The sequence below is a fragment of the Pipistrellus hanaki genome (assembly GCF_964339955.1).
Source record: "Pipistrellus hanaki genome assembly, chromosome: 11".
In the NCBI taxonomy this organism is placed as follows: domain Eukaryota; kingdom Metazoa; phylum Chordata; class Mammalia; order Chiroptera; family Vespertilionidae; genus Pipistrellus; species Pipistrellus hanaki.
Window position 1 is genome coordinate 56,872,889 of NC_140513.1, and position 144,179 is coordinate 57,017,067.

Below are 144,179 nucleotides of genomic sequence, written 5' to 3' on the forward strand. Positions count from 1 at the left end.
AACCCAGAAATGTGGATCTTAAACAGCAGCCCAGGTAATGCTGCTTCTGATACTCTTTGCCTCCTCCTTTGCTGTCTCACTCCTCTCATGCTTAAACTAACAAAGTAACGGTATATTTATTCATACCGCTCTACATGCTTTTGTGAGCTTCAGTTTGCTGAAGAGGTTATATATCTTTGCTCACATCTTCTGAACCTCTACAAAACTTTTCTTCTCTTAAAAAATTACTATTGGCTTTGCAACCATTTGAATTAATTCTGAGAATTTTTAAGGTAAAGGGGAAAACTGAAAGCTAGTATTGAAGGACTAAAAGGCCATTTGTGATGAAAATGTTTCTATTCTTATGAACAAAGCTGTGTTGTTATTTTTAATATAAAAATAAAAATCAACTTACTCTTTTCCAAAGGACATCTGAGGTACTGGAATTTTAAATTTTGTAGCTGATGGTTTTCATTTTCCCCCCTTTTATTACTTCTTCCTGATTATGTAGTTCCGCCCAAACGCAACTATCATTCTAAGGCTCATGGGACAAACAACTTCAATAATCCCTTCTTTAAAAAAAAATGCTATTAACAGCAAATGCAACAATTTTCAATACACATGAGATTGGTGACTAACACAGAAACACCATGAATTAGGAAATGGGGATCGGTGGAGGTCCCAGATTGGTAGGCATTTTCTAAAATGGAGCAGAGCCCTAAAAGGACCTTCATTTCCCTACTGAACAGTCTTTACTCCCAAGATTTTCTTATAGAAGTTGATCTTGTTATTAGGCTTACAGACTTTTTTTTTTCATTCTAATGAATGATTTCATTTAAATGATTAAACTGAGGGGGGAAATGTCTAACATGAGGAAAGCTTCACTATAAGAAGAAAACAGTTGAGAGACATCTCTGGAAAAATACCAGGGGCCACACTGGCAAAACCATTTTGCAACCCTGACGGAGAAACAGAGGGTGTGGCCATTCAACTCTCCAGAAGTGGAAGTCCCCCCCCCCCCCCGCCCCCTGCCCCCTCCTCCCCAATAGCCCTAAGTCTTGAACTGCACTTCCCCCAGGATTTCTGGGTCTCTAGAATGTACCTACCCCCACTCCAACCCCTCCCCTTCAGAAAGAAAATAAAGCTCGGTCAGTTTCAAGCTCGGGAAGTGACTTAGAGGCGTCTCTGGTCATACCTGGCACTTCTGAGTCCACGAGGCCCATTCAGACTCTGGCCTGCCCCCACACCCTTCTCCACCCAGTGACCGCCCGTCCCCCGCCCCCACCCCCAGTCTGGCTTTACATATAACCCCTGGTCTAGAGTTAGTTATTCTGATCAAATTTTATCTGTGGAAATAGTTGGGGTGAGGGGCGAGGCGGGGTGCGGAGGGGGAGGGGGGGAGACTAAAAGTAGAAGGAATGAATTGGTGGAGTGGGGCCCTAACTATGCCAGCGGCTAACCTGCTGCAGGGCCTCACCCCAGCTGCGATTAAAACTTCTCTAGGAATTGAGTCCAGGAGGTGCCCTGAGGTGTGGGAGATGGAGGGGGGCGGGGGGGACAAAGTCACGGGGAGCAGCTCCAATCTCACTTCCTATTGTGTGCTCTCTTGGAGTCCAGAGATCCCATGTTTGGACCCAGATCTAGCTCTGAGAAGTGGGGGCACCCCAACCTGAAGTCCATGGAGAAGGGGGCCAGTGCGGAGACCAGAGGCCTAACCCCCAGGCCCCTTGTAAAGAGGCACAGCTACACATTTGTCCTGTATTTACCGTCACTTGAAAAACCAACTACGTAGTGAATAGGTGCAGCCAGCAGCAGAGGGGCTGAGATTGTTACACTTCCCAAAAAGGACTAAAGATTTTAAAGGAGTAAAATCACTGGGCCAGATGTTCAGCCTTCTGTTGAGAGAGAGAGAGAGGGAGGGAGGGAGAGAGAGAGAGAGAGAGAGAAAGAGAGAGAGAGAGAGAGAAAGTATTTTTGAGATGATGTGGATCAATTTACTAATAGAACTTATTCGCATGTTGGGAAAATTGTTTGGCATAATTTTACCATGATAGTAGTGATGAACTAACATGTAATTAGCAGATCTGTAAAATATTCTGGACATAGATAGCTACACCATTGTTATCTTAGAAGACAAATGAATTTTTAAAATTCAAGGATCTTTAAAGAACTAAATTAATATTAAGTCTTGATTCCTGAAAGGATTATTGTTCTTAGAACTAATGCAAGGGGTCATATACACATTGGAAATGATGGTTTATGCTAACTATACAGTGATTACCTTGAGAAAACACGAAGACTCTTAAGAGTTCCCAAGTGATAGTCATCAAATAGATATTTAGCCTCATAAAAATATTATTTTGTAAACACACCAATGCAGAAGTAACAAATCAATTAATGTAATACACCAGGCATGTATGATAACAAACTAGTAATGTGGGATTTTATTTTATACATTTCCAATCATAAAAATAAAAAGTCATAGTAAACAGAATTCTAGAAACTAAAAATATGTTAAAATAACACCTGCATATTTGCATTAATATTAAATAATTCATACAAGTTATTTTTGGCAGTGTGGCTCTCAAAGATTGTATAAATACCAGCATAATTATCCAATATGTAATTACTTGCCATATATAATTAACAATTCTAGATGCTTATTTATGTGTATAATTTCACATATGAAGTTGGAGAATTGCACACATTTTCAAGACATTCTATTCTACCAAAGTCATGTGTTCTGTTTTCAGATATTTGCTGAAAATTGGGCTTTTCATGTGATCAATGCATTTGAAAATAACCTTGCACATCATTCCTGAAAATTGAATTATACCTAAATAAAAGTAAATAAACTGCTTCTTCGAATGAATGTGTCATTTTTGTTTTTAACATTTTATAAAACATGCTATAAAATATTTTCTACAACTTAGTCACCACAATATTATATTGTGTATTCCTAAACTAGAAAAACACATAATTACAGTACTTACATAGATTAAAATTTTCTACTGTTACTATATATTTCTTGTACAAAATAATTTAAATAAAATAGCTTTATAGAGAGAGTAATATAAAGTAATTAACAACTCTGATACTAAAAAACATATAGTGGCTAAACATTTGCTGCTAAGAATAAAGCACCATTAAAAAAACCCAACAGGATCGCCCTATGAAATTCTTTGTAAACTCCTGCTACGACTCTAAAAACTGAATTTTCATAATAATGTGAAAAAGAAAATGTGATTTACCTTACAAATTGTCTGTAAACTTTTGCCAAAAGAAATGGAAACATCTAATTAAACATTCAAAGTTTTACAGTTTATATTTGCATGTCAAAAAGTCAATTAACATTACAGTAAAAACTACTGCTAATTACCCTTCTGCAGGCCTTTGCATTTTTTAAAACACATATTCCAGAGGAAATGATGCAACGAAGATGGTCACAAAAATGAAACCTCATTAAATTATTTGTTGATGGATTGCCCACATGTTAATAGGTTGCTTGCCTATTGTAACTACCGTGTTTCCCCGAAAATAAGACCTAGAGCAACTCTGGGAGAAAAAATTAATATAAGACACTGTCTTATTTTCGGGGAAACAGGGTACATATATATTTTCCATTTTTCTGGCCATAGGAAATTACACCGACGGTATCAAGATGTATCTGGTAGGGAGATACCTTAGGAGTGAGTCTGCTTTTCAAGAAGTAGGCCTCACTTTTTTTTTTTTTTTTAAAGTGTTCACTGTGGCTTGAGAAGGTTAAAATATGAATGGTTTTGACTCCCTGGATGTACCACTGTCTCCTGCACACGCGGCCATTGTCCCGAGACATTTGAATTTCTTTTTCGCGAAATAAACCTGCCACCTCCTAAAAAGCACATTTCTGCAATATCTCCACTTGCGAGTGACTAACCCTTGGCACTTCAGGAAGTCAGACTACAGGCGGGCGCTGGGAGGAGGGAAGGGGGACCCAGAGGGGGGCTGTGGAGGAAGTGGCGGCCCCCCCAAAACTGAGACCGTTAGTAAGACTGCACCCCAGGACAGCACAGAGCCACAGAGCGCCCTGGGAACACACCTGGTGTGTGCGTGTGTGCATGTGTGTGCATGTGTGTGCGCGCGTACACGGACTGTCCCACCCAGGGCACCCAGGGCTACTTCTGAGGTGGGTTTAGGATGCCCCCCCCCAACCCCCAACCCCCCCCCCCCCTGAGTTTCCTGGGACTCAGGAAAGGGTTCCAGGGGCTCAACAGCTCAAGATAATGGAAAGAAAGAACCTCCCCTCTAAGTGAGATCGCATTTCGCCTCCACCCTGGGGAAGTGATCGCTACCTGCCTCCATCTCCCCTCCTCCCGCGGCGGGTGTGCGGGGACTGCGGGAGGCCCGTCCTACCTGGTCTTCCAGGATGCGGCTGCCGGGCCCGGCGCTCGTTCCGCACCAGCGTCAGCACGAGGGCCACGGCGGCCCGCCAGCCCGGCGCGGCGCTCTGGCCCGCGGGCCGCAGCACTTCCACCACGAACGCCCGCTCGCGCGGGGGGCCGCCCGCGCGCCGCACCCGCACGGTGACCCGGTAGGTGCGCACCATCCCCGGCCGCGGCCCGCGCCGCCCGCCTTTCGGGATCGGAGCCCGAGCCGCTGTGCGCCCGCCCCGCTCACACCTCCGGAGACCACGTGCCGCCCGCCGCCGCCCGCCGAGGGGCCCATCGCCGCCCCCGAGCGCGCGCCCGCCCGCGTCCCCGGCGCGCCGCCCGCCCGCCGGCCGGCCCTCTCCCCCCGGGCCCGGGAGGCGGGCCGAGAGCAGTGCGCGCCCGGCCGGAGCCCGGCATCCCGCTCCCCGCCCCGCCCCCCGCGGCCTGTTTCTGCCCATCGGCGCCCCCTCCCCGCCCCCCGGGCCTCGGCGCCCCGCGCGGTGACAGCTCCCGGTCCTGAAGGCGGACGCCTCCCGGGGCACCCCTCCCCCCCCCCCCCCCCCCCCCCAGCACGCCCGTCACCGGACAGGCCGCCGGGAACCGGCCGCCCGGCGCTTCCGCGGCTGCCAGCCCGCGCCCGGGTCTCCCGCCGCGTTCCCTGCGCCCCTCGCCGAGGGTCTTCCCTGTCTCCAAGCCGGATCATTTGAAAAGAGAAAAAGAAAGAAAGCAAAGCAAAGCGAAGAGCACGTCATGGCGCTCCCCGCCACTCAGGAGGCCAGATGTCAGTTTTGAAATGGCGCTATATCCGAACTCGAGATGTGGGAGAGGAAACCGCTGCTCGCTGCCCTGCGCGGCGCGGGCGGGCCGGAGCCACGGTAGGCAGAGCGGGTCCCTGCTGCGGGGGGAAGGGGTGCGCCCTGTCCCTCCGCTCCCCGCTTTGGCGGTCATTTCAACCCGGCAGTTTTTTTTTTTTAATTTTTTTTTTTTATTTTCGGTTTTAACTTTTAAGCATCTTCCTCTTTCCGCGGCCTCGGTGCTCCCGTCCCCTCCCCTCCCCCGCCAGCTGCTCCCGCGACCCGGGGCTCGGGGGAGGGGCGGGGGGCAACCCCGCGCAGCCTCCCAGCGCCCGGCGCCCTGCACCTCCCGCCGCCTCCGCCCCCTCCGCCGGCTCCCTCTGCCCCCTCCGCCGGCTTCCTCCCGCCAACGCCACTGCACCGGCCCCGCCACTGCACCGGCCCTGCAGGAAAAGTGCGGGGAGGAAAGGAAGAAGCAGCGTGAAGGAGGGTGAGTCCGGGACCCGGAGGAGGCCGGAGGATTTGATTGAATGAGCCCGGCTGCAGACCGCCGGTCCCTGCTCTCGGGGTGCATGCAGCTCGACGGCGAGCTCGCCCGCGGGTGGTGGTGGTGGTGATGGTGGTGGTGACGGTGGTGGTGACGGTGGTGGTGTGGGGGAGGGCGGGAAGTCCAGCCCGGGATTCGCTTTCAGAGTGGCGATGCTGACCGCCGGGTCTGCAGTCGGTCTTGATCCGCCCAGAACCTCGCGGGGCCGGAGGAGGCGAGGCCTGGTCGGTCGCCCGGGAAAGTGAGAGAGGATGTGGGACTCCCGCCCGCCCGCGCCTCTCAGCGGCTGCTTCTGCTCAGTGGCCTACCTGTAGGAGTGGGTCCAGGGCTCCCGAGCGGACGGATCTAGCAGCAGGCTCCCTCGGCTCTATTCCTCACCTCATCTCCAGACCTAATAGCCTAACCCGCTGCTTGCATGAAGCCGGTTAGGGACCAGTCTTGAATAGCCACTCTAACTGTCTTTCTAGACTCTTACAAATGCACCTCTCTGCTCCGCCCCCCTATAGGACTCTCTTAGGGTCCCAGAAGGCCGTGCTTGGTGCTGAGGCGACTCCCAAGTACGGAATGCTTTCCCTCTTCCAGAGGCCATTCCATCACCGTGTTTTGTCTGTCTGCGTGTGCGTGTGTGTGTGTGTGTGTGTGTGTGTGTGTGTGTGTTGTATTGTTCTTAGCACACAGAAATTATCTTATGTGATTGTTTGTCTCGCAACGTAGAATGCAAACTCCACGGGAGCCTGAACCTGTTTTGTCTTGCACCACATCGTTGTACTATTTCCCCTCTCCCCCCCAAGAAAACCTTATACCGTAGATGGACTATTAGAGTTATAAGGAGGGTATTCTGTTTCTGTGGCCAACAGATGAGGGGCAATTTAGGGAGTACGTGGTTCAGAAAAAGCGTCCAATTGCAGCTTTGAATCAGCCTGGTGACAGAATTCCTCTTCCTTGGAGATCCTCTTTTCATTTAAGGCCTTCACCTGATTGGAATAGGCCCACGCACATTATGGAGGACTGTTTGCTTTATTCAGAGCCTATGGACCTAAATATTAATTATATCTTAAAAACAAAACAACAACAACCCATAAAACAACTTCAGAGCAACATCTAGATCAGTGTTTAACCAAGCAATTGGATAACAATTGTTTGTCTACCCAAGTTGACAGATAAAATTAGATCATCACATTACTCCATTATGCCTGAGTTTTATTGCGCCTCAGTTTCCCAGTTAAGTTTAAATTCTGGCATGTCTATGTTGATTGGGCTCGTATAGCTTAATCTATAGCCATTTCCTCTTTACTAAATTTGTTCTGGGGATAAGGTAAGTTGCCCACTTGAGAGGAACGCCATTTGAGTGAGAGGATCCAGTGAGATGGTTATACAGTAAGCTCTGGGTTCAATGAATATAGATTTGAAAATTTAAACTTAAATTCCATCTTGGTTTTCCCCTGCTGCCCAACACCTGTGTTTTGTTAGTTGTGGTATGCAGGGGAATTCTATCTAATTTTAATATTAGACTCAGCAAAATACAATTATGAAGATGAATCTTAGCAAAACAATGAATTTGTGGCATTCCAAAGATTTTTGGCTTATGTGCTATGCAAAAATTGTATGATCAGGGACTGAGCAGTATTATGCATATGCACTTTCACACGTATGTTATCCTCACAGTGGTCTTTTGAATTTGGGGGTACTACCCTTATTTTACAGGTGAGAAAACTGAAGCCCAGAGGGGACTCAAATCTTGAACACTTTAAGGCCAACAAGTGCCAGGACTGGCATCATCAGACTTTTAACTATAAAAGACTGTGGTCTTTCTGTACTGAAGGCCAGAGAGAGTGAGCTATCCCTAGGTCATTGGCTTTTCTTTTTTTTCTTTTAAAAATATATTTTATTGATTTTTTTACAGAGAGAAAGAGAGAGGAACAGAGAGTTAGAAGCATCAATAAGAGAGAATCATTGATCAGCTGCCTCTTGCACACCCCCTACTGGGGATGTGCCCACAACCAAGGTACATGGCCTTGACCGGAATCGAACCTGGGATCTTTCAGTCCGCAGGCTGATGCTCTGTCCACTGAGCCAAACTGGTTTCGGCGGGTCATTGGCTTTTCTTTGCTCTGTTCCTTTGGCCTAAAATAAACCTGACTGTAGATTTCTCTGAGGTTTTGAATTGAGAGAAATGATTATCTATTTTTGGATCAGCAAAATGCACCTCATAGGCAAAGACAGGAAGGCATTTTAACATCATTTGCCTTGTTTCCTCACCTAGCTCTGAACAGGAGTTTTCCCTTAGGTATCTCTCTCTTTTCCTTTTTGTGGTTTTACATATACACTGAATGGCCAGATTATTATGATCTCTGAACGCATAATAATCTGGCCACTCAGTGTTTATCTTATATAATCCTGTATAATAAAAGGCTGATATGCAAATTGTCCCCTCGAACAGGAGTTTGACTAGCAGGCAGGCCATCCAACTGCTCATGTCCCCTCCCCCTGGCCAGGCTGGCTGGACCCTACTCATGCACGAATTAACACACACACACACACACACACACACACACACACACACTGAGTGGCCAGATTATTATGCGTTCAGAGATCATAATAATCTGGCCACTCAGTGTATTGTTCTTTCCTTTGTTTGCTTTTTCTTTCTTAATTTTTAATTTATTACTTTTTAATTAAAAAAAATTTAAACTTTATTGTTAAAAGTATATTTGTCCCGCTTTCTCCCACATCAACCCCTTCTAGCCTACTCCACCCTCCATCCTAGGCCTTCACCATCCTGTTGTTTGTGTCCATGGGTTATGCATATATGCACACAAGTTCTTTGGTTGATCTCTTCTTTCCCTCCCCGCCTTTGCCCTCTTCTACCCATCCTGACCTCCCCCATTTTTGACCTTCTCCAAACTATTATTCATGCCCATAGGGTATGCATATGTTATACAGCTAACCCCTTCGCATTCTTTATTCAGTCACCCCAATTTGGCACCAGTAAATCTGTTCCATGTATCTGTGTTTCTGGTTCCACTGTTTGTCAGTTTATTTTATCTATTAGAATCCACATATAACTGTGATCAAGTGATATTTGGCTTTCTCTGGCTGGCTTATTTCACTTAGCATAATACTCTCCAGGTCCTGTTGAAAAGGGTAAAAGTTCCTTCTTTTATACAGACTAGTAATATTCCAGTGTGTAAATGTACCATAGCTTTTTAATCCACTCATCTGCAGGTGGGCACTTGGGCTGTTTACAGTTCCTATCTATCTATCTATCTATCTATCTATCTATCTATCTATCAAACCTAAGTGACCATTATGACCAAATGACTAGAACAATTGGTTGACCAGTTGCTATGACACCACTGATCACCAGGGGGCAGATGCTTAATGTCGAAGCTACCCCCTGATGCTCAGTGCACTTCCACAGCAACTTCCCATGGCTGGCCAACCTCCCCTGGTTCCTTCCTCCATCACTCCCCCTGACTGTCAGGCCTGATCTGTCTGGCCCTGATTGTCCCAGCTCCAATCAGGACTGGGTGAGATGGCCCTGATCACCAGCCAGACCTAGGGACCTCACCTGTACATGAATTTCGTGCACTGGGCCTCTAGTTTATCCTATCTAATAAAAGAGTAATATGCAAATTGATCATCACTCCAACACACAAGATGACTGCCCTATGTGGTCAAAGATGGTTGCCCCCATGTGGACACAAGATGGCCACCACAATATGCCAGCAGTGGAGGGCAATTGGAAGGACCAGGCCTGAAAGGGAAGGCAGTTGGGGCTAATCAAGCCTGCAGGGGAGGGAAGTTAGGGGTGACCAGGCCGGCAGACAAGGGAAGTTGGGGGTCACTGCACCTGCAGAGAAGGGTAGTTGGGGGGGGACCCAAGCCTGCAGGGGAGGGCAGTTAGGGGCCATTGGGCTGGTAGGGGAGCAGTTAGCCATCAATCAGGCTGGCATGGGAGTAGGTAGGGGGTGATCAGGCTGATTGACAGAAGTGGTTAGGGGCAATCAGGAAGGCAGGCAGGTAAGCAGTTGAGACCAGCAGTCCTTGATTGTGAGAGGGGTCCCATATTGGAGAGGGTGCAGGCTGGGCTGAGGGACACACACCCCCATGCACAAATTTTGTGCACCAGGTCTCTAGTTATAAATAAGGCAGCTGTAAACATAGGGATGCATATATTCTTTCTGATTGGTGTTTCAGAATTCTTATGATATATTTCCAAAGTGGGATATCTGGGTCAAAAGACAGTTCCCATTTCAATTTTTTGAGGAAACTCCATACTGTTGTCCACAGTGGCTGCACTAGTCTGCATTCCCACTTAGGTATCTCTTGATTATCAAAATTACATGAAAAACTTCTCTATTATTACACATGCTCAAACTAAAACCCCCAAAGGTATAAGGTAAAAGACACCATAAGATTTAAGAACTATTTTTGAATATATGACAAAATATTAACTTCTAGAATATATAAATAAATGCATAAAAAAGATAACCCAGTAAAAAATGAGCAAAGGATATAATGGGAAGTTTATAGTAGAGGATATAGAAATAGTCAAGTGCTCAAAAATATAAGAAAATATACTTAATCTTATTTATTAGCAAAGCAATTTATTAGAAACAATGACATATCTATAGGTGTGACAGAAATATAAAGGAGTGGTAATATTAGCAAAGTTGTCAGGAAACAGTTACTCCTATACATTATTTAAACTTGTTGCAATCATTTGGAAGGCAATTTTATAGTATTTAGTAAAATTGTATGTGCATATACTGGTATGTACTCATTGTTTCAGCAATTTTTCTCCTATAACTTACAAGTATGCAAAGATACATATATATTATGGAAATATATATATGTAGTGTACATATTAGTAGGTGGAAAAACTTTATATATATATATATGTAAATGTATACATATATAAACATATATATACTCTGACCAGCAATTCCACTCCTGTAACTCATAAAATTATGAAAAATATATGTCCTATATAATAAAGCCTAATATGCAAATTGTCCCCTTTATCGAGAGTCCTACTGGGAGTTTGACCACTTGCTATGACGTGTGCTGACCACGAGGGGGCAGTGTGAAACATTATTAGGCTTTGGCCACATGGCACTGGCAGCAGGTGGCAGTGGAGGCACTGCAGGCCCCAATGGGCCCTGAAAAAAGTGGGACTGGGGCAGGATGGTGGAGCAGGTGAATGGGTGGCACCAGGCTGAGGTAGATGTGAGCAATTGGTCACCCGGTGGGGGCTGATCGCCCCACTGGTCTGATTGCCCTGCTGCTGCCACTGGGCTCTCAGGTGCTGGGGGAGCTGGGGGGGGGGGCAATGCCCTGCTGATCTGATTGCAGGGAGACCAGCAGTGGCGGTGGTGGGTGGGGCTGCTGCCCTGCTCTCTCAGTGCCTGGGAGCTGGACGGTGGTGGGGTGATTTTGGGGTGATTGGGCCCCCGGTAGGTGGTAGTCAGTTGCAGCTGTGGGGGACAGGTGGCGGAGGGGGGTACCCGGCTGGTAGCCAGCAGGGAGTACCTGGCTGGTTAGCCAGCAGCTGCTAGGGACCCTACCAGTGTACTAATTTTGTGCACTGGGCCTCTAGTCAGTATATAAAAATACAGGGATGGACAAAAGTAGGTTCACAGTTGTGAGTACTAAAAACATGGAGTTTAATATATTATTATAATTGTAACCTGTATGTCTTTTTCCATGAACAATTGTAAACCTACTTTTGCCCTCCTTCCCTGTATGTATACACATTTGTAAGCAAGTATTGAAGATATACATACGTTTACATATTGTATATACGGATTCATATGTATGGAAGGAACTTACACACAGACATACATGTAGAGACTCTGTGTGTGTGTGTGTGTGTGTGTGTGTGTGTGTGTGCGCGTGAGAGAGAGAGAGAGAGAGAGAGAGAGAGAGAGAGAGAGAGAGAGAGAGAGAGTACTGCTAGCCTCAGCAATTTCACTCCTACAAATGGCTACATGTAGCTCATATAAGGATGTAAAAAGATTCTTTAGAGCATCATATGTTGAAGCAAAAAGATGACAAAAAGAAAGGGAAACAATTTATATGTTTGTGGAAAGGAGACTGGTTTTTAAAAATGTGGGTTCATTCATAAAATACAAAACTATGCAGCCGTAAACAAGTGAAAATGTGGCTCTGGCTGGTGTAGCTCAGTTGATTGGATTGTCAACGGTAAAATGAAAGGTGATGGGCTTGATTCCAGTCAGGGCGCATACTCAGGTTGCGGAGTTTGATCCCTGCCTCTATGGAGGCAACCAATAGATCTCTCTCTCTCTCTCTCTCTCTCTCTCTCTCTCTCTCTCTCTCTCTCTCTCTCATCCCTCTCCCTCTCTCTCTTCATCCCTCTCCCTCTCTCTCTCTCTCAAATCAATATATATATATATATAAATTGTATTTATATGTCCTAATAATGGAAGTTGTCAAACATCTATTACTAATCAAAAAAGTAAGTTGTAGAATAGTATGATTCTACTTACATTTTCTAAATGTCAGGAGAGGAGTGTTTATAATTATATGTATCTATATTTCTGGGAGGTTAGTTAAAACTTTTGAAAATTGTAGTTACCCCTGGGAAGTGAGACTGGGGAGCAGGGAGGTTTCAGGAGATTGATTTTTATTTAATTCTGTTTATTTTCTCTTCTACTTGGAAGTTTTCCATGAACAAGAATGTTAAAGTTACAATCACAGACATTTGGGACCCCAAACATAGATATCCCAGTTCTGAAGACCTGAAGTTGGTCAGCAAATATGTATTTAGAATATTTCCAGGGTGATTTTGATATGGCGTCAGGGTTGAGAACCATTCCCCTGTATATTGGCCTGAAATGACGGGTGGGGATAGCATCATTATTGCACAAATATACATATCTGGGCACGAATGTATGGTTAATTAATTAATTAATTTTTTTCTAGAAAGGGGATATTATTAAATTATTTGTTCATTGTAGTATTTAAAGGCTCTTGAAATTCTGGAATAGATCCATATGCAATTATTCTAAATATTAAAGGCAGTTTAGAGATTGGAGAGCAGTAGAGGATGTAAAAATATTTTAGGCAAGGTTATAGTTTATAACTCTAGGTGGCTTGTTGGGAAGAGATACAGGATATTGTAAAGGGTACTGCTGTGCCCTTGAACAGGTGGTAGAGCTCAGCACTGCATAATTCACAGGTGGAATGAGGAGCCATTAGGTATTTCTAACACTTAGCCTTCAGAAGACAACTCCATGTGTTGTCAGTATTTGTTGAGCTCTCTGTGGGTTTGTGAACAGAATACCTTATTTTCTTGGGTATAAGATGTCCCATGTATAAGATGCTCCCCTCTTTTCCAACCCCAAATTAATAAATCAATATTTTAAACATTTTTTCCTGGCTTTTCTCTTAAGGCCTTCTTTTTTGGCATCTTAAGGAGTTGTTCTTCCTGTTTTCTCCACTGTCTGATCATACACTCAGTGGGAGGAGGTCCAAATTGTCTCTCTGAAGTTATGTTTCCATCCTTTTTTGCATAGCTGATTACATTCAGTTTGAATTTTGCAGAGTGAGACAATCGCTTACCGGTATTTATCCTTTTATTTTTTGACATCTTTATGGGCTCAGAAAGCTCCAGTCCTTGTTGCATCTATGCACTCTCCACCTCCACCTCCAATTACAGCATCAGCTGACGTCAGTAACAATAAGGCTCATGATTAGAAGAAGCCTGTTTGACAAGGTATGGGCAGTTAAGCATCCACACCCACGTGGCTCCATCCTCAGCTGACTTTCGTGTATAAGACACCCCTCGATTTTCAGTCTAAGGATTTTAGAAAAAAAAATAGTGTCTTATATATGGAAAAATATGGTACATTGCTTACTGTTTTATTGTATAGATTAGAGGCTCAGTGCATGAATTTGTGTACCAGTGGGCTCCCTTGGCCTGGCCTGCGGGATTGTGCCAAAACAGGCTCTCAGACATCTCTCAAGGGATCCTGGATTTTATTTTTTTTAAAAAATATTTTTATTAATTTTTTACAGAGAGGAAGGGAGAGAGATAGAGAGCTAGAAACGTCGTGAGAGAGAAACATCGACCAGCTGCCTCTTGCACACCCCCTACCGGGGATGTGCCCACAACCAATGTACATGCCCTTGACTGGAATCGAACCCGGGACCCCCCAGTCCGCAGGCCCACGCTCTACCACTGAGCCAAACCGATTTCAGCGGATCCTGGATTTTGAGAGGGCACAGGCCAGACTGAGGGACCCCACCAGTTCACGATTGGGGCCAGGGAGAGATGTAGGACGTTGGCCAGCTGGGAAGGACTGTGGGAGGGCTCCAGGGCATGTCCAGCCCATCTCACTCAGTCCCGATCAGCTAGACCCCAGCAGCAAGCTCACCTACTGGTCTGAGCGTCTTCCCATTGGTGGTCCGTGCACATCATCACAAGTGGTTGAGCAGCCTTAGCATTATCATTAGCATATTATTCTTTGATTGGGTGAATGGCAGATTGGTCTACTGGATACTTAGCATATTAGGCTTTTATTATATAGGATGTTCTGTCTTATAGATGTAATAGCTTAATCTTAAAAACAAAATGCAAATATTTCACTAAGAGATGAGCGAAACCTGAAGAATAATGGCTAACCCTGACATATTTGGTTTGGGACTATTGAAAGTCATCCAAACAGCATACACTCATTACTAGTCCTGAGTCCCACTCTGTTGTTCACCTAGTATCTGGTACAGAAGAAAGTGGAATTCTCAGGAAGACCCATTTTTAGCTAAGGCAAGGAGATGGAGGAATTTGTGAAAGGAAAGAAGAGGGAAGTCTGTTTAAAATTAAAAGGAAATCCAGAGGTCAAATATGAAAGGGTTCAAAGGGAGTATTAGCACCAATCCTATCATAATGTAGAGTACTCAAATAAGAGGACAGTGAAATAGAACATTATGCATTTTGGGAGGAGGCCAGATATGAAAGGGAAATGAAGCATAGTCTAATTACTGTAATTGGTCTTAAAGTTTTGTTTAACTCTCTTGTAAAATATTTTCTGTGCCAGCACTGACTATATCTACTGGGGGTCTAAGCCAAGGGAATGGATTAATAAATGTTTGAGGTTCCTTTGCAAACTTTCAGCACAAATATAGATGGCTGTGAGATAGCATATCATCTTCATACATCTCTCATAGTTATTTTTTGTACCAGCAAAATCTTTGGTTTATATTTAAAACTTCAAATTACTAAATCAGAGTTGGGTGCTCAATTTCGATGTAAATGTTGATTTATATTCCTGTGCTTAATATGGAATCCATGCTAATGATATCTTCATTAGCACCGGCTTCCAAGCAAATTTTCCTTAGTACATATTAATAAAGGGATGATGTATAAAAATTACCATTTCTATAAAGTATTTTTTTCCTTATGCAAGGAATAATATTAAAGTCTTCTGAGTGGGGGATTTAAGAGGCAAGAAAGGAGTCACCCCATTTCTAATAGCTGAATTTGAGAAAAGTTTTATAGAAAATCAAGAGAGTAGGGAATGAGATTTCCATTATTGTAGGTCTGGAAATATTTTACAGATTTCATCAGCATGTGGACCATATATAGTTTGTTTGGTTTGGCTTGATTCATTCTGTTGAACTCTTGACCCATCTTTCACAGAACACTACCATGTTCTTCTTCCTTCTATTCCTTTTGTTGCTGTCTGTTCACCTCATTTTCTCCTTCCTAAAATGGCTGATGTGGACAAATTTAGGTGACACAGAGCTCTTCCCCAATCAGCAGGTTCCTACTACCACCCAGGCAAAATAAGGACCTAAAGTTTCAAGGATCCCAGAAACTACAGTACACCTTTATTATTTATTTATTTATTTATTTATTTATTAAAAATATATATGTATTTTATTGATTTTTTACAGAGAGAAAGAGAGAGGGATAGAGAGTTAGAAACATCGATGAGAGAGAATCATGGAACAGCTGCCTCTTGCACACCCCCTACTGGGGATGTGCCCACAACCAAGGTACATGCCCTTGACTGGAATTGAACCTGCAAGCCCTCAGTCCGAAAGCTGAGGCTCTATCCACTGAGCCAAACCGGTTTCGGCTACAGTACACTTTTAAATAGGTAACAAGAGAGTTACTCATCTTCTAATGACTTCATCTACATATTTTAGCATTTTCTTGCCTTTGTATTTCCTGTTCTAATGTCCCCAAGTTTTTCTTTTGGTTCTAACTCCCACACTAACCCAACTTAGATCAGAATCCCTTGTTGTAGTACTTAAAGACCCACTTTTTTAGAGCATTTGTATCAGCTTTATTTTATAAGTCTATTGGGTCTTCTTGCTTATCTCACTTTAAGAAACTAATTCTTCCTTGGCCAGTGTGGCTTAGAGGTTGAGCACCAACCCATGATCCAGGAGGTCACCGTTCGATTCCTAGTCAGGGCACATGCCCAAGTTACAGACTGGATCCCCGGTGGGGGTAGGGAGGGGTACTGGAGGCAGCCAATCTATGATTATCTCTCATCATCGATGTTTCTATCTCTCTTTTCCCCCTTTTCCCTTCCTCTCTGAAATCAATAAAAACATATTTTAAAAAGGAAATTAATTTTAGTGGATGTGAGTGACATGAAAGAAATGTAAAAAGCATCAAAAAATATCAGAGGTAAGAGGAGAGGAAAAAGACCTTAAAATTAAATTAAGTACTTACTTTGCAAAGTATCTTTTTTGTCTCATTTTCCATAAACTTGTCTGTTATTTTCCAACTAACTGGTGGAGATGGTACTTATACAGATTTTTCCCTCCTAGAGCTCTAGAATTTTAAAATTATGTTTTTCCTTTCCATTCTTCTATCTATATATTTTTCCTTATTTCTCATCTCATGGCAAAATTGTTACTAATATCAGCCCTCACAGTGATAAAATTTTAGTGACGGTATGAAACTTACTAAATTACTAAAAGTAAACACCTACCTTTTATAGATGAGAAAAATTGAGATTAATCAAAGTTACATCATTTAGTAAGTCATGTATTTAAGTAAAGAACCAGTAGTGGAACCTAAGTCTTCTATCTTCCAATCAAGTCTTAATTTCCCTTTTCTTCATCTGCTCTTTTTTTACCTGGGGTTTATATATATTGATAAAACAAAAAACAACAGAATGTTACTGTGATCCACAACCACATTTTCTTAGTTTCCCTTAATATCAAGTTATCATCAGATTGCATAATTTCCTTAAATTAGGAGTGAAATCACATTTCACATTAATTTCAAGGGATTATTTTTCATTAGTCAGCCTCATGCAACTAGCCAATTTGAATGTCTTGGAACTTATTAGAGGAAAAAATAAGGATTTCATAAATCAAATGGATAATTTTAAATTATCAATTGACTTCTTTCATAAAGAATGCTTCTTAGTAATTGTAAAACAATATAAACTTGAAAAATACTATTCTTGTAGTCAGTTATGACTGGGTGCTTACCTGCTAACTACAATTGTATTTTCTGTCCTTATAGCTTAATTTGAAAATGGCGATTTCATTATTTTTGTTCCCAAAGTAATTTTTAGGTCACTCTTTTGGGGGCTGTTCAGGTTGTTGACATTTTAAGATAGATTTAAAAACAATCTGTTCAGAATTGTTAGATATTATAGGAAGAAAAAGTATCCTAGGAACTTATAAGGGAGATCCCATACAAGGCAGAAAAAGTGTTATTGTTTCAAAAAAATTTTAGTTGACTTTATATTTACTATTAATCATTTTTTTGGAGAACAGGATGGTGCAGTGGGAAAACCCCACAAATCAAACCATAGCTTTGGAGCCAGATAGACTTACTTTGCATAACCATGGTGGAATGAATATCTTGGGATCTTTGATAAGCTGCTTGATATCCCCTCATTTATCCTCATATGGGAAATAATACCTCTATCCCAAGATAATTTTAAGTGTTAAGTGAACAAATGTATGTAAAGCATGCCTCACACAAATTATATGTCAATAAATGTTTACATATTTCCCCCAAAAGAAGATATACTCTGATTCTCAATTAAGCTTCCCCAGTAATATATTTATGTGGGGAATAAAGACTTGAGGGAGAGGTGTAGTTTTAAAAATTTAGCTCAAAAGCACCTTTTCTGTTCCCTCTTCTCACACACACACTCTACATGTTAAATCTTTCAATGTATGTGGAACCAGTTCGTATAAATTTTTATTGGTATCACTTAGCAATTATTACAAACAGTGAGAGATGTGAACCCTTTTGAGTCTTTACCATTTCTCAGGAGTTAGTGGTAGGTAAATCCATGCACATACATTTTAAAGCCAATCTACCCCCATCTTGGAGTCCAATCTCTGTTGTTTTTTTCTTTATTAAAGCAGTGAAGTATCAGTTGTTTCAATACTGTAACCAATCAAGCAACACTGGAAATTAAGTCCCAAAGCCGTGCACCTTTAGCAGATATTAAGACATTCCACGAGTCATAATAATCTATTTTCAACAATTTTATAGTCAATCTACTTCTTCAGCAACCACCTGGGAAGTATCTGGAGACAACTTGCTGGCTAAGTGCATGGATCTTGTAGAAGATATTTCACAGTTTGACCCCCTGAGACAGTCTGGTGAAGGACAGAGAAAATGTAACAAATAAATAGGTCAAGCTGGAAAGTAATCCAGGCGTTGGCACTGTGCTGGCCTCATGTGAGAGCTGTAGTTCTTCCTTGTTTCTTTACCCCAATGGCTCTGTTGTTTAGAGTCTGCTCATCAGGATTGTTACCGAAGAACAAAGCAAAGTACAAACTATATCATGAGATCTTTCCAAGTGGCGATTTACAGAGGGTGTGTTTGTATCCTATCCCTATCGTATATACTAGAAGATGAAGCAAACCTAACGGTTCACCTGTACAGTTTAGTCTCCTAAAATGCCCCTCCCAACCTCCTGCCTCCCATCCCCGCCCCCGCAGCATCTTCTTCTGTTGGTTTGATGGTTGAAGTCTGGAACGCAGGAAGCTCTCCTTGGAATGAATAACAAACAGCGCCGTCTTACACCAACTTGAGGCAGGATTTTAGGACATAAAGGCGCATTCGCGGCGGTTCCCATCTTCCCCTCCAGTCACTACCCCGGTGGGTGGCACTGGCTCCAGAACGTCCAGTGAATCCTTGTTTGCAGGTGACTTGCAAACAGAGGACAAAATCTCGCACAACAAGTAAGGCGTAGGGAGCCCACTGGCACCCACATCCTCCTCCGGTCCTGGGTCTCGGCGTCTTCCCTTGGAGCCTCAAGTGCCCAAAGCGCGAAGTGAGGGCTGGCGAGGGGCTCCCTCCAGGTCAGTGCGGCCACCACCTCACCTACCATCCCCCGGAGTCCGATCCCGCTGCCTCCCACTCTGCCCCCATCTCCAGGGCCTTCCAGGACTCCGTGGTCGCACTTTCCCTCCAGGAAACGACAGCTGGGAACGAAACATCGCGCTCCAAAATCTCGCTGAAAACCTCTGGCCCCACCTCTCTGCCTTGGGCTGCGGTTGAGGGTCCAGGGTGGGATCCAGAAAAGTACGTTGCAGCCTCCACTGGACTAGGTCGGGGAGGGGGAATTGGGGAGAAAAGAAAAGTCGTTGCGGGCAGCGGGTGCGCCCGCCCTCAGTCCCCCGCGGTGGCGCGCAGGTAGCGGACGATGTCCCGGTGCCCACACTCCTCAGCCAGGTCCACGGGCAGGCGGCCCCAGGCGTCGCGCACGGCCAGCCGCGCCCCGGCTCGGTGCAGCGCCGCCAGCGTGTCCAGGAAGCCCTCCCGGGCCGCGTCGTGCACCGGCCGCGTGCGGGTGGCGGGGTCCGCGCAGTTGGGGTCCGCGCCGTGGGCCAGCAGCAGCTCGGCCACGCGGGGGCTGCCCATCATCATGACCTGCGGGGCAGAGCAGAATGAAGGTCAGGGCGAGAGGGAAGCGAGAGGCAGGCCCGCGCAGGTCCAGGCAGAACCACTTGAAACATAGGAAGCATCTACTTGATGCACAGGTGCTGCTCACCAGCCCCAGGAATCTGGTTAAGTTTCATTTGTTGAGCAGTATTTCCCCCTCTCCCAATCCCCCCACCCGCTCCAGGTATAGTCTTTACTGAGGTTCAGTTTATTTTTCCAAATATGCAAGAAAGAGCTGATGATAATGTGCTTATCTTCATTGGGAGAAAGAAGAAAAAGGCGGACTTCCATTTAAATATGGCAATCTATTTTGTTGGGTGACTTATAGGTAGAGTTAAGTTTAAAGGCCTTTAAAATCTTAAATTACTTCTCTTGTTCTGTCCTCTCTCCGCAGACATAATCTGTGTCTAAAAATCGTTATTAGGTAGTCAGCTGATGCTGTATCTTAGAAGTTAGAGTAATGCTTTAGGGGAGAACACGAGAAACAACTAAATTTAAAATAAGGCTTACTTTGTTTAATTCTCACAGTAAATCCCCAGTGGAAGGCCTTTGCTTTTCAGTCACATACATCTGTGCTTATAAATGTAATATAGTCCTAAAATTTGAGCCAAAATTGGAGGTATAGGGGAAAAGGCAAAAAAAGACACACATTGTTTATAAAATAATCAAAACCAATTATTTGTTGTTAATAAATGGTTCCCCATTTTAAATATTTAAATTAATGTTATAGAGTAGGCCCAAAGTTTAGAGGGTGGTAGATTTAATGTAACATGTAATTTAATACTATATTTACCTTGTATAGGATTTTATAACATGCTAGGATTTTATAACATTAAATAGTAAATGTTTTGCTATATGAAAAGAACTTGGATGTCAGTAGTTGAATCAGAACAATGCATAACTTAGAAAAAGGATGTTTGGAGCAGTAATCCTAATAGCACCCATGTGTATAAATGCACATTATGCAAACATCTACTTCTTTAACAATAAAACAATTTTTGACAACCAAATATCCAAAGTGGAATTATTTGTTCTTGTGACTTTGTGCTTTAAAATGTACTGTGTAACTGAAAGATAGTATACTAACTTTTTTGTTTTGTTTCATGAATATTAGAAGCATCCAATTCCTTGCTTAAAAACCAAGATAGGTTATCATTCTTACTAGTGGTATAAAGGCTGTTTCACATATAGAGAGGAGGAGGGGGCAAGTGGTTCTTAATATCCCAGGAAATGGTGAATTAAAATTATAAAACATATTTATACAATTATTAGTATAACTGGAAGTCTTTAACAACTACTGTACCATATTTTTGCTACTTTAAATCATCCCTCATTTCTTGTAACACTTTTCTATGAATTCTAAAGGAATTAATAAATATTTTCTTTAAAATCTACTCTATTAGCAAGATCCATTAATAAAAGCTTGGTTGTGAAAGGTACTAATTAAAGTGGAAATAATAAAATGTTGAATAAATGTATTTCAACAATGAAGTGGCTAATTATTTATGAAGACTCTTTATTTAAAAAAGTACCTGACAGTTGCTGCTGGGAATGCTTTTGTAATCCAAGCATTCAGTATGGCAATAAAGCAGTAAAAATCCATAGAACCATTTTTTTTTCTTACATAATGCTCAAGAGATAATGCTAACATTAAAAAAAAAAAAAGGAGTACATATTGTGATTTAGGAACCCTGTCTTGTTCCTTTGTTTAGAAAAAGAATGCAAAGAACTTCATATTGCAGCTTGAAAACTTCACAGTGAGTTTTTCCCCCCCATGTACTCTGATTTTGTGTGATTCTTTAAATCCAATACAGAATGTGTAAGTTGTAATTTATCTCTGATCCCGAGACGGGAGAGGATATACTGATATTTCCCCCATTATTAAAAAGAACAAATTTATGCAGTGGGTTTTTTTATTCCTTTTTTTCTTTTCTTTTTGAAGGATTTTTGGTGGGTGAACACCTGCTTTCCATCTGGGCTCCACACCTCGTGCTAGAGAGAAACAGTGGAGACCCAGGTCCCAGAGGCGCCCCGGGGAGGCCGCGCCCCCGCGTTCGCGCGCCCCCTGCCGACGAGGCCCCGGGCCCCAGGTACCTGGATGGGACGCCTCCCGAAGCCGTTCACTCCGTTGGGATCGGCGCCGGCCTGCAGGAGCTGCCGCACAGCCTCCACCTGCCCCCGCGCCGCGGCGCTGGCCAGACCCATGTCACTGCTGCTGCCGCCTCCGAGCTTGACCTCTTCTTCCCACATTTCGCAGGCGCCAGACAAAATAGGGAGGGTCCGCTGCTGGCCCCTGAGCTTCACCACGCTCTTCGCTCGGTTCCCGCGTCGCCCGGGAGCGCTCTCTCCTCGGGAGAGCCTCGCTGGTTCGTCCCCTTTCGCAGCTCTTTGTCACTTGGCGGCTCGTGCAAAGGTCAAATGTCGTCAAGTCCGGCTTTCCTGGGCGAACGCGAATGAGCGGACGCGCCCAGCTCGCTCCCAGGAAAGGCGCCTGGTGCACGGGCTGCGGCTGCACGGGCTCCTGCACGGCCCCGGCTGCACAGCTGCGGCTGCACCGGCTCCGGCTTCACGGGCAGGAGGAAGCGTAGCAAGTCCCAAGCTCACTTCGGAGCGTCTCTCCAAGTGCTTTGCCAGCAGGGAGTGGAGCCTTTTGGTCCAGCGGGGCGGGGCGTCGGCTCTCCCCACCTCCTTGGGCTCCGCCCCCAGCCCGCCGGCGACTGGCTACAGCGGCTTCCCGGCCGCGAGGACGAAGTAGGGGCGGGGAAGGGGGAGTTGACGAGGTAGGGGCGGGGATGGGGGCGTGGAGCTAGCCCAGACGGTGCTAGGACGCATGCGCCAGACGCATGGCCCTCGGAGGCCCAGGCCTGGCTCGCCCAGAGTCCAGCAAAGTCTTGGCTGTGGAATCAATGTACTCAGCCCCTCCCTCCAGCAGGCGGAGCAGAGTATTTCTATTCCTTCAGCCCCAGGCCCACTGGCTGGTTTCACGCTGGAGATGTTAGTTGCTCCCCGCAGAATCAATGACAGAAAGACACTTAAAATAACTCTGTGTTAAGATGTCTGAAAGTGACAGCTCTGCACCGGTCATGCAGGTTATATTTACCCCCGGGCAGTACTTGAACTTCACTAGCTTCACATCAACCCTAGCAATTTTCTTTTGGGTGTGTCTTTTATTTGAATCAGTATAAGAGAGAACCCCCGAGAATCCTGTTTTGAATGTACTTTTTTACTATTTTTCATCTTTGAGTTATGGTTACACCCATTTAAAACAAAAACAAAACACGACTTTTAGATTGAGGCGTCTAAAAATATAAATATGTATTTTAAGAATCTGAGATCCCACTTTCATGATATTTGGACAGTTTATTTTTGTTTGCACTATTACCTATTAAAACTCAGCAAGCATTTAATTTTTACTTTTCATGAGTAATGTAGAAAATTTATACAGCAATAATGAAACACAATAAAACAGGGGTGTGGTGCTGGCCTGTCATTAAACAGGTTGAACCTGTCATTAAATCCTCTTCTGAAGATTTAAAGGCCAAGTGCTTTTCTTCTTAATCTTCCTAGGTGAGTTTGCATTAATGCATTGCTTCAAAGATTTAACAAGTTATAGCTGATGCTTGATTGAAATAGGAAGGACACCACAAGTTATGTGTCTGCTGCCTAAAAACTACGGGAGAGTGGGTCTCTCCTAACACTGAATCTGTTTTATTTACATCATTTTTGATTCAGAGTGCCGAGGAGGAGGACTCTTAAGGAAGGGCAATTGTTTGCTTACTTACAAAGGAGACTCCATATGTTTCTTCTGGCATGCCTTAGCTGGGACTCCCCTCCCCTCAGGCCTGTAGAATGAGGAAGAGCTTTTTAAAGAAAGGAAGGCCTCTGGGAGTGATAGTTTGGGCTGAAGATACACTGACTTTCAAGAGAGTGGAAATTCACCTGGATGGGGAAGAGAAAGAGGCAGTATTAATAACAATTATTTCCCTCTCACTCTACCCTCATATTTTAGGTTTCAGTTTCTTAGTTCCTCTACCTTTTCATCTTATTGAGCCTCTACTCCTATCTGGAAAGAGAAATTGTCCCTTTTGTTTGTTGATGACTCTATGCCTTCATCTGACCTTTGGGTGAGACAACCCAGTGAGTTGTTTTTGTTTAGTCTTTGGGGCCTGTATCTATGCACTGTATTGGGAATTACAGGTATGTAAGTGGAATTGGAGGAAGAGGAAGAAAGATGGACAGTGAGAAGCCAGAGTCTTTGAAAGGAATGACATTAGTTCTTTGCTAGTCACTCTTTTTGCTAGTCAATCTCAGGGGCTGAGCCACTAGACTGATATAGGTGGATGTGGTGGCAAATGAATTCAGTCCAGGATATCCTTATCAGAATAGCCTAGTTACTCTAAAATTTAGTGCACAGCCAAATGTCACAAGGCAGGCTGTCTTTTATTTATTTTATTTTTTTTTTAAAAAATATATTTTTATTGATTTCAGGGAGGAAGGGAGAGAGACAGACACATCAATGATGAGAATTATTGATCAGCTGCCTCCTGCACGCCCCCTTCTGGGAATCAAGCCCACAACCCCAGCATTTGCCTTGACTGGGAATTGAACCTGTAATCTCCTGGTTCATAGGTCAATGCTCAACCACTGAGCCACACCAGCCAGGTTGCAGGTTGCCTTTTAAAGGCATGTTATTAGGGGAGGCAGAGGAGGGTGAAAGTGGGCATGTTATTAGGGGAGGCAGAGGAGGGTGAAAGCAGTGGCGAGGCAATGGGGACTCCTGCAATAATGTCAACATTGAAACATTTAAATGAAATAGAAATAAAGATGTGTTGTTGGGGACTTTTTTCTAATGGATCCAGTAATTAAATTTAGTTCAACAAAACTTAGTCCAGGAATTCACAGTTGAGTAAGATTTAGGTCCTAGCTTTTAATTAACTTCCCCAATGGCATGGAGAACTAATAAGTAGAGAGTTTCAATTTAATATGATAACTTTACTGAGACTTGTGTTTACAGGGTATTTGGGGAATAAGGAAGAAGGGAACTTAACTCAAGATCCAGGCGCAGCTTAGAAGAGTCTTTAAAGAATGCATTGAAAATTAACTATTTCCTGTCTTCTCACCTTGGATTTCTTTGAAACTTAACAAAAAGGTTAGGAAAAGATAGCCTGAGCCAATCTTTTCTTTTCTTTTCTTTTCTTTTTTTAAATCCTTACCTGATGATATTTTTTCCCCATTGTTTTCCCCCCCCTTATCATTTTATTTTTTAATACATATTTTTATTGTTGGTAGTATAACAAATATCTTCCATCTCCTCTCTTTTCTCCACACTCTTCCCAGCACCTCACCCCCCCCACCCCCATAGCCTGAGTCCATGGGCTATGCATATAAGTTCTTTGGTTTATCTTTTCTTGTCCCCCAAACCCCACATTGAGGTATGGAATAAACTGGCATACCTCAATTGATTTTTAAAAAATAATTATATCTATATCTATATCTATATCTATATCTATATCTATATCTATATCTATATCTATATCTATATCTATATCTATATCTATATATCTATATCTATATCTATCTATCTACACACACATACATACATATGTGTCCTTATTCCCCCACACCTCAATTAATTTTTAGAGAGAATGGAAGGTAGGGAGAAATTTTTTTTTGGGAAACATTGATGTGAGAGAGACACACCAATTGGTTGCCTTCTGCATGGGCCCTGACCAGAGCTGGGGATTGAACCTGCAACCCAGGTACAATGCCCTTGACCAGGAATTGAGTCTGTGATCCTTCAGTACATTGGCCAATGCTCTAACCACTTAGAAACACCAGCCATGGCACTTGAGTCAATTTTTGAGCCACTTTCTTAGGTGGTAGGCATTGTCAGTGTCTGAAAAAGAAAAACTATTTTGGGGTGATGAGATGGAAGATACTTTTTTGTTTGGTTTGGTTGGAAGGAACATAGATAAAAACTGGCAAGACAGGTGAAAAGCCAGTGGGTAGAATGACTGAGACTCTACCATGAGACAGATATGTGAGCTTCGCTAAGCAAGGCCACTGGCAAAGAACTTTGGGCAGGCGAAGTTTTGCCAGGGGTATGCGCGATTGCTAGCACCACGGACAGCGCTTTCCTGCGAAGATTGTCTGGGTGGTCCTAATACTCTCCAGCCTGAGGATTCCTGAGGAAACTTAAAACTTGATTTTCCAAAGCCCTCTCTCCCCTGAAATTAAAAGAGAATCACATGGAAGCCAAAGTGCTCACTCAACATGGTGTCCAAATATTATTGGATTACCCAATATTCTGTATATAAAGAATATTAAATACCCTCTATATTTAAAAGAAGAGAGGAGGCATTTTACTTATTGTTCCAAGTGCTTGACAAGTATTATTTCATTTAATCCTCATAAAACCCTTATGCAACATGCATTTATATCTCAATTTTACAGACAAGACAAAAGTATCAGAGAAGCTAAGTAAGTTGCATTCTAACTAATAATGGAGCTAGCATTTAATCTGTGTGGCTTCAGAGCATCTACTCTTTTCATTATATTGTTTTAGCAGCTGTCATGGTAGGCTTAACTGGAAAAAAAAAGTGCAATAAACTGACTTTTTAATTATTTCCCATTCTATACTGTATTTTCCAGATGGCTTACCTCCCAGCATATCCTTCATATACTTCAAAGATGACATTTTACATGCAATACAATAGCACATTTGTCTTGGGCAATAGAGTAAGATAATAAAACATTTTACCTCTTCCCTAAACCCAGCTGTCTCTGGGATGAAATACAACCCGTAACACTTTGAACATATTTAAGAGATGGGATGGATGCATAGTGGGCAGTTGAAACTTAGAATTGTCACAACTATACCTTTTAATAGGGTGGATGATTTATAAGTGAGAAGAGACAGAAAGTAAATTAGTATCAAATTTTGTATGTAAATAGAAAGGAATGAGTAGAGTCAGTTACAGTATTATAAGTAATGCAGACATCCAGTGATAATGTTTACATTCTAGTTGGTGAAACTACATATGAACTCACTGTACAAGTGTGACTAGAATCAGTTGAGTGACTAAGAGAAGTAGTGACATAACTTGAACATGCTTGGATGCCACTCAGGAAGGAGTGCATATTCCTCAGATTAATTTATACTAACAGATATAAGAATGAAATTTTCTGGCACAAATTTTAACATAGAACATTATTTTTCAGAAATAAAAATAGTGTAGACTGTATTATTTAATCCTAGGAATTAATGCCAAAACTTTTCCAGCAAAAAACTTTTGATAATATGGGTTGATACTACTTCTTTCATCTCTTTAGTCATTCTGAAAACATTGTTGCATATTTTTTTTACATTGTTAATGCTTTTTAAAAAATTATAGGCTCAACATTGTATTTGATTACTTATATATGTCCTAAGACATAAATACAATTCACATTCAAACTTAGACTAATTAGATGAAAAAAAATTCAGCAAGGACTGCCTGGTCAAGATGGCAGTGTAGATACATGTGGTACTCAAATCCTCCCACAACCACAACCAAATTACAACTAATCTACAGAACAATATCATGCAGAACCAGCTGACAACTAGTTGAATGGAAGTCTTACAACTAGGAATTTAAAGAAGATGCCACATCAAGACTGGTAGGAGGGCCAGAGACACAGAAGGGGCTGGTCCTATACAAGACCTTTTAACATCTGGAGGGATATCTTGGCTGAAGATGTTTCCCATGAGGGGCAAAGGTTCCCAGCCCCACAGCAGGCCCCTCAGCTCAGGGTTCCGGTGTCAGGAAGAGAAGTCCCCATAACTTCTGTCTATAAAAACCAGTTGGGTTGGAGGCTAAGGGAGATGGAGGCTGCTGGAATCCCAGGCAATTCTTTGTAAAGGGCCTTCCATGGTCTTCCCTGGACTCCTTCCCTCTGAGCTCCAGTGCTGGGGCAGCGGCTTGAAAGGAATCAGGGATATATGGGGAAGAATTTGATTGTTTGGCATCAGGGCAAGAGCTGGGTGGCAGTTTTCTGCTAGACAAAAATGCTGGCAGAGATCATTGTGTTTTTTTTTTCCTGATCCCCCTCCCACCGACCCCCGCCAGATATGACAGGCAAGTGCCATATCTGAGTCTCCATCAACTGGGCTCATACTGTTTGCCCCACCCTGGTGATTCCCTGTGACCTGTCCCCACCCAATGTGTGACCTCAGTTATGCCATTTTCAATGTTTTCCCATACAACTGGCCTCTCTTTCCTCAAGCAAGCAGCATGTGAACTACGAATAGCCTGCACCTCTTGCTAACTTGCCCCAGGCCTGGCACTGGTGGCAGCCACCTTGATTTGCAGTTTGGCCTCTCCTTGGCACCTCCAAGCCCAGCATAAGTATCAGCTACCTGCAGATTACTTTGTAGCTCATGCCAGGTGGCCTCAGGCAGGATGCACGAGGTAGCTGACCTTGTACCTCTTGGGAGCCCCCAGAGCTAGAGCAACTGGTGGACAGCTTCAGACTATGCCAAATTACAATTCTACAACCTCCATACTCAAGGGGCGGATTTAGTGAGCACTGAAGCAAGTCCTGCTCCATAGGATTGACTCCTGTACAGCAGATCCTCCACTACAGTTGCAGCCAGTCCTCACAGCCAGTTGGCTATTGACCCAAACAGCAATCAAAGCTCAACTACAACAGGTCAGTGCACCTGGAGTTCCCAGCTTGGTTGACTGGGGAGACTGTGCCACTGAACCCTATAGGACACCAACTACCCAAAGCTACTCTACTAAGTCTGGGAGATTTAATAGCTCTACCTAATATATAGAAACAACCATAGCAAAGCAGTCAAAATGCAGACACAAAGAAACAGGTCCCAAAGGAAAAAATAAGAGAAATATCTATAAAAAGAACTATATGCAATTGAGTCAAGCAAACTTTCAGATACAGAGTTCAAAAATGATGGTTATAAGAATGCTCAAAGAACTTAGTGAGAATTTCAACAGCCTGAAAAATGACATAAAAACCATAAAAAAGAAACAATTTGAAATGAATAATAATTTACAGGGAATCAAATAAGTGATCTGGAATGTAAGGAAGCAAAAAACACCCAATCAGAATAGCAAAAAGAAAAAAGAACCTAAAAAAAAAAGAAATGAAGATACTATAAGGAGCCTCTGGGAAAACTTCAACTGTATCAACATTCACATCTTCAACAAAGATTTATAGAGCGCTTATGTTCCAGGCACACTCCTTTAGGCCTTTAAAATAATCAATGACAAAATAGTAAAAGGTCCCTGTCCTAATGGCTTTTATATTTTATCAGAAGCAGCAATTTCTGTTATAAATTAAAAGAGGTTATTTCTTATTAAATACTAGAAACCCAATGCACGAAGATTCATGCTAGAATGGGCTCTCCTTTCCCTGGCTGCTAGCACTGCCTTTCCACTCAGGCCTAGCCCCTTTCTGCTCAGGCCCCAAAGCCTGAGCTGCCTCTTTCTGCTCTGGCAGATGCCTCTTTTTGCTCTAGCCCCTCCTTCCCACGCTGCCAGAGGCCCTGAGGGACCTGGGGTGGGGCAGAACATCTGTATCATTGCCATGGCAATAACACAAGCACCCCCCTCCCCCCATCACCCAGCACCTATGTAAGCAAATTAACCACCATCTTTGTTGGGTTAATTTGCATATCACTCCTGATTGGCTGGTGGTGTAGCGGAGGTATGGTCAATTTACATGTTTGTCTATTATTAGGTAAGATGCTTTATGTTTTATGTTACATCATCAAACATATAAGGCTTGCCTTATAAAAATCACATAAAACTTTAAAAATAATTTTTGTTATATAAATCAATAATACAACTTTTCTCAATTAATCATAAACTGAATGGAAAGTGATTGTTCATCTCAGAAAAACTGTGGTAAAGTTAACATTGAAGTTTTAAGCTTTTTTTTCCTGTCACAACTTGGGAAAAGTTGGTTCGCAAGTCTCTGAGACCTGAGAATTGAGAGCTTCTTTGTGCCAGGGGGACTGCACCTGGCGGCCACCACCATGCCACAGAACGGGTACCTGGTAGCTGAGAGGAATTAGGCAAGGACCATTCCAAGTGAGCCTATCTGTATAAAACCTTGAAAATAATCTGAAACTAGCCCTTGATAAATGGGGGCCATTGGGGTATGTGAAGGGATAGAGCCAGTGACGTGGGATGTTTATATATGGACAAATATGAATCACAGATTTCTCACGATAAGCAAGAAAAATGTAATAACATCACCCCTAAACACACATACACAAACACACATGTAAATCAGTCACACTAAAAAGATACTTTTAACAAGTACTAGCAAGTCAGATGACAGACTCATCCTGAAACCTGTCTCACTAATAAAAACTTTGTAATTAACAAGACTGTCCGTAAATCATAACATATACAGTAATAACAAGTATATGCAACTGGTACAAGACTTAATTAGAAAGCTAAAAGTGAGTTTTCTCAGATGAAATGTATTTTCCTCTACCGTATGCAGACAGCAGGTTATTATCTGTACTTGAACCATGAAATGACACTTAGCCCAACCATTAACACCTCCTGACCTTTGTCTAAGAGGGGACCCAGGTGATACAGCTCACTTGTCTTGTAAGAACAATGCTGGCGTTGGCCACCTTTTGAGAAAGTTCCTACTATGTGCTGGATGCTTTGTTAGGCACTGACTGTTACTATCTCAGTTCATCTTTTTTTACATTTAAGCAACAATTAACTATATTTTACGTATATAAAAAGGCTTAAAGTGGATTACTGATTTTCCTAAGTTTTCACAAGTACTAAGTCACTAACGCAGGATTTGAACCCAAGGCTGCTTGGTTCCCCAAAGGCGCTCTCCCCATCAAAGATGCAGTCTTGATAAGGGACATGAAATTGATGAATATAGGGAAGCTGGTGAATAAGATAAACTGTGGCCTTCAACCAGATCTTGTTGAATGTGTGGTAGATTGGATAAAAGAAGCCTTTTCTCTGTTGCTACTTCTTTAACTTTGAGCAAGTCACTCAGTTTTTCTGGTTCCTTTTTTTTTTAAAAAAATATTTAATTGATTTTTTACAGAGAGGAAGGGAGAGAAATAGAAAGTTAGAAACATCGATGAGAGAGAAACATCAATCAGCTGCCTCCTGTGCACTCCTTACTGGGTGTGTGCCTGCAACCAAGGTTCATGCCCTTGATCAGAATCGAACCTGGAACCCTTGAGTCCACAGGCCAATGCTCTATCCATTGAGCCAAACCGGTTTTGGCCTTTTTTTTTCTTTCTTTTTCTTTTTTATAAATTAAATAAAGTGAATAATCTCAATTGGTTATTATCTAATGTGCCTTCCATATTAAAATTCTGTCATTCTAATCTATAACTGTCCACTCAGGCTTGCATTACTCTCACAAACCTAAACACTAGGCCCTGAGATCTGGCATGTCCTTCCTTGAGAGTCTGCCGTAGCAGGTGGCAGGGCCTGAACATGGAGTGGAAGTGCCACAAAGCTATAGCACTATGTTCTCATTGTGCTCCTCCCTCCCTTCCTCTCGTGGGTGCCTAGCTTGGTGACATGTCCTGTGAGAACGGGATGTGAGGAGAAGCTGGAGGCAGAACTTGGAAGGAGAGGAAAGAAGTTGTCAATGAAATTTATATTCTTTTTTTTTAATTTTTTAAAATATATATTTTATTGATTTTTTTACAGAGAGTAAGTGAGAGAGACAGAGAGCTAGAAAGGTTGATGAGACCAGCTGCCTCTTGCACACCCCCCACTGGGGATGTGCCCGCAACCAACGTACATGCCCCTCACCGGAATCGAACCCGGGACCCTTCAGTCCGCAGACCGACACTCCACCACTGAGCCAAACCGGTTTCGGCGAAATTCATGTTCTTGTTTTCTGATACACACATATTCTCCCCCAACTGAATTTTTAAGGAGAAAGCTTTTTGCATGGACAGAATGCCTTAGGGTAACTGTTAACACCACCACCACCAACAACAACAAAATGATTGCAGCGAACACCCCCATTTATCAGAATTCTCTGAAAGTTTATTTGACTCAAACTTAAAAAAAATCTTAATGGCATACTGCAGAGCAGAGGTTGGCAAACCTTTCCTCTAAAGGGCCAAAATAGTAATTTGTTTTTGTTTTTGTGGGCCATATGGTTTCTGTCACAACTGCTGGACTCTGCTATTGTGGCACCAGAGCAGCCACAGATACATGAGTGATCTGTGCCCCAATGCAATTCACAAAAACAGTCAGTGGGACAGGTTGGAGAAAATGGTTGTAGTTTTCTGACTCCTGGTGTAGTGGAGAGAGTTTATTTGGAACTTGACTGTGGCTCTTTAACTCTAGCTGGGGATTTTGGGCAAAGGTATTTAGTTTATATTTGATGTAGTTTCTTAATGTGTAAAATGGACACAATCAAACCTACTTCATAAGACTGTGATGGCTATATAGCTCAATACAGCAAATCGGCAGCTAATAGACGCTTGATAAAAGGTAACTATAATGATCTTCACCACAGTATTATTGTTATAATTTCTATTAGCTTATTTCTTTGGTTGTCAGCAATCTAACTAAGGTATTTACAGTAAACCAAAAAGTTCTGTTGAGGGTGACTGGTTTCATGGTTCATCATTGCAGATTCTTCTACAGGAATTAGGAAGTTGCTTCAGAGAGTGTTGGAGCTTATTTCAGACTTAGTGAGCTAATACCATCTCTCTTGGCTCTAGTTTCTCTACTTCACGTCCTTTCAAAAGATTGGTATAGATAGAGGTACATGTGTTTACTTTACTTTTTTCTTTTCCCTGTTGGGTCATCAAGCATATGTTGATTGGCATTAAACACAGCTTTCACCAAACCCATGGCAATAAGCTTTCTATTGACTTGAATTCAGACCAGCTCTGGGGAAACAGCCTGGGTGTGTTTAACGTTGGCTGTGGCACCAGGAGAGGTGGATGAGAACAGTCATCACACAAGCAGAACAGGTGGCTGTGGCACCAGGAGGGGTGGATGAGAACAGTCATTACACAAGCAGAAGAGGTGCATCCACCCCTCCTGGTGCCACAGCCACTTGTTCTGCTTGAGTAATGACTGTTCTCTGTGTATTTGCCTTTGTCTTCTTCATGGAAAGCTGATCCGATCTGCTGTGTTGAGCCCCACTTCCTGTGCAAGCTGCTACACGGGCTTTCTTTCTGTTGCATGCTGCCTCATTTCTAGAGGTGAGTTAGCTTATAAAGATGATCGACTGGCTTCTTATGTTTATGCATTTTCCAAGAAGGAGAGAAAGTTATGATCACATTTGAGGTTCCTTTTCTTGAACCTCTTTCCCTCTTCTCTTTTTCTTTCTCCTTTCTTATAAAGAAGAATAAAGATAACTGATAACAGATCTGTTTTGGGCCGGTATGGAGGCAGGATATTCACTTAGTAATAGAAGTTGAGTCAGTGTTCACTCTTCCCTCTGTGAACTGAAATTATAGTGTGCATGGGTTAACTAAATGGAAAGCTTTACACGTGAAACAAAAGCTTATGAAAGTGGCTACAGAGAAAGGGTCTAAAACAACCTTGTAATACATGGAGACAATATAAAAAATCTTTGCACACTGTACATCAAGACAATACCTGAAGACAAAATATTTTTTTGGTCGGTAATATAATTAATTCAAATACCAAAAACATTTTGTAAAAAATTTACTTTAAATCATTATAATTCTGGAGGTGTTAACAAATAATAGTGATAAGTAAAGAGTGCATCATATTTCATACTTTATTTGCATATTTGTATAATTTCCTGCTTCTGCTTAACCTTTAGAAAAAATATTTAAGTTGCATCAAATAACAGGCCTAGTACATATGGAGATGTTTCTATATTGGAGCTACCTCATTCTTTAAAATTATTGTAGTAAATATTCCACATTAATGACTATTTAGCTTAATTAGAAAGGTTTATAGTTGCTCATGACAAGTTTAGGAATCATAAGTTAGATGGTGTTTTCTCCCATAACTCCTCTGGCTTCTTGCATATGTTTGAGAATGGTCTTTTAAAACAAATCCCACATGCATTTGGACAGGTATTATAGGAGTTTATATCTACTTCAGGCCTCCTATGATTTAGCTGCATCAGAGAACCAGTGGTATAGGTTTAATTTAAAACCCAGCAAAAACTAACATCATAAATGGATTCTGGTCAAACGAGTAGCTAATAACCGGGCTACGGGTTAGGATTTAAAGGTGACACTTTCACACATGAATGCCAACAAACCAATTTGGCCTGAGCTTCTTTCTTCCTCCCCCTTTTAGATTACTCTCATATAGTTATTTGCTTGCATGTCTGACTTCCTCGATCTTCTGAGGGTAGGAACTATGCCTTATTCATCTTTGTATTATTCAAAGGTCTGACTACAGAGGTCATGCCAACAGTGGTTATTCAAAAACTATGTGTTAGAGAAATAATTATATGTGAGCTAGAAATTCTCACTCAGATTCCTTTATTTAAACCACTGGCTTTCGGCATGTTGGGTGGTATAAGGAAGAAACATGGGGTTTTGGGACTACAATAAGTGGATGTAGAATTTAAGAGTTGCCATTCTCAGTTCATAATCCTCTGTGGTTTCCCATATGAACCTCGCTTCTATCCCTAGCCATGTTGCAATGAGAGGGAGGTGACTCTCCTTCTGGCATGTTCTGGCAGGAAAGAACTCGTCACCTGGCTTGCCTAATCTACATTGGCTTCTAGTTTCAACAAGAATTGTTTACACGCATTTAATTTTAGCTCTTGGGCTGTAACATGTCATTGTTCTTTTGGCTCATCTCCTCCCCTTGCTCTTAGAAACAGAACAGGCATCTTTCTTCTTGCTGGTCCTGTTACTTGTGCTTTTAGACGGAATTTAGCTTTGCCCCTCAGCCTCCAGGGCACCCCAAGATGATTTCCAGTCATATTTCCTGTAGAAGGAAAGTGGAGATTGGGGGGCACTGTTTTATGTCAGTTAAGGAATTAGTGTTCTGGTTTGAAAGAAAGTTAAAAGTAAGGCATTGGATTGACTTATTGTATTTGATTGTTCTTCTATATTCAATTTACAGGATAATGCATTCAGCTCTCATTCAATTTTACCTGCTGCTGTCACAGTGAATCTGTAGGAAAAAAATAGATTTGAGGCTTAGTTAAAAAAAAAATCATGGTTAGTAGAATTATTTTTATTTCTTTCCATATTTAGGGGGGAATGTATACTCTAGGAAAATAATAATGAGCTTTGGCAAAACATGTTTTCCTAAGAGTAGGCCGTGAAATGGAAAGTACTCAAAGCAGTGTTGCACAAGAGCTTTGTAAAAGCTCTTGCAAAATTCTGTTTTGTTTTTTTTAATAAATATATTTTATTGATTTTTTACAGAGAGGAAGGGAGAAAGATAGAGAGCCAGAAGCATCGATGAGAGAGGAACATCGACCAGTCGCCTCCTGCACATCCTCCACTGGGGATGTGCCCGCAACCAACGTACATGCCCTTGACTGGAATCGAACCCGGGACCTTCCAGTCCGCAGACCGACGCTCTACCACTGAGCCAAACCGGTTTTGGCAATTCTATTTCTTTATAGTCCATACACAATTGTGTTTCTTAATGATTTTCCAGAAACTTGTTTTGATAAAAAGCTTAAAGATATAAAAATAAATAGATAACTTTGGGAGAAAATACATTTCTGGTTGCTTCTATACTGTGACAGGCATAAAATTATGAAAAATTTAAGGACAATTTTCATGTCAGTTGTAGAGGAGACAGAAAATGCAATACACTGTAGGTTAGGAGGTACCGGTTCGCCACCTAGAGGAGAGATGTGAAGTTCAATTTCTCTAAATAGGAATTCATTTATTATTTACTCATTAAAAATAATTAAGTACCTGCTACTTTTAATCATTGTGCCAGTACAGAGCTCAAATAAACCACCATATCTTACTTTTTAACAAATTTTAAATCCTCACCCAAGAGTATGCTTGTTGATTTCAGAGAAAGGGAAGAGAGAGAGAGAGAGAGAGAGAGAGAGAGAGAGAGAGAGAGAGAGAGAGAGAGAGAGAGAGAGATGAGAGAGAAGATTGATTGGTTGCCTTCCATACACACCCTCACTGGGATTGAACCTGCAACCCAGATATGTGCTCTGACCAGGAAATGAACACACAACCTTTTGATATATGGGACCATGCTCCAACCAATTGAGCCACACTGGCCAGGGCAAGTGTATCTTATTTTAATTGCACAGTTACTTCTCTTTAAAATCTCTTATTTTTAAAAGACTGTAGATTAAATATCTGGACAATTCTAAATATCCACATTTGGATTGCATATTACTTTTACCTCATGGGCTATATATAATAAAGCTTCATCCCTTTACAGTGCAGATAATCTTTATATAAATGAGAAAATGGAGCTTCAGAGAAATTAAGTAACAAGTTCAAGGTGTCCAGGTATTCCATTATAATGTGTGTTTAAACGAAAGCCAGTCTGACGCCAGAGTGACACTCAATTCAAGTTCAATCCAAATGCTGGTAGATAACCAGATTGCAGCTGGAGATGTGGGTGCTGTTTGCCAGTTGAAAAGATCATGGCTAGCATTGGACTGTCAATAAAGCAAGCTGGAAGAAGCTTTAAAAAATATATATATTTTATTGATTTTTACAGAGAGGAAGGGAGAGGGCTGGAGAGTTAGAAACATTGATGAGAGAGAAACATCAATCTACTGCCTCCTGCCCAATCCCTACTGGAGATATGTCCACAACCAAGGTACATGCTCTTAACCGGAATCGAACCCAGGACCCTTCAGTCTGCAGGCCCACGCTCTATCTACTGAGCCAAACCAGTTAGGGCTGGAAGAAGCTTTAATGAAACCAAAAACTAGATAGAGTACAAAGATGGTAGGATTGTTCATATGTATGGATTTCTTGTACCTCGAGGAATGAACTCCGAAATATCTCTGAGAGGCAAGGATGGACAGAAGGCTGGGTATCTCCTTTGTAGCTGGTGACCGGCATTATTGACAACCACATTTCACATGACACAAAGATACACACTTTACAAATTAAAGCAACAAAAAAACTCTCCTGCAGCCTGATTAGATTTTGTCATTTCTGCATTAGCATGCTAATTATGTAGATGAGGAAGCTGACACACTCAAGATGTTCCTTGAATTTCAAGGCCCCATGGTAAAGCTTGGTGCCAGAACCAATCCTCCAGGTTTTTAAGTTTCAATCTGGTATTCTTTCTATGTCTCACTGCCAATAGAACCAGCTTTGCTTTCTCTAACTTTGCTTAGTCACTCTGGTGGCTCCACTGAGTAACTCTCTGCCAAGGCAGAAATTCCCATGAAACAAATGTGCCAGAGAGGTTGATGAAATGAGATAAAAACAGAGAAAAGGAGAAGGCATGTTGCAAAGTGGCGTCTATCAATGCAAGACAAAAGGGACCTACTGGGAGGAAAGAAAAAGAGAAAATTAAAGCCAAAGAGTCAGTTCTGAGATGGTGAGCAGCACAAATGTCACCAAGTGTACCTGAATCTCTCCTATAAGTGTGATTCCTGAGGAAGTGTATATAAGGTGAACAAAAGTGAAATGCATTGTGGAAACTGTCTAGCTCAGTGGTCGGCAAACTGCAGCTCGCAAGCCACATGCGGCTCTTTGGCCCCTTGAGTCTTTAGCAAAGGCCAGCTTAGGAGGACCCTAATTAAGTTAATAACAATGTACCTACCTATATAGTTTAAGTTTAAAAAATTTGGCTCTCAAAAGAAATGTCAATCCTTGTACTGTTGATATTTGGCTCTGAGTTTGCCGACCACTGCCCTAGCTGTTGGGATCCTATTGTGAACCATTTCTCAAAGTGAAGAAAACTCTGATCAACCTCTACTTTGTTTAGAGGAATTTGCCCAGCTGTACCCAGAAAGCTTGAGAATACCACCCACACAAATATAACCCTGAGACAATTTTTGTTTACCAAAAAATTTGGAAAATTTGCTTACAAGGAACATTAAAAGCTGTTTAGCTTCGCTACACGGACATGTGACAATGTGCATGGTTACCTTCTATAGTAAATTTGAAAAAAACTTTACTGCATCTATTGCTGAGGGATGAAGAACATTTTCTTGGGCTTTGAACTACTTTAGTTGAAATCTGATTGTAAAAGGCAGCATCTTACTTATTTTGTACTTTTTCCCCTGCATCTAACATACATTTTTTTGATAATTAATAACAGGTGCAGTATTCTATTTAGATATCAGGGTTCATTATTAAGTAATTTAAAATTATTTCAGTAAAGACATGTGCAGACAACTTACATTAAAAAATGGAATCAATTTGACTTATATTTCCCTCTAGTTGAAAAGAAAACTCATAGACTCCAAAGCAACTGTTTTCTTTTGGGAAAAAAAAAAATTCAAAAATCACTCAGAGACAATAGGGAGTGTCCCAGATGTGTGTGATTTTTATTTATGTGTGGTGAAGGTTCAAATTGCTCAACATACTGTAATCTCAGTGTAACTGGCCAAATTCCATGCTGGATAATTAGATCTAGTTTACCAGGGCAGGTCTGGCTGGAGATGGAAATCACAATGTACTTGTGGGAATCTATTAGGCAAGCTTGTTGGTGTTTGACAAGAGTGGCCGGCCTCACCTTGCTTGCCGACTGCACTAGCCCAGCAGGTTCTACTGGGGTGAGATCACTGCGTGGCTCTCATTTCCACACATGGGAGATTGAAGAAGCCACCACATAAGTGGCCTGCCTTTGGGCCTCAGAAGTTCTCTTTCTTATGTGCTTTCCCAAAACCCTTCTTCCGAGAACTCTAGGTTATACATTTATAATCCCCTCATTTATTCATTCAATAAATATTGGCTAAATACCTATCATGTGCCAGGCACTGACCCAGGCTCTAGAAATGTAATAGCGAACCAGACATTTTCCGCCTTCCAAGCCCTAGAAGTGCAAAACTAAAATAGTCGGTGAAAAATGCTGCAATTCTCAGAGCTCAGGAATCCAAGTCTTTATTATTTCTGTCTTAAGATGCAGAAAGTGTACAGCTGTTCTTTGGAAAGGTATGGCATAGAAACATGCTTAGGAATTTCAAGGTATAAAATTAACGAATGCATGAAGGCTGCTTTTCCCGTTTTGCTGTGGGTAGAGAGGAAGCCCCGCCCTCCCTGGCTCCACCTGGCCCAACAGCCACAAGCCCAGTGCTGCTGGGAGCACCACTCTCCAGGGTCTGCAGCCACGGACTTTGAGTGACTTAAGGATGTTGTCTCACAAGTATTCAGACCCAGTAGTAAACAAAAAATAAATTTTTGACCTAATATTAGCCTTGGCTTTCTCATGTAAAATAAACATAACATGGAACTTGTCAAAAAAGCCATATTCAACAATGGTCTCTGGGTCAAACAATCACGTAAGAATAACTATGCTTAAAAGCTCCTATATTAAATCCATAATATATGATCAGTAATATGTTGCCTCGCTTATGAAAGGTACACATGCTTTGAATGTCTATTTGCAATAGAGTTTTATGACATTCTTATTAATAGGCTGTCATTGTAATACTTTTATAACACTATTGATACAGGCATTGCAATTCCACCTGTGTCTTTTTAATTTTTAGCTTCTCTCACCACCCTCCCTAAATTGTAAGGGGCTAAACGGGTCTATATATGATTATGAAGCTTTAGATTGTTTGTGGGTAGAATATCAACATTGATTATTCAACCAAAAATTAGTGACTACTGAACGTGCTTGGACTTTTCCAATGTTGTGAAGGGTGATTGGCTAGTAATTTGAGAGGTTTCTTAATTCATGCATTACACTCTGGTAAAAATGGTCTAAAACTCCCAGGTATTTTGTTGGAGTAATAAATTATTGGCATTGAACAAAATAAGGTATGAAATTGTTTAAAACTCTTCCATATTCGCAGCCTTTATAAGATTCCCCCTTCCTATCAAGTACTTTCTGAATAAGGGGAGTGTTCTGATTGGAGACCTTTACACATACACACACACACACACACACACACACACACACACACACACACACCACACACTGGTTCTATACTCTTCAAATCTATGCAGCATTCAGTTGTTGAGCACACATTGATATGCTGACCTAGATGAAGACAAAGTTTTTCCTAAAGGGACTGATAATTCAGTAGGTGAGAGATTTGCCCCTTTCAGAATGTGACACTACTTCTCTACCCCTTAGATTGTAAAAGCAGTGGTTTATTCTTTATTTGTTTCCCACCTTCAATGTCCATGGACCACCTTCATGACTTTTGACATATTTACATACTATTGTGCTTATGTAAATACACTACTATTTTTTTTAAACGTAGTTACATTTGTTTAATAAAAGTATCTGGTAAATCACTTTAATGTAAATATTATGATTATTAAATTAAATATTTTTTCTTCTGTATGCATTCCCAGATCTTCTCAAGTGCTCTCAGAACTGCACAGAGCATTATACTTGGGGAATCTTTACATGTAAGAGCCACCTTTGAGAGTGGGGAACGGCAGAAAAAAAAAATGCATAAGTAATGGTAGTATTCATAACAATGGTAAGAAGAGCTATTATTTATTGAAGGCTTTACATGTGTCATTAATTTTATTTAATCTTCACAATTTTCACAGCCATGAATATCACACAAATGTGAGGCAAAAAGACAGGGAAGAAGGAACAGCTTAGGCAACTGTAACTAACATATGTTATTATGTTTTTAGTATTTATTCTTTTCTTTAATTAATTGAGATTTCACACCCTATTATTTTATGAAAAATGGAGTGTGATAGTGACAGATTAAAAAAAAAAAAGCTTTCAATTAAATATGTTTGCTGTTGGCCAAAGAATGCCAGTGTCAATCACACCCATGCTAGGAATGCCGGATTGAACAAGAGAAATCAGATTAAAACTTTTTTTTTGTTTTGTTTTAGCTAGTGCTCTCTGCTTCCTCAGTTGCTAACCAGTGAGAATATCCTTGTCCTATTGAACTAAAGCATTTGATCAAAAGCTTATGTATTCTCTGGCACAAGAACCTAACTTATTAAAGGAAAAAAATCTTCTTGCTCTCTGCTAAAAAAAGGTTGAAATAAATTGGGCTAAGGGACAGGCTAGAATGGACCAATGGGGGTGGGGTGGGTGGGGAGGGACATATGTAATACTTTCAACAATAAAGATTAAAAAAAATTAAAATAAAATATCATCACAAAATTGCTGGTTTAACTTCTTTACACAGAAAAGAAGTTAAACCAGCAATAATTAGTATGGTATGTTCAACATGAAATTTATGACACATATTTGTTTTAAATTATGTACCTGAAGTTTACTTTTCATATATGGTGAATTCCAAGTAAAAACCATGCCTTATTTGTTTCTTATTCCATGTTTTTAGCACACTACCTTGTACTTAATTGGTGCTGAAAAATCTTTTTTTTTTTTTTCTAATTAAGTGGTATGATGCACTCCATAAGCCTTCCTTTTAATTCTCCTTTGATATGGACTTTCTAGATACTTAATTCTCATTTTATTATTTATCTTCCCTGACAAGTGTTAAAGGCAGTGTATTTCAGAGATACTTTGGTGATAGCTGGAGCAGTGGGCTGCCCATTGATGTGTTTATGTATTCTGGGAATTGTCAATACAAGAAAGATGAAAAAAATCTAAGGATGTATGAACTATGTTGATTAAATATTTTCATTGGGTAGTTACAAAAATGGTAGGAACTGTAAGAAGTAATGAATCTATCTTTAGCACCACTATTATGGAACAAATTATCTAAAGATTGTAAGATGCTTAGGAAAAAAGGTTAAAATAAGCTAGTTATTTTATATAATTAAATTATCAAACAATTACTCTTATTATTTTTCCTTAGCCCTGTTGAAATATAAATGATATATAAACAAACTGCACATAATTAATGTACACAATTTGATGAGTTTGGGCATATGTGTTTATTTGTGTATCCATACTCTGATTATTTCTGACAGTAGTCTAATTAAAGTACAATGTTGAGCCTGTTGGTATATTTCGACATGAATGTTTTGCTTGGGTTGACATGATTTTTTTTTTGTCATCCTATAGGTAATTAACTTATATAGTACAGTAACTTAGTAAAAATCTGTTTTGGTTCTTAACACTCTTTGGTGTAAAGTGTACTTTAAGATGTGCCCAAGGCCTTGCTTTTACCTGTGAAGGTCAATGCATTCTCCTTTTCCCCCCTCAGGATTATTTCATTTTTTATAACTTGATGGAATAGGATATGTTCTCTTACCTCTGCCTCCTACCTCTGCCTTTTCTTCACCAGTTTTAAACAAAATTTAATTCCTCTTGCCATTTGGACTTCTTTTTCTGCCAAATGATTCAGTCATAGTGGAAATGTTTAACCTGAAGTTTTCATCTTGGCTGGGGAAAAAGGTGTCTCACACAGCCTCCTGACCCTCTCCTGAAAACACTTCTCTGTATTGAAGTAAGAAAGTGCCAAATGATCCTCCGCTGTACACTCATTGCACAAGATCAGTACTCATTTAAAAAAAATTTTCTTTGAAGAAAGACATGGAAAAATGTTTCTTTATTAATTGCATTTTCTCTTAATATCAAATCTCCCTCTACAAAGAATTTGTAGATTGTATAAATACAATACAGTAGGATTAAGAGTGAAAAGGAAAAATTTGTAGATTTTTAAAAAAGTCATGAAGGGAAATAGAAGTAGAATTACAAGATGAAAATGAATTGTTTGTATTCCAGCATAAAAATGGTTCCTATATGGTGAGCACTTATTATACATTGAACACTTAACATGATCTAATCAAAATGTCTATTGTAATTTAATGAAATAGTCACTATCTTGAATTTGTTTTGATTTTGTAGATGCAGCAATTGAGGCTTAGAGAAGTTAATTCATTTGACTCCACACTGCTCATTTATTGGTGGAAGTGGGATTCGAACCTTCTGACAGTCTCATCAGAGTCACCACTATACCCTTTATGACTTGCTTTTTGGCATAGGTATCCTATATAATAAAAGCCTAATATGCTAAGTGTCCGGTCACCTGGTTGGCCATTCAACCAATCAAAGCATAATATGCTAATGATATGCTAAGGCTGCTCAACTGCTCACTATAATGCACACTTACTACTAGGGGGCAGATGCTCCAACTGGTAGGTTAGCTTGCTGTTGGGGTCCAGCAGATTGGGACTGAGCTAGACAGGCTGGACATGCCCTGAGCCCTCCTTCATCCTTCCCCAATCTTGATTGTGCACTGGAGGGGTTCCTTGGCCTGGCCCATGTCCTCTCGTAATCCTAGCTGAGGGACCCCTCCCCTAAGTGCACAAATTTCGTGCATCGGGCCTCTATTTTACTATAAATGGCAAGTCGCAGTACTATCTCAGCAAATGTGCAAATAACTTAGCTTCATTAAAGTAGTCATTCTCTCCCACCCACTAATTTTTAAGAAGTGGACTAGGTCAGGGAAATAGTAATAGGTTGAATGTGAGAGGTGGTTGTGGTTTTGATGGAGAAAGTAGGAAAATACACAGGCTATTCCTGTTCTTTGCTACAATGATGATCAAAAGATAGATCATTTGAAGTCCAGAGTTATCCTTGAAAGTTTTGTGTTTTTAAAAAAATATAATTTATTGCCGAAACCGGTTTGGCTCAGTGGATAGAGCGTTGGCCTGCGGGCTGAAAGGTCCCGGGTTCCATTCCTGTCAAGGGCATGTACCTTGGTTGCGGGCACATCCCCAGTGGGGGGTGTGCAAGAGACAGCTGGTCGATGATTCTCTCTCATCGATGTTTCTAACTCTCTCTCCCTCTCAATTTCTCTCTGTGTAAAATCAATAAAATATATTTAAAAAATATATAATTTATTGATTTTTACACAGAGAGAAAGGGAGAGGGAGAGAGAGTTAGAAACATCGATGAGAGAGAAACATCAATCAACTGCCTCCTTCACACATCCTCCTACTGGGGATGTGCCCACAACCAAGGTACATGCCCTTGATCAGAATTGAACCCGAGACCCTTGAGTCCACAGGCTGGGGCGGGGGGCATACCTTGAGGTCCTTTGTCAAGCCCCACCAGGTGGGGGACACGGCCTGAGATCCCCTGTCAAGCCCCACCAGGTGGTGGGGGGCAAGGTCTCAGGTCCCCTGGCCCAGCACTGGGAGGGTTGTGTAGCCTCAGGTCCCCTGTCAAGCCCTGCCAGGCAGGGGGACGCAACCTCAGGTCCCTGGCCCGGTGCTGGGGTGGGGGGTGCTGCCTGAGGTCCCCCAGCCTGATACCAGGGCGGAGGGCGTGGCCTGAGGTTCCCTGTCAAGCCCCACAGGGGTGGGGGAGGGCATAGCCTTAAAAGTCCTTGCTGATCGCTCCTTAAGGTTCCTTAAGGGAACTTGGCCTCAGCTGTGAGTGCAGCCATCTTTGTGAGGGAGTGATGGTCAGTAAGCACATTCCCTCTTTATTAGATAAGAAATGTCATTACAAATTGCAAAATGTATTATGATAATTATTTACTATTCTTATAGCTCAACTTTATATTGTACACAACTCCTTACACTGTGTCACTTTATGATTCACACATCATTAAAGAACACATATTGCAAAACATGGCTGATTAGTAACCAAAAAATAGGAACAAGGGCCTACTACTCCCTCCTAAACATTTTCCCTTTAAGGAGATTTTAAAATCTCGCTGTTCTGTGGTTAGACACTGGATGAGAAAACATTAAGTTGGAAATCCTTAGGATGATGTGGGTAATTGGGTATATTTTCGAGCTGGATTTCGTCAACAGATACCTTGTCACTGTCATTCTGTAAATATTTCATTGTTCCAGGAAGTCATGTGCCTCTAAGATTGGTGCTGATATGAAATCTCTCAGCTGGGCAGGCTCTGGGAGGGAGAGAGCGGGCCAGAGGCGCATACCAAGCAAAAACTTCTCATCCCGTGTTTCTCAACAGAAGTTCTCCTCTTTTGCATAACTCTAGTGGAATAATTGCCATTGGATTGCATGAAAGAGTGTTTATGGGGTCAGTCTGGCAGTTAAGAGTTCTCTCTTGGATGATTAGGTTTCATAATTAATTTCATAATTTGAATTTTTTTTTTTTTTTGGAGCCATAGTTCATTCTCATGTCCTTTTAAGTTAAATGTCTTTCATGGCCTCTTTTAAGGTTCTACTGTTGTTTTTCTTCTGGATCATTGCATGGGATATACTGAGTCAACAGTTCATATTAGGGGAGGGGTAGAACAAATGAATGGATTTTTTAACCACCACGGATGATGGAATATGATATGTGAGAGAACACTGGGAACGTGGGGAGGTGGGCTATGTGAAAAAGTTCCGTTACTCTTGCCCCAACTCTGCCTTCCTTTGTCATTTTGGTGGCCATTTTGACAGTGAGAAATACTGATGAGAAACCTAGTCTTTTATTTAAAAATGGGAATCACAGCCGAAACCGGTTTGGCTCAGTGGATAGAGCATCGGCCTGCGGACTGAAAGGTCTCAGGTTCGATTCCGGTCAAGGGCATGTACCTTGGTTGCGGTCACATCCCCAGTAGGGGGTGTGCAAGAGGCAGCTGATCGATGATTCTCTCTCATCGATGTTTCTAACTCTCTATCCCTCTCTCTTCCTCTCTGTAAAAAAATCAATAAAATATATTAAAAAAAAAAAAAGGTAATCACAGAGTTACCTTATGGGGATTTGGCAAGATTCGAATGAAATAATTTGTGTAAAAAGTGTAGCACACTCTGCTTTCCATTCTGTAAGGACTCAACAAATAGCACTCTTTTAGCTCTTATTATAACCTTTGCTTCTAAAATGCTGTGTTAAACCTTTCCAAATTGGTGTTTCTAAATAACTTCTAATACGTAGGCTAATATGCTCTGTGGTTCTTCTAGGCTTCAAGCCTTGTGGTGAAGCATAGTAGAAACATTTCCTGAGTCAGTACTGCTTTCTAGGAAAAACTGGGATGGCTATTTGGGATAATTTTAACTCCAAAGAAACCATTTGAGGAAACAACCTTTTAGATATTAATCCTAATGGAATCAAATTCCGGAACAGCTCAATGCACCTCTGAAGGATAGGTTTTGTCTACATGGATTAGCTCGGGGATATAGGAAATCTCCTTTCTGTTCTATCTAGACACAAGCCTCAGTGGCATTTACCCCAGCAAGGCAGCCCTTCACAACCGAGTGTAAGCCCCAGAGGTGCTTTATCAGGAAGCCTCGTTGCCTTCTCTTCTCTCACCCCATGCCCTCTGCCGTCCTCCAGGGTACACAGGGATGGGCCCTCAGACCAGACAGAGCACAGGGGCCAACTTAAAAAAAAAATAAAAAAAATATATATAAAATTGATTTTTTTTACAAAGAGGAAGGGAAAGGGACAGAGAGCTAGAAACACTGATGATGAGAGAGAAACATTGATCACCTGCCTGCTGCACACCTCCCACTGGGGATGTGCCTGCAACCAAGGTACATGCCCCTGACTGGAACTGAACCTGGGATTCTTCAGTCCACAGGCCAACGCTCTATCCACCAACCCAAACCGGCTAGGGCTGGGTGCCAACTTTTAATAGCAAAGCAAAATGCTAAAGCTTCAAAGAGAGGCAACAGAAAAGCAGTTTCCTTCACAGAGTTTGCATGGCTCTAGTTAAGATCATGAAGTCAGATAGACCCAAGTCTAAACAGTATGCTCACAAATGTAGGCCTAATGTATAATGTTATTAAATAATACAGAATTTCTCAGGATTGTAATGAACAAGAAATGATATAATAGCTGTAGAGTGCTTCATAGATTGGCCAGCATATAGTAAACATTTATTAATCAGTAGCTAATATTTTTCCTCAAAATATTTGTCTGTGGCCTCCCAGCACTCATGAAAGGCAGTCTGTGTAGATGCCATCACAAAAAACGGTCCTTTCCCCTAAAACCAGGGGTGGAATTTTTGTTCTAAAATTCCCTGCTTATCCATATCACTTCATTTACCAGGTGTCAAATCTATACCTCACTTTTATGCAACTGAAAAACATTTTAAAAAGTTATATGTATACATAAACACACACACACACACACACACACACACACTCTTAAGTATGTACATATGACATTTTGCTCATCTCTTCTCTCCTGTGACTGTACCCCTGTGAGGTAGATTTTCTATGATCCTATTTTATGATTAAAGGAAAAGGGAACACAGAAAAGCAATTGGGCCCCAGGCCTTGCAGCTATAGGGATGGGGGTAGGGTACCCAGGTCTTCCCAGTTTTCCTTGCTTTGTACTGCTCTGATGACCATGGACCGTGAAGTGCAGCAGAACTTGGCTGCCAAGGAGTCCCAGCTGAGAGGTAAGCAAAGGAAACAGCATGGCTGACATCCAGTTAAAAGCTAACACCCCTCTGGGTAATCCTTCCCTAATGGACATCAGGAACGGGGTCACTGCCCCGGCTGGCCACTCCGCAGACAGCAGGGAAGTGAGCTGAGCGCGCAGGGTGAACCTGAACACTCCCTGGAGGAGCCCGGCTGCTTTGGCTGGATTCTGCTGTGGCAGCTTCCTGGCAATGGAGAGCCGGTAGCCAGACAGTCGGGGGCGGTAACCATCTTCTAATAACCACCCCAGGCTTTTGGCACCTAGTCCTCTGGCACTGTCTGGGGAAGCTCTTTTTGCTGCTTCATGCTACACGTCAAGTCAGGCTGCTGGTCTCACTTTGCTGGGAGATCTAACGCTGCCTGCCCATCGCTGCCCACCTCTGCAGGATTCGGTGTGTGCTGAGAGATGCTGGAGAGGTTTCTGATCATCTCTGATGAGCAAACAGCAGACACAAGGTTTCTAAAAAAAAAAAAAAAAAAAAAAAAAAAAGGCCCCAGTTTGCACAGCTTTTTTCATCCGTGCTTCCAAGATGCATGAAATCAGGTTTGTGGTCCCGAGTGAATGACTCAGGAAATATTCGGATGTTTGTATTGCCCCATCGGTGTTCTTGAACCTCACATAGACTGGCTCCATCCTGTCCCGGAGTCCATAGCCCTGCGTCTTCCCCTCCACTTCCTGCGCAGGCCTTCCTCTGGTTTGTGGGCTGAGCGTTTCATCTCGTTCTTGCCAGGCACAGAGAGTGGCTGGTCACACAGAGTTTATGCCGGTGACTCGTGCTTCCTGTTTCTCATCCCAGGCTCAGGTTTTTCTTTCTCTGTTTTCTAAACCCGAAGTAGCTCCTTTTTCCCTCTTCCCGAATTTGTTTAGACCAGTGTTTCCCAACCTTCTCTCATGATGAGAATCACCTGGTGGAGTTGTTAAAACACAGATTCCTGAATCCCAACTAAGAAGTGCTAAACTAGAATTTTTGGGAACATATAGGTAAAATTACAGAGCACTAAGTTAGGTATGCAATTTTACCTATATGTTCCCAAAAATTCTAGTTTAGCACTTCTTAGTTGAGATTCAGGAATCTGTGTTTTAACAACTCCACCAGGTGATTCTCATCATGAGAGAAGGTTGGGAAACACTGGTTTAGACTTTCCTCTTTCAACTCTCCCTCCGCTTACGCGGGAGCTATGCTGCTTTCCCAAACCTGGACTCTGTAATGCCTTTATTCGATCCTCAAGAGTTAACGTTTATAAGACTAACCTTAATATGCTCCACTGGGTATCAACTCGATGACTTGGTAAACTCCAGCTTCCTTGCCAGTTATTTGTGAAAGAGCTTCCTTAAAATCTCTGCTAATCTAACCGAATTTCCTTCTAAAGGCAGTTACATGTGATGCCTCTTAACACTAATTCTCGATATTTGCAGTTTGGCGGCCTCCTGCTGGGCTTCTGCAGGGGAAATAAGTCAGGGAGATTAGGCCTTCATCTGGGAAGTCTGGAAGCTCTAAGGTAGGCAAATACAAGTAAAGAAGACTCTAAATTCCAGAGAAGGCTGGGGATCTTGGTGGAGACCCATACAGCGCTGTCTGTCTGTCAGTTTTCACAGGGAGCTTTCTCCCTCTGGTTCATTTTATACTCACATCGAATCACCTGGAGACTTTGTATTCTGCCTGCACCCATCACACACGTTTCTGATCTGGGTAGATAAACCAGCCTTCTAAATTTAAAGAAGACAGTAAATGCTCTTTCCCCCCCGCAGGGAAGTGTTCCTTGAGTGAGTCAAGGACTATGAAGCATAGTCCTTGCATTTCACAAGCTGTAGTCTGTAATATAATCTACGTTAGCTAGCGTTAAGTGATGACTATGGTCTGCTCACACAATTGTGAGGGGCCTTGATGGCCAGATAAAGAGATACCCCTTACTCTTGTCTTATATTGTGACCTTACTAGAGGGGCTTTGGCCTTTTCCACTAAAAAAAAAAGTCTGCAAATTTTAATATTCTTCTTTAATCAAAAATAAAATTTCAAGATTGCATTACTTGTCCAGTATCATTGAAATTGTCAAGGTTGGCCTGGGGGCTTCTGAGGGCAGAGTCTGTGTCTACTCAGTCACTGTTTTATCCACAGAACCCAACATAGGGCCTGGGAACATATAGAAGACACTCAATGAATAGAAGGAATGAATAAATAGAAAGATAGAGCCAAAGTCACATTGTAATGGCCTAATTATATCTTTTCAAGGTAATGCAGTATTTAAAAAAGGGACAGTAATAACAGATTTTAAAATATTACATTCATTGCTGAAAGTATTACATATGTTCCCCCTTTTCTCTCCAATTGATCCTCTCTACCTAGGCCCCACCCCCACCTATCCCCTCACCGCACTATTATCTGTGTTCATGGGTTATGCATATATGCTTACAAGTTCTTTGGTTAAACTCTCCCCACTCACCCACCCTAGCCTTCCCTCTGAGATTTGTTAGTCTGTTCCATGCTTCTATTCTTTGGATCTATTTTGGTCATCAGTTTATTTTGTTCATTAGATTACATTAGATAGTGTGATACTGTTTTTCTCTGACTGCTTATTTCACTCAGCATGATATTCTCCAGGTCCCTCCATGCTGTCCTTTTTTACTGCTGCATAGTATTCGATGGTGTAAATGTACTGCAGCTTTTTTATCCACTCATCTACTGATGGGCACTTGGGCTATTTCCAGATCTTAGCTATTATAAATTGTGCTGCTATGAACATAGGGGTGCATATATTCTTTATAATTGGTGTTTCAGGTTTCTTAGAATATATTTCTAGCAGTGGAATCACTGAGTCAAATGGCAGTTCCATATTTAATTTTTGAGGAAATTCCATACTGTTTTCCATAGTGCCTGCACCAGTCTGCATTCCCATAAGCAGTGTACTAGGGTTCTCTTTTCTCCACTTTCTCTCTAGCACTTGCTATTTGTGGATTTGCTAATGGCAGCCATTCTGACAGGTGTGGGGTAATGCCTCATTTTCATTTTAATTTGCATCTCTCTGATGATTAGTGACTTTGAATATTTTTCATATGTTTCTTAGACATCTGTATGTCCACTTTGGAGAAGTGTCTATTTAAGGTACAATGTCATATTTCACAGATCTAGAACAAATAACTCCAAATAATTTACATGGAACTCAAAAAGGCCCCCAATAGCCACAGCAATCTTGAGAAGAACAAAGTTGGAGGAATTCCAATACCAGATATCAAATTATACTATAAAGCCACTCTCATTAAAACAGCCTGGTACTGGCACAAGAACAGGCATATAGATCAATGGAACAGAACAATGGAGAGATCCCAGAAATTGATCCAAGCCATTACTCTCAATTAATATTTGAGCATGAAATGGAGTGAAGACAATCTCTTCAATAAATGATGATGTGATATTGGACAGGTACATGCAAAAAAACTAGACCACCAACTTACACCATACATAAGAACACACTCAAAATTGATAAAAGGCTTAAATGTCAGTTGTGATACAATAAAAATCCTAGAAGAAACCATAGGCAGCAACATCTCAGAGAGCTCTTGTAGAAATATATTTGAGGATACATCTCCTAGGGCAAGGGGAACATAGGAGAAAATAAACAATGGGACTACATCAAAATAAAAAGCTTCTATTCAGCCAGGACCGGTTTGGCTCAGTGGTAGAGCGTTGGCCTGCGGACTGAAGGGTCCCGGATTCGATTCCGGTCAAGGGCACGTACCTTGGTTGCAGGCACATCCCCAGTGGGGGGAGTGCAAGAGGCAGCTGGTTGATGTTTCTCTCTCATCGACATTTCTAACTCTCTGTCCCTCTCAATTCCTCTCTGTGTAAAATCAATAATAATAATAATAAAAAATATATATAAAAGCTTCTGTTCAGCAAAAGAAATCATCAGCGAAATTAAAAGGGAGCCCACTGCCTGGGAGAACATATTTGCCAATGATACATCTGATAACACATTTAAAAGGAGATGAATGGCATAGTTAACACTTCCTAAGAAGAAGGGATTCAGCTTTTATCACTTAATCTGGGCTTTTAATTACAGAAGCATTCAGAATTCCCTGTGGCTGAATATGGATGAATCTTTAAGGCAAGTTGAAGTGTCAGGCTATCCTTGTGGACACTGATACTCCCATGGAGGATTTTTTATGAAGAAAAGGGTGGGCTTACTGCCTTTTCATCAAAACTCCTGGAATTTGGCTGACTGCCTGGTTTATCCCAGGACATTAGTCAGCCCACAAATACCACATTTGTTTATTCAGTCCGGAGCGAGTGAACACTGCCATTCTCCCATCTCCTTTGTTGGCAAATGCTTTGTTAACCTGAATTGAGTTCTGCAACACAAAATGAAGTGACTAATCTTTGGGGGGAGTTCCTCTTTCCAGGTTCTCCTATGAGTAACTAAATCTATAGACCACAAAGCCTCGCACTGTCGTTTTTCCTCACACCGCTCTTTCATGCGGATGGTTCCACATTGTACTTAAGGAACCCAATACCTTCCAGAGTGTGGTTGAACTGGCGCCACCATTAAGAAAAGGAGGTCTCTAGGCTTTTGAGTGTTGTGAGAAAATGTTGGCGACAAAGGGAGGTTAGGTTGATTATTTATACTTCTGTAGTGAATTGTTGGGCATTTGCAATAGTCATCACCTTGTGCTCTCAAAAAGTTACCTAGTTCTGAATACATGGGTCTGAAAGTGCAGGAAGTAGGAATCAATAGAAAAGAAACACTTTGGATGATCATACAGTGACTATGTGGCAGGTCTGGAATATGAAATAAAAAGAATGTATATTCTTAATCACTAGGCTATTTGTCTACTTACAAATATCTATAAAGGCCTACACTTTTTTAGCAAAAGTTTGAGGATCTAATTTTCTAAACTCCCATTGACTATGAAAGAGTGATTTCTTTCAGTAGACAACTGTGACACAACACAGTGCAAAACAGAGGAGGGGATAAAGCAATTAATAAAGATGAACATTCTTACCATAAGCCCCAGTTGTTTTTATAGCATGTTGCACAGAGCAGCTTGACAAATAATTCTCATTGATCCTTAGGCCTGTAGAAATTTTATTTGGTTCAATCCTGTTTTGACTCTGACTCTAACCTGTTTTTCTCTCTTCTTCCTACAATTTTCAGCCACAATTACCTGCCAAATAACTTCTTTCTACCACACTCCTCCTCCCCAGTGTAAGAGAATGCAAGCACATGGTAACACTGGGAGCAAGGACATTGAAGAACTATTGCCTGACTTCTAACCGAGGCTCAGATTGGCGCAGTCCTTTTAGTTTTTCAGCGTGAAGTTCAGGGATCACAACGGTTGTTTCATCCATGGGACTTTCGCAACTTGTTATTTTCATACCTGACATCTGGGGAAAGATGAATCTAAAAGGTTTTTATAAAATAGCCATTAGCCTAAGGATATATTCAGGAAAATGTAGAAATAATTCCCTGGCCTTGGTACAGATGATGCACATCCTGGCAAACAGAAACCTCAAGTGATGAAAGAGATGGTCTTTTGTGGACACTTTCCTAGACCTGAGTTCCATGTCTTTGCATTTGACTCAGTGAAATCTTTATTGAGCACCTAGTGCATGCCAAAAATGCTGCTACATTAGGAGGGGTTGGGAGCCCAACTGGCAAACATGAAGGATGAAGAGAGAATACATGTAATTAAAGCACAAAGTAGAATAGAACATAGTATGCAATGGGTTATAGGGCATTATGGAGGAAGAGAGCATGTTTTACTAGTGGGGTTAGGAAATACATTATGAAGGTGAAGGCATTCTTGTGGGGTCATGAAGGATAGATAGGATTTTGGCAGGTGAGGAGGCACTGCAGTGCAAGAGAATAATAGTAGTGAAAGCACAGTAGTCTGTGAAGGGCAGAGGCGGGAAATAAAGGATGGCTGTGTTTATCTTGTGAACACTGAGCTATAAGTACAGTTGACCACGTCCTTCTCGTTGAACCACTGTTTACCCCAGAGTCACCACACCCTCCTGGCTCTTTGCCAGTCTTACCGGCCACTGCGTCTCAGACACTTTTCCTGCTTACTCTTCCTCAGTCTCACTTCTACACGTTGAAAGGCTTCATCATTGGTCTTTTAGCTTCTTCTCCCAAGTTTCTATCATTTAAGTATAAATTATTTAACATCTACATGCCAGTGACTTCCCCCATGACCCGTGCCCTGACCTCTACTCTGCATATAAAATTGTCTACCCAACATCTTTACATGTGCTGTCCACTAGGCCCAAACCAGAACTCTTGCTTTTTTGCAACCACTCTGCTGGAAATCCTGCTCTTCCACTGGCCTTGTCTGTCTTAGCTAATGGGCCTGCCATCCACTGAGGTGCTTAGCCCTCTCTCCAACCTAAGAGTTATTCTAGATCTGGCCTTTCCCTCACCCTTCTCATAAAGCAGCAAATGTTTTGAGTTCACCTCTACACCACCCCAAACAGATGACTACTGTCTTTTGTTATAAGCCTAATGGCAGTAATATTTGCCTCTAAATGTACATGAATTGCTTTGATAACAATAAGTACTAAATTTAAAAAATATTAATTTTACAGAGATCGTCTCTTGATTCATTCCCAGAAGTGAACTCATAAGTCACGCAGAAAAGCCATGCATTCCTCAGTTTGCATGTAAGTTGGAACTGATTTTTCCCATCTTCCAAAAGAGGCTTCACCATTTTCTTGCCTTCCAGACCCAGCTGCTATGGATCAGATACACAAAAACCTGCCCCCCCATTATCAGTTATATAGTGAAAACAACAATAATGGTGAAAATGATGGTATTGCTACTACAAATATTAGCAAGCAGCTATTAAGCCTTGCCATCCAGTGCAATAAGCACTGTATACTTACTGAAGGTTCAAACTTCATGGACACTAAGAGATGGATATGATTATTGTCCTCATTTTGGGTCACACAGTTAGAAAGTGATAGAAACCAGGACATAGCCCTATTTCTGTTAGACCCCAAAGCCCACACTTGTAACCAAGAGTAATTTAAAATTCAGGGTCACAGAATAGAGGTAGATGCAGCTTCTAATGCAAGAAACATATTGGTTGGCTACAGTGAGGAAGACATAAAGATGCATCTCTGGAAAGATGATATAGTTTAAAAGGGGCCTATTTATAACCTATTTTGTTAGGCCTCATTGTCTATTCTTATGTAATTTTCAAGGTAATTTCATTTTGGGGAATGCTGAAAACTTGCCATTTATTTATTTATTTATTTCCCCCTCTTCAACCTTCATGTCTTCTCCTTCCCTCCAGTGAGTACCCTCCCTGACATCAGAAGTGTAATAGAGAAAGTAGGGAGGAACATGAACCTAACAAGAGGACAACTGAAGTTTCTAGAAACAATTTCCAGGGGAAGAACACTATTTTGCAGCTATCTCAATCTTCATTTCTTTCTGGATCTGATGCTAAGAGACCCACATAAACCTTAAGAAAAACAGAGAGATTATATCAGCCAGGATAAACCAGGTTTTGCTATGGTTTATCAACAAACAACCTCAAAATCTCAGTGGCTTAAAAAAGCAAAGAATTATTCTTACAACACATGCTCCTCAGTAGTCACATTCCATGATGTATTCTCCCTCTATTCACCATCTGTTTGTTCCCCAACTTTTCATTCTGGGCATTAGGGCCATTTTCTGATTTCATGTGGAAACTACCCTAGAAGCACTCCCTAGACACAGTACTTCTTGGAACCACCACTGATTTTGTATGATTCTCTGGAAGGCTGATTATCCCCTGTGTCCACTTTCCCTGGGTTATAGGCCACCCTGCAGTTGAAATACATTATTAGCGTTTCCTGGAGATATCAACTCTGAGAGCTCCTCCAAGTGAGGCAGTATCCTCTAATTTCAAGCATGGGTGAGTCTGAGTCGGCTCTGCCACCTACTAATTGTGTGACATTGTGCAATGTCTTAAGCTCTCTCAGCTTTAGCTTCCTTATTTGAACAGGGTTTTTGTTCATTATTTAAATAGGGAAAATTTATTGGATTTGAGAGAATTAGGAGATAGTATTAGTAGAACTTGATGAATTGGGTGAGGCAGAGGGAGGAGGCAAGGATAACTACCAGGTTTCTATCTCAAGCAACTGGGTGGTGGCACCTCTTAATGAGGAGGAGATAAGAGAATCAGTGTGTGTGTGTGTGTGTGTGTGTGTGTGTGTGTGTGTGTGTGTGAGAGAGAGAGAGAGAGAGAGAGAGAGAGAGAGATCAATTTTGGACATGAGAATTTGAGGTGCTTTTTAGATATATAAGTGGAAATGTTAAGAATATTGAGTTGAAGTTTTAATGCTGCATAGAAAGTAGTCTGAACTGATAATAGAAATTTCAAAATTATTTATGTAAAGAAGATAACTGAAGCTATAGGAATAAATGAGATATACTGAAAATGAGGGGAGAAGAGGGTCTAGGCCAGTGGTCGGCAAACTCATTAGTCAACAGAGCCAAATATCAACAATACAAAAGATTGAAATTTCTTTTGAGAGCCAAATTTTTTAAAACTTAAACTTCTTCTAATGCCACTTCTTCAAAATAGACTCGCCCAAGCCGTGGTATTTTGTAGAAGAGCCACACTCAAGGGGTCAAAGAGCCACATGTGGCTCGCGAGCTGTGGTTTGCCGACCACTGTCCTAGGGTAAGCCCTGAGAACTTTTCTGTGTAATGGTCTCATAGAGAGAGTAGAGGATTCTTCCAAAAAAGGTCTATTTTTATGACACCACCCTCTCTTCTTTTCTTCTTACCTTTCTGGACACTATTTCTTTGTTTCCGTGAGGAAAAAGATCATGTTGTCTACTGAGAGTGAGGGGGTGGGCAGGCTTTGGTAGGGCTCCTCAATAGAGATGTATAAGTTTAAAATAATTACTAAGGCAAGTAGGAAGGAATGCTGATCCAGTGAGCAGACTGAGGAGATGTATTGAAGTCCTAAAATCAGAGACCACGTGGTTTATGACAATAATCTGGATTATTTTACTTAGGAGTGCTCAGCTTTCTAAATTGATCCTGTGTTGGGAGATTGCCAGGGGAGTGCAGTATAGAAAGGTACATGTATGGATTTGAACGTGCTGCCTATGAGTAGTTCAAAGAGCCATTGCCTCATAATCTTTTTAGGGGAAGGCTGGTAGACTGTGAGGAAATGAAGACCTCAGGAACTGGAGGACTCCATGAGTTTGGAGAGCAGGCATGTGTAGGTGAGAGTCCTGAGAGCACTGGAGGAGAGGCAGTCAGTTCCTAATATAGGATATTTGCAGTTAAAATTCTGGGTGCGGGACCACGATAGTGATGACAAGGTTCAGGATATATTTCTGGCAGGGGAGTCTATGTTGAATGGAGATGAGATTTGTTATTGTGTATTTGAGGTAAAGAACAGTAGTTCTAAGGTGTTGGGTGGATATCCCACAGAGACACTGAATTTTTCTGGAATGATGTCCTAAGTTGGGGTTGAGGAGAAGAGTGCTATGTCTTGAAGAATGTGGCCAGGAGGTCAGTAGCTGATAGAAACATAGAAGTGTACAAGGTGGTACAGTCAGGTGGCATGGCTACCAGGGTAGGAGAGTGGTAATTCTAAAGTGGCATTAAGAAGCCAATAAATTATCACCCCTCACCCTTTATTCTATGGCGGGTAAAATACACAGCATAAGGTGTGGAGATGTTACACTTATAGGCTTTTTGTTTTACATAAAGAAAGAAGATTCTAGAGGGCATAGCGAGTTGAGGAGATAATTCAAAGAGAGGAAGTGTCGGGCATTAAGGGGTTAGGAACAGGGGACGTAAACTGACTCTCTTTTGGCATATGAAGTTTTTGGGAATGGAAGGCTTTGTTGGAATTAATTGACCACAAAGTGAGTCATATGGTGACAAAGATGTCTGGGGGTCTGGGATAGGATCTGGCCAAATCATGTGTGGGCTGGGTCACTGTGTGGAGACTGGGGTCATGAAGGATCTGAACATGGGCTGCCTCCTGTGTGAAGGGTGAAGGGATCAGGCCTCCTCTCCCTGGGGTGGTCTCAAGATGTGCTGAGTGGCCACATGCATGATGGTTTTCATTTAACATCTCTTTTCTAGCCTCCCATCAAGTGTAAGAGGTGTGCCCACAAATAATATTAATAAAACCTCTGTCTGGCCCTAGCCGGGTATGCTCAGTGGATAGAGCATCAGCCTGCAGACGGAAGGGTCCCGGGTTCAATTCCAGCCAAGGGTGAATGCCCAGGTTGCAGGTTTTATCCCTAGTGTATGTGTGTGGGTGTGTGTGTGTGTGTGGGGGGGGTGCAAGAGGCAGTTGATCAACAATTCTCTCTCATCACTGATGGTTCTATCTCTCTCTTCCTTTCCCTTCCTCTCTGAAATTAATAAAGAAATATATTTAAAACAACAACAACAACAACAACAAAAACAAAAACATCTGTCTGTCTTCCATATGAAGACTCATTTATGGGAAAAGCAATCATTTATGGGAAAGCATTTGAGCAATTCTAATCACTATATGTATGCTGAATTTTATTGTTACCCACACCTTTGATGTATTTCACTTTGTGCTCAGCCGTGTATCTGTAACAGACTTCCAGGGAAAACAAGGGTTTCCCTCTGACAAGCCAAGATTCTTTATTTACAGTGCTAGGCTGGCACCTGGGCTGACTCACTGCAGTGATTATGTAGTCTTGATGTGGACTGGCATCTTTCCCTGGAGTTTGAGTATCTCCCTCGGCAGCTTCTCATGGCCAGAAGCTCCATCTCTGTGTCTTTCTATTCCAAAGCCCAGACTCCAGTCTAGGCCACCCACCAAGTTCCTCGCTCCAGTCTTAAGAATGCCTCCAGCTCCTGGCACCTTTGCAGAACTGAGCTGACTGACATGTGCCAAGCACGGGTTGCCAGTCTCGTGTAGTTTTCCAGGTACACCTTGGCGATTCCATAGGAAGGTATCCAGAACAAAGCGATAGTCGTCTCTGAGAATTGTGCTTTCCCAATGTCTAAAGTCTTTTAGCCTTTCAGGGACAGAGATACAACTCCAACCAAGAAAAAGGCCTTCCTTTATTAATACCCTACCTCCCTTTGAAATTTAACTGAGATTGCGCTTGACGTTTTGGATGTTAGATGTTTTTGGAAGGGGAAAGGAAGCCCCTTGATGGAATAGATCTTTTAAAGGGTAATTCTCAAGCAGGTTGATTAGATTTCATTCTATCATCACATCTCTACTGACAGTGATTTTTTCCCCCCTTTCCTGTCTTGGGACGTGGAGATTGTTCTGGAGAAGCCACATGCCTTAGAGTAATTATTGGGTGAGGCACAACATACTGCATCAGCTAGTCAGAAGTACACACATTATTTTTAGTAAAATGGGATGCAGTCTTGGGGGAAAAAACCCTATGCTGTATGTTCCCTTTAATCACCTAGTTTACCACATTCTGTTATGTATTCTCCTTTTACTTCACATCTCTTTGCATCCTTATCCCTTCACTCTGGGCATGAGGATAATTTTTTGGCTTCATGTACAAACTGCCTCAGGAATACACCCTGGGCACAGAAGTTCTTGGAGCTACCATTGTTTTCATTTGGGGCTTTAACTGTTTCTCTGGAAGGCTGAATACCCCCAGTGCCTTTTTCCTCTGGTAGCTCATATTGAATTCTCTCCAACTCTCTGATTTTATCCATTTGAATCACTCCAACTTTCTTTACATCTCCAGAATAAGCACCATCTGGGTGATGAGGAGTTGACATCTACTAGATAAATGATAGCTTGTTTAAAAGTCTTGTGCAATTTAATTTTCTGCCTTGGAAATGCTACTTTACTGGCTTCTTGAGAATTTCCAAAACCCTATGCTTATTCTATGTCACTCCAAACTCCATGTCCCCATCAAAGCATAGGACTGTGGGCAGAGAAGATAGTTGTTATAACCCCCTACCCCTCTCCAAAACATGCTTCTGGAAAAACAACACAACAGCACACCATACAAACCCAATTGTCAAGGAAAAACACATTTTTTCTTTAATTTTAAAGTTTTATTTTATTGTTTAAAGTATTACACATAATACTACATATGTCTTCTTTTTCCTCCATTGACCTCCCCCTCGCCCCCTTCCCCCGGCACATGCCCTCACCTCCCTAGTGTTTGTGTCCACTGGTTATGCTTATATCCATGCATACAAGTCCTTTGGTTGATCTCTTACCCCCTCTCGAACCCCCCCCGGGCCCGCCTTCCTACTAGAGTTTGACAGTCTGTTCGATGCTTCTTTGTTTCTGTATCTATTTTTGTTCTTCCGTTTATAATGTTCATTATATTCAACAAATGAGTGAGATCATTTGATATTTATCTTTCACAAGCCAGTCAGAGAAAGATAAACAAATTTTTTGATCCTCCTTTTATTTTCCTAGGCCAGTGAACATTTAGTACATGAGTGTACTTTGTAGAATTGCACGGGCATCTTTAGATAGAGACTAGCATGATTCTTCTTACTGTGAGAAAACAGGTCTATAAGGTTTCTTCTATTTAGGAGACTGGACTTCATCATCGTCATCTTCAGTACTCAGTGGTGCTGCCAAGGCAGTGTGGTCAGAATGAGGGTGGGGTGCAAATAAATGAAGCTTTTGGGAACATGAGCTGGGTTGAGTCATGTAAGGAACTGTTTCAACTTCTGTACCTACATAGCACCAAATGCGTTATTATGATACCAGAGTGCTGATTTAAAAGGAAAATGAAAAAGATATACACAAACAGCTGTCTAGAAAGGATGTGGAAAGCCGAGATGCAGGCAGAATAAGGCATCTCCTGTAAGGTACACATCCCACAGTGGTTAGCACTGTGCTGGCCACATGATAGAGGTCAATAATGTTTGTTGATGGAACTGTTTTTTGGAAAGAATATTATGATATGCAAAGCTAAGAGCTCAAAATCTCTTTATAAATCTTCAGAAGCAGGCCTTTACGTTCAATATTCAGCTAAAACACACAAGTCCATAAGCAGACTGAGGTGTGAGTGAAAAAGGTAAAAGAAGGCAAGTACTCAAAGTCTGTCTTTTCTCCCCGGATTGTCTTTCTCTCACTCCCCTCTTCCTAAAACTGAATATCCTTCTGTTTTACCACTCTCTGGTTTTCTGACTCAAACAAGACAACAACTATAATTTGTTGAGCAGGAACCATGACTTGTCGGTCTTTGCAGCCCCCAGCATATCATAGTCCAGTGCCTGATACATAAGGGAGATTTACTATTGTATATATTTGAATGTTAGTTTTATCTTTACTTCATCTTTCTTTTTTTCAGATATCTGCCCTTTTCACTATTTGTGTAAGCATAAGCAAAACTTTCTCTTCATTGTCCCTCAATTTAACCAGGCTGCTCAACACTGCTATGTTCCTATTCAGAGCTGTGAACAAGATCAAAAGGTCCTGGTCATAAGTATAATAATGATTTCACTCATATGTGGAACTGAATGAACAAACTGAAATATCAAAATAGAGACATCCTTATAGATAGAGAGAAGGCAAGACAGCTCTATTGGGGATGTATGTGTTGGGAGATTTGGAGGGATTGAGCAAAAGAGAAAAAGAAAAAAGAGAACTCATGGACATGGACAACAGTGTGGTGATTGTGTGGGTGATGGTGGAGATGGTGGAAGAGGGCCTAGAGGGGATAGATGGTGATAGAAAAAAATAATACAAAATTTAAAAAAAGGTCTGGGTTGTTATGGACTATATAATCAACTAGGGGAGGAAGACATTGAACATATAACCTTAATTTGATAAATATTAGGGAAGGAAAAGTTCAGGATGCAACAATGTATAATCAAATCTAGGAGATCACAGGAGATATTCTTGGAACTGTGACGGAAGGAAAATAATATTTATTAGATGGCCTGACCAGGGTAGCTCAGTGATTGAGCATTGACCAATGAATTGAGAGGATGTTAGTTAGATTCCTACTCAGGGCACATGCCTGGGTTGTGGACTCGATCTCCAGTGGGGGAGGTGCAGGAGGCAGCCGATTAATGTTTCTCTCTCATTGATGTTCCTATATCTCTATCCCTCTCCCGTTACCTCTCTAACATAAATTAAAACATATAGAAAAAGATTTGACTAGATGAAATTGGGGGTCAGGCAGGCACTGGGGAAAGAGTATTCCAGGCAAATGGACAGCTTGGTTCATTTAAAGAAGCTGAAAGGTGGAGTTTCCCTAGGAAGAGTGTGAGGGTGTAACTTTTAAGAGGCCTGTATTGGACTCCTTTCCAGTGGTGTGTGTGGTCTCTGAGTGGCTCTGCAATGAGAATAGCATCAGTATTACAATACCGAGTGAGCTCTTTTGGTAAACATAGACACATACTTTCTGAATTTATTTATTTATTTTCCAAGACATGGACAATGAGTCAAGCAAATGAAGCACCATCCAGCTTAGATAGTATCTCCCACTAAGCACCTTGGTGTAAATTCCTTAAGTTCTAGACTGGCAATAAACTGGTGGTCAACCAATTAATTGAGTTCTAACAAGCAGTAGCTACACCCAAGTGATTAATACAGCCCATTAGGCTGAGCTTTTCCTGAGCTACAGTGAATCATCCCAGAGAACCATGCTTTGATCTTCCTTTCTGGGAGCTGTAGATGTCATCAGAAGGTAATTTACTGAAACCTCTTATAACCAAGGCAAACACAATGGCCTGCCCCTCCTCATTGCCTGCTACCCTCCTTTTCTAGAACCTTTCAGATGTTGCTTTTAAATTTGATTCTCCCTGTATAAGAAAGAATGAAGTGGGATAAAGGTGGGGTACATAGAGTGATGACCCAAACCCAAGCCCTTGCCTTGCAGCTCTCTAAGCAAGGTCTTGCACCCTGCACTCCGTTGGCATATTAACTTCTGGCTAGCTCATGGGTAATGGAGAACAAGCAGGAATATTATTCATTGACACAGACTTTTCCCCCCTCAAATTAACAACTATAGCTGAAGAATATGGATAGATAACACAAATTATATGCACAGCAAACTTCATTAAAAGTTTTTCAGTATTCTCGTCAAAGAGAGTGGAACGTTGAGATATATACATGACTGTATAAGCATTGAAGAGCAAATTCCTTAATGCTCAGAGGCCTCACATTTAGTGGTGTTGGAATCCCGTTCATTTTTGAAAGCCAAATGTCTATCCTGACTAAGGTTGGAAAACAGGATCAACCCTGCTTTATAAACATAAGGCTGTGAAATCATGTGTTACTACTGTCAGGGGTTGAAGTGGGGCGTGGGACAAACATGCAAGATTTTTAATTGTGCTTTAGGTAACATGATTGGAATCAGTAATGTCCTAGTTTGGAGGAGTTAGAGTTCTTTGAGTCATTGATAGATTCATCAAAATTCATTGAATGATTTCAGTTTTTTTAGGCACTGAATTTGGCCCTAGGACACAAAGATGAATAAGCATGGTCTAATGGTCCTTGGAGAAGACACGAAAACCTCCCTTTTCATCATCACCAGTGTTAGTTGTATGTCAATATATTGCTATCTTATTTCATAGAAACTGGAAAGTGATAATAAATATGAAAGTCATTATGACAGTAGAAACACGAATATGAAAGTTAATGTTAATATAGTCCAGTTAACAATAAATGTTAATATTGTTACAGACCATTCCTTTGTTTGAACAATACAAATTGTTTTACATCCATATTGGCCTCTGCCACTAATAAAAACATTATTTTCTCTGCTTATTAATTTCTGTGAGACTAACTAATATTGTCTTTTTATTGATAAAGGAAAAGCACTATTTGTCAGATGTTTCAGAAAAAATAGTAAGAACAGCTATACTGCTGAAAATAAATAACTATTGTCATTATTTTTTTCTACCAAGAATATAATTCCTTCTCTTCTAAGAACTATTAATTTTTGAGCAATATTTTATTATTAAAAAAATTACCCAGAACATGTATCAAACTATCACTACATCTGCAAAATATTTTAAAGAGCATCTGTGCCTTTAGACTGGGAAAGTATGCAAAAATTCCCCAACATTTTTTACATAAAGCCACGTGGGCTTAATATGTACCACCTCAAAGAGGAACATTACCACTCTAGCACTACCAAGTGAGGAGAGAACCGAGAGATTTCTAAGAATATATGGGGTGTCATTTTCTGTTAACTGAGAGTTCGTGGAAATTTGTCTTCAAAATAACCTGTTTACAACACCCTTTATCTTATTTGATATGAAGGAAACTGCCTGTCCTATTTAGCTACCAGAAACTCTTTTTTTTTAAACATCCTAATTGCCTAAATCCTTATGGATATAATATGTAGAAATCTATGTTTATTTAATTTAGTTTTAATAAAACCAGTGTTCTATTGACTGTCCTTACTATTTCTATTTGAGAGTTGGTTGAAGTCAGATCATGAATGTAAAACTACAGTGTTTTAGATCTAAAGTCATTATACACATTTAGATTTGGGGTCCTAATATTTTAACATTAATATTACCAAGAGAAGAGTTTTGTTTTATTACGTACACATGGACAAAGAACAATAATATCACACTGGTGAAAATGGTAGTTTCCAAATAAGAGAGAGGACTTAGAAGAAAAAAACAAACTGAATTTATTTTATTTATAGAATTTGTCTAAAGGAAAATTATGGAACTACCATTAAATAGTTTTTGACGCAATTTCTTAAAACCTAAGACTTTCCTTTCGCCTCCCAGTGAAAATCTTTGTCCAGGCCTACACTCTCAGTCTGTTTCTCTCAGATGTCCCTGCTGGGAGTGGAATGGGTTTGGAATAAGTTTCTAGGGACCATTTTTGCTTTTCTTGGACATTACTGAGTTCCTGTACTTGTACATTCTCCACTCTGTAAAGAGGGGTCTGATGTCTGTGGATCATGGTTTAGAGAATGTCTTGTTCTAAAGAAGCCCCATCTGGCTTTCTAAGCCAGATAGGTCAGTTTGCCATCAGATTTTCATAGGGTCAATGTCACACTTCAGACTTCCATTTGGTCTATCTAGACCATTCATTGTTCCTCCATGTCATGGGAATACCACTGGTGGTAAAAGAGGATTTTAGGTGGTAGATGGATAAATGTTTTATTGTTATTGTTATGTATTTGAAGGCATATAAAATATATTAATTTCTTATTTAAATAGATTTACTTAAAAACTGTCATTTGATTTAAAGACAAATAGTAATAAGAGTTCTGGAGGAACTCATGTATGGCAAAAAACATGAATGTAGCATGTGAATAGCTAAAGTTTGGGAAGCATTGTTAAAGACTAGACTAGTTCCTTGCTAATCCCCAGGCACTCAAAGTAGTTAGACTCTATACGAATTGGGATGTTCTTTGCATGTTGGCCTTTGTCTTAAGAGTGTCAGGCAATGATGAGGAAATACACCTCAGAAGATTCTAGAAGATCTCTAACAAGAAAGTGGTGATGAGTAGGAAAGAAGGGGGCATAGGGTATGACTGAAGTAGAGAAAAGGCCTTTGAGACTCAGCAGCTGGGAATTGTGAAGGTGTCCTGAAAGAAAGAAGACTTAATTGGGATGAGCAGGAACTAGCCAGGTGGAGAAGAGAAAAAGAATGGCACAGTCCAAGCTCATTTCTTACCCCCCCCCCCACCCCGCCCCAGATTGTGAGCTTTGCAGTGGGAATTTGGGGCAGGTGGGAGGGAACAGGCTATTTGAAACTTCATTCCTGACACAGGCATTCAATGTATGTAGATTGGTATTTACTTCTTCCCTTTCAAAGGATAGGTGGAACAGGGTGACGTTCTTCTGTATGACCTGTCCTAACCACAGGCAAACAGGGCAAGAGCAAAGAGGTGGACACCTAAGGAACCACCACTCACCTGGAATAAAGGCGCAGGAATGGGAAGGGGTTTCTTCAGGGCCATACTTAATTCATTCCAGCACTGTCCCACTTCACTGTCTCGGAGTGTCTTAGAGCATGGAAACTGTGTCTAAGAAGGAGGCTCTGCTCAAGCTCAATACTGGGAGGGGCGAGGGCAGGGAGCAGTGCTGGAGTTCTTACTCACCTCAGCAGAGTTTGAGTCTTTCCTTAAGACAGACATGTTTGATAGAAAAGTCAAAAGGCCGCCTCAGCTTGGAGAGGTTTGAGTTCCTTTTTTGAACATAAAGAAATAAAAATAATATGCTCTTCCAGAATAACATAGAGCAGGGATGTCTAATAAAAATATAATGTGAGTCATATATCATTTAAAAGATTTAATAGGCACATTACCTAAGTAAAAATAACCAGGTGGAATTAATTTTAATATCTTTTATGTAACTCAATATACCTTAAATATTGTTTTAACATGTGACAAATATAAAAAGGGCCAAAATATTTTGCATTCCTTTTTTTGTGTAAATATTTGCTATCTGTTGCATATTTCCATTTATAGCACATGCCAATTGGGACATTATTAGAAACAACATTTAGATTTTATTTATTTATTTTAAAATACATTTTTATTGATTTTAGAGAGAGAGGAATGGAGAGAAACATCAATGTGAGAGGTAAACATCCATTGGCTGTCTCCTGCACACCCCCTGGGCATGTTCCCTGACCATAATCAAACTGGAGACCTTTTCATACATAAGATGATGCTCAACCAACTTAGCCACATGGGCTAGGGCATATTTAAATCTTACAATTCCTGAAGTAGAAAAACTAAATTCCTCTATCCAAATTGCTTCAAGCATACTTAAAGTTTTCCAGTAACTGAATTGAAGATCATAAATAATTACTTATTATTTCAATTAAGTTTAAATGAAGATAAAATTTCAGTTCTTCAGCTCTGTTAGCTATATTTTAGGTGCACAATGTCACATGAGTCTTGTGGCAATTGCATTGGGTCATAGAATAGAAGAAAAAAAATAAAAAATTTTCTTGGCCACTTTTCTTTTGTAATGATTACCAAGGTAGGAATTTCATAGAAAGCTGGGCGATGAAGACACCCTGAATAAAGGTATAGAATGCCTAGACTAGGCTCCATCACTGATCATGGTTTTCTTAGGGGAGAATGATATCTGCTTCTCTTCCTTGTTGTTTTTGCATAGATGCTTTAAGGATCCAGTGAAATCTATAATTAAAGAATTTCTTGGGTTTGAATGGTTTTCAAGTATTTTAACCAATGACTCTCAAATGCTTGTCCCTAGACTAAGTGTGTTCCCCCTCCCCCACACACATGATAATCCATCATATTTTTAAGCTTATTCCACCACATCTTTTCTTAAATGGGTTTAACAGCTCCAATTCCTCCACAATCATTTTCTCCCAAGCCATGAATTCAATTTCACTATCGTGGTCCTTATCTAGTAAACACTGTTCTTGTTTGTCTCTATCCTTCCTAATTGTGTTATCTTGAACTGAATGTACTTAGATAAGACTTGACCAGTGTAAGGTAGACTCTCTGCATGTGGGATCTTCCTAATCTAGATACCACACATCTATTAATATTGTCTCTAGCTCTGTCTTAGCTTGCTTTTTAATGTTTTTCATTTCTTGGTAGCTGCAGTCACTTGACTCATGTCAAGCTTATCAGTAACTGAAACCCCCATTTTTTTTCTTCCTGTACTTGTTTGATTACTTTGGTTGCACTTTCTGAACTGCCTCTTTTCTTGCATTAAAAAAGTTAATGTACTATTGTATTTGAGGCTGTTGTGTTTTTCTATCCCTATCCAACATTGTAAGCTATATTGCATTCAGTTTGAACACTGGATGGAAAAGGTCTATGAAGAGCCTCTTAGGGAAGTGCCTCTTGAACTTTAACACACACACACACACACACACACACACACACACACCTTTGTTAAAATGCAAATTCATTTTCTCTCTCCTTTTAATCGAGTTTATTGGGGTGACATTGGTTCACAAGACCACACTGGTTTCATGTGTACAATTGAATAAAATATCTATACACTGCATCGTGCGTCCATCACCCCAAGCAAAGTATCTTTTTGTTGCCATTTCCCCCCACTGTGCCCACCTCTACCTAGCTCTGGATCCCTTTCCCTCTGGTTATCACACACTGTTGTCTGTGTCTATGTATTATGTATAGATTTTTTTTTTTGCTAATCCATTCACCTTCTGATTCAGTAGGTTTGGGTTAGGGTCCAAGATTTTATATTTTTAATAAGCTCCCATGAACTACATTTTGAGAAACAAATTTTTAAGATACCTGAATGTGTGTATTTTATTTTTAATTTTTGCAACCAATTCTCTTTCCACATTTTCTTTAGTATCATATAAATGTGCATTTTCTATGTAAGCTCTCTCTGAGATCCTTTAAAATCTTAGCGGGGACTTATAGTATAAGCAGTTTTGAGCTTCTTGGCTCTTTAAGGGAAAAGTATACTCTTTTTTGGATTTCCACATAATCTGGTAAAATGAAGAGTGTTATTAAATGGTATCGATTTTTACTGAGTTTGTTTGGGTTCACCATAAGAACTGGAAAAGGCCAGAATCATGGAACTAACACCAAAGCAGTTGCCAATCTCTGGAAAATACTTTTCCAATTGGCCTTGTATGAGATTTTATTTTTATTTCCTCCAGTTCTAATTCATTTTGTCAAAATGAAAAAGAAATCAATGCAAAACATAAATATCAAAAACTATTTAATCTTACTGAAGAATAGAAAGGAGAGGAAGGCTAAGAGAGGATGTGGTGGTCCTGTCCTAGGTGGGAAAACCATGAATTTAATGTTGTTGTAAGGTTTGGAGTTCCTCAACACATTTACACCCTCAGATGTAGACCCACCCAAAGTGAGGCAACAAGGATTGCTGTTTTCTTTTCAGAATGGGAATAAGCCACAGGGTTGTTTTTTTTTTTTTTTTTTTTTTAATTTTCTCCTCTCTTGATTTCTTTATCATCTCTAGATCTTCATTTCCTCTAGATGCCCCTTCTCTCTTCCACTGTTTTAGCTTTTATTCTTTCTTCTTTATCTTTTTAGATTCTCTACCTTTATATTTATACTAAAGACCCAATGCACAAATTCGTGTATGGGTGGGGTCTGGACCGCCTGCCCCAATCAGCCTATTGGGGTGGGCCGGCTGGGGGAAGGGGCCGAGGTCAGCCCCTTGGTCGAACTCCATTCTTGTCCATGTCAACATTTGATATTTTAATGAGAATAGGTTAATTCTCAATGAAAACAAAAAGGTTATTTTTTTTAAAATAAAAAGAATTAACCTCTTGGAAAGTCAAAATGTAACTTGAAATTGTTTTGGATTCTGACTCAGACAGTCCTCCTATTTATTTATATTTATTTATATTTATATTATATTTATATTTATATTGCCTCCTGATCGAACTCCCAGTCAAGGGGACAATTTGCATATTAGCCTTTTATTATATAGGATTTGTCACACTTTGACACAGTGTCTTTCTAGAAATCCAGATAATCCTAACCTGATACTCTTAATTTGTTTTGGGCAGAGTCATATAGAGCAGCATTACTTTATGAAAATGAATTGACAGAATCTGCCCACTCATGAAACGGGGCTGACAAGAGGTGGAAGAATGTATTATGTATAGATTTTTTTTTTGGGCAGAGTCATATACAGGTCTGAAAGGGGCTCTATGCAGTGTTTTGTGCTCTCTGCTAAATCTCTGAGGCGGTGCTGAGTGAATAACCTCTGAAAGTATGGGATGCTAAGGAGTTCCAATATGACTGGCTCTGTGCAATCAAATGCAGCCAGCTCTGTTTGTGTGCAAAAGGACTGGGTTTTCCCCAAGCTGCAGTAATGACGAAAGAACAGACTTTCCCCTTTCTGGCTCCTGGAGTAAAATGGCTGCCAAGATATTTTGGAACAGAAACTGAAAAATGTACAGACCAGTGGAAGACAGTAACAAGAGTACTTTGATTTTTTTTTTCCTCTGTGTTTATCCATTTCTTCTTAGGTGAGAATTCTGAAATATCTGGTTGATGCAATCTTGTGACCTGGCTCCTTCTGTTCAGGATACACTGTGTGGGGCAGGGAGAGCCCTATTTGGGTCGGGAGTCTGTAAGGAACAGACAAATTCTAGTGCAGCCCATCAGGGAAAAGAAAGAAACCAAACACAACGGGAAATGCTTAACAATGAAACCCAGCCCTTGCTTGTGTGGTCCTGTGTTTTGCCACAATACTCTATGGAAATGGACTTCTGGGGAGAAGATTGCATGTCCAATAGTTTATGAAGCCAGAAACCTGTTGAAGGCTCTTTATAAGTTAGTAATGAAAAGGCAAAGCCCTTGAAACTTCAAGGAAGTCACTTAATAGCTCTGATTACTATAGGCCACCAGGTTGTTGGGTCACGGGATCATGACTACATTATGAAAAGAAAAAAAATAAATAAATAGGAGGACTGTCTGAGTCAGAATCCAAAAACCAATTTCAAGTTACATTATGACTTTCCAGGAGGTTAATTCTTTTTATTTTTTAAAAAAATAAACTTTTTGTTTTCATTGAGAATTAACCTATTCTCATTAAAATATCAAATGTTGACATGGACAAGAATGTGGTGATTTGTGTGTGTGGGAGAATGGGGTGGGTGGAGATGGAAGAGGAGGGCATTGAGAGGATAAATGGCGATGTAAAAAAAAATATTACAACATGTCAATAAGCAGGAAAATAAACATTATAAATTCTGCTCCTACCACCTAGAAAGAACCCACATTCTCTGGGGTGCATTCTTTTTGTTGTTTTGTTTTCTGTGCTTTGAACAAAAACATAATTATGTCCATATGGTAGATGTAATTTTGATTATTTTTTAGACTTGCGCTTATATCATAAGCCTATTTCATGTTGTCTCAAAGTTGGCATGCGCATTTTGTCATGAAAGTTTTGTAGGTTTAAGCCAAAATTTCTTATTTGTTCTCATGTTGCCAGCTTTTTTTTTTTTTGTATTATAGCTAATGAGGTTATGTGTCTTGAGTATTTTGGAATAATTCTCCTGAACTGAGTCTCAAGAAGGTTATTTACTTTTATATGATAGGCAGAGTTTAGTTGATTTATGAGTGAATTCTTGTGTGATTTAAGAGGCTAGTGTTGTCTATTACTAAATTCTATTGCCAACCTTCAGTTGGCACTAAAGTCACCTAAGTCACTCTCTGATCTAATCTCATGGGAAACCAGTCCTGAACCAAGGAAATGGGGTCCTAGGGATTGAAGAAGTAGGAACTAATTGCTATTCTGAGCACAGTGTGCAAATTGATTCAAGAGAGTTCCTGGGACATGCCCATGTTGAGTGAGCTGAAATTTTTCCTTCAAGTACTCTTATGATTGAGCCTCAATGGGTGTGGTAGTGGAGTGGTGGTGGGAAGGTGTATGGGGCATGCTTGTTTACTAGTTATGTTCTCTTGGGCAAGTCTCTTAATTCCTCCGAGACTCAGTTTTTCTAGTTGGCACTCAGTCTTGCAGGGTTGTTGTGACAATTAGAGAATATGTTTGTAAAACAATTAATATAGAACCCAATCTATAATGGATACTCAATAAAAGTTAGCTATCATCATCATCATCATCATCATTGCTGTGTGTTCCTACTAATCTCTTTTCCCAAGGGCTTCACTCTATCTCCCCCTGCCCTTCAAATACCCCCAGTCAGAGACTGGGGTAGTACTTCAACCACAATGTACTTTTCTGAGATCAAGATGTTTCACCTCCTTATAAAGAACATTGACATTCTTGGTGATCTGACCATAGGCTCACCCATCTTCAGTAAAAGACACTTCTCCAGACTGATATTACCTGTGCTTCTTTCTTCTTTCCTTCTATCTTTCCTTCTACCTGAGGTTAAACTTCAGGTATTGGCCAAGGCAAGAATCACTCAGAACTTTATTTAGGGAGGAGCATATAACTATGTGTACCATATACTATTTGTGGTAAATTGGGCACTTATACAAAGCATACAGATGATTGTGCTTATTAACTTCAGTAGAGTCAGGACACTTAACTCTAGTTAGTTGGTAGTTGGATAAGTCAGACCTGGATAGGGAATGAGTCAAATGAACACAGACTTAATAGTTCCATTTGACTGAGCCACAGCATCTGGGCAGGCCTGAGATGTGAGAAGAAATCTGGAAGGACATGCAATATCAGAAGATGTTTCATCACTGGTGATAATTAGAGTTCCATGCTGGAGAAAAGTAATTGGAATTAAGAAGGCCTAACAGTGGGATTTGCTCATTGACAAGAAGGCGAGGAGCAGGAGGATTTGAAACAGGAATTACGTGATTCGATTTATGTCATGATAACAAAGACAATAATGATGATTCCAATAGCTGGCTATCAGCCAGTCCCTGAACTAAGAACTTTACATATAAGAGGTACTAGTATCATCTTATGTTCCTGATGAGAACATAAAATCTTAGAGAGATAAAATAACTTGCTCAAGGTATAGAACTAGTAATTGGCAAAGCAGGAATTTGGATTTAGATCTGTTTTTCTCTAAGGCCTTGGTTTGGATAAATAAATCTGCAGCACTAGGAGGATAGATAAACGGGGTGGGGGCCAGAGGGACCGGAAACAGAATGACCACATATGGAGTGATTTCAGTGTTCAAGAGAGTATGAGGGTCTGAAGTAAGTAAGGTGCAGCAGGAATGGAGAAGAAGGTACAATTATGAGGTCTGGTAAGAAGTGGCTCTCAAATCTCAATGAATAACAGATTCTCTGCAAAAGTTCCATTTATTTATTTCTGAATGTAGATTCCTTCAGCATACTTTTGGCCTTCTGGAAGAGAATCTCTCGGGATAGGATTTGGCACTTTTACAAAGCAGCTAGTTATGAAGCTCTGCCAGGCTCAAGAACCACAGCTCTATCATTTCTTGATTTAGATGTCTGGGGTAGAATATGAGAGAGAGAGGATTTTAGAATGACACCCAGGTTTGAGACTTTTGTGACTGAGTGAATATTAGGAAACAACAATAATTTTAAAGGGTAAGATGCTGAGTTCAGTTTTGTACATTTTGTGATGAGTCCTGTGAGGAGCTGGATATCAAAGTCTAAAGCCTGGAGTAGCAATCAAGGCTACAGATTTAGATAGGAAGGTCATTGGTATTTGGAAGGTAGTTGCTGTATATTTTACACAAATTTTCAAAATACCCAATATTCTATTTTATTTCAATAATCAAATAATCATCATTTTACATAAATACAATGTACATAAGTATATTTCCTTTCTGAACCTTGATTGAATCTATTGCTTTTTAAAAAATATTTTTTAATTGATTTCAGAGAGAAAGGGAAAGGGGGGGAGAGAGAGAGAGAGAGAGAGAGAGAGAGAGAGAGAGAGAGAGAGAGAGAGAGGGAAACATCAATGATGAGAATAATTGACTGGTTATCTCCTGCAGGCCCAACACTGGGGATTGAGCCCACAACATGGACATTGACTGGGAATTCAAAGCGTGACCTTCTGGTTCATATGTCAACACTCAACCTCTGAACCATTCTGGCTGGGCGAGTCTATTGCTTTTTAAAATCTGTTGCCATCTCTATGTATAAAAGCCTAAGTGACCAAATGACCAGTTAACCTAGGGGTGTCGAACTCAATCAGAGAAGGGGCCAAAATCTAAAATCCAGCCTAAATCGCGGGCCGAATGGTTTACTGAACAGTCATAAACTGACAATGTCATAAACTGACAGCGGAGTGCAGTGATGACAGCGCGGTGCGGGCCACATTGCAAGGCCTGACGGGCTGGATTTGGCCCGCGGGCCTTGTGTTTGACACATGTGAGTTAACCAGTCTCTATGATGTGCACTGACCACCAGGAGACAGACACTCAACCCACAGGATTGGGCTCTCTCCTGTCTGGATCAGACCTGTGGGGATTGGGTCAAAGCCAGCTATCTGACATTCCCTGAGAGGTCCCGAATTATGAGAGGGTGCAGACCAGGCTGAGGACACCCCCCCCCCTCCCAGTGCACGGAATTTGTGCACTGGGCCTATAGTTTCTTTATAATTCCTTAAAAGTACTTATTTGTACCACTTATTTGTACCACTCATTGCATTCAAACCAACAACTTGTTAAAGTAAAATTTATTATACCTATGTTTTAGATGAGGAGATTTAGGGAATTGATGAAACATGTCTGAGGGAATGCAGAATCAAATTGTTGAGTCTGAATTAGAACTTAAGACTGTTTCTGACCCACGCCTCAGAGCTTCTGGGCTATTTCACAAAAGATCTACGCCTGGATCATGCAGACAATCTTCATTTTTATCTTTGTAAAAGAAGCAGTATAATCTATCACTAGTAAATTTTGCAGGCTAATTCCAAAGCATGTTTAAATACAGAAAAATTTATTTAGAAAAATCAGTTCAATGCTTTTTGAGACATGGGTCCTTAGTGATTATATTTCGTAAAATGAGTTTATGTTCACTCCCTGGAAACCAGTAGGGTTGGACTGATCAAAGTACCTTTTGACCTTTGTCCAACAGCATGTGGGGTAGTCTATATTTTCTGTCTTCTCAGAGGAAGGGGGTGGGGAAAGGCATGGCATTGGGTTTCTGCTTCTGGAAATTCTGTTGCAATGGTTTGGTCTCCTGAGATTTCCCCAAGTTGTTTGTGGAGTATAGCCAACTTTGGGTTGAAACTAAAATGGGCTCTTGGTAATCCCAGGTTGAATATATGTCTCTGAACTAACATTATTTTTCTTTAGGCTTGGATAAATATAGATATCTGCCATGTTTTCTGGTAGCACTGCTGAGTATGAGAAGGGCTGGTGAAAAATATGCAGGCTATTATGAAGATAGGCAGGTTAAACTGGATACACTTGAGTAAATGGCATTCTTTTCCACTAGATGAGTCAGATAGCTGAAATTATTTGATGTAGGATTATTTGGAACAACTGTAATAACTGATATTTAATCTCCATAAGTGACAGATAACTAAGATAACAGTGACACACAGATGACAACTTAGGCAACAATAGTCCAGCTTTTTGTTATTGTTTTTTTTTAAATTTATTTATTGCCTAAAGTTTTATAATAGCACAGCTTTTTTGTATGCGAATAGAAGAAATGCTACTTGAGCAATCATTTTTTCAGAGAGATCTCAAGTATGGTAATGCTATCATAGCTTTACTAATTCCCAATAAACTCTGTTTACTAAGATTCATGATAAAAGATAACCTATTCATGTGTAAAACATGGAAATATTTTGACTATGATCAAGAAGAAATGTGTCACTTAATTAAGAGTCAGGTAGCTAGAGTTTGCACCCAGATCTGTATAAGTGTAAGGTAAGCGAATTTCCACCTAGATGTGAAAATACAACCTTACCATAAAGCAAATTTTCCCCAACCCCACCCTGCCAAGTGAATTCCTTATTCTACAGGTGTGCCAATTTATCTCCAAGTCTAAGCCACACCTATTCCCTGTTCTGGCTCCACACCAAGGAACATTTAAAAAGCCTCTCCCCTTAGATTTCAAATTATCTTTGAGTCAGTATTGATTCTTGACCTCCCTCCCCTACCATGTCTAGACAGGTATCCCAGTCTTTTCTCTATTCCATGTGTGGCACTTAGGTGGTACAATTTGTTGCCTAGATTTGGTTTTGACTTTTTTTTTCTATTCCTTCACACCTCTTACCCTGATCCTTGGATCCCATTTCATAATCTCTTCATATTGTTCTTTGGCATTTGGCTACATAGACCCTCAAGAAGACAGGATAGTTCAATGCAAAGAACATGGGATTTGGGGTCAGAAAGACCAGTTCAAATCTTTGTTCCACTGTTTACTAGCTTCGTATACTCTAGGGAACCACTTCCTTTCCTTAGCCCTCAATTTTGCTTCTTTAAAATCAGAATGAAAATGCCTGTATGGTAGAGTTATTGTTGCGATGAAAATCAGAATAAATACAAGGAACTTGGCTCCCCTTAGGTGCTCAATCAATATTTTAGCATTTGTTGAGTGGCCTTTCCTGTCTCCTCATGTCTCAGTCCAGATCATGACTCAGTCAGTTATTTGTTTTCATTAATTCTGCAGTGGAGAATAAAGCCAAGAATTATGCTTAGAAAGCAGTTACAACACAAGTAACTTGAGAAAGGTGAATTGAAGGTTTATTTCCCATCTCATTTACTGGCGCTAAAGTTACCTTTCAGAGCCAGATTAAAACATTACGAGCCCTCCTTAGCCAGCATGGCTCAGTTGGTTGGAGCATTGTCCAGTACACTGAAAGGTCATGGGTTCAATTCCTGGTCAGGGCACATACCTGGAGTGTAGGTTCTGTTCCCTGTTGGGGTGCATAGCAGAGGCAATCGATCAATGTTTCTCTCTCACGGCAATGTTTCTCTCTCTTTCCCTTCCTCTCTCTTAAAAAAATGCAAATAAACCCTCACCCTTTACAAGCCCTATGCACAGGTAAGATAAAGATGCCTTTGAACTAGTACACATGTAAGTCAAAATTAACAAAAAAGAAAAGTCTAACAAATTTTAATAATGTTCTTCCTCCTATGATGACTACATCTTTTAAAAAGTATCAAATTCTTAAAAAATGCCACCACTACCACCACCATCACTACCACCACCACTTTTTTTTTTATTGCCCTGGGATTGTCCTTACATTCCCCCGCCACCCCCAAGGTCTGAGGGGTGATGGGATAGGGGAGAATGATTACTGGCTAATCAGTGCTTTTTAAACTCCTGAGATTATTTTGAGAGTTAATTTCTTTAGACTCATAAAAAACCTGTTAGTTCTTAAGCTACCATCTTCTGTACATATCTTGTCAATATGGCCCAGGCTTTTATTACTTACTAGAGACCAGATGCACAAAATTCGTGCAGGGGGTGTGTGTGTCCCTCAGCAAAACCTGCACCCTATCCAGTCTGGGACCCCTCCAAGGATTTCCGACTGCCCGTTTAGGCTAGATCCTGGTAGGATTTGGCCTAAACGGGCATTCGGACATCCCTCTCACAATCTAGGACTGCTGCTCCCAACTGTTCGCCTGCCCACCTTCCTGATTGCTCCTAACCACTTCTGCCTGCCAGCCTGATCACCCCCTAACCACTCCCTTGACAGCCTGATTGATGTCTAACTGCTCCCCTGCCAGTCTGTTTGCCCCTATCTGCCCTCCCCTGCAGGCCTGGTCATCCCTAACTGCCCTCCCCTGCAGGCCTGGTCACCCCCAACTGCCCTCCCCTGCAGGCCTGGTCACTCCTAACTGCCCTCCCCTGTATGCCTGGTCACCTCTAACTGCCCTCCCCTGCAGGCTTGATTGCCCCCAACTGCCCTCCCTTGTAGGCCTGGTCCCTCCCAACTGTTGTCTCCTGCTGGCCATCTTGTGGTGGCCATCTTGTGTCCACATGGGAGCAGACATCTTGTGTGTTGGAGTGATGGTCAATTAGCCTATTACTCTTTTATTAGATAGGACTGTTGGCACTGAAATAATTTTTTTCTCCGACATCATCCTTAGCCTTTCTGCAACTCTCAGACTTGCTAAAATCTTGTGTTAACGAAAACTCATGGTAAACAGTGTGGTTCCTACTCAATGGTCATTCTTTTATTACTTCTTTGCCAAAAGAATCCCAATTATTGTCCAATTATTTAGGTCCATGGTCTTCATTGGTCCCTCCCTAGCCTCCATGGGGGAATAGGAATTAAGCTACAGCAATTCCTCCCCCCCCCAATGTCTGATTTAATGTAGGCATGAAGTACAACCTTGATTATGATATGTGAAGGCAAATATGGAAAAAATTTGGGGTAAGTTTCCTTTGTTCTTAAAAGGGACAAAATATAGCGGTTCAGACTTAATCTAGTCATTGTTGGCAGAGGAGTTGGTATCATGGAAATTATGTTGAGATCAGCAGGATACAAATTGGAAGACAAAATTGACATGCTCAGAATAGCAGAGGAAAATATGGCAAGAACCTGGGCTCTTGATGATGTGATTGAGCCACTGACTGAATCTACTGGCACCATCAGGAGAGAATCTTTACTGTTTAAGATACTTTTAGTTGTGTTTTTTTTTTTTTTTAATGTATTTTATTGATTTTGTACAGAGAGAAAGGGAGAGAGATAGAGAGTTAGAAACATCGATGAGAGGGAGTCATCGATCAGCTGCCTCTTGCACACCCCCTACTGGGGATATGCCCGCAACCAAGGTGCATGCCCTTGACCGGAATCGAACGCGGGACCCTTCAGTCCCCAAGCCGACGCTCTATCCATTGAGCCAAACCGGTTTCAGCTTAGTTGTGTTTTTTATGACAGCATCTGAAAGCATCCTAGGTAACAAATAATGTTAAAGCCATTCTCACAAATTGTACTTATTTTTTCAGAAATGCTTGGTAGAAATTTTTATTGCTGCTTATAAGATTTGTCCTAAATAAATTATATTTTCCAAAAGACTGCCAATCTTTTAAAAAATAGAAGCATGACTTGATTAGCAATTGTTCAGTCTAGTGCTTCCCAATTTTCTCTAATTTACATACCACTTTTATGATTTTGTCATATCCTTGTATCATCTGTACAAATGCAAATATTTTTCTTTAAGTGGTCTCTCTTTTTAAAAATGAAATACATTTATTAAAAGTAATTTTTCTTATTAACTGTAAATTGAAAAGGAATATAATTTGCCTTAAATAGAAGCTAATCATAAAAAGAAATACCAGGGAAAAAGTAATGTTATAAAATTCTTGCCATATAAAATTACCTATGAAGACTGAGCTTGAGCTTTGCTTTCATCTGATCCAATTCTTTATGTAATAATTGTTAGAAGAACACTAGAAGCACCTTATAAAAGGCGAGATGCTTATTATCTCCACGTGTAGTTACTTGGCTTATATTAAGAACCACCTGCAATTCTCCTTTAGTTTCAAGCCGTCTAAAGGTTTGGTGAGGATTGTCTAAAAATTAGCAAATACCTCAAAAATCTTTTAAGATCAGTACAGGTGCTTTTATCTGCTTACTGGGTGTTGAGCTTACATTTGCCTTTGGAAGGATTTTAGATTTATTTCTTAATAATACGGTGGAAACCATAATAATGGCCACGAGTGGAATATTATGAAAATTTTACTTTTTATCTTTGAAAATTATTTTTCTTCAAGGTGAACAGCAGTGGACCAAATTTAGTTGATAGCAGATCATTGTATAGCAATTTGGCCACAGAATCAGTTTGATGACCATTAAATAATAATGTTGCCTTTCTTTGTTGTCAGTGGAAATAAAAACTCTTCCCCTTTACCTTCTTAACCTGTAAAGTGGCATATATTTTCTTTACTAATATTGGAATGTCTATTGGGTGAACTTTAAGATGTGGATTAAAACATTCTTGATGAGTGTATGAGGTATATAGTATAAGTAAACGAGGTTAGCTTTTAGAGAAAACACATATTCATTTTTTGTTCATGTAACAATAGGTAAATATTGATGATACCATCTATAGTTTAGCATGAATGGAAATTTAAGATGAGGCTGTATGAGATAATAAAAATAAACTGAAAATTCTTATAAGGATACTTTAGACTGCTGAGATCAACACTCACATGTGTATATATACGTACTATGTTTATATATATGTACACAAATGTATTTGTCAAAGGAGTGTCTATCTAGTTTTTTATTGTATTCTCAAGAATTAAACTGTGTGATATTTGAACAAATGCTTCGAGTTGGCATACAGTGGTAAATATTATTTCAATAAGTAATCTTCTTAAAGCAATATTCAATCTTAAATATCACTAAAAATCTCATTTAAATTCTTAGGAATAATCTTGGTTCAAGGCAATAAATGCAGGGTGGAGCAAAAGTAGGTTTACAGTTGTTCATATGGGAAAATAATACAATAATTAATAAATAATAATATAAAACGAAACTGTTTTGTGTATTCACAACTGTAAACCTACCTTTGGACACACCCTGTATGCTGACTTAATCACAGGGCGGTGCTTTTTAGTATGATCCTTGGCTACCAACTCTGTCTCTGAGTTGTTCCCTGCTATCTGAAATTTTAATAAATGTTCCAGATAGTTTTATGCACTGAAAGGTTGAGACTGTAGTGCTTGAAGATATTCTCTGTGGATTCAAATAGTTTCCCTCCTCCCCTATTGTGTTAAGATTCAGTGCCTTTGCTTGCTCATTTCCATACTCCCTGCACTTGTTTTTCTTCACCCGCTGGGTTTGCAGTCTTTGTGGCTTGTACAGTACAGAGAGCTGATGCATGCTTTCATGTCTTATGTGGTCAGCCACAATCCTGTGCTTCTGTCATCATGGAAGACCATTAGGAGTTTCTGTTCTCTTTCCTAGCCCACTCTATCTGCTAAGTTTTCTGCAGTGAGCTTTTCTATTTCATATAGCCCAGGAGGGCAGATGGCAGGGGTTTATTTTAGGTGAAAAGAGAGAATTAAGATGAAAACATCATCACTGTAATCCTTCATAATCCTCTCCTCTTTCTTATCACCACCATCATTATAGCTGCTGTCATTTATTGAGCATTTACCATATGCCAGGCACTGGGTTAATTGCCTTTCAAACATGATCTCATTTAAACTTATGATGGGTTTTATGATTGCCAGCTTACACTTAAAGGAAATGGGGGCTTCAATTCATACAGCTGGGGCAGGACAGAGCTGGAAGGTAAACCGACTGGGTAGCTCAAAAATGATGGTTATAATCTGAAAATAGAGAACTAATTGGGGAGAGGGGAGAGAGAAATATTAATTAAGCACTTTCAATCAGCTAGGTATTTTACATGCATGGTTATATTTACTACTGTTAACAAACCTCCTGGGGGTATTTCTATTTTCACATTTCAGATGTCAAAACTGAGGCTCAGCAAGTTAAATACCCAAATTTGCACTGATAATGGAAAGACTCAGAAAAAACTCTCTGTCTCTTCTCCTTCCCTTCTTGTCCCACCAAACCCCAGCTCTAGGCTGCACAGGTTAAAATCTCTACCCTGTCACATTTCAGTCTTGGAAATTGCTCAATTTCTCTGTTCCTCAGTTTCTTTACTTGTAAAATAGGAGTAATAACAGTATAGATGTCATAGGAATTTTGTGAGGATTAAATGACTATATGTATATAATATAAATAACCTAGAAGAGTGCCTAACTTAAATATAGTACTCTACTAGTATTAACTGCAATAATAATAATAGTTATTTTTAAACCTTGAAAGTAGATTAATTTTCTACTTTCCAAATTAGAAAAATGGAAAATGATTACTTTTATGGAAAACTGAAAGAGAACCAGTTGTTTCTAGTTTTTCCCCCCTTCATATTGTAGTTAAAAGGAGTGAGTTATATACCGTATCTTGTTAAATAGGACACTGGTAACCAGGGTTGGAAAGGGTGGTAGGTGGCCAGGATCTCAATCAGAGATAAAGACATTGGGGAGCGAGTGTCGGGGGCACCAGGGGAGGGACACTGCACTGGGCTTTTGAGTTTCTGTAGATGAAAAGGAGACTCAGAGGTCATTGCAAAGATTCTGATTAAATCTATTGCTTTTTCTTCAAAAGCCAACAAAATCACAACCACTACTGGAAACATTCTGAAAATGAAATACAAACACATTTGTACCGTGATAGGAGGCTTGTATTTGTGCCTAGAATACTGTGTGGTTCTGGTCTCTGTAAGCATGCTGCAGAATAATTTGAATAAAGATAGGATCTGAGGGGGAAAATGACGATGAAGGGGCTACCTCTTCAGAATTAGGACTCTTCAGTCCGCAGGAAAGCTGAGAGGCCAGAGAAGAAATCACAAAGGCAATGGATGCTATGGATACAGAATTATTCACCAACTCTGGGGAACATGTTGAAGGTAGCCTTAGAATGTCTTTAGGACACAAAATGCAGTGCAACACATTGGAGAGTAAAATATGACACTGATCAACTCCAGAAGCTATAACACATAAATAGTTTTAAAAAAATAGACAAGTAACATTTAAAAGCACATTATCTGAGTGTCTTTTATGATCAAGGCCTTGGCCTAGGATGGGTGATAAGGAAACACCCTAGAATAGGGGTGTCGAACTCAATCAGAGAAGGGGCCAAAATCTAAAATCCAGCTTAAATCGCGGGCCGAATGGTTTACTGAACAGTCATAAACTGACAATGTCATAAACTGACAGCGGAGTGCAGTGATGACAGCGCTTTGCGGGCCACATCGCAAGGCCTGGCGGGCTGGATTTGGCCCGCGGGCCTTGTGTTTGACACATGTGCCCTAGAAGCTCAAATCTAGAGCTATACATAATAAACTATAGTACAAAATATTATCCATGTAACTAAAACTATGTAAATGAGAACCAAGAAGTTAGTGGGCCAAGAGGAATCAGCATGGCGGTGGGAGGTGTTGACATTAGTTCACACAAGTGGGAGATATTATAATACCAAAATCTGAACTGAAAGTTGAGATAATTAGAATTCACATGATAGAAAGGAGATAAATGCAGGGAATTCCAATCAGAGGTAACGGCATATGAGAGGCAACCAATGAAGGGAACTTGGATAAGCTACACAGATTTATTGTTATAGGACCATGATTCTTGGAGAATGCTGGGAGTTAAGTGTGGAGAGTGAGACAGAAGTCTGCATTCATTAATTTATTCAACAGGCCCTTATCAATTACTTATGTTGTATTAAGTACTACATAAGCATTAGAGGCAAAAAGATGAATGAGATTGAATATCCACCATCCATCTATTCATTCATTAATACTAAATATGTGCTATGCATACATTAGATATAATGAGAAAGCAGCCATGCTGTCCTCATTAAGGTTACAGTTTAGTGTGGAGACAGACAGATGACTATTATAGTACTAGAGGCCTGGTGCACGAAATTCATGCACTGGAAGGGGGGGGTGTTCCTCAGCCCAGCCTGCACCCTCTCCAATCTGAGACCCCTCGGGGGATGTCTGACTGCTGGTTTAGATGCAGCAGTTGGACATCCCTCTCACAATCTAGGACTACTGGATCCCAATGCTCACGGGCCTGCCTGCCTGATTGCCCCTAATCACTTCTGCCTGCCAGCCGGATCAACCCCTAACCACTCCCAGCCAGCCTGACCGATGCCTAATTGCTCCCCTGCCAACCTGGTCGCCCCCAACTGCCCTCCCCTGAAGGCCCAGTTGCTCCTAACTGCCCTCCTCTGCCGGCCATCTTGTGGCAGCCATCTTGTGGCCACATGGGAGTGGCAATCATGTGTGAGGACATGATGGTCAATTTGTGTATTACCTCTTTAATATATAGGATAGTATGGTAGGCGCTATGGACAGCACTCAAATCCATGATCGACATACTATAAGAGACCTCCTACCACTTAAGTCTGATCCTGTTATTCCCTGTTTAAAATTCTACAGTGGCTCCCCCTAGGGCCTTTCACTTAAAATCTAAAATTCATAGTATGACCTCAAAAAGTCCTTCACTATTTGGCTCTGGCCATTTCTCCACCTCACCTTGTTTCTCACCATGACGCTGACCTATCTCCATATCCACTCACATACAACTCTCTGGGGTTATAAAATTGCCCTGTTACTTCATGATGTAGTTAGAGATTTAGTACTTTTGCATGACTTAATCCCATTGCTCTTCTCCACCTTGTCCTCTCCAGTTCATTCATCAGGCTATTACTATTTTTCTGGCTCAGATACCAAATAGTAAATATATTGTGTCAATATCTTTATAGTGAGTTGAGAAATAAGCTCTTAATGGGTTTTGCTTGATTGCCTTCTTAATGGTCCTTGTTCCCCCTACTGTGTTGGATTCAGTGCCTTTGCTTACTCATTCCCATAGCTCCCTGAGCTTATTTTTCTTCGTTGCTGAGTTTTCAGTGTTTATGGCTCGTACAGTAAAGAAAGCTGATACAGGCCTTCATGTCTCTGAGCTTCTGTGGTTAGAAACACACAGTGAAGACAGGGGTTTCTGTTCTCTTTCCCACCCCATTCTAATCTTCTTGCTAAGTTTTCTGCAGTGAATCCACAAGACAAATGGAGAGAGAGTGGCAGTAATTTCCTGAGCATAAGATGGTGAATCTGCTATCTGTGCCAACCAACTCATTAGACTTCTAATCAGCCTGTTTTCCTGTCCATGTGGGGTTCTTTAGTAAAGGCAATGGGCAGTCAGGGACTTGGGAGTTGGGAGCATAGTGAGTTAACTGGGGCCATTCATATGAGAGCGTTTTAAGAACTTCAGACCACCAACTCAAGTAATGGATGCCTGAGGAAAAAATCAGAGAAGTGGGGAGAGGACACAGGCAACCTGGGTCATGATTAAACTTGCAAATAAAACAAAGTTCTATTATTTGAATATCCACATTTTACCAAACTTAAAACAAATATTGTTTTATTGGTTTCAGAGAGAGGAAGGGAGAGGGAGAGAGAGATAGAAACAACAATGATGACAAAGGATCGTTGATGGGCTGCCTCCTGCATGCCCCCTTCAGGAGATCAAGCCCACAACTGGGGCATGCGCCTTGATCAGGAATTGAACTTGTGACTTCCTGTTTCATAAGTCCATGCTAAACCACTGAGTTTTAACAAACTTTTAATAGCCTTGTATTTGTTACTTTATCATTTATGTGATCAACATAACAGAAAGAACAATAGCTATTTATAAAGCCCAACCCACCTCATTATACTACCAACTCTTGATTTCTAAATACATAAGGAAATGTTCATGTCTAAAGACAAGGCTTTAAAAAAAAAAAAAAAAGCAGATCTTCAGGACTGACTGGGTGCGAGCCTGTGGCATGCACAGAGGGGCCAGGATGAGTGGGAGTGGCAGGTGGCTTTGGACTGGCGGTTTTGGCCTGATCCCCTGAGGCCACGCTGAGGGACCTCTAGTTTTTCATAATTTTATATGTACTAGAAGGTGTGTACTCTTTAACAAATACTGGTTTTCTTCATGCTACATAGTTATTTTGAGATTCAGCACAAATGCTTATGTGGGTAGATAATTGTTTTATCGCTGAGTAGTATTGTGTACTGTGGATTTCTACTTTATTTATCTGGCTAGGATTTTGGTTATTTCCAGGTTTGGGGTATTATAAATAAATCTGCTGGGCATATTGCATTCAGTTCATTATCTAGATGTATGTTTTACTAATCAAACTGTTATTGTTTAGGTGACTGGTTTACATGTAAGATATGTGGAACTGTGATCTAAAATGGTCATTTCCTTTGCCTTCCCACCCACCCACAGTAATGAAAATTTCAGTTTTTCTACAACTCTGCCAGCACATACGATGGTTAATCTTTTTTAAATACTAGCCCAATAAATGAGCATAGTATTAAAAAAAAAAAGGCAGATCTTGTTCTAAACCTGAGCAGCCCCTAAATAGAACCTGTGTGCAATTTTGAAAATAATCTTTAAAGGGGAAGGCTCCCCAGGGAGCGACTCATGCCTATGGTGAAAACATGCAGGACGTAGTGGTGCTGAAGGCTTCCAAGTCTGTGAGTGTGTGTGCTGAAGCTGTTTGCAGCTTCTTCTGACTTCGTGCTGCTGAGAGCTGCACAGCCCTCGGTCAGTCACAGATTTCTTCCCCTGCGGCCTGCTGTGACTTTCAGGTCTTTCGTTGTTTTAGTCATGCTGCTTCTTTGTGGTTCCCTGAAGAAGGAGCTGAGGCTACCAGTCTAAGCTTTACCTTTGCTTAGAGCTCAGAGTTGGGACAAGAAGCAGTAAATAAAATCTCTTTCCACATACTTGTCTGCTTGATTGGGATTCTTATGGGCAAACCCAGAAAGCCACAAAGTCCCTGAAAAAAGTGATATTTAGAAATACGAATATTGATATGCCATGAAAAAAAATATTGTACATGTTAGGTAAAAAGGGGGAATGAAATATATATTTATGTAATTGTACTTGTGTTAAAAATATAACATGGGCAGGGTCTAAAAGAAACCATTAAAGGGGATTGCCTACAGCATTTGGGGATAATGGCATGAGGAAGAATGGGGTATATATATATGTGTGTGTGTGTTTTTTTGTTTCATCACCTTGATTTCTCAAACTTAGTATATATCACCTTTTAAAAAATAAGATGAAAACAGGAAACCAAAGTCCAGGTGGTATGACAGCATGTGTCAGTGGTGTGTGTCCTCTCAGGGTACATGAAACCTACTCACCAGCCTAGGATGTTCCAGCCACTCTGATAGAAACTGCCTCATTTAGAGCACCATCTCCATGCCAGGTACTTCAGATGCTCCCCTCATTGAATCCCTGCAGCCCTGTAGGCAGGCAGGTACCACTGCTCATGTTTTCAGGTGAGGGAACATTAACTGACCAAACCGAGACCAGAGAGGCAGAGGTGTCAGAGCCCATAGCTGGCGTCCTCTGACTTCAGACCTAGTGTACTTTCCCCTACACTGGGCTGGCCACACCTCCATGATTGCAGATGTGTAGATTACATCCAGGGCCAAAGTACACATTTCTTCAATAAACACTTGCTGAATGCTTACCACAAACTGGGCACCCTGGCAAACCCTTGGGATGCAAATAAAGTAAGCATAGTGAAGACAGGCAGGGAAACGTGAAGCCTACTATGAGATAAGAAGTGCTTTTGATGGAATGAAGCACAGTGAGTGTAGCGGCTCAGAGAGGATATTTCATTGAACTTGGGAAGTTCATGGCAGTTTTCCCAGAGATGAGTCTTGGAGAACAAATGGTATTTAGCTAGGAAGAAAGAGGTCAAGCGTATTTCAGGCAGAGGGAACAACATGTCCAAAAGCACAAAGTTTTGAAAGAGCACTGCATTTTTGAGGAATAGTCAATAGTTGGGCATGTCTAGAGCATAGGTTAGTGGAGAGAAAGGAGGCCAGAAAAAGGCAGGACCTCTGTGATCGCACTAAGTTATTTGGACTTCATCCTGTGGCAATGGCGAGACCATAAAGGATTGAAAGTAGAGGAATGAAAAGATTAAACCTAGAGCTTAGAACAATGACTGGCAGGAGACTGAATTAAAAGAAATTGAGGTTTGAGGCTGGAGAACCAGCTGGGACAATGTCATGATTTATTGTTTATATGTTTGTGCACATACATGCACTTTTTAGAATTAGTGTGTGTGTTTTTCTTGAAATTGGACTGCATCTTACAATCAATGGCATGTTATAAAAATTTAACAGGCAACAGTTTTCTCTCTTATAGGCCCTCAAAGAGCAGTGAATCTTATAACTGATGGTGTCTCAAATTATATAAAACAGTCCAGGCAAGAGGTGCTGAGGGTCCAATGAGTTCTCTGGCAGTGGGACAGTAAAGATAAAAAGATTAGAGCACTATTTAGATTCTGATATGATATAGGTTATTAAGTAAAAAAAGATTGCACAACACTAGGTATAATAAGTTACAAGTTAAAGAGAAAAAGGTGTGTGTGGTTGGGGAGATATAATACATACACGCACGTACGTTTCTGGAGATGCATAAATTCTCTCTAGAATGATACACAAGAAACTGATAAAACTGTTTTCAGGGAAGGGCATAGGGTGCCTGAGGGAGAGCAGTGGGAGGAAAATTTTTTATTGTGTTTTATCTTTTGTCCATGTTATGTTTGAATTAGGTATTATACACTTGAAATATGTTATAAAAATTTAAAAATGGTATTTTATATGAATACTTGACAAATTTGTTGACTGATTGTCTATGGGATAAGAGAGAGAGAATGTGTTATGGGTCTAGTTTTATTCTTTTAATGATTATCTAATTTTAAGTTTTAAAACAACTTTGAGGTATAATTTACATACCATAAACTCACCCATTTTATTTTATTTTATTTTTTTTTACTTACTGTTTTTTAAATTTCTTTAATGATTAAGGTATCACATATTTGTCCTCATCCCCTCCCATTCCCATCCCAAACCCCTCCGCACACATGCCCCAACCCCCCTGTTGTCTTTGACCACTGGTTAGGCTCATAAAACTCACCCATTTTAAGTGCATGACCCACTGATTTCTAATAAATTTATTGAGTTGTGTTACCATTATCACAATAGTTTTAGGACATTTTGCTCAATAAGATCCCTTTTTTCCTATTTAGTCAATTCCCATTCCTACCCTAGTTATTGTCAGAGTACTTTCATGAGATCATTTATGAAAGCCGATTACAACTTTCTTTTGTCACTGAAGACTCAACCAAAAGTTACAGATCTCATAACTATCCTCCTAATTGCCTTCACAGACGGACTGAAAGATTCGCTCTAGCTGAACAAGTCTTACTTCATGGTGCTCCACGGGACACACTGTCTGAGGCTGGGAAGCAGGTAGCTCTGGAGATGAGGTAAACGATCACAGAAGTAGCAACCTTTAACAAACTAAATACAGAAGCTATGTCAATATCAAATTATGTCTCAGTTTTATATCTTAAATCTTATCTGACCTAAATACCAATCCTTTTGGTAGAATATATTTTAGTGTTCTGCTATAACATAAACACAGAAAAATGGCCTTTGGTTTTTAACTCTCCCTAGTGAATATTTTGTTTTCTTTCATCTTTCCTTCTAAAGTAACCACACATTGCATTGCAAGGTCTCCACCATTAATCCTTTTCAACACACACACACACACACACACACACACACACACACACACACATACACATACCCCTTCTAGATACTAAATGGTCAGGGTCTAAATTAAACTGCCATAGAGAAAGTAAGAGGAGAGACTGAAAAGGAAGAGGCAGACACACTATCTCAGGTTATAACAAACGGTTCCTCGCTGCCTTCACCAGGGAGGGAGAGATTTTGAATGAGTGTCCTGGGCTGGCAGAGCAGGTTAAGTAGGTGGAAAACAAGGAAACAAGGTTCTGTTCTTGGTTGTTCCATGAACTCTCTGTGGCACATTCAATAAATACTGTTAGAAGGGTCAGTTGGCTTCAGACACTGCAACTGGCCACTTGTGGTTACAATTCAGCTCTCAAACACGTTTGATTGGGCCCACAGAGTGCAGCTTGCCTGGTGGTTCTCTGAGCCGACACTCAAAATGCAGAAGATTTTAAGTAAAGATCCAATAAAAATGGGAAGATGTAGCCACACTGGGCTTGTTTTCACATGGTAACAATTTTGGTCTGGTTGATAGATACTTCTTTGGTTAGGACATTTGTTCTCTCATTTGCTTCAGACCACATGCACTTTCTGTTGTTTCCCAGCCATTGAAATGACAGGTTTTAATAATGAAAAATAATTTGAGATGTAGAATCCAGAATGTCCCCATCTAGATTGTTTGCTCGGTTCATGATTCCTATGAGGCATTTGAGCTTGTAACTGTATTCGTTTTCAATGGCTACCGTACTAAATTACCACACTAGCTCCTTTAAAACAGAAATGTCTTCATAGTTCTGAGCAGGAAGTCTAACATGAAAATGTTGGCAGGGGATGTGCTGCCAGCAGAGGCTCCAGAGGAGAGCCCATCCCTCACCCTTCCCAGCAGAGCTTTCTTGGCTTATGGTGACATCACTGCACTTCTGTCTCCATCTCTATAGGGCTTTGTCCTCTTCCCCCTGCGTCTCTCCTCTGTGTGTTTCTTATAAGGAAACTTACTGGACTTAGGGCTCACCTGGATCATCCACGATGACCTCATTTCCAGAGTCTTAATTTTTTCCAAATAAGGCCATGTTCCCAGGTTCTGGGTATGAAGACATGGGCATATCTTTTTAAGGCCACAATTTAGCCTGCTATAAGCTGGAGTAACCAAACTGGAGAATCCTGAAGGAGATTCAAACAGAATGAGGAGATGAGGCTGGTACCAATCACCAGGATAAAGAAATAGAATGAGGGCAAGATCAGAAAGAGCAATTGTGCCCTAAGTCTTAGTGTACCAAGAACATCCAACAGCCTTAAACAACTGGCATCTTTGCACTTTAGGAAGTTGAATTAGGGCAGACTTAGTTTCTGGGATTCATCAATTTCACATTGGCTTAACTTTATTGGTTTAATTGCTTGCTTGACCTTGACCATGATTACCTTAACTGGGTGTACACTCTACCATCTGCTTACTGCTTTCAGTTGCCTAAAGCCAAATGAACCATCTAAAAGGTGAAAACTGAGACTAAACTAAGACTAAAATTTAAAACTAAACTAGAACTGCTAAAAGAACAGATGCTGAAGAGAATAGAAGAGAGGGGAAACTAAGTAATATATAAAAACAGGTCCTCATAGAACTAGGACCAGCTACTGTGGGGGCAGGCGTCTCTGCCTAATGGGCATCAGAAGCCATTCCTCTCAGAAAGCCCCCATTTATCTGTATTCAGGGATCATAGACTGTTACAGCAGAAAGGGCCCCAAGGATAGTCTTAGCTCCCATCTGAGACTTCAGTGGGAACAGTCAGAAATGTGGGGGAAACTGGGGCAGATCCGATACCAGGAGAACAAATAGCATACAATCCATTTAGAGCTTAGAAATTTTGCTAGTGCTTATTTAAGTAAATATTTCTTAATGCATCCTGGTGTTTTCCTTCTGGAGAAGATGTGTGTGTGTGTGTGTGTGTGTGTGTGTGTGTGTGTGTGTGTAAGAGAGAGAGAAGAGAGAGAGAGAGAGAGAGAGAGAGAGAGAGAGAGAGAGAGAGAGAGAGAGAGAGAGAGAGAGGTGTATGTTGCAGAGGAGCACCCAGAAAACCATACACCACCACCCCAAATATCCAAACCTTAATTGGGTATCCCCAGAGACACATAGTTGGAAGAGCTTAATGTTCCTGCTGAGATCTGGTGGGGAATTTTTACTGGAGCTGGTAACCAGGACAGCAAGAAGCCCAGCCAGGAGGCTGGTTAGAGGCTAACCCAAACAGCTTTGGCTAATTCTGGGCTACTGCTGGGGTTGGGGATAGGGGCGGGGGCGGGGAGAGGAGGGATGGTGCAGCAGCTGGCAGAGAGAAGTGTCTGACATTCTTGCGGGCTGACATCAAGCTGCAAAGCTGCTGCCCTCTGGTGAGTCAACTGCAAAAGGCCCACATCGTTCGAGAGCTGCTGCCCAATCAGAGAAGGCGGTGCCACACCTCAGAAATCTCTCTAACCCTCAGCTTTCTCTGACCTTCAAGCAGAGAAAGAATGCAGAAATGATTACACTTATGAGAAGCATGGAATCTACAAGAGTAACAGCAATAATTAGGTTAACTTCATATTTTCTTGTGAAACAGTTTATGACTATGTACAGCCAACACTCTGGATTTTACTCATTTAAAAATATTTAAACTTTTCCTTTTGTGCTGAGGCAAGAGGGCATAAAAGGGCACTGAAGGAACCCCTGGTGCATTGTTTTATCTTAACGCTGAAATTAATATGTAGAAGGACATTGATATCTTGGTAGAACATTGTGTTGCAATGGCAATTATTGGCACTTAGCAATCATATCCATAGATTGCTAGCTGTTACAATGAGATTTTTATGTATAAATGTGCAATATGCCATTACATAGAATTTCATGCAAATTCTATGATGAAAATAAAAATTAGGTGTAGAATATCTATTCTCACCTTATTAAGCAAGGCTGTATCGCTGTCTAATAATTTCTCTCTTATTGAGCAGAAATCAGTGGGGAAATATCATGCATGAGGCAAGAAGGGTAAACTATTTGCTTAGTGCAGCATAAAGTTGCTTGCCAGTAAGAGCAGAGTCCCTTCTATAGCACTGCCACCATATGACATTGCCGTACCTTAGAGTCCATAAAGAAGGCTGACATTGTAAAAGATTAACTGGGTTTTACTTGGCAAGGCCAGGCATCTAGATAGCATGCTATAAAGTGGTTAGGAGAGAAAAAGGAATCTGCAGTGGAGGCCATCTGATTTTGGCACTAGCTCTCCTTACAGTCCTACCACATGGTTTAGATTGTCAGGAGCAAAAGGGCTTACTCAGCCAAGGATGCTCTCTGCGTGGCTTTGGGAAGGAGGGAGTCTCAGAAATAATGGCTGCAGTATTATAGAACTGCGAGGAAAAGAGAGAACTGGACCGGTCCTGAAGAAAAGTATTCAGCCAGAGCCAGAACTACTCCCATTAAGACCGGAGATCTCTATTATCCCACCTCTCCTACATGCTTGATATAGGAGTTGAAGGGAAGCTAGATTATACCTGCACATTCATTCATTCATTCATTCACCCACCCATTCATCCATCCATTTGTTTGTTTGTTCTTTATTTATTCATTTGACAGAAATGTTTTTGCATTTCCTAGGCCCCAGGTATTGAGGATACACTGTTCTTGTTCAGAAAAGGAAACTGATAATTGTGATGCAATAGAATTATCACTCTAGTAACAGCAACATGCATTGAACTCACTAGATACCAGGGACTTTGCTAGGAGTTATAAATGAATATCTACAATACTAAGACCGGGGTTTGGCTATAGCTCTGCGTGTGGAGGAATAGAAGCCTGGAGACATAAAGCCCTGAACAGCCTGGAAGCAGTGAATAACAACAAGAACCTTAAGCCCAAACATTTTGACTTGAAGTTTGGGCCCTTCGCCACCCATTTCCAAATTAGGGGAAAGATGACTAGAACTACAACAATGAGTAACAATGACTAAAAGCACAACAAAAACGACCTGCAATGACTCTTGAAAGCAAAGCAATTCTTTAAATGAGGGCATGTTTGTGCTGGTGGCGACTTTTAAGCCGAACAGCTGCATATGCGAAGGCCATGGAAGGTGTGTTGTCAAGGGGAAATGAAAGTGAATAAATAGATTTGGAGGTTTATGTGGGTGTTCTAATTTCCCATTAACAAATAACAAAACGCTCCAAAACTCAGTGGCTGAAATAACCATAGCCACTTACTTAGCTCACAAATCTGCAATGTGGGCAAGGTTAGGTGGGGTCAGCTCCTTTCTATTCCATGCAGTGAGTGGGGCCTGTGTGAAGGATGGCTGGGCATCTGGGGCTCCTCATGCATTTCTGTCTTTCAGTGATCTTTTCACATGGCCTCTCAAGCATGGTAGCTTCAGGTAGATGAACTTCTCATATGGACGCGTAGATCTCCTAAGGTGCATGCTCCAAATGAGATTGCCAGACAGAAGGTATATTGCCTCTTCTGACCCTGCCTAGGAAATGAAATAGCCTATCTTGTGCCAGACTTAATTAATTAACTAAGGTGGTCAAAAGGTCATGCCCAAGTTCAAGGGGATGGGACATAGATTCTCTCTCTGAATAGGAAAGTGGCATAAAAGTATATGGGACCAGAAATACTAGTATGACATTTTTGTGTGTGTGTGTGTGTGTGTGTGTGTGTGTGTGTGTGTGTGTGTTTTGAAATAAAGTGGAATAAGGTAGCACAGTGTAGTAATTAAAAACCGACCTAGAGTATGATGAGCTTTGATTTCAACTAAGGGCTTGACTGATTACTAGACATAATACTAAGCTCTTTAAAAAAGTATCTCATTGAAGTTTAACAGCAAACCTATGAAGAAGAACTATTCTTATCCCATTTTACAGATGTGGAATTGAAGATCAAATTGAAGATCAAAGATAGGATATGAACCAAGGTAACTGTTCTATCAGACCCTGTACCAGAATAGTTTGAATTTTAACTAGGAGACTGTTGGAAGCCACTAAAAAACTTTAAACTGACTAGTCTTATGGCCAGTCTTGTTCTGAAGAAAGCAATATAGAGTCTGAACCAGGAGCTGGCAGCAGGGAGAGCAGTTAGAATATAGTTGCTATAATCCAGGTGAGAAATCTGAAATACTGAAGGCATTAAGTAGTGTGGGAGATGTGGAGGAGACCCAAAGAAAGTAGTAGCAGTCATCCTTGATTACTGATTGGATGTACAGAGAAAGAGAAGGAATTTCTGTAGACGTTAAATCAGCTTTGAGTGCAGACACTGGCATGTGCATTATTACATAGGGCTCTAAGTAGAGAAAGAAAACAACTCCAGGGTGTCTTCTAACCTAAAGCATATTTCCTAAGTCCTTGCACGCTCAGTCTAGACTGAAAACAAACAAACCAGACTCCTCTTGAAGCTCTCAGATCTCTTACCTTGCAAATTTCATGCCGAGCTTCCTTTCCCACAGCCCACACCCCTGTCCCAGGGATTACAATGGTTGTTTGTATGTTCTAGGTGGTTCCTTCCACATCAGGGCCTTGGGAGAATGATCTAAGGCTGCTTACTCCTGTAACTATGCACACAATTTGCTGGTTCTTAAAAAGGATGACTTACTGGTGCTGTGATGTGGTCTTCAGGCGGCCAGGGGGCTCTTCCTATGAGGTACTTATTGACTGTCATTTAGTTTCATGGGGAATTTCCTTTGGAGGGACAATATGTGCTTTGAAGGACAGAAAGAACATGTGTCACTAGATAAAGCATTCCATATCTCTGATTAAGGACTTTACTCTATCACTGGGTCAAGGTCTGAGAAGCTAAATTGGCTCTTAAGAAAGTGAACTAAAACAAGTGAAGAAACCAACAACCCCCAACCTTTTTTGTTTTGTTTTGTTTGTTTTTGGTTTCCTGATTATGAAAACAATTGCCTTTTAAAATTATTTTCTTTAAACTAGAATAATTTCTGCAATTAAAGTTGTGTGACTTTGATAGATTATTTACTTGCTTGTGCCTTCTATCTCTTTTTTATTTTAATAGGATTAATTTCTGAAAAGTAACTTTATTCTTAAACTACATTTTGAATAGATTATTTGCCTCTCCTAATGGGCCAGGGAGGTTGGCATTTAATTGAACGGTTTTTGTTAGATATAGTAAGTACTCCATTTATCTTAGTGCTTCAGACAATACATCTCTTGAGAAGAGAGTATTACCCTAATTGTTTGAACACATGTCTATACATATTACTTGGCCATTCAATTAACTCTACCTTTGGCTGTCAGTGTCTAAAGTTATAAGCTAGTTAAGCTCTACCAGTCCATAAGGTCCCTCAGTGCTCACAGTTTGGTCACAGTCACAGTCCTGCTTTAGGATCTCTAGCCTAGCTTTCCTTAATAAGCAAGGGGAGGCTTAAACTTGGCTTTGTACACCGAATTATTCCTTTAGAGAAATAATTCACTGCTTCTCCATTGCAATTCAACGTTTTTCATGTGTAAAGACCCCTCCCCAACAAATGAGCTGCTCTATGGTTTAGAAATTTCCCCATAATGGGACTTTCCAATGAAACCCATCAAATGAAACCCAAAGTGGGAGTGAGTAAATAACTGATGAGATCATACTCTTATTATGGACTACTACAACATAATGGATTGGGAAAAAATTAGAATATAAAAGAGAAGAGTCTGGTTTCTGTCTAAAGGTATTTTTGCTTGTTAACAAAGCTCCCAAACCACAAAACATTGGATCAGAAAAAAAAAATGCATCATCTAAGCAACTTTTTCATTAATTAAACCTTGCATATAGGGAATTTTTTTCCCCCCCAGAAGGAAACCTCCTTCTTGGGACAGTTTCAGCAATTTGACCGCAGTTTCCAAGCATATAGAGCAAATACCTGGCAATCATTTATCAGTCATAAAGATAAGCCAAGGATTGGGAGTACTTTTGTAGGTCACGTCACCTGACAGAAACTTTGGACTGATCCTTTCCTGGTTCAAGAGTTCAGCCATAAGACTTACTTTCCCTATCAGCTGGCTCAAGTTGATAAGGTTCTGAAGCAAGCAAATGTTCCTTATGAGCTTTTATTTGTCTTTATGACATAAGGGTTGGAGGAATTAGGTTATACAGTTACTTCTGGTTGGCTTAGTTTTCTTTTGAATAACTCACTCTCTTCTCTGATTGGACAAGAAAAATGGAGTTTGATTCTTTTCATCAAATTCCTAATGCCTAGTATAGAGTCTTTATCACTAACAGGTTTCCTGTGAGTGTTTTTTGAAGGAATAGTATATTTAGAAACTTAGCCTTAGATTAGTGATTGGCCAATGGTAAACATGATTCAAGAGCAGAGTAATTAAATAAGAGCAAGTATTGTATTGTGTGCCCATCGAATGGATTAGACACAGGTGATGGATATGAGGGTGAAATTGAGGGTGTCTGAATTCACTGAAATTGCATGAGATATTATCTTATTAGAATCTGCCTTGTCTGTCTTCTTTCCAGAAATTTGACTCAGAAAGAGTTCATTCAGAGGTGTTACCCCAATAGTGGTATTAGACTTCAGAGAGTTCCAGCTTCTAAGCTCCTCTGAAAAGAACTAAGTGCTAGATCTACCATACTTAATCTCACTCACTTTTCCTACTACTATAAGCCATTTCCCATCTTCCCTTCTACTTGGTCTGGTGACCACCAATTGTAGGACATTTCCTGCAGCTTCCATCTGAATTTGTGTTCCAGACCTGACTCTGTCATAAATTTACTGTTGATCTTGTAGAAGTCAACTAACTTCCCTGAGCTTTACCTTCTTTCCTGAACTTTATTTATTAATAAATACATAAACAAATTTACTTTACTAATTTTATGATTTTATTATTCTCCAGAATAGACACTAGAATAGTTTGAAGCCAACACATGACCTACTGTTTGTTGTTTTCGCTACTAAGATGCAGATATGAATCATTTTTTTCTTTAAAGATTGGGCTTAATTCTCTGATAACAGGTAACTAAATACCTCTTATTCATTCATATAAATATCCACTAGGTGCCTGATAGGTAACCAAGTAAAATTCATGCCTGTGACTGAGGATCTAAGACTCTCTTCTGGTACTAACACTTGGATGCATGAAGGTTTAAAACCATAAAGTTTTGTTCTCTAATAGGACAATCTAACATGGGATCGGGCCTAAACCGACAGTCTGACACCCCCCAAGAAGTCCCTGATTGAAGAGGGTGCAGGCTGGGCTGAGAGAACCCCTGCCCCCATGCATGAATTTCATGCACTGGGACAATAGTATGTGTGAATATATATATATATATATATATATATATATATATATATATATATATATATATATGTCACAGAAAGGGAGAGGGAGAGAAGAAACATCAATGATGAGAAAGAATCACTGATAAGCTGCCTCCCGCAGGCCCCAAACTGAGAACTGAGACTGCAACATGGGCATATGTCCTGCCTGGGAATTGAACCATGACCTTCTTGTTCACAGGTCGATGCTCAACCACTGAGTCACTCTGCCTGGTTTGTTATATCATTTTTTTCTCTTTAACAATATGCATATAAATAAAAAGAGAAACAGTGTAATCTCTCTCATCTCTTCAGCAATATGTAACACTTGTAAGCTCATTTAATTTCAGTATAATTAAAAATATTCAAAAGTAAATATAGTAAACATGTGCCCAATAAGTGTTTATGATATAACACTGATACATCATAGGTTGCTATATCAAGATAGCATTAATAACAAAAGGAAGGAGTAATTGTTGTAGTGAGCAAAAACCAAGTGAGCGTGGCAGTTGATATTAAAGCTGCAGTTCTGCCGAAGCCGGTTTGGCTCAGTGGTAGAGCGTCAGTCTGCAGACTGAGGGGTCCCAGATTCGATTCCGGTCAGGGGCATGTATATTGGTTGCAGGCACATCCCCGGTAGGGGGTGTGCAGGAGGTGGCTGGTCGATGTTTCTCCCTCATCGACGTTTCTAGCTCTCTATCCCTCTCCCTTCCTCTCTGTAAAAAATCAATAAAATATATTTTTTAAAAAAATAAAGCTGCAGTTCTGACATTAAAGGAATCATAATGGACGCCTTGATGAATCACCATCATCCTAAAGACACTTGAATTTCTTTGCTAGAAATTTGTAACACTAAATGATGATAAATATTTTCAAAGAAAAGGAAATCTAATTTCTCTTTCGAATATGTCACATTTTTGTTGGTTGCAAGTGACTGAACTCATCTTGAACTAGTTTAGGTGAAAGAAGAAATATGCTGTTTTGTGGAATACCAGGGAGAATGGAACAATCAAACCATGGAAAGTACAGGATGCAGGTGGACTACCGGAACAACTACAACCAGGGGTCAAAAACTATCTCTCCCCAATTCTTGCTTCCGTTTCTCTTTCTGTGTTGACTACCTTAGATTGACTTTGTCCACATGGCAAGAAACATTGCTGTCCACACTTCCTGAGTTCTCCATTCTACAATTTCCACCACTGATAATGGGTAAATTTATGCTTTCTGTGATGAAAAGTTAAAATTACCAAAGGAGGTTCTTGATTGCCCCAACATGGAGATGTTGTCCATCTTTAGACCAATTTCTTGTGTCCTGGGTTGGGGGAGAGGAATGGGGTTAAATGTGAACACAGACATTTCCTCAGAGCCACTTGGTTTGACTGGGAGATGAGCATTCCCAAAAGACTGTGAGTCACCAAAATCGGTTTGGCTCAGTGGATAGAGCGTCAGCCTGCAGACTGAAAGGTCCCAGGTTTGATTCTGGTCAAGGGCATGTACCTGGGTTGTGGGCACATCCCCAGTGGGGGGGTTTGCAAGAGGCAGCTGATCGATAATTCTCTCTCATCAATGTTTCTAACTCTCTATCCCTCTCTCTTCTTCTCTGTAAAAAAATCAATAAAATATATTTAAAAAAAAAAGACTGTGAGTCAAGTTTACTAAAGGAGTTACAATGCATAGATAAAACAACAGTTTTTTCCTATATGTGTCCAAACAATCCCCATGGTATTTTCAGTATTTTGCAAGAGTTTTAAAACTTTGCCAAACTATGACCAAAGTTTTAATCTTATAACATTTTCTTAGGATATTATAATATTTTTTCTTATTTATATGTTACCTGAATTATTTTCAAATTAGGATGAGGAAATGAGAGTCTGTCTTGAAAATGAGTTCCAAGTATTCAGGCTCAGGACCAAAGGAAATGAGGTCAGGCCTAAAATAAATCTTAGAAAGCTAGAATTCTAATCAAAATTAAATGAGCAAAATTATAAGGTTAGTACTGTGCTCTTTCAGTTCACTGTTGATTATTTTTATTGGCATTAGGTAAGAGTAAGGGTGGTATGGTGAACATAGTGATGGGACTAGAAAACCCACGTATTGGTTTTTGTTTTTGTTTGGTCACTGTTTAAAATCAATGCAAACATAGTGGCTTAAAATAATGCCATTTATTATCCCCACAGTTCCTGGGCACAGTGTAGGTCAGCTCGGTTCTCTGCTTAGAATCTCATAAGGTCAAAATCTAGGAAACAGTTGGGACTCCAGTTCTCATCCAGAGCTTGGGTCCCTTTCTAAGCTCACTGGTTGTTGGCAGAATTCATTTCCTTTTTACGCCTTCCACATGGCCCCCGCCATCTTCAAGCCAGCATTAGTACCTCGAATCCTTCTCATGCTTCGACTCTCTGACTTCCCCTTCTGCCATCTGTCTCTTTGACTTCTCTTTTTCTCTTTGATCACTGGCAGAAGGGGCTTTTAAGGGCTCCATGTAATTGGATTAGATTCACCTGGGTAATCTTCTTATAAGGTCAACTACACCATATAACATAGCATAATCATGGGAATAAATGACATTTCATCACATTTACACATCGCTGGGATTAGGTTAGGAATTCTTAGGAGTCATTCCTAGAAATTCTGCCTTCTGCAATTTTGCTTCTGGATTGAATTTGACCATGTGTTAGCTATTTAGCTCTCCTGAGCCTCAGTTTCATCTTTGGTAAAAGTGAGCTTTAAAGCTACCTGCCCTCCTTACCTCACAGGATCCATGTTAGGTTTCAGTGAAATAGCACATGCCAAACAATTTTCAATTCAGTTTTACAAACATTACGGTAGTTCATTGGGGATACAGAGCTTCACACACTTGGAGATTCCAAAAGATATAAAAATGTAAGTTTTTTTTTCTTACATTACTATAGGCTGAAAAATGCTGATATCTGATACAAAGAATTAACTCTATTATTTACTTCTAATTATGCAAAACCTTAAAATCACAAGCCTAAAAACTGCAAGCAAAACACCTCAAAGCCAATAAACATTTTTATAGAGTTCTCTTAAAAGGTCTGTATAGAGTCCGAGTATAAATATATAGTCCTCTTAACAGGGCTCCACATACATATATCAATTATGCACGTTGCCAAAAACAATGAAATCTCTTCGGATTCTCCAATTGAGCTTTAGGCTTAATGTAGCATCAAATATGCAAATAATTAACTTCAAACTCTGATTACTGTCACCTCCATCCACACCATCACAAGCTCTTCTGATACCTACTATTACCTGCTACTTATTCTCAGAAAACTCCTTCTTAAATCTGGTCTTTTTTATAATCACCCATTAATCTTCTTCTTAGTCTTACTCTAAACTATCCTAACTGCAGTAAATGACCTAATTATTCCTGTCCATCCCTCACATAGCTCCTTACTTGTGTTAGTTCAGGCCCTCTGAGAAGCAGATGCCAAGATGAAGTTAGATGTGCATGAGATTTGCTGAGGAAAACTTGGTGGGAGAAAATGGAGAGAGAGCTGTAGGAGGCTGGGAGGGCCATCAGATCACTCTGCAAAACTGTTCCCTGTGAAGGAGGGAAAGAAGGAAAGCAAGGAAGAAAGTCTTGGCAAGGCTAATTGGGAATCCTTAAGCTAAAGTTGCCCATCAGAGGAATCCTGCATCTTCCGGGAGTGGGCCTGTGTTAGCAGCCCTGCTGTGCTTAGTGATGGCTGGGGCAGCTACAGAAAGCATGGCTTCAGAACAAAAGTGATGATGCATTTCAGAGGGCCGCAGCCGGGACCATCAGTCTAGTATGCTTCCCACAGGAGCCACCATAATTACTATCTCAGTCATCTGCTTTTTTGGTACATTCATGCCTTCAAATGTTAGGTCATGAAATGGCTGATTATTCAAATTCATGTGGCATCTCTGACTGAATATTTTCCATCACGTTTTATTTTAAAAGACTTTGACTAACTAACCCAATTCACCATTACCATCTTGATTGCTTCTTCTGTCTTCTCTTTATACGTAATATTATTATAATAATTTATGCATGATGGCCTGGATCTTGAACCTCCAATCCTCAATGAGCTCACCTATAGTGATTAGAGATTTTTAATTGAAGAAATATATCAAAGGAAACTTCATTATTATGAACCAAGGTTTGTTGGATCTCTTACCTCACCAAGCACATGGAAAGAAAGAGCAATGGAATGATTTAGAAGAGATAGATGTCTGAAAAGAGAATGATACAGAATGATAGAACTTTTAACCTTGTTTTCTTTCTCAAAACTCTACATTCCTTGGGACTCCTGGCTCACTTAGGTGTCTTTGTTCCAGAGCTCTTCCTCCCTGGAATGAAGATGAGGGCAGCAAGGGGTGGGTGGGACTGTGCTCCCTTCAAGGCTCCTCCAGAATCATTTCTAGATGTTTATCAGCTTGGCGCATAGGAACTTGGGGGATTCTTGGTGATTTTATAGAGTAAAAAGGACACAAATTCTTGGAGGGTACATTCCATCCCCCCTACCAACAATTTGAGATGAAATTTTTTATATATATACAGGGAGAGAGAGTTAAAATATAAAATTCATCTGGATTTTAAAATTAAATTATGAGACTTCAAACCTATATTGTTCTTGGGAGCCACTTTATACTTATGCTTAGATCTCCCTGTGTTATTATTCACTATTTTAAGCTGTTGTATCTTGTTGAACTATCCAATGAATTAGAGTGCGTTCTAACATTCTCTTAGCTCTTTTGTCGCTTTCCAAACTTGGATTGAATGACATTGGACATTGCCAGCTTCTTAATGTTTTGACAGTGATCTTAGGGTATTATGTAATTGATGATTATTATTTTAAAATATATTTTATTGATTTTAGAGAGAGGAAGGAAGAGAGATAGAGAGATGGAAACACTGATGAGAGAGAAATATCAATCACATCGATGGGCTGTCTCCTTCATGCCCACCACTGGGGATCGAGTTCACAACTGGGACATGTGCCTTGACCAGGAATCAAATCATGACCTCCTGATTCATGGTCTGATGCTCAACCTTTGAGCCACACAAGCTGGGCTGTAATTGATTATTTAAATTAGCTTTCCCAATGTGTAATAAGACTGAAAGCAGAACTCTCCATTATAGACAGAGCTTAGCTTTCAGTAGGTATGAAGATGATCCAGGATTCATTTCTTCAAGAGTATATATTGAGTGCCTTCTATGTGCTGAGAGCTATTCCTCAAAATGTGATATTACTGTGAACAAGACAGAATATCAATACAAATGAATAAATAAGAATACAAATTAAAGCATTCCAATAGTGCTTCAATTTCTGGGATAGGAATAAAGCAAGAAAGGGGGTACAGCTACTTGGTGTAGGAGACAGTGATGGCTTCTCTCTGGACCTGACATCTGGCTTTAGACAAAAATAAGGAGAAAGAGGCAGTCAGATGAAAACAAGGGAAGAATCTTTCAGGAAATAGCAATGATAAATGCAACTTACCATTTAGAGGAACACAGAGAAAGCTCGTGTGTGGACCACAGTGGATGAAGGTTGAGTAGTTGCAGAAAAGGCAGGGGCGAGACCATATAGGGCTCTGTAGGTAATAGAGAGGAGTTTGGCTAATCTGCTAACTACAGTGAGAAATCACTAGAGTTCCTTAAGATGGGGAATTTTATTACTAGTCAGATTAAGCCAAATAGTAAACCACCTGCTTCTGAATAACTTGACTAAAGAGGATATTGTGGCTATGGATATGCATGAAGATTAAGCAGAACGTGGAAGAAGGACCTCAACTAAAATTGACCTCACTTAAACAAGAGAGGAGGACAAAACAGTGTTAAAAGGATGTAAAGATAATGACTTTTAATAATCAATGAAATGTTATATTTTATTATGAAGAAACATGTACTATATGTTATATATTCCAGAAGAGATTCCCACTTAATTGAAAAAAGAAGTCTTTTATGTTTATTACAATAAACCTTTTAAGACACTGGCAATTCATATATCTAGAGCTTGATTTCTAAAGAGCTCAAACTTCATTGTGGATAACGTATTATGAAATTTTGTTTATTTATAATATACTCAACCTACTTGAGTAAAAAACACAAGGAAGTTTAAGGAATATGAATAACACTAAAAATAGCCAGTGTTTCCTTGATATGATAACCCCTCCTCCCCAGGGCATTTAAACGAGGTGGGGGAAACCTTCATCTGGAATGGAAAACACTGTGCCTCCTGTTCCCAGGAAAAGAGACGTGGAATTGGAAAACAAAAACAAAAACCACCAACTCATCTGGAAGCTCAGGAAAGAGCTTTTGCATTTTGGGCCCATTTGTCTCAGCATGTGAATCATTTAACAGGAAAAAACACGGGCTGACTCAGCTTGAGGGAGCTCTCTCAGTCCCTGCTGAGGTCCTTGCTTGGTGCGGCCTCTCCACTCCCTGTGCACCTTGCTTCCGTCTGTCCTCCTTTCTCACTGTAGAGAAACAGGAAGGGATTTTATTAATGACTTGGGCCACACTTAAAACAACATCAGATTTTGATCTTTCTGGGCGTGGAAAATGGTTCAGGGATCAAGGAGCAGTTCCTGGTCAGATTGAGAAGTAGATGAGAGGAAAGACCTCTGTGAAATGAACTCACAACCAGCATTTGACACGGGCCTCTATAGAGACCTAGAGCATGGCTGCCTTAAAAAGATCACATCAGTTCCTCCCAACCCTCTGTGAGGCTTCATCCCTATAACAGTGAGACAGCTGGGGCCTCAGCAGGAAAAGGGGCCTGCCCAAGACTGCAGGAGAATAGTTCTTGGATCTGGATCTTCTGACTCCCAGGGCTATGCCATCCTCCATCCATCACACCCTGCAGCAGCGGTTTAGAACACAAGGGAGTGCTGCCCAGGATGGGATCTCCTAGCTCCCTGTCACTAGTTGTTTACCCTCCTTTGCCTTTCAGTTGTATTTCTGGGCCACCTCTAATTAGCTTCTATAATGGGGTCATTCCTTTTGTGACATAGGCTGAGTTTCATTGAACTTGAAAATGAAGAGAGAGAGAGAGAGAGAGAGAGAGAGAGAGAGAGAGAGAGAGAGAGAGAGAGAGAGAGAGAGAGAGAGAGAGAGAGTTAGAGAGTCACATTATGGTGTCTTCCCCTTCCAACTCCAGTTGCACAGAAAGTTCTTAATGAACATTGTTGCTATCTATGAGGGGCATAATGAGCTAAATGGGTGTTACCCAGTCTGAAAAATCTTAGTGATGTCAACAAGCCACTTGAGACAACAAGTCTCCTGCCATTTGGTCCTTATTCCTTATCAGTCCTCGGCTTTGGGAAAATAAATTTTCTGGAAGGATAAGGACCTTTGTGGAGTAACAAGGAGGGGAAGGTTTGTATACTCTAAAACAAACCCGTAGTAAGTAATTCTATAGGCTGACAATTTCCCCTTTAGCCTTCCTTTCTACCAGCTATGCAGGTCACTGTCAGATACGTAGAGGAAAAATAATAGTAAGAAAAAAAATTCAACCCTTTACGTATATTCACCACAAGTTAGTTCCAGTCATACCCAAAATTTGCAGTGTTGTTCTAACTCAAGTGTGGTCTGTGATCTAATAGGTAAATGAAATGACTCTACAGAGAAAGTTCATGCAAACCCATTGGCTTCGACTTCTTAGTGTATACAGATCTTTCTGTTCATTTTTCTCACACCAACTGCTTAATGCAAGATTGTACAAATGGATTTGGAAATCTCATGAAAACTATGAAAGTAAACAAGTTCATCTTTTAGGGAACACACCTGCATATATGATCATTTTCCAGAGGCAATCAGAAATTTGCTTTGAGAAAGGGTGGGCATTTGTGAGAATGTCAGGCTACTGGGATATGAACCCTCATGTTACCATTGTGTTACTCTGTAACAATGGGGAAATTATATTTCCCCTGCTGTGCCTCAGTTTCCATTGTTAAATATGGGTATACTAACTGTGCCTATTGCATAGTATTATTGTGAGGCCTGAGTGCAATAATGTAGAGTGAACCTTGCCTAGTGTCTAGTAACTGTTTATGAAATATCAATGAAGATGTTGTAGATGTATATTAACATGTAATTATGATTTGTTTATTTAACCCATGTATTCTAATTTAAGTCTCCAAGATTTCAAGACCATGGTTTCATTGCTCTCATGTTCATGCTGCTTCCTTTGAACTTCCTTGTAGTTCCAGTTGACTGACTCAAGACTGTGCAGCAATTTATATTATGCTGACTTCACCCTCATGTGCCCTGAGGGCTATCACCCATCAAATCAGGGAGCTGGCAAGTGTGTTGGTGGGAAATAAATGAGGAAGAACAAGGAAAAAAAGTGTCATGAACTTATTTATTGACAATACTTGTTATATGAAATGATGATCATTTTTTTCAGGTATTTGTTCTCTGTTGTACCGTGAACATGGAAGGAACACCCAGTTATTACTCAGTAACCATCTCAATTGCTTATCAGGTAGACTTGCAAAGATAGCTGTTTCAAAGTGCCTTCAAAATACAGTGACATTTTGCATTAAAGCCTTTGTTAGGACTGCCAGACTGAGTCAGTCATTATTGAAAGATACCGCCAGCTATAGGTTAATTGTTCATAATAAAATAAATTCCCTTCATTATGTTCTTGCTACCATTCGTCAAACAAAGCTCTTCAGGGCTTGAAATTTAGCAGAGGAGTTAAAGAGCTAACCTACCTCTAATCTTAGAAGATTGAAAATCTCAGTGAGATAGCATGGAGCTTTAGCATCAGCTCAAGTTTTGGGCTCAGTCAGACTTTCATCCTGGTTTAAAGTTACTATCTTTGTGGCCTAGTATTGAACCTCTATGTGGAAATTACCTAAGAAATATGGCAATTGACATTATAATCATCTATATTGTAAATGCTCAATAAATATGAATGCCTTTGTTTTACTATTTCCTTGTCTCTTTCTTCCCAGTCTTCCACTGCATTTGGTGGAGTCCAGCTTTCACAGTTCTAAAGTATGTCGCACATAGCAAGTCAGTCACTGGAGGAGGCATCAGCTGTGTGAGTCCTTGGATGCTTTCTGCTATAATGGAGGCCAGGGGCCAGAGTCAGTACTCACGCCTTGCAGCACATTGACCAGCTGTTCCAGCAAATCAGGTTAGAGCATGGGAACACTGATGTGTGTTTCCCAATGAAGTACTACATATGGAAGTGGTTTGTAAATTGTCAAGGGATCTAGGATTGTGTGGTATTACTCTCACTAGTATCAACACTATCCCTTCCTTCTCACTTTACAGGTTTGGAAACTGATACCCAGAAAAACAAAACGTGATTTTCCCAAATACATTATCATCATCTCCATTATCACCATAGCAGCACCTACTGTATAGTGCTTGCCTAGTGCCAAATATTGATCTAGGCACTTTCCAGGTGTCAGGGGAAACTCATGTAATCTTTAGAACAATCCTGAAGTGGTTCCTGTCATCCCCATCTTACAGGTGAAGCAGAAGCACAGAGAGGTCACATGGTGGTAAGTGGCTGGGATTGGAACCTTAGTAGTCTGACTCCAGCATCATCATTGTGACAATGATGCCATACATACACTTTGAGAAATAAATAAAACTGGGCTCAGAAGATGTTTGACCCTTTCTGTTTTCACCTCATAATACATTTTGGCTTATTTATTAGTTATCTTATGAGAATGTTTTTAAAAAAATGTATCTTTATTGTTGAAAGTATTACAGATGTCCGCCTTACTTCCCCCATTGATCCCCCCCTCCCCCCTCCTCTTCCTCCATCTCCCCAGGCCTTCAGCGAAATATTGCCTGGGTCCATGGGGTATGTCTATATGCATATAAGTTCTTTGGTTAATTCCTTCCTGACTATGTCCCACCTCCCCCCTTTCATCTGAGATTCATCAATCTGTTCCATGCTTCCAGGTCTCTGGATCTATTTTGTTTGTCAGTTTATTTTGTTATGAGAAAATTTTAAAGATTAAAACAATGCACATAAAATGTATTGATTACATGAAAAGAGGCAATAATTGCTAAAGTCACCCAAACTAATTTAAAGTCACGTTGAGACACTCTCCTACAGGGGTGATAATGGCAGAGGTGAAGAGTGGAGAGGTGGTTTGTTCAAAAGAAATATGAGACATATCTTTTGCTGTCTAGCTGATGAGAGAAATGAAAACAGAGTCAAGTCCAGCAGGAGCTGGGGAAGAGAGAAGAGTTTGCACTGAGGGTTTCAGCTAAGATATGGAACTGAGAGCAGTGTCCAGGGGTGGGAGAGGCTAAAGAGCTAACAAGTGTCATTCTTAGAATGACCAAGGACCCAGATATAATGTTGGATAAGAAATGAAAAAACAAAAAACAAAACAAAACCCAAGCATCTTAGTTTGCAGAAGAAAAGAGTCAGAGAACTATGAAGGCCAACTTTTAATATTTTAGGCTTGCCATGTGGCAAAGGGATTAGATTTGTCTGTGTTGTTTGTTCTAGGGGACAAAGGTAGGGCAAATGGTGCAAGTGGGGAGAGAAGGGATTAAAATCGAAATGAAGAACACCCTTTCAGTATCAGCGACAGTGACCGGATAACAGCAACAGTAACAGAAAGGACACTTTCACTATCATGCAGCTCTTGTCACTGTAGATAGATGTGGAGGCAGAGGTTGGATTATTGGTAATGTTGTAAAGCAGCTTTCAGGCCAATAATTTTATATTTTTAATGTAATAATTTATTTTTTTAAATGAACATGTATACTTTAGAACAACCTCTAATATGTATATGTTTTAACTTGGAAAGGCTCAGGACATTTTTGAGGTCACAACTAAAAGCCAAGATTTGAATCCATCCCTGACTGACTTAAAGTGTAGCCTTGTCCCCACTCCTTCCCACCCCCCCCCAAAAAAAAACAAAAAAAACAAAAACAAAAAACAAAAAACAACAACACAACCCATAATCCTGAAATTCAGGGAATTGAGAAGGGAATGGGAAGACAAAACACAGTAGGTAGAGAATATAAATGGTAAGAGATTAGGAGCTGGCTTGGGGGCTGTGACTGGAAAGTGATAACAAGGACAGTGACATCAGCGGGAACTGAACTGTGACAGAGCCAGGCTGTGGAGGCAGAGCCGCCAGGGTGTGGTCGTCCTGCAAGTGGCAGATGTGGAATGAAGACAGAGTTGTTGCCTTTCTTTCTTTTTAATTTTAAAGCCTTTTATATCGAGTGAAAATGTCCCCAAACCAATAGTATGCTTAGTTCTATCTTTTAAGCTATTTTTATTTTTAGGACCGTCTCATCCTTTAACAATATTTATTCTTTTGAAACAAAATTTCCTCTTCTATTTGTAAGCTAGAGGTCATCTCTGTGATGTGGGAATAGAAGTGGTCCATGCTACGTGGGTAGAGAGTGGAGTCCAGGCACTGTTAGGGCTAGAGTGGAACCCGACACCATATTGACACAAGTGTAGTCTGCCTCCAAGACAGAGGGAGGTGTTTTATGACCCCAGGCTTTATGAGTGGTTGCTATAAAATAATCAGTCTTTTAAAACAAACATACCTCGATGTCTGCATTCAAATGCAAATTGTCCTTCAGAGCTGTGACCTTGGGAAAATTTTCACATGTACTGGTGAGAACCATGTTTGAACTCCTCACTGGAAAAATCCTTCTGGTCCAGTTTACCTCTCTCTCTCTCTCTCACACACACACACACACACACACACACACACACACACACACATTATTTTAAGGCACACTATTTTATTGAGGTAAAACTGGTATATGACATGTGGTCCAGGTGTATTATATTACAATTCGACATACACTATAAAGTGAACAGCACCAAAAGTCTAGTTACCACCTATCACTAAGGTATCCTTTATTTTTAACCAAAAATGTTTTGTCTTGCTTGATAATCAGTTTTATTTCCCAGAGGACTGGTCGTGAATGCTCTATCAGAAAAATAAAACCCATTATAAAGAGGCAGTTGTTACCACTGAAGAGGAAAAATTAAGGGCGTGCTAATTCTGAAGACCATACTCAAAGCAGAACTACAAAGATAGCTGGAATGTTGGCCATGAGAGAATAGCCTTTCAAGTTGTTACTTTGAAGGATATAACCGAATGTCTAATTCTTAAAACATTTGCAAAATAATAATAACCAAATCCACTTCATGTCCCAACTTGTTTAGGATACTTTTCATGTTACCATTTCATTTCTAATTATGGTCACACCCTACTGTCACTCCTCACACTGAACACTCATGAAAATTAGCTCAATTCCCAGGGGCATCTAGAGGCTGAGGAACATGAAACTAGTAGCCCCCTAGACTCCAGACATGAACTATGTTTGAGGACTGGGAAGACTAAAATGTTTGCTCATCATGAAACAAGAGCTGCAAAGAGGCAGATAAGGCTGCTTGACTGCATCCAGCCTGAGAAATTTCTGGAAGTTCTTGGAGTCATAGCAGCTTCACCTATAAGGAGACAGGCTGGGACTGCTTCTGAGTGTGCCACTTCAGAGTGTGAAGTATGGCTGGTACTTTCACTGTTATTTCTCCTTATTATTTTTCTCATTATTCTTTTTGTAATTATTTTACCCATGTTAGATGTTGAGCATTTCTTGTTGCTTAGTAAGGCTACCTATAAACCCTAAGATTTCATTTGTAGATATAATTTCTAGAGAATTTTGATAAGATTTCTAACAGCGTTCCATTATTTTTCTACCATGTTTTCTGCCTTCATTATTTTACAAGGTGATTTGAAATTACTGCCCATCTTGGAGTTTCAAGAGAGAAAGACTGAGCTTAGGTATAAGGAAAAGAACACTGTTTAGGTAGCCAGCGGTTTCCCTGTCTAGTTTCTAATTCAGAGAAGCAAAAATATCCACTATTCATATGTAACACATTTCGATTGGACTTTAAGAACAGATGAATTTTCTCTTTCATCTCTAATAAAAAAACGGTGCTTAGAGCAATGTGTGTTTACTGGTAACAGATTCCACCAATGGGTGTGGTGGAAAGTTGAGCGTTTGTGGACTGTGCCGCTTCTGCCATTGTCTAATGCATTTCCTCTCGTCTCAAAGGTTCATGCTTTCTCAGGCAAGAGCCATATCAGGTCCAAATACATGTCTAGGTTTTCTTACTCCAAGGATGAGGAGGTGGGGGTGGAGGAGGCTGTGGAGCTTTCTGGCAGTGATTCCTTTGTGGGGAAAGTCTGTCTTTGAAAATAAAGTAAATTGGGGCAACTGTCTCATCAGTTAAATAAATGATTTTCTCATTGATGGAGGTGACAAAAAGATGAATAACCTTTGGAGAAAGAAATTGTGAGGATAGAAGGGAAGGAGAAATATAAGGAGTTGAATATTGTGGAAGACTTATGAGTAAAGACAGATAACTTGCCTTTTCAATTTGCCCTAGAAACAGTAAGATACTCTTTTCTTATAAAATCAATAAAGCCCTGGTGTCTGTTCTGCTCTGGGAGCACTAGTGATTATGTTGAGCCCCTAAGTAAAGATAGCCAACCTAACCCTAGCTGGTTTGGCTCAGTGGATAGAGTGTTGGCCTGTGGACAGAAGGGTCCTGTGTTCGATTTTGGTCAAGAGCACTTGCCTGAGTTGTGGGGCTGATCCCCAGTAGGCAGCCAATCAATGATTCTCTCTCATCATTGAAGTTTCCATCTCTCTCCCTCTTCCTTCCTCTCTTAGGTATATTAAAAAAAAATAGCCAACTTATGTATATGTTCTGAACCCCATCTGTGGTGAGAGGCCTTAAAATTACAATAGTGGAAATCAATATTTGTAAAAAAAAAAATATATATATATATATACACACACACACACACACACACACACACACACACACACACAATACACTCAATAGGATTATGACTGTTATGGGCATATTTCTCTGTAAATGTTATATGGTAACAAACCAGTTTACCTGATTTTTCTTTACAAAACTATAGGTCATCTTTGAGAAAAACTCAATCTAAACAATGAATATATATATATATATATATATATATATATATATATATATATATATTATATAGAGCAAAGCCTTCACACATCACAGAGAGGTTTAGAAAGGAACATCAGCTTGTGGTCTATTCCAGTCCATTAGGGTTATGATAAATGTGATCCAGGGAATCTGAGTTGTGTTCATGCATTTGTATCTTCCTGTAATCTGGGCTTTGACTCACCTGCTGATCTGTGTCAGTGTCAGCCTGCTGGATTACTAGTATATCCTATACTTTCCAGGTTTTATGGGTCACTTTCTTGAATCAATGCTGATTTTTCCAATTAACAGAATTCTGTCTTTTTTGGCAATTGTTCAAAATGCAGCATCTCAAATGCAGACTTTGTAGCTGTAGTTACACATATTTTGCAGCCCATTTCATGTCTTAGCTTAGAATTCTGCAGGTATGCTGGAGGTGCGAATTCCTCTGTTATTCAAGGATGGATTACAAGTTGTCTTGACCAGGTGTCTTCACAAATTGCCTGTGACGAAGGCTGTGGTGGAAAGGGCATTAGAGACATGTGTGGCTTTTGATGGAAAAACAGTTTCCTACTGAGAGCCGACCAATTTGTGAATCCCTTTAGGTGTTTGTGAGTCCCTCCTTGTCCCCATGACTGCCCAGCCATACGGAATGCTCTCTTCTTGGGGTTTGGTTAAGATTTAGCTGGTTGGAGCATAGAAATATAGACCAGACTAACAGCTGTCAAAGGGGAGGTGGGTAAAAACTGAAGGAATTAAGAAAAAAAAATGACACATAGACACAGACAACAGTGTGGTGATAACCAGAGGGAAAAGGGGGTGAAGGGAGGTGGAAGTGGGGGCAAAGTGTGGATAAATGGGGAGAGAGACTTGAATTTGGGTGGTAAGTGCATGCATGATGCAGTAATCAGATGATGTTTTATTGAGTTGTATACTTGAAATCTGTATAGTTTTTATTAACTAATGTCACCCCAATAAATTCAATAAGAAAAGGAAAAACAAGATTTTTTTTTTAAACCATACAAATGTGTAATCTCTCACACATAGATTGATAAATGAATTGTAAACTTGAACAGTAAAATTTTGAATTTTAGCTCTGAGAAAAATCAACATTATTGACAAAAAGCTGGTATAATATATCAAAAAGTAGAAATTCATAAATAAAATAAGCACTTACTAACTGCTAGGAACATTTTACCAGCATTTTCTCATTTAACTTTTTAACAATTTTTAACAATAGATATGCCGTATCCTAGAGAAGAGGCGATGAGGTTCGGAAATATGAAGAACCTTGCCAAGGCCACTGTTAGGTGCAGGGCCATGCTGGGGCCTGCCAACGGACACCTGATCCCCCACACTCCTTATCCTCTGGGATGGACTTGAGCTAATTTGCAGGTGCTTACTGCAATTTAATTCACAATCCTGCGTCCATCATAGTAGAAATAATAATCATCACACATCATGACTATTTGCTGTGGCCTCTGGCCAAAGCCATTTGATTCAGAGTCAAAACCTCATATTTGTATAGTGTTTTTACTTAGTCAGAATTTAATCAGGAAGGTTTTCATATCTGAGAAAAAAACCAGACTGACTTAATAATATCAAATTATTTGTTTTATATATGTTAAGTTGCCTCAATGCCCATCATTCTCTAGTTTTAGAAAAAGGAGAACTTAAAAATGTTTAAGTGTCCTTTTCCAAGGCAACAGCTACTTCATGAGAGAGTGGAGATGAGAATTCATGTCCCTAACAGAGATTCCACTGCCCTATCTAACACACCACACAATGGGGTGTCTCATCTATCTAAAAATATGGGCTCCTCCTCTATTAATAACCCTCCTATTAATAATGTCCAATGACTGAATATGCCAAGCTCTTATTGTTGTTTTGGAGAAATGAAAATGTTTTCAAAGTTATATCTAGATGTCTTTGGAGTTTCTTAAACATGTCATATGATTAGCAACAGAAACTATGACAGAAAGGAAGGAAATAAACATCCATAGAGAATTTGTTATTTGACAGATATATCAGTAGGCAATTCACATATAATAACTCTGTGAAACTAATATCACCTCCACTTTACAAGGGATAAAAGATCAGAGAAATTAGTTTAAATCTAGTCTGGCCAACACTAAAGCCTTCATACTCTCCATTACCTTGCTGCCTTCTCATTTGAAAATAGACTATATGGCCTTTCATGTCTGGCCCACCTCAACAAGAAAATGGGGCACTCTCTCATTGAAGTAACTTGCACTAAAAATAAATATCCCTTCTTCTCCCAGGAGCTTCCTAAGGCTGGGGAGAGGAACACTGGTACTTTGCCAGGTATAGGCATGCTGCCTACTGTAACCTGAAATCGGAGGATAGCATGCAGATCACTTCATCTGCTTTCCTGAGATAGTCTCTCTGTTCTCACGTACATTTTTGAAGTTGTTTTTTTTATGATGGAAAATTTCAAGCATACACTAGAGAAAATGATGAAAAACTGGCACCTCTCCTGGTTTTAATAATCTCTGCCCCCATTTTATCCTCTGTGTAGTACTGACATCAATTATAGTGTTTGTGCATATGGTGGTGAGCAGATTACCTTTTAGGCCCTAGTTCTTTCCTTGCCCAGGATGAGAATTTTCCTTTTCTTCCAGTACGAAGTCTTAATGGGTTACCAGCAGTGGCATTTTCAAAAAAAAGCACAATTTGAGAGAGAACAACAAATCAGCTATCAAAGTAAGGTACAGTAGAGATATAAATATTTTGCCTGAGAAATAAAGCAATATCTGGAGAAGAGTGTGAAGACTGGGAAGATTCGGAGCTGAGAACAAAAGACCATTTGGAGCCTCTCTGTTGGCATGAGTGTGTGCGTACACTCCAGGCTGGGAAGGACTGTCAGAGGGTGAGCCACCAGGAAGAGACCCCTGGGTGACCAAGAAGCACAGTGTCCTCTGCTGCATGGAGTGGCCGCCTTAGGTGTCATCGCTCCTCTGCCCTGAGAGAAATGGAGACTTCAGGTAATACATTTGCTATACTGTCATTTTCCAATTATCCACACAAATGCTTGGGAACCGAGGTCTGGATTACAAAAGATGAAAGATAATAAACAATCATTTGTATTTGACTTTGGAATGCCTTGCTGTACTTTACATTTGTCTAGAGGGTGTGTCTATTCTGGCAATTTCCTTTTAGTAGGCAAGGAGGCTGTTCTGTCACAACCAGGCTCTGCTGGAGCTATTTTTTGTTTTGTTTTGTTTTGCCAATTCTCAGCCAAATCTCTCCCCTCTCCCTAATTTCTTCCCCTCTCCCCCTCTAGTGTTACCTTAATGATTGGGTTTCAAAAGGTCCTAGCCCTTACATACTATAAACACACATTTAAAATATTGACAAAGCTACAACTAAACAGATGAGGTTCTAAGAGTTAAGCTAGAATTTTCCATAAACAATTCAGTTAGCAGACTTGAAAGCAATTCCAAGCCTGTCCTCAGGTACAATTACTGAAGCGGTCAGACAACACACTCCTTCTGGCCCATTTTCTTTGTCTACAGGGGTTGCAGCTCTGTCAGCAGCTCCCTCCAGGTTTTCACATGGCAGTAAGTCTAGTCCCTACCTCTCCCTTCTGCTGACACCTCCAGCACTGGTATTATAGTTGTCTATATTTATTCATTCAATGCAGTAAGGAAAAAACTTACCTTTACTTGCTGATAAACATACCCCCCTCCCCACATCAGTCCTTTACTTTATTGTGTAGACCTAGAATGCTTTTATCTGAGGCCTCAATCTATTAAAAAGCCAAGCTTAGGACTTACAGATATAGTGATTTTCCCACCCTGAATCACCTGTTATTTGTATTTCAAAGTTTGTGTTTCTTTGCCACATAAGAGCACGTGATTTGCTCAATAATTTATTCTGCTTTTAGTTCAAACAGCGCGGTCACCGAGCTTACAGGGAGATACAAAACGATACCAAAATGTTTGCCTTTGCACTGAAGAGAATTGCCTCTGTGTTGGTGAAATAATAAATATAATGGCAACAATAATAAGAAGTGTGTTTATTCTCTATCAGCATTGTATTGAGTGCTCTCTTAGCATTGCCTCATTTTGTCCTCACAATATTCCTATTATGCAAATTCTGTTACCGTATAATCCTCACTTTACAGATGGAGGCACTGAGGTTTAACCTACCTCACAGTATAGGAAGGCAGAGCTGGGTCTTGAGCACAGGTGGAATGACCTTGGAACCCAGCTTTTACCACACACACACACGCACACACACACACACACACAAAACAACTGCTGAACGTCGATCCTTGTGTGTGAGAGTGAAGCTGTAGTGCTAAGGTAGGGATAAACATAGAATGGGCTCCTTGGGAAAGATCCATTTGAAGAAGGCAAAGGAAATGGGAAAACAGTGGTAGAGAGGAGAGGAAGGGTGCTTGTGGGTAAGGTACATAAACAGTGGTAAAGGGAAGTTGATGGGAATGAAGATCCAAGAAAGGATTTGGAGAAAGGAGATGACAATGGAAGTTAGGCTACAAGTCACTTTAAGAGAAATGGTGGCCCACTGCTTTGCTTTCATTAGCAACATGCTATCACACAGAGTAATGGGAATCTGCATGATATACTGTTTTTAGAGACTTCCATCTCCCTTAGAATTGGCATCTAACCCCCTTTCCTGATGTTATAACCCGAGAATTTTTTTTCTTGTTGCATTTTCCTTCTAAACATCCAAGACTCATTGAAGGACATGAAAATCACCTATACCAGTGGTCAGCAAACTCTTTAGTCAACAGAGCCAAATATCAACAGTACAACGATTAAAATTTTTTTGAGAGCCAAATTTTTTAAACTTAAACTATATAGGTAGGTACTTTGTTATTAACTTAATTAGGATACTCCTAAGCTGGCCTTTGCTAAAAACTCAAGGGGCCAAAGAGTCGCATGTGGCTTATGAGCCACAGTTTGCCAACCACTGACTTAACTTTTGATTGTCATATCTTAATAATAATTTTTTCAGTCTTATTTGAAAGCACATTAGGGATGTATATAAAAATAGTAACCTTGAAAGTATGAAAGTGTCCTCTATAGTTATTTCTATATATTTTATGATTTAATATCTATTTGGCATATTTGATAAAAAAGGCTTATTGGCTCTGGTTTTATTGGAGTAGATAGCTTATCTTTTTTAAAGGTACATTTAACCTTGGTGCCAGGATATTTGATATCAAGGCAAAATGTAATACTTTAAAACAATGTCTAAATAGGAAAGAATAATCTTTGTACATAAGGAATGTGGTATATAATTGCATTTAGAGTTCAATCACATTTTAAAATACATTTCATAATATAAAAACTAGCACTTTAAAAAATCACTACCAAACTCTTTAATAATATTAGTTTATCTTTAAAATCTTGGATTATTTTACTGAGGACAAAGTATTATTTTTTAATTGTTAAGCCTTCTGATTATATGAATTCTTTTCATTTTTCATTATAGTCATATAAAACATTTTACTTCAAAGGAAAAATGTTATGAATTTACAGCACATTAAGAATTAAAATATCTGTTTCCTATTTTGTTAATCAAGACAGAGGAGCACTGGTGGTGAGTAAAGCACATGCTATGTTGAAAACAAAAGTTAAGGGTCCTGATGTTTCTCTGCCAAATAGTTCAAAAACTAAGAAGACCACAAGAATTTTCCAACATTGTTAACCTCTTGACAATGTGTAGGTCAGAGAAAGGACAAATGAGAGGCTTTTGGAGAAACTGAGAATGCCAATTTTAACAGACTGTCTAATCGCTGTAGATAAATATTTGTGTTCCTGGGGATTATTTGATTTTTATCAAAGCAAATTGAATTGGAAACATGGCATGTATTAAGTCATTGGTACTTATTGTCTAATTCTTTTTCCCATAGAAGTTTCTATCCACAGAAAGAGCACTAAGTCACCAGTTAGACATACCATGTAATGATCCTTATCATATCCAGACAAAATAAAACCCTTTTAAGAAGCTACTTCACAAGACAACTGCATAGCTTTCCTCACAGGAACTTGTAAAACAAATAATGAATATCAAAACTATTGGGTCAATTGCTTACACCAGTTTAACAAGAACAATTCCAAGATGTCTGGCCTATTCCACATTCCATGTGAATAAGTATGGTACCTAGAGCTTGGAAAATATCCAGGCCACTCACAGTGGCTTTTTTTTTTTTTTTTTAAAGACTTTTTAAATTTGCTTTTTTAGAGAGAGAGGAAGGGAGAAGAATAGAGCAATAGAACATCAATGACAAAGAAACATTGATTGGCTGCCTCCTGCATGTCCCCTACTAGGGATTGACCCCATAACCTGGGCATGTGCACTGACTGGGAATCGAACTAGTGTGCTCTTGTCTTGGTTCATGGATTGACACTCAACTACTGACCCACACCAGCTGGACTCACAGTAGCGTTTCTTAAATACTGTGTGGACACTAAATTTTAAGGGAAGTGATAAAATAAGGTTTATAGAGGACAGTCATTAAGGCATACACATTGACAATGCTATAAATAGTCTCAATTGTGTCTAAAAGTTGCTTAAAATTATCCAGAGGTGAACACATTGCAGATTTAGCTCCTTCCTGTAATAGAGTTGGCAAATGCATAAATCCTAATTATTGTCTTGGCGATTTATTGTATCTAGTGAGACAGATATACTAGGCATTTTGTCTAAGGCTCCAACAGAGGGGCCACTGTGAGTTGTAGTAATTAACTTTTAAAAATATGTCACATTAACCATTCCTTTAGGCTTACAATCATGCCATGAGTTGGGTAGACATGAAAGAAGGAAGATTTAGAGTAGAAAGATAGAAATAAATGATAGGGAGGACAGGAATTGAGTCAGGCCGGGAGGACTTTGGCTGGTTGGGATCAATTCTGTGGTTGTTAATAAGGTAGGTCAGAACAGTAGTTATGACAAGAGTCAGCACACAAGGGGTCATGTTTAGGAAGAGCCAGGGAGAAGAGCAGTTGATACTCTAGGTTCCTGGGTTTTGTAAGCAGAGTCTGGAATCCAGAACTTTGGAACTAAGACAAAAATCCAAGATCAGAGACTTTAGAATACCATGCCAGTAACCCAGACAAAAAAAAAAAAATCTGTGTAACAGAACCAGGGACCTATGATGTCAGTACTAACAGGCAACTAACGCAAGTACTTCCACATTTCCTGCTTAGCATCCACACTTCAGAAGGGATGAGCCCAGCAGTCAGAACTGATTTGAGATAATTTACTGTTTTTGTAATTGTAAATTGGGAAATAGATTACAAAGGACTAAAAATTCTGCCTAATCAGCACCTACATTGTGAAATTTACTAATAAAGTTTTCTAAAGCAGAAATGAAAATATGAGAAAGACCCTTGGTGCCAGATCTTGGTGTTCAACTTACTTGCTGAAGAGCCCAGGGTTAAAAATTAACTTCAGCACTGCAGTAGTAGTGTTGGCAGTAGCCAGAGAGTTTTTCCTTTGGATGATGAAACTGTTCAGGAGAGGACAGTGGGGCAGGATGGTGAGTCACTCAGCGTGGGCTGGTGTGAGGCAGAACATGATGTGGGTTAGCCCGGGAGGCACAGGAATAGATGGAAGAAACACAGAAAGCATCATCCTTCTTGTGATTTCCTTTCTTCCTGAGTCAGCTAAGTCACAGGTCCCTTGAGAATGTCTTTTAACGACATATTACTCTGTTCCTTTGAATTCTTTAGTAAATATGAACATTTGTTGATAACAATAGCCAGAAAATAGTAACAATATCTTGATCCCCTCTTACGGGTTAAATTGTGTTTTTCAAAAAGATCTGTTGACGTTCTAATCCCCAGAACTTTGGCACTAAGACAAAAACTGAAGATAAGAATGTGATTTTATGTGAAAATAGGATCCTTGCAAACACCATCGGTTGAGTTATTATACAATGATGTCATACTGAAGTAGGGTAGGCCCTTAATCCCATATACCTGGTATCCTTAGAAGAAGAAGAGCTTTGGACACAGAGACATGCAGTGGGAAGATGGCCACATGAAGACAGAAACACACAAGTAGAATGCCATGTAAAGGCGGAGGCAGAGATTGGAGTGATGCATACATAAGCCAAGGAATAGCAAAGATTGCTGGCCATCATGGAAGTTGGAGAGAAGCACGGACTAAATTCTTCCTCAGAGCCCTCGGAAGGAATGTCCCCTGCTTATATCTTGATCTCAAATTTTTAGTCTCCAAGATTGTGAGACAAATCATTTCTGTTATGTTAAGCCTAGTTTGATTGTATTTGTCACAGCAGCCTTAGGAAACTAATATAGCTCCTCCCTATTCCTCTGTCTTTTTCTCTTCCACTGTTTTCCCTCATTAAGACCAAATGGCTTTTCCTACCATTTGTGAACTTTCTGCCCAGAAAAATCTCCCTTCCTTTCTCTGCCTACTTAAAAATAATTTAAAAACTTTCATTTATTTTTTCTAATTTATTAAGGTACTACATATGTGTCCATACCCCCTTTTGCCCACCTACGCCACATCATACATGCCCTCACCTCCCAGTGTCTTGCATTCATTGGTTATGCTTATATGCATGCATACAAGTCCTTCGGTTGATCTCTTACTTCCCTCCCCGTTCCCCAGCCTTCCTGCTGTAATCTGACAGTCTTTCCGATGCTTCTCTGCCTCTGTATCTATCTTTGTTCATCTGGTTATAATGTTCTTTATTATCCATAAATGAGTGAGATCATGTGGCATTTTTCTTTCACTGACTGGCTTATTTCACTTAGCATAATGCTCTCCAGTTCCATCCATGTTGCTGCAAATGGTAAGAATTTCTTCTTTTTTAAAGCAGTGTAATATTCCATTGTGTATCAACAAATCAACAAATGACAAATGCTGGCAAGGATTCAGAGAAAAAGGAACACTCCTGCACTGCTGGTGGGAATGCAGACTGGTGCAGCCACTGTGGAAAACAGTATGTAGTTTCCTCAAAAAACTAAAATGAAACTCCCATGTGACCCCAGTGATCCCACTTCTAGGAATATACCCCAAGAAACTAAAAACACCAATCAGAAAGGATATATGCACTCCTATAGCAGCACAATAATTAAGATTTGAAAACAGCCTAAATGACCATCAACAGATGAGTGGATTAAAAACTTTATTTTTGACTATGCAATATATCAAGCCTTCACAAAAAATAATATAACATACATTCATTCTCTCAACATCTAGATTTATCAGATGACATTTTTTGGCCACATTTGCTTTAACTCTATTCTTTTCACCCTAAAAAAAAGGAAATATTGTTATAATTAATACCTTCTTCCTCCCTACATTCTTTCTACTTCCAAGTTATCCTCCACAATGGTCATTCTTATTTATTTTTAAAGTAGCCTCAGGAACCCTGGCCAGGTAGCTCAGTCAGTTGAAGTGTTTCCCATACACCAAAAAGTTGCGGGTTCAATTCCCAATCAGGGTACAAATGGGAGACAACAGATCAATGTTTCTCACATTGATGTTTCTCTCAAACCAAGAAACATATCCTTGGGTGAGGAATAAAATAAAATAAAATAAAATAAAATAAAATAAAATAAAATAAAACAAAACAAAACAAAACAAAACAAAATAAAATAAAATAATAAAGGTGGCCTCAAGAACACCGTGCAGGCCAACTTAAAAATTTTACCTCCTATTCCCATAATATTTAATACACAATTTATGCTAAGCAATGATTATATTACTTTGATTGTAGTCTCTCTATAAGAATATGGCCATTTTCAGTCATTATCTGATGCCTACATAATGTCTAGTTCTTTGTCAAGCGATTTTAATTACACAATGTTTACACAAAAGCATTTAATCCTTACAAGAGCCTAGTGCATAGTCAGGACTAGAATTGTTCTTTTTTTTTTCCAGTAACTGAAACTTGATAAATTTCACTTATCTGATGTGCTAAATTATATTATTTCTTTGTGGTATACTGTTGGTGGAATACATTTCCCTGCTCCTCTGATGTAGGGTTTGGCCATATGATTTGTTTTGATCAACAAAATGTAGGCAGAAGTGACCATGTGTTAGTCCCAAGAGGAAGCTTTAAGAGGCTTTTGTGTTTCTGCTGTCCCCTTTGTGCTTCTGCCACTCACCAGGAGAAAACATTTTATAAGTTGTTTCTAGTTTCAGAATGAAGAGACATGTGGAGACAGCCTGATTCCAACCTGAAGTTTGAGTGTAGTCAAGCGTAGCAGAGCCCCAGCAAATTTACAGACTTGTGAGCAAAAATAAATGCTTTTTGATGTAGGTTTCTGATATTTCAGGTGGGTATTGCATACTATTAATATAGTGGAAACCTCAGTAATACGCCTATTTAGTTAATGGTAGAGCCAGACTAGAATACACTGTCTGACTAGTAATCCAGTCTTTCTACTAAATTATTCTGCTATATATTTACACATTAAGCACACATTTTCCATGAATTTACTATGGAAAATAAAACGTAGCAGCAACAACAATATATTGTGGTCTCTGCCCTCACAAAGAGCATATTTCTGGTGAGGGAAACGGACAAAAACCAGTAAATATAAACCACAATATGGTGACAAACTCTTATAATAGCACATGTCCTTCTTAGAGAGAATAATGGATGGGGTGAAGGACAGGAGATGACAACTTTCATGGTGGCCAGGGTAGGGCTCTTTGAGGTTCTAGTAGAACTAAACTAACCCATCTTTCTCTTCCTCAAATGGTCTCAGATTATGGTTTCATTTTTTTTTTTTCCTTTATATATCTAGTGTCAGCCCAACTGTGTGCCTTTGCTCTAGGCCAGTGGTCGGCAAACTCATTAGCCAACAGAGCCAAATATCAACAGTTCAACGACTGAAATTTCTTTTGAGAGCCAAATTTTTTAAACTTAAACTTCTTCTAATGCCACTTCTTCAAAATAGACTCGCCTATGCTGTGGTATTTTGTGGAAGAGTCACACTCAAGGGGCCAAAGAGCCGCATGTGGCTCGTGAGCTATTTGCCGACCACAGCCCTAGGCTAACCACTTATCCTTGTTTTGCATCTTGTGTGTTCAGAAAGCTATTGGGGTGTTTTGGAATTTCTTAGAGAAAGGCTTAAAAAGTCTTCATTTTCTCTTTTCCAAAGAGAGCAATTCTATACTCTCATTAGAACAATAAACTGAAATCGTAGGCCCTGAATGAAATCAGATTTCTCTCAGGTGAGAGGCATTCTCTATATGGAAAGTCAAGAGAAAAATGTAGCATTAGCAATACTATAGGGACTGTGGTCAGCACGGAGCTTTTAAAGGCCTTTGTTTCCCTTGTTTTGTTTGGCCCAGTGAGGAGCCTGGAGCAACTCACACACCCATCTGTATCCATATTCCTGGGGCCGAAAAGTGCTGACACAGAATTGCAGATCAGGGCTTGTGGCTTGCCAGGGTAAACTTGTGTAATGCACTGTACATCCCTCCTAACAACAGTGGTTCTTTTGTCACCTAAACAGAGGCCTTTAAGAATATGAGTCATTAAAAAGAGCTTCAGAAAAGCAGGCAGCGTTTTCCACTTGTGGCTGTAGGCGATCCCCATAAAATATCAGAAGCTCCAGAGGAAGTGAATAACTAACAACAGATTCAGAATCATAATACAGACTGATTAGAAGAGAGTAATATTTTAAAATATAATTTATGAATGTCCAACAACCCATTATTATGGAGAACTGAATGAAGATGAAACAAAATATTTTCTTGAATGTACATAAATATAGGGGTATCCCAAAAATGTACACACACTTTAAATAATTATTAATTTCAATGGGTTAAATCTGAAAAAGAAAGAAACATCAATTGAGGTATCAGAAAAAAATGTGTATACATTTTTTTGGGGACACCCTATAATATCACAAATAAGAATGCATTAAAATCTTAAATTGGTCAGGGAATCTCCAGCTTACTGATAAAGCACAGATTCTAAGAAACTAGCTTTAGGATTCCATTTTCTTATTTTTAATACATACAAAAATTGTATTATAGAGACAAGTAGGGGAAATAATCCTTACTCCATTATCCAAGTGTTCTGGGTAACATTTTAATGTTGTTTCTGCTAATATTTTCTCTATTAATACTTTTTACACATTGAACATATACAGACTTTGTTTCATGTGTTTTATTTCACTTTTGTTATTTGTTAGGAGAGATCAGGTATCGGCAAACTGTGGGGCAAGTATTGTGCACTGTTTTAGTGGAACAAAGTCATATTCATTTACAGAATTGTCTATGGCTGCTGCCTTCCTACACAGAACTGAGTAGTGGCTCACAAAACTTCTATCATGAGAAAAGAAACACCAGGCCAATTTGAATAGAGGGGCATACTACAAAATATCAGTACTCCTTAAAACTGTCAGGTATCAAAGGATAGTATGAGAAACTGTTACAGCCAAGAAGAGTCTAAGAAATATGACAACTAAATGCAACTTGCCATTCTGGATGAAATTCTGGAACAGAAAAATGGATATTAGATAAGAACTAAAGAAACCAAATAAAATATTAACTTTAGATAATGACAATGTATCATTATTGGTTCATTGGTTGTGAATAATTTATACAATATAAAATACACAATATTAAATGTAAGATGTTAATAATGGGGAAAATTGGGTGTGAGGTTAATGGGGACTCTTTGTACTGTCTTCTCAAATTTTCTGCAAGTCCAAAACTGTTCTTTTAAAAAAAATTATTTAAAAGTAGACACTAATAATGCATTTGGAAAAATGAAATATCAATTCTTATTAATTTTTTAAAAATAGTAAGATATTTTCTAAACATGATATATTGGTGAAATTTCTAAATGTAGAAGTTTTGGTAGAAATCATAGAGGAAATTTTATAGAGATTAAATAACTTATAAGTTTTGAAAAAGATCTCTAAAATTAAAGGTCAAAAAAAGAGAGAAAATATACAGGTGGGCAAAAGTAGGTTTACAGATATGAGTACATGAAATGCAGTTTATTATTTTATTATTATTTATTAATTACTAGAGGCCTGGTGCACTAAATTCATGCATGGGGGGTGTGTCCCTCAGCCCAGCCTGCACTGTGTCCAATCTGGGACATCACTCTCACAATCCAGGACTGCTGGCTCCCAACTGCTCACCTGCCTGCCAACCTGATCACCCCCTAACCACTCCTATGCCAGCCTGATTAATGTCTAACTGCTCTCCTGCCAGCCTGTTTGCCCCTAACTGCCCTTCCCTGTAGGCCTGGTCCCCCTCAACTGCTCTCCCCTGCAGGCTTGGGTTTCCTTCAACTGCCCTTCCCTGCAGGCTTGATCACCCCCAACTGCGCTCCCTTGCAGGTCTGGTCCCTCCCAATTGCCCTCCCCTGCTGGCCATCTTGTGACAGCCATCTTGTGTCCACATGGGGGCAGCTATCTTTGACCACATGGGGGCAGCCATCTTGTGTGTTGGAGTGATGGTCAATCTGCATATTACTCTTTTATTAGATAGGATTATATTTTACATATGAACATCTATAAACCTACTTTTGTCCACCTTGTATTCAAAGTAAAATACCATAAATAATAGTTGATATTCTGAATTAATACAAAGTTCTTACAAATTTACTTTTTAAAGAAAATTTTAAAAATGGGCAAAAGGCAATTGAGAAAAGAGGGAGAAACAGTGCTAAAATGTACAAACAAAACTGAAACAGACTCATACAGAGAACAAACTGATAATTGCCAGATTGGGAGGCTGGGTAAAGAAGGTAAAGGGAATAAAAAATATAAATTGGCAGTTACAAAATAGTCATGGAGATAGGAAGTACAGCTTAGGAAATATCACAATAACATTGTGATAGCTACTGGAAGTATTCGCAGTGTGTGTGTGTGGGGGGGAAGACACTTTGTAAAGTATATGGTTGTTTAACCACTATGCTGTCCACCTGAAACTAATACAAAATAATTAAGTGGTAATTGAAAAATAAAAATTAAAAGAATAAAATAAAGTCAAGAAAAAAGAAAGAAATATTCTTATAAATGTTACAACATGGGTAAATCTTGAAAATGTTATCCGAAGCGAAAGAGGCCAGTCACAAAAGACCACAAATTGTAAGATTCTTTCTCATATGAAATGTACAGAATACTCAAATCCATAGAGATAGAAAGTAAATTTTAAATTGCCTGGAACTAGTGGGGGTGGGGAGGGTGGGGAGAGCAGTAAATGCTAAGAGCACAAAGCCACATCAGGACTAATAAGCCCCAAGACTTAAAGGGTTTTATAGACTCGAAGTGATAGACTTTGGTGCTTTCAACATTTTGGTGACATTTGATCTGTTTCTGCAGAAATTATTTGTACATATTATGTTTTACTTACTTTTATGTTATTTCCCCCCAAAACTTCTTTTTCCAGTATATCACATAAAAACTTGGGAGGCATATGAGACAAAACTTTCTTCTGCATACATATGTATAAAAAAAGAAAGTTCTATTTTTCAATTTTTGATGTCTTCCTTCCTCCAGCCCCTGATTTTAGACCCTAATATTGACTATGATCTCATTTTGAAAGATTAAAATGCCACAAAGATAATAATTTGAAAAGTGAAAGTAAAAATTACATTAATTTCCCCCCTATCCACAGTTAACACATGAGATGATTTGTTTCTGTCTATGCATATACTATGTGGTTTCATGATCCACTAGAGGCCTGGTGCACAAAATTCATGCAAGGGAGGGAGAGGAAAGCATCCCTCAGCCCAGCCTGCACCCTCTCCAATCTGGGATCCCTCTCACAATCCAAGATTGCTGGTTCCCAACTGCTCACCTGCCTGCCTGCCTGCCTAATTGCCCCTAACTGCTTCTGCCTGTCAGCCTGATCACCCCCTAACCACTTCCCTGCCAGTCTGATCAATGACTAACTGCTCCTCTGCCAGCCTGATTTCCCCTAATGACCCTCTCCTGCTGGCCTGGTCCCCCCCAACTGCCCTCTCCTACAGGCTTGGTCCCCTCCAACTGCCCTTCCCTGCAGGCCCAGTGACCCCTAATTGCCCTCCCCTGCTGGCCATCTTGTGGCAGCCATCTTGTGTCCACACAGAGATGGCCATCTTGTGTGTTGGAGTGATAGTCAATTTGCATATTACCTCTTTATTATATAGGATTCATTGACCTAAGCTTAAAACCACATTGATTCCACCAACAAACTCTCTACTAACTACAGATAATGGTTAACTGATGATACTTGGTTATAATATCTTTTAGCAAATTCCCAACATGAAACTTCACAACTTTCCCCCACTGATTAATCTAGATTATTAATTTATCCTGGCTGAGTAGCTCAATAGGTTAGAGTGCCATTCTAATATGCCAAGTTTATAGGTTTGATCCTAGGATAGGGCACATATAAGAATCAACCAATTAATGCATAAATAAATGGAACAACAAAATTCATGTCTCTCTCTCTCTCTAAAAAATATCAGTAAATAAATAGCTTATTAATTCCTTCCTTATATCCTTCATCTCCAGGGACAGAGCCATCTGTCATCTACAGGTGAAGTATTTAAAATGGTCTCCTGTACTTCATTCCATTCTCTGCCTTGGTCATCCTCAGTATCTCAAGTATAATCTTATTATAATACAAACCTAATTATGGCACTCTTCTGCTTAAAAGTCTGATACTTGTTTGAGCAAAAAAGAAAAAAGGGAAAAATGCTCATGGACACAAAAAACAGTGTGGTGACTGCTGGGGGAAGGAGGACAGGGGCTGGGAGAGGTGGAGGAGGGTAGAGGGGGGATAATTGGTGAGGGGGTGGTGAACGCAATATAGTGTACAGATGATGTGTTGTAGTACTGTGCATCTGAAATCTGTATAATTGTGTTAATCAGTGTCACCCCAAAAAATTCAATAAAAAGGAAAAAAAAGGCCTGATATTTGCTTATGTTTTATTAAATTAAATCCGAATTCTTTGAGAAGGTTGTTTCAGAGCCTCTGGGTCCTGAAGTTATATGTGATATTTACATTTTCTCAGTCTCACCTCTGAGTCCAGTGTAGATGCAATGGGCATTCTGCCTTTGACTCATATTACAACACAGGATCTCATCTCAAATGTACACCTTGTTTTTAACTTTAAGGTTCAGGACTTCTCCAGTACTGCAACTAGGAATGGAATCCCACTTGTTAAACTCATACACAGAGCCCCTAAATTAATGAAAGTTGTCCCTGAGAGCAATTCTCAGTCAATGAGGGATGGAAACCTATGAATGCTTTTCTTATTTGTTGTCCTAGCAGACAGCTCTGAGATACATCCTGTATGTTCATTAAACACCAGGATTAAGCCCCGGTTTCCCAAAGCTATGATATTAAAAAAACATACTTTTAAATAAACTTTTTCCTCTTCTCCAAATCTCTCTGGTTCCCATCCTATACTCTGGGATTACCTCCTTGACTGAGGCTTTGCTTTTTGGAAGAACTCAACCAAACCCACATACCGTGTTTCCCCCAAAATAAGACATCCCCCTGAAATAAGGCCCCCCTAGGCTAAATATGAGAGATTCGGTCCACTGATTCTGAAAGAAATGGAGTCACAAGAAATTCACCAGGAAATTCAGGAATTGGATTGTTATGATGATGTTCCAGAAGATGATGACATGATTGTCATTGAATAAATGAGTAAATTCTTGATACTGTAGGATTCACAGTTTGTCTGGTTTGTGTTGACAACTACCGTACTGCCGTACCATATACAGGTAATAAATTTCCTTTATTTTCATTTAACAATAAATGTGTACCATATTCTTCTTCATGGAAAAATAAGACATCCCCTGAAAATAAGACCTAGCGCATCTTTGGGAGCAAAAATTAATATAAGACACTGTCTTATTTTCGGGGAAACAGGGTAGTACTAGTTTCACACTGGGGATGATTTAGACGAGGAGACATTGGAAACGGAAGCTGTGGGCAATTAGAGATTGCTAAGGCATTGGCGAGGTATGGGTCCATCATCAGTATTTCTTAGCATTCACTGCCTGTTGATAGCGGTGAATGGCAATTTTAGCAACATGACCTGACAAAAGCATGGTAGTCAAGGGCTCAGCCTGCTCAGAGATCAACGCCAGCATCACCCCACCAGGTTAGGAACCTGGGCAAGTATGAATGCTGGCTGAGGGAGGGGGCAATTTAATATGGATGGTGGAGGAAGGAGATGATAAATATAACATATAACTTCAGAACCTGGTGCAGCAATGAAGACTGGAGCTTACTGTTTACTTTATATCCAATAGGTTATGTGTAGAGCCTGTGGCTGACCACCGCCTTGAAGACTCAGAGAGGCAGATGGGCCTTATTTTAGAACACATGTATATCTGAGTGACACACACAAAAAAGACTGTATGAATTGCTTTTGGATTCCTGACTCACATCCTCTTAGCCCCGTTTCTGATTTTAGTGCACACCCAGTGACTACTCTGGCTTACCTCATGCTGACATCTTTTCTCAAGCACGGGATGTTCTGCGCTTTGTCCTTGGGTTTTTCCTCTGCCACAGTTGCCTTTGGGAAGCCCTTTGTTCAAGCAGGCATGCTCCGTCTGGGACAGCGGTCACAACCCCTTTTCACAGGGGTCGCCTAAGACCATCAGAAAACACAGACATTTACATTACGATTCATAACAGCAGCATAATTACAGTTATGAAGTAGCAACGAAAATAATTTTATGGTTGGGGGTCACCACAACAAGAGGAACTGTATTAAAGGGTCGTGGCATTAGGAAGGCTGAGAACCACTGCTCTATGGATTTCTGAAATACAGTAGCTCCACCTTGATCGGCATTTCTGCATTCGGCAGACTCACTTACCCGCCATCAACCAGGGCCCAACAATAGTAAATGGAAAATCCCAGGAAGAAACAATTCTTAAGTTTTAAATTGTCTGCCGCCCTAAGAAATCTCGTGAAATCTCGCTGTGTCCCGCCCAGACGCACACTCTCCTGCGTCCAGCGTCCAGCGAACGTGCTTACGCAGTGAACGTTCCCACCCCTCTGGTCGCCTGCCGGTTGTCCTGTGTGTGCTGTGCTGTCGCAGCGCTGGCGTTTCAGGAACCCTTCTTTACTTACTGATGCCCAAAGTGCAAGAACGGTTACGCTGTCAATTCAGGTATGCCGCAGCCAAGCCGCAGAACACTTCTTAAAGGGAAAAGGTGAGTGCAGTTCAACAAAATATTTTGAGAGACAGAGACCACCTTCACTGAACTTTTGCTAGAGGCCCGGTGCACAGCATTATGAACTCGGGTGGTGGTGGGGGAGCAGAAAGGGGTGGGGGTGGGAACGGGGAGGGATCTCTCAGCATGTGCCCTTTAGCAGTCCTGGAGCCCTTAGGGATGTGCCACTGCAGCAGTGGGACATCCTTAGCGCTGGAGGCAGGAGAGGCCCTTCTCTCCACTGCTTGTGGCTGAGCATTGCTCCTGTGTTAAGTGTCTGCCCCCTGGTGGTCAGTGCGCATCATAGTTATCAGTCTTTCTGCCATTTGGTCGCTTTGCATACCGTGTTTCCCCGAAAATAAGACATCCTTAGAAAATAAGACCTAGTGCATGGAAAGATAAGACATCTCCTGAAAATAAGACCTAGTGCAACTTTGGGAGAAAAAATTAATATAAGACACTGTCTTATTTTCGGGGAAACAGGGTATTACCCTTTTATTATATAGGGCATTACTATAATTGTTATGTTTTACTATTAGTTATTATTGCTAATCTCTTACTGTGCCTAATTTATAAATTAAAGTTTATAGTAGTTATGTGTGGGCAGGAAAAAGCAAAAACATATATGGAGTTCAGTACTATCTGTGGTTTCAGGCAGCCACGGGTCTTGGAACATATTGCCTGCAAATAAGTGGGGGCTATTGTGCCCTTGTAACTGGCCTCACTGCTTCTTGAACTTTAGTTTTTACACAGCAGCCTACGTGGACTTTGGGACATGTAAACAAAATGACGTTAGTTTCCCTGCACTAACCATTCAGTGTTTTCCCATTGTACTAAAGAAGAGCCCAGACTCCTTGCTATGATTTCCTTGCCTTTTACCACAAAATATGGGCACTTCCTAATACTCAGACCTCATATTTTTTTACACTTAACATGCTTTGGGAATATTTGGCCTTTTCCCCAATTCTCAAACACTCCAAGATCCAGCCCTTCTACCTCAGGGCCTTTACATTGGCTCCTCCCCCAGCCTAGAGTGCTTCCTTCTGAATCTCTATAGTTGGCCCCTTCTTATTTTTAAGTTCTTAGCAAAAATATCATTTCAGAGTTACCTTCACCTCCTCAATCACATCCTTGTCTTAAATTGTTAAGACCACTGGTGATCATCTGCAATGATCTTCTCTTCTTGTTTACTATCTCTCTGCACCACAATCATATGCTTTTCACAGAGCAGGGATGTGTTGTCTGTGTGTCTGCATCCCACTCTGGATCCTGAGAAGCTGACTTCTTAGCAGGCCTCCCCTGCCCTCCAGCTTCTAGTTGAGTTTAAGCGAGACCAGTGATCATAGGGCGGAAGGAAAGGGTTAGAGGTAGCTGTGTTTTTCTACAGAAGGCCAAAGCTCTTTCAGGGAGTCATCTCCTACACTTTTGGTTTCCATAACTACTTCCTCTCCCCGATGGTGTAGGGCTTATGGGTAATAAACTTTAGGCCCATGGGTAATAAACTTCAAATATTTGGCTTCTCTTCTTGCTCTTCCTAGCCATTTGTTGGCTAGCCCCAAGATGCTTCAGTTTCTCCTACTGCTAGTCACATCCTTTCAGACTCTGTACTAAACTCTTTTAAATTATCTGTTTCAAGTATGCCATCTCGTTCTTTCTGGGAACTTGAATTTTGTTCTCCAAAGTATATTATTGCCAGTACCTAGCACACAGCCTGCTACAGGCAACACTCAACATCTTTGTTGAATGAATGGAGGGATAACTGGGCATTTGGGCTCTTTAGTCAGAATCTATTGAGCTGAAAGCTCCTTTAATATTTTAAAAACAGGGTTCTATTTTATTTTATTTATTATTTTCTTTTTACTTTCTGGGATTCTATTTTGAAAATGCAATTTTTTAAGGCACAGTCTGTGAATTCCACTTTTGAATCCAAGTGAGAATGAGCATAGATATTTTTCATGAAAGGAAAGATCATATGTTTAGTTTTTTAAAATAAAATGTATTTTTTAAAAAAATATTTCTTATTTTCTGGAACCTAAATCATGTAATACATATAAACAACATCCATTAAGCAGGTGGAGTAACTGAAGGTCAGACCTGAAGACTGGTTTGTTTAAGGCTGCGTTGTTGCTGAACCAGTCTTTCCTTTCAGGGTTTTTTTTTTTTTTTTAAATATATTTTATTGATTTTTTTACAGAGAGGAAGAGAGGGATAGAGTTAGAAACATCGATGAGAGAGAAACATCGATCAACTGTCTCTTGCACACCTCCTACTGGGGATGTGCCCGCAACCAAGGTATATGCCCTTGACAGGAATTGAACCTGGGACCTTTCAGTCCGCAGACCAATGTTCTACCACTGAGCCAAACCGGTTTCGGCTCCTTTCAGGTTTTTGCTCTCTTGATCATAGTGGGTTGTTTCACCAATTGATGAGTGAATCCTCAAACAAGTCTTATCCTAGTCACCTTACTTTATTAACCATGTTTTCTTTTTCCCCCCACTTACACAAATTTGCCATTTCATTCTGGTGATCAGTTGCTTTCCTTATAATTCAGAAAAGATTTGGGTAGCAGCTGCCACTGAACTCAGCCTTTCCTCAAACATCCTCCCTCAGGGGCCCAGTTAAACTCTGGATGGTACTGAGCATCCTGTCCTTAGGGATCTGGCTTCCTAGGCTGTCCTTATTCCTTGTGATTCAGCCCCTAGAGGGAGGAAGCTGTGACAATTTATCCAGATCTCCTGTGGCTCCTGATCACCTGCCAGGCCACTCCTCACTCCTGGCTTCTGCAGGGTCTGCCCTACCCTGGGGTCTAGCTCTCTCAATCAACCTTATAAGTTTGCACTGTTTAGGTAGATGCAGGAATCATCTATACAGGATCTTTTTCATTCTAATTAATTAGAATTCTATTAATTAGAACCTAGCATTGCTTCGATACTTAGTAATCAGTCAGTTAAGTCTATTAAATAAAAAGGAAATTCCTCAAATTTTGAGCTTTATGCCAGCCTTGTCAAAGTTATAACAGTTAACTAGCTCTATCTAGGCACGTTCTGGGTTGTGAAACTGTGAAGGAATTAAAAATAAAACTTGGAAAAGTTCAATAAAATTACACATTATGGTTACAATGATGTATGTATATGTACGTAAGAGAGGCGAGAACAAAGAAAACTGAAAACAGATTGTTCTGGTGTAGTAAAGTTACTGGATAATTGTAATTTCCTTTACTTTTAAAAATATTATATATTACAAGGATATGTGAAATGAAGGAAGACAACTTGAAAGAAAATGATAGGTGAGTAACAACCACAATTAAAGAGCTGTGGTAAAGGGAGTTGGAAATCCAGTGGTTTCTGGCCTGTGTGCGGAGGTGGATCTATGAGGGATGATGACCATCAACATTAGGGACCAGTCAGGAGGCAACAGGCTTAGGTTACAGCACGAGGGATTTAGATAAGGAAAAAGGGGAAAATTTTCAGACAGTGAGATTTGGTAGACTTTGGAATGTGTAACGGGGGAAGCGAGTGGAATTTCCTTTTCTAGAGGTCTTTTAAAAATAGAATAGCGTCTCATCTGCCTGAAAGATGGACTCTAATTGAACTTTCAAAGTATCCCCTGAATGCAGCAGGCACACCACACCTCAGAGAGGAAAGAAAGCTTGAATGGTGGTCTTGGGTAGCGTGAGTAATGAAAGCAGGGTGAACACATTTCTTATTTTACTTTATTTATGTATGTCACACATGTAAATTATGACTGTTAATAGTTCTTCTTCCCCTCCCCCTCTCTTTTTGGTTGAATGTTTTCATTTATAAGGACTGGAGATTAGGGTTTAAGTAAAAATATTGCAGGGATGGAAGGAGGAACTGTTATCTTACTTTAGAACATATTTTATAAAGACATAGGCAAGTAGTAAGTAAAGGATAGTTTGGAAACCTTTGATTTCACTTCCTATTCTAAATAAAAAAAAGCTTGCCTTTTCTGTTGGCCTTAATAATTTTAGGGGAAGAGTTTAAAAATTAATTTAGTCTAACGTTTCCCACTGTGCTTTTTGCAAAACTGGTATCCAAAGCTGGAAGAGGTCCTCTGTATTTAATTTCCTCCCAGGAAGTTTACCTTCAGAAGTCCAAGTGTGAGGTCAAGTTTTGGGCTGCCGGAAATGGTCACGTGCTTTACTGTCTGAGCACCCAGATGACACTTAATGAAACATCCTATTCTGTGGACCTTGGGAAGGATTAAATTGTTTTAACTATTTCCTCCTAATTTATGACTTGTGATCTTTTATAAGTTTTATAACTTCAGAAATAAAATTATGTGTAAGAGCTGCAGTCTCTGTATTGAGCTGTAACTACAGATCTTCTAAGTCTGTTTTAGTTGACATGAAGATATTTGCAGATTAGAGCAGTAAGTGGTAACGTCTCATTATTTCAACAGTTCTTCATATTTGTCAAGGTGCTCACTCATCTAATATCTTAATTGATCTTAGTAAGAACCTCATGACTATCATGATCTTCTAAGTGAGAAAATGGAGTTTCAATAAGGCGACATAACTTGCCCAAGATCACAAAACTATGAAGTGTGGAATGGGAGCACTTCTGATTTTACAGTCTGTGCTTCCCAGGGCATCATATTATGCTGTCTATGAAAACCTGTGATTTCCTGGTGGGTTTTTTTTTGTTTTCTTTTTCACCATTGGTGAGATATTTGCCTCTGATTTTTGAACCTGAATCATGTCAGAGACCATGACACTAATGCCCATATCACCACATGGAAAGTTTTGCTAGCATTCTCATAAAGTAAAGCACCAAAGACTTGTTAAAAATTCCCGCCATGCCACATAATCAAGTCATGTAAATCTGTGATAGGGCACTCCAATATGGACATCACAACCTATTCTAATTCATGCCAGCTATTACTATTAAGCAGCATTTTTTTTTATTACAAAATTTACTTTAATGATTGCACCAGTCTCTGACAATATTGAACCCAACTCCCACGGTCCCTGCTCTCTGTCCTGAAGGCTTTGGGGGTACAGTGGTTTTATTTCCTTCCCTAACCCTTCGGAAGTTTGTTTAATACTGACTCAGAGGAAGCATTCTAGCTGAGTTCTCACATGGCCCTGTTTACAGCTCCGGAGTGAGTGCATATAACAGATAAGCTACTGACTTCCACCCGGCCCCACCTCACCCTGCCCCGCCCGCACTTCCTGGGTGTGTGGGTGTGTGTGCTGGTGCCTGTGAATTAGGATTGTGAAATTAGTCTGCATCAGGTTATAATCATTTCACGTCTCTTCAATATTTCTTCTAGCAAGCTTAATTTTATAAACCCCAAATCACTGTATTCCATGGGAGGTATGCTGGTCAGTAATTATTAATACTGAAAAGCCCATGAGTTTATAACAAGATCAAACCTAATAGTGAGGCAGGGAGTAGAGAAATTTGCCTAAGGAAATATTGTGAAATAAAGCTGCAAATAGCCATGGATGAACACTGTTCCATCTGTAGGGTTTCTTTCCTTGATTGTAATTATAACTACCACTTACCTACATCCTAGTATGTGGTTAAGAACTCTGTAAGGTCAGCATCATTTCACTTGCTTCTAATGGTAGCCGAAAGAGAAATATGGCTAAGGCACTTTTATAAAAGAAAGAAGATCAGAGAATATACAGGAATGTGTCCTTTTTGACATTGATAGTAAATGATAGAGTGATGAAGGGGGCTGGGGCTGTTTGACTTCAAATTTTTTTCCTACAAATTTCTCTTTTTAAAATTTTTCTGAATTATTAGGGAATTCAGATTAAAGATGTTTGGAGGATTTTGATAATGGACTGAGAAGAGCACCATTAAACTCTTGACTATTTTAGGGAAGGTGGGTACAAAGCAGACACGTCACATAGAACTTGAATCATTTTTCTTTCTTTCTTTTTTTTTTTTTTCAAAATAGTAATAATTTTATTTATTTATTTATTATTATTATTTTTTAACATTTTAATAAATTTTTATTGTTCATATTATTACAAATGTTCCTTTCCCCCCCTCTCCTCCATTGCTCTCCTCCACCAGGTTCCCACCCCGCCCTCTGCCCTTTCCCCACCCCCCATTGTTCTCATCCATAGGTGCACAGTTTATGTTCAGTCTCTTCCCACATCCCCCTCTCCCCTTTTCCCCAAGAATCATCAGTTCACTCCCCTTCCATATCTCTGATTCTATTATATTCAACAGTTAATATTGTTCATCAGATTTTTTTTTAATTTCCTTGGTTTTTAGATTCACTTGTTGATAGTTATGTATTTGTTGTTCATAATTTTTATCTTTATTTACTTTCTCTTCTGAAAGAACCCAAGTGAGAATGAGCATAGAATTCTCAGCAATTCATATAATTCTGGTTTGGTGGTGATGAACTCCTTTAGCTTTTTTTTTTATTAGTGAAGCTCTTTATCTGACCTTTGATTCTGAGTGATAGCTTTGCTGGGTAGATTATCTTAGGCTCTAGGTTCTTACTATTCATCACCTTGAATATTTCTTGCCATTCCCATCTGGCCTGCATGGTTTCTGTTGAGAAATCAGCTGACAATCATATAGGTGCTCCTTTATAGGTAACTACCTGCTTTGCTCTTGCTGCTTTTAATATTCTCTCTTTGTCTTTTGCTCTTGGAATTTTAATTATGATTTGTCTTGGTGTGGTCTTCTTTGGATTTCTTTTGTTTGGGGTTCTGTGTGCTTCCTGGACTTGTAAGTCTAATTCTTTCCCCAGGTGGGGGAAGTTCTCTGTCACTATTTCTTTCAGTATGTTTTCGATATCTTGCTCTCTCTCATCTTCTGGGACCCCATAATTCTGATGTTGGTTCGCTTGAAGTTGTCCCAGAGGTTTCTTACTTTATCTTCAATTTTCTGGATTCTCTTGCCTTCTTGCTTCTGCGGAGGAGTGTCTTCTGGCTCTTTACGTTCCAAATCTTTGACTTGATTTTTGCGATCTTCCATTCTGTTTTTAGTACTCTGTATAATATTTTTTATTTCAGACAATGTATTCTTTATTTCTTGTTGCTCCCTTATCATCTCTTGTTGATTCCTTATTAATTCTAGTTGATCCCTTTTCATATCCTCATAGGTCTTATCGACCTTTTCTAGGAACTTCTTGAAAAACCTTATAAGCGTAGATTTGAACTCTATAACCAGTCGCTTTTTGTCCTCCATTTCTTTCGTTTGTGATCTTATTTCTTAGTCGCATTTCGCAGCTATAGATGGGACAGGGTTTCAGGGTGGAGCTACAGCCTTGGCTTCCAGCAGCCCCGCCCTATGCGGTTCCTGAGTCTCAGTAATCCCCAGGGTCCTTCAGTACTGCTTGCAAGCACCTCTGAGAGAAAGGTGCCCTCGATTTTTGCCTGCTGCCAAACAGTCTAGGCTCTCCCCCAATGAGCCCGGAACTGGGGTTCAGTTCAGTTGGAAGTGGAGTTGGAGGTGGCGTTCAGAGCAGTCCAGAGCTTTTGTCTCCTTCCCACCAGGGCAATCCCGCGGCACAGTCAACCGTCCCTACTCTGCGCGCAATGTGCGTGCCTCTGGGACCTCCTTTTGCCGCTCCCCAGGGTTCCTCTTACAGCCCAGCTCCCTATGGATGGGCCTGGGTCCCTGGGGGTTTGGCCTAGAACTGGGGTTCAGAGCAGTCAGAACTGGGGCCCAGCACAGTGGGAGCTTTTATCTCCTTCCCACTAGGGAACACCAGCCAGGCACTCTGCCGCCCAGCACTTCCTCTCCGGCTCCGTCCTCTCTGGCTCCGTCCTCTCCGGCTCCGTCCTTTCCGCGTGCGCTGTGTGTCTCCGTACCTTAGGCTTCTACAGCTCCTCCGCTCTTCCTTCTGGTTTTCTCCTTGCTTCTCGTTGTAGAATTTCCAGTCAGTCTACTTTCCTGTAATTCTGGGTAATGTCCATTTTATATTTTAGTTGTATTTTATTGAAATTGTTGTGTGCGGCTGCGGCTAGGTGTTTACCTGTGCAGCCATCTTGGATTCTCTCCAAAATAGTAATAATCTTGGATCATTTTTCTGTGTGTACATGACTATGTCTGTAATTTGTCTCGACACAGTGCTGAAGTGATTAAAAATATCACGGACATGTATTGAACATTAAAAATCCAAAAGCAAATTCTCTTCTACCAACTCTTGACACCAAAATTAAGCAACCTTTACCATCTCAAGAAAGTGCTTACCAAATGTAGACATACTTTTGGTAATTTTTAGTTTTAAAAACCGCCATAATTCTTTCTCTTTATTCTCTCTTTCAGCAGCTGCTGACTTATCAGGCATGCCATGCACCACTTTTACAGTGGACAGCTTTATTTTTACAAAGTGCATGGAATGGAGTTTGTGGGGATGTAGACTGTCAGCTGGAAGCTCTAAATGAATGTGTAAGAATGACCACAAGCCCTGGACGTGGGTGTATTTATCCGTTTGTCTCATTACTAAGAGGTTTTAGTTAAAAAAAAAAAAAATGATGTCCGGAAGGATTTAGTTGTGGGGAATTGAAGAGGGAGGAGAAATGGAATAAGATTTTTGAAATTTTAAACAATTTATTTGAGCTTCCAATTGACATATTCTATTTTATTTACATCAGAATCAGAATTTCTTAAGAGACAGTTAAGAAAATATCTTTTTTTTTATCAGAGTTCATGGGCCTTAAAAAACTGATTTTGAAATTTATTCAGTATGTTAACAAGAAGACATTTTACTACAAAGAAAATTGGAATTATTGAATATTAGCTATTAAAAAAGCAATTATGACTTCTTTGCCCCAGAAACATGCTTGTTTTGGTTACATTAGGCTTTGCTCCATTTGCAAACTAATTGTCTTGATGTAGATCTGGCTGATGTTCTACTCCTTAAATTGGTCATGTAGTTTCCACTGAGAGAGGGTGAATGAAGTGCCTTGCTCTTTTCAGAGACAGCATAGGACAGTGGTGATGATATTCATTTCAGAGTCAACAATGCTAAGGATGTCTGACTGCTCCCCATAGGTTTAAGCCAGCAGTAGGACATCCCCTGAGGGCTCCCAAACTGTGAAAGGGCACAGGCCGGACTGAGGGACAACCCCCCACCGAATGCACAAATTTCATACACTGGGCCTCTAGTAGAAAAATAAAAGTGTTAAATATAAGTTAACTGAGAAAAACAGTGTTGAAGACAGTGGTGGATGATGTACTTGTGTGTGGGAAGGCTAGCAGCAAGGCAAGGTGCTGGAATGTCACAGAAAATCCCAAATAATCTGTAAATATAACCATGTTAGTTCTGTGTCATGTGGGTGTAAGTTAACTGTTGTTAGATACCCGAGGGGACTTGGGCCCTGATCACCTTCCTAGCTGAACTGCATACATGGGGAGATTAGGCAACAGCTATTATATAAAGGGGAGAAGAGATGAAATCTTGACCAGGATTGGGAGAGAGAGTGATGGGGTGGTGATAGCAAGATGGAAGGAGCTGGGCAGAGGCTGAGCAGATAAACTGAGCAGACTGCAGATGGTGGGGTTGTAGTTGTAGGTCAAAGCAGTGCATATTTGATCTCTGAGGCAACAATTATCACAATATTTAAAAATATGTATATCCTCCTAGTCAGCACACAGGCCATGTCTAGTATTATGTGTATGAATGAATGTTCTTAACAATCCATCTGTATTCTGAGAATCATATAACTTGCTCCTAAAAAAATGGAAAGTGTATCATTCCAGGTATAGTTTTCTGGGCATGGCTTAGGGTAATGTATTTGCTATTTGATTTGATCCTTGAGTCAATACTCTGGGAGGAATTATTTTTCCATTTCATAGATAAGGTAACTGAGGTTCTGAGAGGTAAAGTGGCTTACTGTGAGAAACATAGTAAATGAAAGTAGAGCCATATTTCATTCTCAGGAATGTTTGTTTATCTCCAGAGTCTAAGCCTCTGCCTTGGATGGGCTTTTGTCTTAAATTCAGAGAAGAAGGGAAAGGGAGATAGAAACATCAATGATGAGACAATCATTGATTGGCTGCCTCCTGCACCTCCACCCTCCCCACATGGGGGACTGAGCCCACAACCAGGGCATGTGTCCAGATGGGGAATTGATTCTGGATCTCCTGGTTCATAGGTGGACACTAAACCACTGAGCTATGCTGGCTGGGTTGGGCTTTTGTCTTTACTCTGATTTCACACGATGAGAATAATTCAATGTGGAATCTTTCTTCTATCTGAAAATCCATGATCCACTTTTAAAAAAGAGGGAGAACAGTATCTTATAGTTTAAAATTTATTCTATGATTATATTTCTCTTTATGTCTTCGTTGTTATTATTAATGGTAAGAATACTTTGCATCCACAAGAAATTCAGGAAAGGGAAAGTAAGCTATGGAAAGGTCTTTGAATTAGAGGACTTAAGTTAAAATTTCAGTTCTGCTCCTTATATAGTTGCTTAATCTCTCTCAACTTGGTGTTCTTTAATAAATTAAAAAAGGTAATATGAACTTCCCAGGGTTATTATATGATTTAAATGAGAAAATGTATGAGCAGATGCCTGAGTGTGCTTATCATATGGTAGGCATTTAATAGGAATTTGAGGACTTAGAAGAAAATATGATTAAGAAGCACTGCTAATTTCACGACTAAAATGTAAGAAGAAAGGGTATGGCTTGATTTATTTGGACTGTAGTCATTGGGGCTCTGGATTGTCCTTGGTGCGTTTAGAGTTAGATACCCATGACTATTTTGTTTATAATTAACTTAATCTTATACATATAACTAAGAACCTAGTGAGATCAATAGGGAATACATTGAATGAATTAAATTTAGGTATGGGGATATAGATTTCATGATAGTTTACACCTAAATATATGTAGCCACTATGCCATTCTTCTATCCTTTTAATGATCACATATTAAGACTAATACTAGCAAATCCTTCTAGAGCTTTCATTTCTAAAAGTGAAAGAAGCCAAACTGGGCCAGGTGATTTGTGCCCGCTTTATTTTAGCACATACTCATTTTACTCAAGCCTCTTCTCTGCTTGGTTGGGCAGAAGAGAAGAGAAACCAGCATAGGTAAAGCTGAGGACTGATGGTTATGAGAGCAGCATGCTCAGCTATAGGTAGCCACAAAGTTGTTAAAGCAGGAGGAGGGAGAACAAGCACTCCAAATTAGTGCTGGGAGCTTGGCTGGTTCCCCAAGTCCCACCTGGCTGTGTCCCTCCTTGCTGTCCTGGTAGTGCCCCTTCCATCTTTTTAAAGGCACAGATCACAGCTTCTGATGCAGGGGAAGTGAGGGGAGGGAAGTGAAGTGAAGGGGTGAGAAGTGGGGGTAGGGGAGGGATAAAGGGGAGGGAAGAGAACTTATATAAATCTTACTTGTTGAAAGTGTTCTTAAGGAAATTCTAAGCACAGTGTCCGTCCTGTTTGTTTACAACCATGGTGGGGAATTTTTCTCTTCTGCTCACAATTCCTCATTATACAGATAAAGCCAAGCTGAGTGAATTTTATTTTAGTCTATTCCATGCTTTACTCAAAGTGATCACATAGAATTGAAGTTAATTGCAAAATTTTAAATTTCATCAGTGATGCAGCAGTCCCAGGAGCTAAACAAGATTTTTTTTTGTGTGTGTATTTTAACTCCCTTCAGCATAGCCAGCAGGTTACATAATACCCACCTGTTCTGAAAGTGGACATCTTCACTGCAGAAATTACTGAAAAAGGCATGGCAAACATCTGCATCATCTTCCTAAGGATTTTATTGCTTCCCAACTCCCCCAATCTCCTCAACATTATCAAAATTTATGTTTTAAAGTAAAATTATACTTTTTTATATTTTATAAGAATTTCTCAGTCACCTCTCACCTACATTTGAACCTTACAAGAACCCTATGATATAAATTTTATAATCTTCATTTTGCAGTGCAGGAGACAGGATCAGAGAAGTTAAGTGCTTTATTCAAGGACACACAGCCAGTAAATAAAAAAAATCAGATTCTGAATCTTTGTATACTAAACTCTGGAATCTCTAGTCTCTCTACTAGAACACAGAGCTTTCATGTAGATGCTGGTGATATAGATGATGTCCACTGAAATGAATCTTTTTTTTTTTTTTTTTGGTAAATATATTTTATTGATTTTTTACAGAGAGGAAGAGAGAGAGATAGAGAGCTAGAAACGTCGATGAGAGAGAAACATCGACCAGCTGCCTCTTGCACACCCCCTACTGGGGATGTGCCCGCAACCAATGTACATGCCCTTGACCGGAATCGAACCCGGGACCTTTCAGTCCGCAGACCGACGCTCCACCACTGAGCCAAACCGGTTTCGGCTGAAATGAATCTGTTGTCCATGTTATACTAATCTCTTGCCCTCTCCTTGTTTCTCTAATTTCATATTCTAGTTTTTTTGTTTTTGTTTTTGTTTTTGTTTTAGTTTTTTTTTTTTTTTTTTAAACAAGTCTATTTCTATTCACCAGGTACAAAATCACAATAATCCAGTGCAGACCCAAAGTTTAATGTTAAGTGGGAGCCATAGTATCAAGAAGGTCAAAAACATACAAGAGTATATGGAGAGATTTATTAAATGTCAGGAGGCATCTTAAACTTGAAAAAAAAGAAAAAGAAAAAAAGATGGCCTACTATTTAGAAAATAATAAAAATAATGTCCCAATTGACACTATGAGCCATACAGCAAGTGAAATCCAGATGGATTAAAAATGTATGATTAAAAATTCATTAAAAAACTCTAAGACCATGAATATTTACCTCATTTTAGGAGAGGCTAGGCATTTTTAAATATAAAGGCAATAAAGAAACCATGGGCGGATTATAGATTTAATTACATAAAAATTTACTTTTTAACATTCATAACAAACAAAGTCAAAATCAAACAATAAGTGGGAAAATATTTGGCATCAGATGAAGAAGGCCTATTACTTTTACTATATAAGCCCTTATGAATCAAAGACTGCAATAAAAATGGCTAAGAAATATAATCAGACAATTAAGTGAAGAAATATAGGTGACTAATTTTAATAAGAAAATTTCAACTCATTGTTAAGAAAAGCATTAATTAATACAAGATATTCTTTCTCAAATAAAACAGAATGAATATTTCAAAATATCTATTCAATTTTGGTCATGGCCTGGTGACATCGATGCATACATATTGGTAGGTTTATAAACTGTTGTAAACTTTCTGGAGAGCACTTACATTTTTTAAATTAATAAATATTTATTGTTCAGATTATTACAGTTGTTCCTCACTTTCCTCCCCATAGCTCCCTTCCACCTGGTTCCCACTCCATTCCATACCTTACCCCCCGCCCCCATTCTCCTCATCCATAGGTGTACGATTTTTGTCCAGTCTCTTCCCTCACTCCCCACATCCCTTTACTCCTGAGAATTGTCAGTCCACTCCCCTTCTATGGCCCTGATTCTATTATATTCACCAGTTCATTCTGTTCAGATTTTTTATTCACTTGCTTTTTAGATTCACTTGTTGATAGATATGTACTTGTTATCATTTTCTTGTTCATATTTTTATCTTTACCTTTTTCTTCTTCTTCCCTTTAATAAAAAATACCTTTTAGCATTTCATATAATACTGGCTTGGCAGTGATGAACTTTATATTTTTCTTATCTGTGAAGCTCTTTATCTGACCTTCAATTCTAAATGATGGCTTTGCTGGATAGAGTAATCTTGATTGTAGGTTCTTGCTATTCATCACTTTGAATATTTCTTGCCACTGCTTTCTGGCCTCCATGGTTTTTGTTGAGAAATCAGCTGACAGTCATATGGGTACTCCATTGTAGGTAACTAACTGTTTTTCTCTAGCTGCTTTTTAGATTCTCTCTTTGCCTTTTGCCCTTGGCATTTTAATTATGATGTGTCTTGGTGTGGTACTCTTTGGATTCCTTTTGTTTGGGGTTCTGTGAGTTTCCTGGACTTGTAAGTCTATTTCTTTCACCAGGTAGGGGAAGTTTTCTATTATTATTTCTTCAAATAGGTTTTCAATATTTTGCTCTCTCTCTTCTTATGGCACCCCTATAATTCTGATGTTGGTATGCTTGAAGTTGTCCCAGAGGCTTCTTACACTCTCCATTTTTTTTTTTTCTTTTCCAATTGGGTGTTTTTTGTTTCTTCATATTTCAAATCTTTGACTTGATTCTTGAGGTCCTCTAGTCTGCAGCAGTTGGATCTCTGTATATTATTATTTATTTCAGTAAGTGTATGCTTAATTTCTAATTGATCCTTTTTCATATTCTTGAGGGTCTCACTAAATTTATCGGTGGTTTCTAGAAGATTCTTGAGTAATCTTATAGCTGTTGTTTTGAACTCTATATCCAGTAGTGTGCTTTCCTCCATTTCTTTCATTTGTGATGTGTTTCTTTGTCTCCACATTTTGGCTGCTTCCCACTGTTGATAGAATGGCTTTGTGTGCTAGGTGTCCTATAGGGCCCAGGGGCTCAGCCTCCCTAATTACCTGAGGTTGACATTCTTGGTGCACTCTGTTGTGGGCTGTGTTCACAGTCTTGTTGTAGTTAAGTCTTGATTGCTGTTGGTATCACTGGGAGGAATTGACTACCAGGTCAACTGGCTATGAGGACCAGGTGTGTCTACAATGGGAGAACTGCTATGCTGAAGACACCCACATGGAGCTGGACTTGCTTCATTGGGGCTTTGGTGCTCACTGAGTCTGCCCCTTGAGTGTGTCACTTACGGATGTGAGGAGTTGTACTCTGGTATGGTCTCACTCTGACCACTGGGTACACTGGCTCTTGAATCTCCAAGGAGGTGCAAAGTTAGCCACTGCCTGAGGTCACCCAGCAGGAGCTGCAAAGAGATCTGCAGATTCCTCTTCTTTGTTTGGGAATTGGAAGTGCCCAGATGAGGCCCATCTGTGAAGCAATGCAGGCTGCTGTCTAGGCCTGCTTTTGGAAATTTGGCACTCTTTGACCCAGCTGCAGTTTGTTAGTTTTTAGATTGCAAAAGGACAGGCCATTTATATGCAAAAGCTTGGGTGGGGCTGTAATTGGGTGGGGTATCAGGAAATCATCAGGGCAGAGCAAAGCACAATGGCTGCCAGTCTGCTCTGCCTCAGAGAGGTCCCGGGGTCTCTGTGTCCCAAGGCCCTGTGCAGGAACAATGATTCCTGCAAATACCTCTGTGAGAAAGCTGCCCTCTCATTCTGGCCCGCTGCCAAACAGTCCAGTTTCTCCCCATATGAGTCTGGGTCCCCAGAATCTTGCCTGGAACTGGAGTTCAGAGCAATTGGGAGCTTGTATCTCCCTCCAGATTGAAAAAGACAACAGTGTACCCAGTTGCCAACCCATTTCTGTTCACACCTCTGCACTTCTGCACCTACCAGTTTTAATGCGCTTTTCTCTTTCCTTCTAGTCATAGAATTTCCACTCAGCCAGTCTTCCTGTGGTTCTGGGTGATGTCCGTTTTGTCTTTTAGTTGCAGTTTTGATGTGGTTGTGTGAGGCAGCAAGTACAAGTGTGTACCTATGCTGCCATCTTGGCTCCTGTAAAAATTTTTTTTTGAAAATATATATTTTATTGATTTTACACAGAGAGGAATTGAGAGGGACAGAGAGTTAGAAACATCGATGAGAGATAAACACCGACCAGCTGCCTCCTGCACACCCCCCATTGGGGATGTGCCCGCAACCAAGGTACATGCCCTTGACCGGAATTGAACCCGGGACCTTTCGGTCCGCAGGCCAACACTCTATCCACTGAGCCAAACCGGTCCAGGTGGCTCCTGTAAAAAATTTTTTAAGAACCTTAAAGAAGTTTATGTCTTTTGACCTTATGTCTGTGGTATTAGAAATAAATATATATACAGTTTATAAATTTCAAAAGTACCCATTACCCAGCTTCAACAATTATTAATATTTTTCCAGTCTGGTTTTAGCTGTTTCTGTGCTCTCTGTCTCTGTCTCTCTCTATGTCTCTCTGTCCTGATCTCTCTCTGCCTCTGTCTCTCCAGGAGTTTTTTTTTTTTTTTTTTTAAAGCAAATCTAAGGCATCTTATTATTTTATTTCTAAATATTCCTGTATGATAAAAGCCTAAAATAGTAGCCAAAGGCCATTATTACATCTAAGAGAATTGAGTGTATTTAAGTTTAAATTTCTTCATTGTCTCAAGAATCTCTTTTTGTAATTGTTATGTTCACATTAGAAACTAAAAGAAATCTGAAAATTGCATATGTTGACATTATGCCCTTTAAGTTTCTTCTAATAAGAGAAACTCCTACCTCTTTCTTCTGTTATTTATTTGATAAATAAACAAGGTCTTTTGTCCTATAGAATATCCCATATTCTAGATTTAGCTGATGTCTACTTCATTGTATCAAATATTTTTT

At 40.1% G+C, this 144,179-nt stretch overlaps 1 protein-coding gene and 2 long non-coding RNA genes across 3 annotated transcripts; 2 read left to right on the forward strand and 1 right to left on the reverse strand.

The window, feature by feature from the left end:
• The first annotated feature begins 4,843 nt into the window (after positions 1-4,843).
• On the forward strand, positions 4,844-118,719 carry LOC311629751. Its single transcript, XR_014796251.1, has 6 exons — positions 4,844-5,263; positions 5,632-5,672; positions 104,648-104,832; positions 104,973-105,205; positions 112,314-112,676; positions 117,661-118,719. It is a non-coding gene; the product is annotated as an uncharacterized lncRNA (long non-coding RNA).
• On the reverse strand, positions 15,637-22,256 carry LOC311629745 (cyclin-dependent kinase 4 inhibitor B-like). The gene is made up of 2 exons (XM_084898134.1): positions 21,727-22,256; positions 15,637-19,620 (listed from the first exon to the last, which is right to left on the reverse strand). Exons 1-2 carry the CDS (start codon positions 21,880-21,882, stop codon positions 19,360-19,362), a joined length of 417 nt encoding a protein of 138 aa, XP_084754260.1. The 5' UTR covers positions 21,883-22,256; the 3' UTR covers positions 15,637-19,359.
• On the forward strand, positions 92,303-97,216 carry LOC311629752. Its single transcript, XR_014796252.1, has 3 exons — positions 92,303-92,353; positions 92,929-93,075; positions 96,661-97,216. It is a non-coding gene; the product is annotated as an uncharacterized lncRNA (long non-coding RNA).
• Positions 118,720-144,179: the final 25,460 nt, after the last annotated feature.

Excerpts from the sequence above, each read along its gene's own strand:
- LOC311629745 (XM_084898134.1), bottom strand. The coding sequence starts at position 21,882 with ATGTGGGAAGAAGAGGTCAAGCTCGGAGGCGGCAGCAGCAGTGACATG. Across the intron at positions 19,621-21,726 it reads TCGGGAGGCGTCCCATCCAG|GTCATGATGATGGGCAGCCC; the intron begins GTACCTGGGGCC and ends TCTGCCCCGCAG.